This window comes from Pinus tabuliformis, chromosome Q, assembly GCF_031772625.1.
Source record: "Pinus tabuliformis cultivar Carrire ecotype Pingquan chromosome Q, CPIR1, whole genome shotgun sequence".
NCBI lineage: Eukaryota > Viridiplantae > Streptophyta > Pinopsida > Pinales > Pinaceae > Pinus > Pinus tabuliformis.
The window spans coordinates 859,586,524-859,730,702 of NC_142296.1; positions in this window are offsets into that span (position 1 = coordinate 859,586,524).

The window sequence follows — 144,179 nt, forward strand, 5'->3', positions numbered from 1 at the left end:
TTGTATTAGAGAAAAGGTTGGAAGGAACATTTTTCACTGATCCTTGCAACCTTAAATCCTTTCATGATAATTCTTAAGATAATGGTTTTTTTGGGTTGGATGATTTCTTTTTGTAAAACTCTTCCAAGATCGATCATCTTCTTATCCCTTTTGTTCATGTCATGAACTTAATTATCTTTTTGGAACAACATATCTTCTTAAATGCTAGCAAACACTTAAGTCATTCGGCGGACCAAAACCCTCGTGTAGACACAAATACTGGGTTTGATTTGGTACATGTTTATAATCTTTTGTCAAATGAGTATCCTAATTGGTTTCCTAGATTTACGATGCCAACAATTATTTTTAGTGCCCTAAGACTTCATATTGTTGGGTTGGCATGTAATTTGATACAAAGGGAACCAATAGAGACTCGAGAACCTTATATGTTAATCGACCAATCCGATCATAATACTATAGATTCTCTTTATTATTCTTATGTGTTGACTGAAAAGTTGTTTTCTCATAAGTCTCAGGGTTTTCAAATTGCTTGTTTTGAATATCGAGATCTAATCACCGAATGGTTAGAGAAATCCTACTTGGAAAGCTTCTATACTAATAATAAGTTTCAATTTTTTTATTGTTTGCAGAAGCTGGAAACACATATGAATGTACATTCAAAAGGAGCCTTCAAGGTTTGTATGATTGACATTTAATCAACAAAGTAAATTTTTATATTGGCTCAAACTAGTCGGTATGACACATCCTATTATTAATAAGCAATACCTTCAGTTCATTGTTCAAGTTTTTCAAATTGTTATCTTTTATTTTGAAAAATGTTTTATATTTCTTTTAATTGTTCACATCTTTGTGTTTGCAAGTTGGGAACGTTTATAATGGTTACATTGGAAATTCCATTACACTTTTCCCTGACCTTCTAGCCAATTAGGTTAGGAGTAGGACTAGTTACATTTTAGTTTCTTTTGATTGCATATACCCCTTTATTTTTCTCTCCATTTAGTCTTTGATTTCTTTTATTGCTTTCATTTTGAATGTTTATTTACAATAAATTTCTCTTTTGCTTGTTCTTTTGATCTCGTTTCCTTGTTTTGTCAGGTCTTTTATTTTATTTTTATTAATAAGACTTTGCATGAAAGACACTCTTGTTTTTCTCAAAAGAAAATGTGGAAAAACTTGAAAAGGGAACTGTGATGACGAAAAACACTTGGCTAATATTTTATCCTCTTCTTTATCTGGGTTTATGTATCTTTAAATTCTATGATGTCTGAATGTAAAATACGACTCGTTCCAAATGGAAATTTTTTGGTCAAACTACGAAGCTTGTATCTCTATTAGGATCTTCACTCCTGGCTCAGACTTGTATTAAATGGTGTTTTGACCTTTTGACTCAATGAAGTAAAGAAGGGAAAGGACAAAAAATTTAAATGAGCATATTAACTTCAATTATCTTTAAGATCCCTTAAGCAAGGAATAACCTCTCTTGCAAATAAGTCAAGATCCCTCTTCCACCCTTGCTACAAATGTTTAATAAATGCTTCAAGCACATCCTTCAAATAAAATAAGAGGTGAAGAAGAGAAAGGCTTCCTGCGTAGAGAGACGAGGTAAGAAAATTTTCTAGGGTACTGAACATGCCTACTGGAAGTGAAGCGATGCTTGTGATTCCTTGAGCTAATTTTGCTGAGGTATTGAATTATTGGAAATGGAGCAACATGAGGGAATGTGCTTAACTTTGATTATCAAAATCTTGGTACAATTATTATCCTTTTCCCCTATCAAAATAATTGAGGTATGACTAGTCCTTTGAATGTGTTTGAAGCTAAGGAAAGAAAAGAAGAAACTATATGTTTAATCGAGATAAATGTAAAGTCAGGGTAATCTATATGGTGAATCAATACTTCTTGAAAAACTAAGACATTGCACTCAAAGGTAAGACCTGAACAAAGAAGTTGGAGTTCTACCAGTGTGTCGCCAAGTGTTGATGCTTCAATTAACACCCTGGAATTTTTTTCCTACACTTGAATTTTGGAGCCTACTGAGGATCTTACGATCTGTTATTCTATGGTCACTTCATTCTTGATTGATTTTGTGCTAAGTGTTTAAGTCTTATTCCCGGTTTGTAACTATCAAAGTCACTTGCTCGCACATGTTTAGTCCTTTGATGAATTCATAAGAACACTTCCTTTATGCAAGCTTGAACAAACATAGTGTAGCCCATCAAGAACAATGCTTGCCTGCATAATGTTAAACCTATGTCAACAGTCAGTGTGCACTTTCCATTGACAATATCCCTCACTTTGGTTGCAATTGTACTTCTATTACAATGAGTTTTCTCAACTATCACTTTTTCATACCTTTTCTTTCAAAAGTGTCATTTTCACGTTCAAAACTGTTGTTTTCACTTTAAAAAGTGTCATTTTCATGTTATCTTAGCTCTAGCGTTTGTCTCTTTGAATTTCTTTAGCTTTTGCAAGTGCCATTTTCACATTTTCTTACTGTTGCAAGTGCCACTTTTAACTATTTTCAATCGCGTGTGTGTCACACCTTTGCACATCACTAGAGGAAGTGCCAGCGAACTATTTTACATTAGATGGTTTGATGTATCATAAGAATATGTGTTAGACACATTCCTACAAATTAGCACACTTTCTGGTCACGATCGACACTTGTGTTCTAAGTGTCGTAATGCGTTGTTTCAACTGTCGCACTTAAAAATAAGTGTTTCTTTGATGTTGCTTGAAGGTGTGATTGATGTTTGTGAGTATTTTACATTCCTATGGCTTGTATTGATGGGAATCATGTGTGTGATCCAAGTTTGAGTATTGTTCGAATGATTTTTCCTTTCTTACTCTACTGATCTAACACTTGGCCATTTTGGAGCTCTTCTTGGTCCTACTTCCTAGTGCAAGTTATGAAAGCTTTAATCCTTCACCAGGTGATGATAACTACCTATTCGTGAGACTTATTAATCATATCTCTTCCTCAAATTTTTCATTGAGTCTTTCTTAAGGTCATCTCTTATGGCTACACATTCAAAACTTTCAAAGCAAAATCACCTAACCCTTCTTGCTTGTACTGACTCACCGCATTGGTTTTTGAGAAATTATTCCTTGTATAGAACTTGGAGCATTTCTTGAGGCCCTATACAAAATAAAACTGTTCCATAAAAGGTATCCTCCCTCTCATAGTGCATTAGACATCTCCTCGACAAAATGACTTACCTTCTATTGCTTACCTCAGTGAACTACACAATCTCCTCTTACAGACAACCATCGTGGAAGAAAAATGCGCTAGCCTTGCCTCTATCTCCCAGTTGAGTGCACTGCACACCCTTAGTGGGTAGTAATGCCTTCCCTTGTTCATTTTTTATGTGCCCTTCCCTCTTTGTGGTCATGGTTCTCCTCCATGTGCACAATGCATTCTTAGTGAGCAGTCACGCTGCCTTGTCCCTTGCAAGTGCACACTACACCTAAGACTTGTCTTGTATTTCTTCCTCAGTACATTGCATAGTCCTAGAGCATAGTGAGGCCTCCTATAAGTCATTTTCAAGTCAAAATACATAGTCATTTTCTTCGTCTCCCTTCAACTTTGCGTACTGCACAATATTAGTTAGCACGCTCATCACATTGTTCGTTGTAGTTGCCCACTACGCTGGACCTTGAATAAATCTTCCTCATATCACATGACATAGTTATAGTGAGAAATGATGGTCTCCTCAGCCACTGTTGAGCTCAATTACTCCCTCCTCATCAAGTCCTTCCTTCTCAGTCCTTCACAAGCCTATCACAAGTGACTTCTTCCATGAGCAAGGTAGGAATAAAATAGATGATTTCAATACTATTTTGCCTTGTCATGAGTGATCTTCATTCGAAGGTGTACCATCTCAACATGGCAAGGTGATGCTCAAGGAAGATGTTAGGAAGGAATAAAAAAGAAGCACTTGTAGAGAAGAAGCACAAAGAAGAACCATCATGGAGACATGGAGAGATACTGGACCAAGACAGAATAAAGACATTGCATGAGAACTCAGAAGGTCTCGATGTTGATCCAAGAGCCTTTGGAGGGTGCAGATTAAAAACAAATTAGATATCTCATGAATACTTAAGAAATAACAAAAAAGAGAGAAAATTGGCATTGTCACGTCATTATGAAGTTCCATATCATCATTTCCAAGTTGTGGCTTGAACAAGTGTCATTAAAATGTCATATGTGTCAATGTGTCTTGCCACATCATCTGTAGATGAAATGATGTGTTATCAAAAGTAAAATGACAAATGTAATGTGTGGAAGTCTAAGAGTCACATGTGGAATATGAAAAGTCACATATGGAAAAATGAGTCAAATATAACTTTAAAGGTCACATTGGAAGTCTAAGATTCATGAGGGTAGTTCAAGAGTCATGTGGATATGAAAGCTCTTGTTATAAAATAAACTTCATAACTCAAGCAAAGGGATTTTGGAGGCTGATAATTTGGAGAGCTATCCTTGGCTTCTTTAACTTGACAGAGGAGGGAGGATCATTCCTTGGAGAAGCAAGAAGTGGCTTAATGCATGTATCATGGATATTGTAAGACTATTCTTTGGATGTTTGCAGTATATGTTATGTTCATATGTACTAAGGAAATTGAACTAATTCACTGTATTTTGTACTTATCTTGTTGAATGTGTGTTGTATTTTCTTTAATTATTATTGTGTCTATGTGAACTACTCGCTATATAACTAATGAATCTTTCCTTTCTCTCATTTTACTCTCCTAAGATAATACTATTACTTTCCTTCTAGAGAGTCACTATTTCTCCCCTCTCGTGAAGGCTTATTTTACACATTGCAATTGGTGTTTCAAAATATCACCTTACTTGTTTGTTTAAAGGTTATAATGTATAATCTCCTATGTTATCCATTGAAACCAAAGAAAACCTTAGAGTTATGGTGGTCGGGAAGATACTCCAGATGGGGCTCCTACTCCAAATAGTGTGAGGTCTAATTGGGACTTCACATCGGGGAGATTCGCTGTATGTTGGTAGTATCCAAGACCACCAACACACCATTGAGCTCAAACCATAGAAAAATGAATTAACTTCTGTGAAAAAATAAATTCGTGCCCTAACTTCAATACTCATATTTTCAAAGAATAGGCAACAAAGATGTACATAATTTGGATTAGAGTTGAATGCTTTATAATGTTTGGATGGCCGAAACTCTAGTTTACAATTTTACTTTAGATATATCCTTAAGTCTCAGTTAGGGATACAAGGTACCTTCAAATGTTTTATATTTAATTGAATGATCCATAAAAGATTTCCATGAAAATGTCAAGAGAATGACCGTTTAGAGGACCGAGACCTTTCATAGGTGTTCAACAAATTCTACCTCAGGATGAAGCCACAATGCCTAATGATACACTTTCTACTGTGGAATGAGTTATAAACAATAAGTTTTGTCACATATCTTGTTCAGATAGGTGTTCCTAGTTGTCTTGTGGATCATGTCTACAAAATTTGTCTATGAAAGAAGGCTGTAGGGATTTCAAAATATGTCACTGATCAGTGCCCAAATTTGAGCCCTAAGAGGGCCACAATTTTTTTCTTGAAAAAAGGGCCACACTTGTATGCATAAGGCTATAGGAGAGGCTAAAAAACAAAAAATCCCTATATTAAATAACTTATAATGAAACGCAAAAACCAAAATAAAATCAAGTTAATAACCAATGGAACTCCATTAATAGACATTCAAATCTCTTAATATGACTTCTTGTTCTACATGCCACATACTAGACAAATGTAGATAGAGTTTCTCTTCTACAATGACTCTCGTCCTAGTCTACCATAATCACTTCAGATTACCCTTGAAACTGATCAGAAATTCCAGCACATACCCTTTAACAAAAGACTTATACGTTGACCCCAAAATTTCAAAGCTTCAACGTATCCATGAGATAAAGTGTGACTGTACTATGCTTTAGATCTAATACCAAATATTAGACATTAAGAGTTCTACTTTGGACAACGATCAAATCCTTTCTTTTTTATAGTGATTAAGCGGGCATATTGGAGGGATGGCCGACCTTCATATCTTGGAGGGAAATTTGAAATTCAAATTTTAAATTGGAACCAAAATCCCTCCTTTACATTAAATTCAAATTTAAAATTTTGATGGGAGTCCTCCCAGTCATTGGACCATTTAATAAATAGATTTAATCCATTAATTTAGAAAACTTTCTTCCCTTAATGAAACGAGCCATAGGAGAACCAATAATGTATTTCCACATCATATCCCTTTGGGTTTTTCCCCACTTTGTGAGGTTTTGATTGTTAAACAAGCATATCTCTCAGACAATGATGGATCCCATGGCCCAACCACATACTGTTTGAATATACATGATGAGAGGAAGCTAATGATAGAGGTTCTAAGCCCAAGATACATGATCTTCATCCCCAAATGCTTCAACAAGTGTGGGGCTTCTAGGGTTTTCCAAGGGTTTTAACCAATGGATCTTCCAATTAATGATGAATATTAAGAGCGTTCAATAAATAACATTGGCATCAATGACAACACCATTCAAGAATCTCCCCCTTTGTCATTGATGGAAACACATACTCCCCCCCACAATAATTTCTACCCCCGACTTTATGCTTATGTTTTTTTTTTTTTTTTAATATTTTATAATTTTGTTTCTTCCCCCCTTTAACATCAATGGAAAAGGGTTACACCCCTTGATGAAATCACTTCCTCTAAGGATATTCCTTTCTCCCTATCTATCAACTTGAAGGAGATGATGATCACTATGGACTTATTTTCCTTTACCTGCTCTTCTCCCCCTGGCCAATTATCTTCCTTTGATGGTTCCTACAATATGCCAAATTACTCTCTTTGACTGTTTATATCCCCTTGTCATGCTATGATCCTCATGTTTTGACACATCCTTTTATGCAATACTGTCCATGAATTTTCCAATTGAAGCTACTCCACTAAACCTATCAATGATGCTGAAAGCTGTTATCACTACTTGTGCTATCCATCATATGATATCTATCAACCAGTGGGATGATATATCTCTAAAGGTGTTATTACTGTTACATAGAGTCCCTCCATTAACAATTCATCGGGTAGGAGGTCTTCAAATGCAATATTCAAAACAAGGTAGAAACCAACTCTACAACTAGATCATCTTGAACCTTGACATATTCTATCGTGGAATCATCATAGCATTATGATCTCACAAATATTGAGATCATAATCACTGGGACCTCTTCATTCTCCTAATATGCTTGCTACTACTTTCTTCTCTAAACTTTCTTGTACTTGATCTTTTCATTCTCCTCCCTGTAGGGTTCCATACCTTGTCTGCAATTACGATCAATATGTCCATAGTGATGACACTTGAAGCATTCCATATTGTACCTAAATGATGAAGCGAATGACACGTAATTTTCTCTAGCATGATTATTTTGAAAATTTTCCTTTGATCTTGCAAGCTTACTTCTAGGGTTTTGATAATGTTCTTGATAATTAACCATGTTATACATACTGCAGTCCATAGCCACATGCCCAACATTAGGACATGAAAAGAAATAACCATTAAACATGCTAGGATATCTGGGTGAGATGCCTTGTAGGGAAGATCATTGGTAAACATACCTTCCTGGAGGGGGTACAACCCTTTGATGATCCTTGATGAATTCTACAATTCTTCTTAGAGTTGCAACATTTACAACTACAATTCTTCTTGGATCTTGCCTCTCTTTTAGATGACGATTCTCCAGCATAACCAATAGCTGTTTTGATACATGGAGATCTAGTGCAACTAAGAATACCATCCAACATTGGTGTGGTATTCATCCTTTTGTTTAGCTTGTCAAATTATTCTCTTAAGGATTCAATTTCCTCTTCTTGTTTCATGTAATCCTCTTCTTTCTTTTGAATATGAAACTTATGTTCTTCTTCGATTCTCTTGGTCTCTTCAAGCTAGATCTTTAGACAAGTTTTCTCTTCTTTCAATTGGTGACAAAGGTATTCTTCAACCTTAGAATTTTATTTGAGATGATGTTAGATGAAAATTTCTTGTTCCTTTTTATTGATGATATGATACTTCTTATCAATATATTGCATTTGTTCCTTAATCACGTTAATTTCTGCAATAACCACATCAATTTCTTATTTATTTTGATCAAATTATTCCTTGAGCCTGTGATTTTCTTCCTTTTTGTTCTTTAGCTCTTTCAAAGTTTTGATTAATAACTTTTGCATGTCTTCTTCCACTTCTTCATTCTTTTCCTCATTGTCATAATCTCTCATATGAGAATTTGCTTGACTTGAAGCATGACCATCATCATCTTTGTCTTGACCAACATGATCTTGACCTGCATGAGGATTTTTAATTTTCTCCCGATGATGTTTGACATATGAGCATCGTCCTAAAGTGGATTTCATAGAATTTGGAACGACACTTAAGATGATACTCATGGATTTGGAATCATATTTTCTTGATTCATTAGTAGAGGTATTTCTAGAAGCAATATAATCCCATACATCATATCCAATAGCTCACAAATAGGTTTCGATTTTATCTTAACAAAATATAAAACTTGATTCACTGATCAAAGGAATTGGATCAACATGTTTCTCTTTGTAGACTGTAATAGGTTCTGAAATAATTTCAATACTAGGAACATCATTTGGCTTCTTTAAATGCTTGGCGACTTTCTTCCTTGGCTTACCCATCTCATTCACTATAGATATTCCTTCCAACTATTAAGCTTCTATTGAAGGAATCCACTTTGATACCAATTACTGGAAATACCAAGAGGAGGGTGAATCAATATTTGTTAATTTAATTAGTAATTTTAAATTTTCAACACATGAAACATAATTAACATTAGTTAAAAATAAACAATCATTAACACCATTCAACAATGCACAAAATCAAGATAGTTGACACAAAATATTTTAAAGTGGAAACCCTTCCCTGAAATAAAACCACCGAATGCTTCTTAATATTTGTCTTCAATAAGTACATCAATAGGAATCTCCAACTTCCATCATTTTCAGCTACAATTGAGGGAGGCTCCAACCCCTTGGTTTACAGGCTACAACCTGACGGATGCTCCAACACCATGTTTACCAACTACTACTAGAAGGACGATCCAATACCTGGTTTACAGGCTCTAACCTCAAGGATGCTCCAACACCCTGTTTACTAGCTATTACTAGATGGATGCTCCAATGCCCTGTATAAGCTCCAACCTGCCCTAGCACCACCCTGCCGCCATGAAGTCTTCTCAAGATCCAACCTAAAGGAGATTCCACTCTCTTGCCTTGCACCACCCTACCACCTTACTCATCAAGATGCAACTTTCTTTGAAGGCTCCAACCTTTATCTCATCACGACGAACCATGTTTCACAATTTTGACATTGGAACCACCTATGCTCAATATCAATACAAAACTCCTATAATACAATCTCTACTTCTTTTTCTAAATCTACACATCAAAATCTAGCTTCAATCAAATTTTCTTTTTTTCAAACATCAACACTCAACATGTCACCAAACATTTGACCATATAATCCTAGTTCAAGCAAGCACCAAAACCATAGAAATGATAAACCATAATCAACCCTGCAACGTCACTGTCACAACTGGCAAGCCATCATTACTATTTCTGAAGCTACCACTAATGCTTCAACAATGTTTGTCTTTAAGCTTTGATCTCAGTGCTTTTCCTGGTTTTCAATTTTAATCAATAATGATTTAAAAAATCATATTAAACCATATAGTAAGCTAAGTATTCTACAAATTATCCTAGTGTCTTCCATTGACTATATAGGACCGTTTATCAATTAAGTGTTCTACAATTTAACTATTTAAGTCACCCTGCCATAAAACTGAACCTTTTAATTTCATCCTCTTATAAACCCCTTATATGATTGACATAATAAAGAGGTGGTGGAAAGTAAGAATAATGTCATTCCATATTCAAAAGGCATTGGACCCAAACCTTTACTTAGACATATTTGGGCAAGTTATCTCAAGCGACATGTCTATGTGAAACTGCCTTAACAATATAATATCTTTGGTGAATAATCAGAAAAATTAGCTGTCATGTAATCAATAACTTCCAAGACATACAAATGTCTTTAGCAAGTTATGTCTCCACATCTTCATAATTGAACCACTATCAATTAATTATACAGGTGTTTCTAAGTTTCATATCATGAATGCTTTCTCTAATGCTAGCTTCAGAATTTCACTGTTCAATACTGATGTCAAATTTCATTAATGTTTATCTGTGTATTAGCAAGGACACTGCTCGCTGGTCAATCTGTTCTCCTTGCCTTGTATTTCTGTTCACAAGGTTTTGTTTCAGATCTTGTAGTTCTAAGAGATGTGTTGCTACAATAGTACTAATATCATGTCTTATTTCAAGCTATTTTAAATCTCTAGTTAGGGCATTAAAATATTTTTTAATACAGACCTCGTATTTGTTGACAAAACATCGAAGCTACAAGACTGCAACACAATGATCATATTATAACTATAAGAAATCAGTAACTTCAGTCACCAACAAAACCTTGAATTATTGAGCAAATAGATTTCTAAAGAGGGCCGAAAGGTATGCAAATTAACTTCATATATGCCTTGGAAAGGTGCTATAGTCAACTATTCTCAACCAACACACTTTAAATGATAGTAGTGATGCCCTACCACAAGGCCAAGATGGTTCATGAGAAAATCCCCATGAAAGAACAATGAATTGTAAGTTGAGATCTTTTAAGGTGAAATAACAAGTCTTCAAAGATTTAGAATTTCAACAATGTTGCTCCAAATCTTAACCAAATGAAAGTGATATGTATTTGGAATAAAGGACCAAACTTGCAAGAATAAGACTGAAACTGATTTCAACCTTTTGTCTCCTTGAATTAGCTCAACAAGTATCAGTGCATTAACACAGGTCTATCATTTGAATCTTCAAATAAAACCAACACTAGTAATAAAGATGACCCTTAAACTCAAACCATAGAAAAATGAATTAACTTCTGTGCAAAAATAAATTCTTGCCCTAACTTCAATACTTGTATTTTCGAAGAATAGTCCACATATATGTACATAGCTCAGGTCAAAGTTGAACGCTTTAGAATGATTGGAGGGTCGAAACTATAGTTTATAGTTTTACTTCAAATCTATCCTTAAGTCTCGGTTAGGGCTACAAGGTACATTCAGGTGTTGTCCTTTTAATTGAAATATGCATAAAATATTTCCATGAATATGTCAAGAGCATGACCGTCTAGAGGACCGAGACCTTTCACTTGTGTTCAATGAATTCTACCTCAAGATGACGCCACAATGCCCAATGATACATTTTCTATAATGGACTGAGTTATAGACAATAAGTTTTGTCACATATATTGCTTTAGATAGGTGTGTCGAGTTTCCTTGTGGATCACATCTACATAATTTGTCTCTAAAAGAAGGCCGTAGGGATTTCAAAATATGTCATTGATCAGTGCCTAATTTTGAACCCCAAGAGGGTTGCAATTTATTTTTCTTAAAAAAGGGGCCGCACTTGTATGAAAAGGACTATAGGAGAGGCTGCAAACAAAAATTCCCTATATTAAATAACCTAGAACGAAACCCAAGAACCAAAATAAAATCAAGTTAATAACCACTAGAACTCTAGTAATAGACATTTGGCTCTCTTAATATGACTTATTGTTCCACAGGCTACAAACTAGATGAATGTAGAGAGTTTTTCTCTTCTGCAATGATTATTGTCCTGGTCTATCATAATCACTTCATACTACCCTTGAAACTGATAAAAAATTCCAGCTCATACCCTTTCACAAAATACTTAAATGTTGACCCGAAACTATCAAAGCTTCAACCTGTCCATGAGATAAAGCATGACTGTAATAAGCCTCAAATATAATACTAAATATTAGACATTAAGAGTTCTACTTTGGACAAAAATAAAATCCTTTTTTTATAGTGATTAAGAGGGAATATTGGAGGGCTGGCTGACCTTCATATCTTGGAGGGAAATTTGAAACTAGAGCGAAAACCCCTCCTTTACATTAAATTCAAATTTAAAATTTTGATGGAAGTCCTCCTAATCATTTGACCATTCAATAAATAACTTTTACCCCTTCATTTAGACAAACTTCTTCCCTTAATGAAGTGGTCCATAGGGAAACCAATAATGTATTGCCACATCATCTCCCTTTGGGGTTTTTGTCCACTTAGTGGGGTTTTGACCATTAAACAAGCATATATCTCAAACCATGATGGATCTCATGATGAGCCACATGCTATTGGAATCAACATGACAAGATGAATCTAATGATAGAGGTCCTGACCCCAAGATACTTGATATTCATCCCCAAATGATTCAACAAGTGTGGAGCTTCTATGGCTTTCCATGGTCTTTGATCAATGGAGCTTCCAATTGGTGATGAATATTAAGAGTGTTCAATAACTGATGTTAGCATAAATGAAAACACCATTCAACAATCTCCCCCTTTGTCATCGATGGCAAACCATACTCCCATTGCAATCATTGTTACCCCTAAATTTATACTTATGATACTTTTTTTTTGTTTCTCTCCCCCTTTGACATCACTGGAAAAGGGTTACTCCCCTGATGAAATCACTTCCTCTAATGATATGCCTTTCTCCATGTCTATCAACTTCAACGAGATGACGATCACTATGGACCTATCCTTCTTTAACTGCTCTTCTCCCCTTGACCAATCATCTTCCTTTGATGGTCCCTACAACAAACCATCTTACTCTCTCTGACTGTTTCTCTCCCCCTGTCATGCTACGATCCTCATGACTTAACACATCCTTTTCTACAATCCTGTCCATGACTTTGTCAACTTAAGCTACTGAATCAAAGCTATAAATGACACTGAAAGTTGCTATGACTACTTGTGTCGTCTACCATATGGTATCGGTCAACCAATCAGATGATATATCTCTAAAGGTGCTATTATTGTTACATAAAATCCCCCTATTCATCATTTATTAGACAGGGGAGTCTTCAAATGAAATATTAAGAACAAGATAGAAACCATCTCTGTAGTTGGATCATCTCGAACCCTGACATCTTCTATCGTGGAATCATCCAAAAATTATGACCTCACAAATATTGAGATCAAAATCATTGGGACATATTCATTCTTCTAATTTTCTTGTTGCTGCTTTCTTCTCCAAACTTTCTTGTACTTGATCTTTGAATTCTCCTTGCTAGAGATTTTCGTCCTATTTCCATAATCACGAGTAATATGTCTATAGTGATGACACTTGAAGCATTCTATATTGGACTTGAAGGATGACACTGACATGTAATTTTTGTTGGCATGATTATTTTGAAATTTGTCCTTTGATCTTGCAAGCTTTCTTTTGGGGTTATGATAATGTTCTTGATGATTAACCCTGTTATACATACTGTAGGCCCTATCCATATGCCCAAATTTAGAACATGAAAAGAGAAAACCATTAAACATGATAGGGTACCTGGATGAGATGCCTTGTCAGAAAGATATTTTGTAAACATTCCTTCTTAGAGGGGGTACAACCCTTTGATGATCCTTGACAAATTCAACATTTCTCCTCGGAGATGTAACATTTACACATTTATATTTTACTTGATTTTAACTTTGAGGAAACTTGTTATCTTTGCTATGCTAGATGTTGGAGTTTTCTCTATTTTATATGACGATTCTCCAACATAACCACTACATGTTTTGATACATGGAAATCTCTGAAAACTGAGAATATCATCGAAAATTTTTGTTCTCTTCATCCTTTTGTTTAGCCTACCAACTTTCACTCTTAAGGATACAATTTCCTCTTTTTGTTTCATGCAATCCCCTTCTTTCTTCTCACTCTGACACTTTTATTTTTCTTCGATTCCCTTGGCCTCTTCAAGATGGATCTTTAGACAAGTGTTCTCTTCTTTCAAATGGTGAAAAAGGTCTTCTTCAACCTTAGACTTTGCTTTGAAATGACGTGTTAGATGAGAAATTTCTTATTCCTTTTTATTGATGATATGATACTTCTTATCAACATCCTGCATTTTTTCCTTAAGCTTGTTAATTTCTACAATAAGTACATCAAGTTCATGTTTCTTTTGTCTGAATTATTCCTTGAGCCTGCGATTTTCTTCCTCTGTGTTCTTTAGCTCTTTCAAAGCATTGATTAATACCTTTTCCATGTCTACTTGCTCTTCTTAATTTTCTTCCTCATTATCAAAATCTTCCATATGAGAATCTTCTTGACTTGAAGCATTATCATCACCATGTTTATCTTGATCAACATGATCTTATCCTGCATGAAGATTTTGAATTTTATCCTAATGGCAGTGAACTTGAGATGATACTCATGTCTTTGGAGTTATATTCTCTTGATTCATCAATAGAGGTATTTCCAAAAAAAAGAGAATCCCACACATCATATTCAATAGCTCACAAATAGGTTTCCATTTTATCTTCCCAAAATACAAAAATTGATTCATTGATCAAAGGAATTCGACCAATCTCTTTCTCTTCATCAGCTATAATAGGTTCTGAAAAAATTTCAATACCAGGAATTTCCTTTGCCTTATTTGAACACTGTGGCTTTCTTCCTTGACTTACCCATATTCATTCACTTGAGATCTTCCTTCCAGCTGTTAAGATGCTACTGAAGGAACCCACTCTGATACTAATTGTTGCAAATACTGAGAGGGGGTTAAATAAATGTTTCTTACTTCAACTAGAAATTTTTAACTTTTCAGAGCATTAAACATTATAAGATTAGTTAAACATAAACAATCATTAATACCATTAAAAAATGCATATAATCAAGACAATAGATACTAGATATTTTTAGGTGGAAACCCTTCTGGGAGAAAAACCACCAAATGCTTCTTAATATTTGTTTTCAATAAGTACATCAATAGGAAGCTCCAACTTCCATAATTTTCAACTACAATTGAGGGAGGCTCAAACCCCCTAGTTTACAAGCTACAACTTGATTGATTCTCTAACATCCTGTTTACTAGTTTCTACTAGAAGGACGCTCCAATGCCCAGGTTTACAAGATCTGACTTGAAGGATGCTCTAACACCCTATTTAATAGATGCTATTGGATGGACACCCCAATGCCCCGCGTAAGCTCCAACTCACCCTAGCACCACCCTACATCCATGAAGTTTTCTCAGGCTCCAACCTGAAGGAGATTCCACTCTCCTACTTTGCACCACCCTGCCACCCTACTCAGCAAGCTACCACTTTCCCTGAAGGCTCCAACCTTTAACTCACCACGATGAATAATGATTCACAATTTTCATATTGGATCCACCTATGCTGAATATCAATACAAAACACCTACAATACAATCTCTGTTTCTTTTCCTCAATCTACACATTAAACCCTAGCTTTAATCAAATATGATTTTGTTAAAAAATCAACACATCAACATGTCACCAAACATCCAACCATATAATCCTAGTTCAATCAAGCACCAAAACCTTAGCAATGATGAACCACAATCAATGTTGCAACGTTACTATCATAAATAACAAGCACAATCATTGGTATTTATGAAGCTACCATTAATGCTTCAACAATGTCTATCTCTAAGATCTAATCTTAGTTCTTTTCCTAGTTTTCAATTTTGATCAATAATGCTTTCAAAAATCATAAGCTAAGTATTCTATAATTTTTCCCAATGTCTTCCAATGACTATATAGGACCATATATCAATTAAGTGTTCTACGATTTAATTTTTTTAGTCACCCTACTACAAAATTAAACCTTTTAATTCTAGCCTCTTATCTAATCGACATAATAAAGAGGTGTTGGAAAGCAAGAACAATGTCATTCCATATTCAAAAGGAATGGGACCCAAACCTTTACTTGGACATACTTGGACAATTTCTCTCAAGTGACATGTCATTGTTCATTTGAATTAATAGTATAATATCTTTGGTGCATAATCGAACACATAACCCTTCATACAATCAACAACTTCCGAGAGAACAAATATCTTTAGCAAGTTCTATCCCCGCGTCTTTATAATCGAACCATTGTCAATTACTTATACATGTGTTTCTAAGTTTCATATTACGAATGTTTTATGTAATGCTAGCTTAGGACTTCCACTGTTCAATCCTGATGTCAAATGTCATTAATGTTCATATGTGTACCAGCAAGGAAATTGCTCACTGGTCAATCTGGTCTCCTTGCCTTGCATTTCTCTTCACAAGGTTCTGCTTCACATCTTGTATTTTTGAGAGATGTGATGCTACAATAGTACTAATCTCATGTCTTATTTCAAGTTGTTGTAAATCTCTGGCTAGGGCATTAAAATATTTTTTAATACAAACCAAATTATTTTTTTTTGCAAAGTCATCGAAGCTATAGGATTTCAACCCAATGATCATATTACTACAAGAAATTAGTAACTTTAGTCACCGACCATCCTTCACTTATTGAGAAGATAGATTTTTAAGTTGGGCCAAAAGGTATGCAAAATAACTTTAGATAGGCCTTGAACAGGTGCTACAGTAAGCTATTCTCACCCATTGCACTCCAAATGACAATAGTGATGCCCTATCATAGGTTTGAGATGATTTAGGATAAAATCCATGTGAAATAACTATGGTTTGTAAGTTGTATCTATTTTAAGGTGAAATCACAGGTCTTCAAAGATTAGACTTTCAACAATGCTGCTCTAGATCTTGATCAAATGAAAGAGATATGTATCTGGAATAAAGGACTGTACTTGTAAGAAAAATACCAAAAATGATCTCAACGTTTTTCCTCCTTGAATCAGATCAACAAGTATCAATGCATTAACAGAGGTCTGCCATTTGAATCTTCAAATAAAATTAGGGCTAGTAAGAAAGATGACCCTTAAGATCAAACCAGAAAATAGTGCATTAACTTCTATGCAAAAATAAATTCGTGCCCTAACTTCAGTACTCGTCTTTTCAAAGAATAGGATGTAGAGATTTACATAGCTTAGATCAACGATGAATGCTTTAAAATGTTTAGAGGGTTGAGAATGAGATGTGTTTTTTGAGGGACAAAACTCTACTTTACAATTTTACTTTAGATTTATCCTTAAGCCTTGGTTAGCCTTCATGTGCTGTTTTCTTAATTGAAAGAGCCATAAAATATTGCAATGAAAATGTTAAGAGCATGGCTGTCTAGAGGATAGATACATTCCACAGGTGTTCAATGAATTCTACCTTAGGATGAAGCCACAATGCCCAATGATACACCTTCTACTATGGGCTTAGTTATAAATAATAAGTTTTGTCACAAATATTGCTTCAGATAGGTGTTCCACATTTCCTTGTGGATCACGTATACATAATTTGTCTATGAAATAAGGTCGCAGGGATTTCAAAAAATGTCATTGATTTGTGCCCAATTTTTAGCCCTAAGAGGGCCACAATTTTTTTCTTGAAAAAGGGGCTACATTTGTATGCACGGGTAGGGGAGGCCAAAAAACAAAAATTCCCTATATTAAATAACCCAAAACAAAATCTAAGAACCAAAAGAAAATCAAGTTACTAACCACTGGAACTCCAATAATAGACATTTAACTCTCTTAATCTGATTTGTTGTACCACATATCAAAGACTAGATGATTGTAGAGAGATTTTCTCTTGTGTAATGACTCTCATCCTAGTCTATTATAATAAGTTCATATTACCCTTGAAATTGATTAGAAATTCCAACACATACCCTTTCTGAAAAGACTTAAACTTTGACCCCAAACTTTCAAAACCTTGATTGGTCCATGAGATAAAGCATGACTGTACCAGGCCTTAGATCTAATACCAAATATTAGAAATTATGATTTCCAATTTGGAGAGAAATCAAATCCCCTTTTTTTATAGTGATTAAGAGGGCATATGGGAGGGCTAGCCAAACTTAAAATCTTGGAGGGAAATTTGAAATTCAAATTTGAAATTGGAGACAAAACCCCTCCTTTACATTAAATTTAAATTTAAAATTTTGATGGGAGTCCTCCTAATGATTGGACCATTTAATAAATAACTTTTACCCTTCATTTAGACAACAATCTTCCCTTAATGAAATGAACCATAGTAAAACCAATAATGTATAACAACATCTTCTCCCTTTGGGGTTTTATCCCACTTGGTGGGGTTTTGACTGTTAAACAAGCATATCTCTCAAATCGTGATGGATCTCATGACAAGCCACATACTGTTGGAATCAACATGATGAGAGGAATCTAATGATAAAGTTCATAATCCCTAGATCCTCGATATTCATTCCCAAATGCTTCAACAAGTGTAGGGATTCTAGGGTTTTCTAGGGTGTTATGTGGAATTTTATATCTACAGATAAACACAACCTCCCTAGGTTGGTAGCTACACCTAGAACACCAGATTTAAAGAGTTTAACCTTTTCCTATAGAAAATAAATAAGACAAGGGACCTACTTGTTATCTTTCGCTTCCCTTTGTCTCCTTTTAATAGCTCCCGTCGCTCCTTCTTGAACTGAATCCGCTCAATAAGTACCTGCAATCATAAACAGAGGAAAAAAACCAATCAAATCAAGAGATCTATCTACTATAAGAAAATGGAATTGAAAGCATTTACACATATAATCATCATACATAAAGACAAGAATATGGGAAAAGGTGTAAACAACTTTATTAAGTAGAAGGAAGAGTTACAACCAAAGAATTCTGATCCCGTGTCACTCATCCAGCTTGAGTTCCATCTTCATCACACCAAAAGAACAACACTCTAGTAGCATAACAATACTTGCTTACAATCTCAAACCTCAAATCAACAGTATCTCCTTACAAATTCTCAAATTCCAGCCCCTGATCACTATGATGAGTGCTCAATTTATATGGAAATGGAGGTGGTTTTGTCATAAATTGGGCATTGAATGGCTTTCCAATTTGGGAGTTAGTTTCCATGGAGGAAGGGATGAGAGGATAAAAGGTTATTTGATTATTCTCTATCCAATTTCGAGCTCATAGGAAAGGATAAGAGGTGGGAATATTCTACAATGGTCTATAAGGAAGGAATATTCCCAGAACCCTATGAATATTTCGCTCAATCTCGCCCAACGTAGGTCAAAGTGGGCTTAGGTGCTCGCAAATCAGGCTTGAATGGGCCTAAGTGCTCTGTAGCGCATTCACCACTGACTAAGGCTGAGCTGTTCCCTCAAGGAGTCAATTCAGGATGTCTTCAGGCCAAGAAACTCTCAAGAATGATGGAATTCAATGTGATGACTTGTCTAGGGCATGTAGAAATTGAATTAGGGTTTGATGAGCCCTAAAAGTACTGATCTGAATGATGGGAGTGATGTGCCCAAATAGACCTGTAACAGTTGCCCCGTAAAGCATGAAGTCGAAAATGATAATGTCGAGTGATATGCTTTATGATGTGATGAGGAGGTTCTGAAGCAGATGGTGACCTGCATCAATTACAATACATAATATCATGATATTTTGGATTTTCCATGAATTGCTGAGGGAAGGCATACCCATTCTCATCATATTAACTTTCATTACATGTACATAGATAGTCATCTACAAATATAGGCCCATGATGGGATGACAATTAGTGTAAAGCCATGGTATAGATGATTTAGTACTCTCCTGAAATTGCAGCCTGGATGGATGAAACTAGATCTGGGGTCTTCTATATCATCTAATCGTTCACTCAAGTATGAGTCTAACCATATGAATATGTGATCTGAAGTTTAACATGGGAAGACACTATCTGATTACCAACCAATGATGTAAGCCGTTAATAGACGTGAGAGAAATCACCGATAATGATAATGATCCTCAAGGCATTGCAGTACATTCTGCATGGTGTGAATGGATGTTTTGATGTCGAACAACATACAAAGTCTTTCGGTCGAAGCCAAGTGATGTCAACATATTGCCGAAAGTGAGAAACTTTCCATTGATGTATGCTAGCCCCAAGGTACTGAAAGGGTGTTTCTAAGTCAACTTCTTGGATAATGTGATGATGTCGACAAGAAGCGACTCGTCGCAGGAGGGCCTTGATGTATCCCACATCTACGATATGAAACGAGTATAATGATTTTTGGAGATGGAATGTGACTGATGACACAAATTTCAGGAATGGCGGTCATGAAAATGGAGGTTTATGAGTATTGCAAAGGATGAATTTTAACTAAGTGACTTCTCTTGAACATGTCGGCGACATTGAATGAATTGGCAGCATTGACCCAAAATCAAAGTAATTGATGGTATGATGGACCATTGGTATGATAACCATCAAGTAGATAACCCAACCCAAATAGTCACAGAGATGAAGTGAAAGTGTCATGTTCAAGAGAGACTTGCTGCCATAAAGTGGTTTACCCCTTTTCCCATTTTCCCCAGTCATTGCTGACCAATACCTGTTTATTTTTTATCAAGCTTGAGGAGGATAACATATGCTTGTTGTATAATTCCACCCTTCGGGTGAATCCATCACTATGTGATGTTTTAACAAGTCTAATGAAGGTGAAACTCAGTCTTGTCATGATGGACAAGTTTGTCACTATTTGATGTTTTAACGAGTTTAACGACAATGATAACTCGATCATTTTCATGTTTAGAGAGTTTGAAAAGGGACAAAAAGAAAACTCCACAAGTTCTTTTTTGTAAGTTTGTCTCTCAAGTTCAAAAAAGCGCAAAATAATACAAGAGAGAACCTATTGAAAAGTTCTTTTTCGTAAGTTTGTCTCTCAGTCCAGAAAAGGGTTAAACTTATACTGAGTAGATGTCGTTTCCAATCCATTAAAAAGATGAAAAGGACAAGCACTCGACAATATTTTCATTTTTTGAGAGTCTGAAAAGAGCTTAAAGAGGACTCCACTTAGAGGAATGAGTGGTGTCTAGGATAGCAACTGGTTCTAGTGATGTTGGAACTTCTCAAAATAGGTTGATTTATGTGAAGAGGTTGGCTAATAAGGCCACTCATTGCAATTGTTCCTCAAAAAGGGTAAAACAACCAAGTGAAAGCATATGATCAGCCAAGCAGATAATGTACGATGGAAGGATAAAAACCAAGGCTCATCTAATGGAAGAGGCTGATAGAATGGAAATCACGAGGGTTAAAATGGAGATGGGTTCATTTTTACACAATCTTGAACCATAGGGAACTATGCTTGGATTTAGTTTCATGTTTACACAAGCTTGAAATGAAAAAATATGCTTAGATTTAGTTTCATGTTTACACAAGCTTGAAATGAAAAACTATACTTGGATTCAGTTTCATTTTTACACAAGCTGGAAACGAAAAACTATGCTTGGATTCAGTTTCATGTTTACACAAGCTTGAAATGAAAAACTATGCTTGGAATTGGTTTACATGCCCCCAACATGATGACTCGATTCTAGGTGCATGCCCCTCAAGCTTCATTACATTCACCTAAGTAGACTACTTATGGCTATCAGGTGGATAGAATGAAGGTTCATTTATGAATTCAAGTGAAAGATTCGATTGGGATTTTATGAGATCTACTCAAAAACTCGAATTGGAACTTTGCTCCAGGGGACCTTGTTTCATTTTTTAATGAGTTTGACACAAGAAAAGTAACTTTGCTCAGGTTCCTTGTTTCATTTTTTAAAGAGCTTGACACAAGACATGGAACTATGCTCTGGGACCTGTTTCATTTTTAATGAGGTTGACACAGTAAAAGAACTATCCTCATATTCCTTGTTTCATTTTTTAACGAGCTTGACACAAGACAAGGAACTATGCTCATACCCTTTGTTTCATTTTTTAACAAGGTTGACACAAGACTAGGAACTATCCTCATATTCCTTGTTTCATTTTTTAACGAGCTTGATGCAAGACAAGGAACTATGCTCATATTCCTTGTTTCATTTTTTAACGCACTTGACACAAGACAAGGAACTATGCTCATATTCCTTGTTTCATTTTTTAATGAGCTTGACACAAGACAAGGAACTATGCTCATATTCCTTGTTTCATTTTTTAATGAGCTTGACACAAGACAAAGAACTATGCTCATATTCCTTGTTTCATTTTTTAATGAGCTTGACACAAGACAAGGAAAAATGCTCATATTACTTGTTTAATTTTTTAACGAGCTTGACACAAGACAAGTTACTATGCTCATGATTCCTTGATCATGACCCATAAGAAGTCATGACTTCCAAGAGGTTCTCATCAGATGGGAGAACAATGCTCTGAAAGGGATATGTAGCAAGGAATCCATTAGAGAGACCTGGTTCCAATGCCGAAGTACATAATGCACAACATCACGGAATTGATCATCAGTTGATGTAGGCATGGAACTGGTTGCCACATAATTGATCCATGGCAGTGAAGATACTATTGGGACAAAAGGACCATTTAGGGAATATGGTTGACTGGAAGCCATATTTGGATTGAGAAATGAAAGTTGGTCAACGGTGACAATTCTGCCTTCATGCGGGAAACACATCACTCGAAAGAGTGTTGAAACTATAGCTCCCATGTCATAAACATAGTCATGTCCAAGAAGTAAATTGTAATCTAAAGGGCCTGGGATTACCATCACATTGAGATAAACAATTTTTCCTCCCAAAGTAATAGGCAAATGAGGAAGGATACCTAATGGTTGACTGGTTCCTTTGTTAAAAGCTAATAGATTCTAGGTAACAGGCACAAGTTGCGGTGAATCGAGCGCTTGCCAAGTAGTGGAGGAATGGATACTCATAGATGCACCTTCATCTATAATAGTGCTAGGTACAATCATATTACAAACCTGTACTAGGATCTGGAAAGGCACATAAGAAGGAAGACAACATCCTGCCAGTCGATTCCAATCAAAGGAAGTGACCAGACTACTTGGAGGGTGTATCGTAAGAACGGGAGAATTACCCCCTTGAGTTACGAGAACGAGAGGATTTTCCTCCTGTCTTGATGGAACAATAGGGTTGCCTCCAAGCTCATTGGAATCTAAAGAAACAAAAAGAACCTGAGTGGTATCATACTCACTCTCTACGGGAAAGGTACGATTAATTGAAGGTGAAATCAGGTCAACTTTTTCCTCAACTTGTGATTGGTCAGGTATAGACTCATGGGATTCACATTCAGAGAGAGTGGGTTTTTCCAACGGTTGATTTGGGTCAGTCACTTCATCAACTAGTGAAGGATTAAGGGAGAGTCTCCTGTAACCAGATGGAAGTCGCTGTGGTGAAGTAGGACGGTTATCCAACACTTTTTGGGCTTCATCCAGATAGGGACAAAGGTGAATGAGGTAATTCCCTTCACATAACCTACAGGGAAACCTAACTTTACCATTATTTCCATGAAATTTACTACCACTAGTTGATGGTGTATCACTAGCATGATCTCTAGAAGTTGATGACACAGGATGATGTGAACGAGAAGACCATTCTTCTAAGATATTAGGAATATCAGGACAATTTTGAAGAATATGGTCTCCCGTACAAAAGTTTGCATGGATATCGAACTTTGTGAGGCTTATTGGACGGTTTCTCATCAGAAGTTGCTTTCAAAGCAATGGTTGCTTGGTTGCCCCTACTGATTTTTATTCTTCTTCTTCTTCTTAGCCACTTGTTTACTAGTGTTAATACTTTCACCATGTGAAGAGGAAGAAGGGGGGGAAGAAAAAAACGAGGAAGAAGGCAAAGGGTCAACTTTAGGATCAACTAGAGGTTGATTTTGTCTAGTTGGAGGAGTACTCGATTGCGGAGAAATTGCGACATTTTGAACCAAGGAGGTTGAAAACAACCATACTAGAAAGCCAATGGTAAATCCTGGAAGGGACAATGTTGCCATATAAGGAGCACCAATATTTCCGAAAGGAGGAAAAGGACTAGGATTCCCATCAAAAGGAATTCCTTGATCGGTGGACTCCGAAGTTGTTGCCATATGTCTCAACCTAAGATCAGCTAAGGAGTGAGCATGGAGGATGTTATCCACAGTCAATTAATTTTATTTGAATCAAAATAACATAACAAAACAAAAGAGGGATAATCTAGGCAAAAGGATTACCAAGCAACTATGAACTGCAATATACTACCTCAGTAAACCAAGGACTTAACATACGTGCAGGCAATCTCCCCGAATGCTATGTTTGGTGTATCACAATATACAAGGCAACCAACTCGGTTACCTAAGGATGGATAGAAACCTAATGTAGTCCTCCCATATATACCCGAAAGAACATGGAGGCCCAGTCCATGCTAGCGTTGTCTAATGCGAAACCGCATAGTGAGAGAATTACTTTATACTTTACGTACTGTAACACCGCCCTATATACCCGAAGGTACGTGGATGAGCTATGATATACTCATGTATGCGGAATGAGGTATCACACTTGGAATGTATCACAGACAAGTTAGCGACAACTGCTATGTTTTACGACGCCGGAACACGTCTCTAGCCTAGAACCTCTAACTGTTTTGCGTTAAGTTACAATGCTCCATTAGGTTAATTGAGATAACTTTAAGTTGATATTCTTAAGAATTTTCCTTTCAAGGTTCACCACATGATGTATGTTTGCAATTCATAGAATGAAAGTAACATGAGAAACATTCTTTCATTCAATTAACAATGAAAACCGTAGCTAGTAAGGGATAGAGCAATCAGATATTTGACAAAGAGAAAAGAGCACACCTAATGCAATTTCCCTAGCTATTCCTATCAAGAATTCAAAAACTACAATATGAAAAATGCAAGTTTTCTTTTTAGTCCCTCTAGTGTTTAGATGAACAAGAAGGAACTAGATGCTCAAACAAATTGATCAATACTTTTCTTCAAGAAACAAAGACTTTACAATAGTTTATTTTGCAAAGAAATGAAGACTTTACGACACTTCCTTTTCATAAAATACTAATCGACATAAACTAACTTTGAAAATGAATTGATAATGATAAAGAAAACTCTTAAGAAACACTAAACAATCAAGGTCAAAGTAGGGCTAGGAGAAGAGATACAAGTTGATTTCAGAACCATAGAAACATTGATCTTTAAACAAACAACTTCAGAAGCAAAATTGGAAAAATCCAAGCCAAAGATGGGAAGGAAGATCAACACAAGTCAAAGTGGGAGTAACTGCACTATAGAGCACTATCTCTAAGCCAAGGGTGCTCTATAGAGCACTGTCCCCTGACCAAGCCTGTGCTGGTGCCAGAGAGGCCAATCAAAAGACATCTAACCTCAATTTTTTGACCAAAAACACTTCAAAAAGACTGAAATAAGATCAATGAAAGCAAGTAAAGTCTACTAGGGTGTACTATGATGAGGATAAACTACCCGGAATGATGGTCATTCCCCAGTGGAGTCGCCAATTTGTTATGTGGAATTTTGCATCTACGGATAAACACAACTTCCCTAGGTGGGTAGCTACACCTAGAACAACAGATTTAAAGAGTTTAACCTTTTCCTATAGAAAATAAATAAGACAAGGGACCTATTTGTTATCTTTCAGTTTCCTTTGTCTCCTTTGAATAGCTCCCTTCGCTCCTTCTCGAACTAAATCCGCTCGATAAGTACCTGCAATCATAAACAGAGGACAAAAACCAATCAAAGCAAGAGACCTATCTACTATAAGCAAATGGAATTAAAAAAATTTACACATATAATCATCATACATAAAGATAATAATATGGGAAAAGGTGTAACAAATTTATTAAGTAGAAGGAAGAGTTACAACCAAAGAAGCCCGATCCCATGTCACTCATCCAGCTTGAGTTCCATCTTTATCACACCAAAAGCACAACACTTCGACAACACAACAATACTTGCTTACAATCTCAAACCTCAAACCAACAGTATCTCCTTACAAATTCTCAAAGTCCAGCCCCTAATCACTATGATGAGTGCTCAATTTGTAGGGAAATGGAGGTGGTTGGTCAAAAATTGGGCATTGAATGGCTTTCCAATTTGGGAGTTAATTTCCATGGAGGAAGGGATGAGAGGATAGAAGGTTATTTGATTCATTCTCTATCCAATTTCGATCTCATAGGAGAGGATAAGAGGTGGGAATCTTCTAGAGTGGTCTAGAATGAAGGAATATTCCCAGAACCCTATGAAGATTTCACTCAATCTCACCTAACGCAGGTCAAAGTGGGCTTAGGTGCTTTGCAGAGTAGGCTTGAATGGGCCTAAGTGCTCTGCAGTGCATTTACCCCTGACTAAGGCTACGCTGGTTCCTCAAGGAGTTAATTCAGGATGTCTTCAGGCTAGGGAACTCTCAGGAATGATGGCATTCAATGTGATCACTTGTCTAGGGCATGTAGCAACTGAATTAGGGTTTGATGAGCCCTAAAAGTGTTGATATAAATGATGGGAGCGATGTTCCCAAATAGACTTGTAACACAGGGGCTTTAACTAATGGAGCTTTCAATTGATGAAAAATATTAAGAGGATTCAATAAATGGCATTGGAATCAATGTAAACATGATTCAACAATATCCCCTTTTGTCATTAATGGCAACACATACTCTCTCTGCAATCATTTCTACCCCTAACTTTATGCTTATGATGTTTTCTTTATTTCTCTCCCCCTTTGACATCAATGGAAAAGGGTTACTCCCACTGATGAACAATTCCTCTAATCATATGCCTTTTTCCCTGTCTATCAACTTGAAGGAGATGACAATCACTACAGAACTATATTCCTTTAACTTCTCTTCCCCCATTGACCAGTTATCTTCCTTTGAATGTTCCTACAATAGACCAACTTACTCTCTCCGACTGTTTCTCACCACTTATCACGTTGTGATCCTCATGAATTGACACATTCTTTTTTGCAATCCTGTCCATGAAGTTTTCAACTGAAGTACTCCACTAAAGCTATCAGTGATGTTGGAATATGATATGACTACTTGTGCCATCTATCATCTGATATTTTTCAACCAATCAAATGATATATCTCTGAAGGTGTTATTACTTTTACATAGACTCCCCCTATTCAACATTCATCGAACATGGAGTCTTCAAATGAAATATTAAAACAAGGTAGAAACCAACTCTAGAGATCGATCATCTTAAACCTTAACATCTTCTTTCATGGAATCATCACAACATTATTATCTCACCAATCCTGAGATCACAATCATTGGGACATATTCATTCACATGATATGCTTGCTGCTGCCTTCTTCTCCAAAATTTATTATACCTGATCTTTGAATTCTCATTCCAAAGGGTTCCACCCCAATGTCTGTAATCACGAGCTCTATTTCCATACTGATGACACTTTAATAATTCTATACTGGACCTAAATGATGAAGCAACTGACATGTAATTTCTGTTGGGATGATTATTTTGAAATTTCTCCTTTGATCTTGCAAGCCTGCTTTTGGGGTTATGATAATGTTCTTGATAATTAACCCTATTATACATATTTCTGTCCCTATACATATGCACACATTCAGAACATGAAATGAAATAACCATTAAACAAGCTAGGGTACCTGGATGAGATGCCTTGCCAGGAATATCTTTTGTAAACATTCCTTCCTGGAGGGGGGAAACCCTTTGATGATCCTTGACAGATTCAATATTTCTTCCTAGAGCTACACCATTTACCACTTTCTTTTTCCCTTGATTTGACCTTTGCCGAAACTTGTTGTCTCTGCTTTGCAAGGTCTTGGATCTTTACTCTCTTTTAGATGATGATTCTCTAGCATAACCAGTACCTATTTTGATACTTTGAGATCTTTGGAAATTGGAAATATCATCCAACATTTGAGTGCTCTTCATCCTTTCGTTTAGCCTACCAACTTCCGCTCTTAAGGATACAATTTCCTCTTCTTGTTTCATGCAATCCCATTCTTTCTTCTAAATTTGACACTTCTATTTTTCTTTGATTCTCTTGGCCTCTTCAAGCTATATCTTTAGACAAGTGTTCTCTTCTTTCAAATGGTGAAAAAGGTCTTCTTAAACCTTAGACTTTTCATTCAGATGGCGTGTTAGATAAACAATTTATTGTTCCTTTTTATTAATGATATGATCCTTCTTATCAACACCTACATTTGTTCCTTTAGCCTGTTAATATTTGCAATAGCTACATGCAGTTCTTGTTGCTTTTGACCAACTTCTTCCTTGAGCCTGAAATTTTCTTCCTCTGTGTTATTCAACTCTTCAAAGCATTGATTAATACCTTTTCCATGTCTTCTTGATCTTCTTCATTTTATTCCTCATTATCAGAATCTTCCATATGAGAAGCTACTTGACTTGAAGCATGATCATCATCATCTATGTCTTGACCAACCTGATCTTGACTTGCATGAATATTTTGAATTTTCTTTGAAATATATTTGGAAGATGAGCATCATCCTACATTGGATTTCAAATAATTTGGCAGGGCACTAAGATGGTACTCATGGATTTGGAATTATATTTTCTTGACTCAATAGTGGAGGTATTTCTAGAAACAAGAGAATCCCATACATCATATGCAATAGCTTGCAAATAGGTTTCCAATTTATCCTCCCAATATACAAAACTTGATTCATTGATCAAAGGAATTGGACTAACCTATTTATCTTTGTCAAATGTAATAAGTTATAAAAGAACTTCAATACTAGGAACTTCCTTTGGTTGCTTTGAATGCTTGGTGACTTGCTCTAGTTGTTACGCTGCTACTGAAGGAACTTCCTCTTATACCAATTGTTGGAAATACTAAGATGGGGGTGAATCAATATTTCTTAATTCAATTTGTAATTTTAACTTTTCATAGCATTAAAAATTATTACCATTAGTTAAACATAAACAATCATTAACACCATTCAACAATGCACAAAATCAAGACAACAGACACTAGATATTTTTAGGTGGAAACCCTTCTCGGAGAAAAACCACTTAATTATTCTTAATATTTTTATTCAACAAGTACATTAATAGGAAGCTCCAACTTCCATCATTTTCATCTACAACTGAGGGAGGCTCCAACCCCCTTTATAGGCTACAACCTGGTGAATTCTCCAACACCCTGTTTACCAACTGCTACTAGAAGGGTGATCCAACGCTCAGGTTTACAAGCTTTGACCTCAAGGATGATCCAACATCCTGTTTACTAGCTACTACTAAATGGATGCTCCAATTCCCTACACAGGCTCCAACCTGCCCTAGCACCACCCTACCACCATGAAGTGTTCTCAGGCTCCAACCCGAAGGAGATTCCACAATCCTTCCTCACACCACCCTGCCACCCTGATCAACAAGATGCCACTTTCCCTGAAGGATCCAACCTTTAGCTCACCACAAAGAACCACATTTCACAATTTTCACACTAGATCCACCTATGCTCAATATTAATTCAAAACACCTACAATACAATCTTTGATGCTTTTTCTCAATCTGCACATAAACCCTAGCTTTAATCAAATCTACTTTTGTTCAAATACCAACACATCAACATGTCACTAAAATCCCAACCATATAATCTTGGTTCAAGCAAGCACCCAAACCCTAGCAATGATCAACCACAATTAGCCCTACAATGTCACTATCACAACTAGCAAGCACCACCACTATTATTTCTGAAGCTATTTCTAATGCTTCAACAATGTCTATCTCTAAGATCTTATCTTAGTGCTTTTATCGGTTTTCAATTTTGATCAATAATGCTTGCAAAAGTCATATTAAACCACATAGTAAGCTAACTATCCTACAAATTTTCCCAGTGTCTTCCAATGACTATATATGATCATATATCAATTAAGTGTTCTTCGATTCAATTGTTTTAGTCACCTTGCTACAAAATTAAACCTTTTAATTTCAGCCTCTTATCAACCTCTTATCTAATCGACAAAATAAAGAGGTGATGGAAAGAAAGAACAATGCCATTCCATATTCAAAAGGCATGGGACCCAAACCTTAGACATATTCAGACAAGTTCTCTCAAGTGACATGTCTATGTGCAACTGCCTTAATAGTATAATGTATTTGGTGAATAATTAGACACATAACCCTTAATGTAATCATCAACTTCTAGGACATACAAATGTCTTTAACAAGTTCTATCCCCACATCTTCATAATCAAACTGTTGTTAATTACTTATCTAGGTGTTTCTAAGTTTCATATCATGAATGTTTTCTATAATGCTAGCTTAGGAATTTCACTATTCAATCCCGATGTCAAATGTCATTAATTTCCATCTTTGTATCGACAAGGACACTTCTCACTAGTCAATTTGATCTCCTTGCCTTGCATTTCTCTTCACAAGGTTATGCTTTAGATCTTGTGGTTATGAGATATGTGTTGCTACAATAGTACTAATGTCATGTATTGTTTCAAGTTGTTGTAAATATCTAGTTAGGGAATTGAAATATTTTGTAATACAGAACTTAGATTTGTTGCAAAGACATCAAAGCTACAGGAATGTTACCCAATGATCATATTACTATAAGAATTCAGTAACTTTAGTTACCAACCGTCATTTGAATTATTGATTAAATAGATTACTAAAGAGGGTCGAAAGGTATGCATATTAGCTTCATATAGGAATTGAACAAGTGTTACAGTCAGCTGTTCTCAACCAACACATTCTAAACGACAACAATGATTCCCTACCATAGGGACGATATGCTTCATGATAAAATCCACGTGAAAGAATATTGATTTGAAAGTTGTAGTTCTTTTAAAGCGAAATCGCAAGTCTCCAAAGATTAGACTTTCAATAATGCTACTCCAGATCTTGACCGAATGTAAGTGATATGTATATGGAATAAAGGAACAAAATTGCAAGAACATGACCAAAACTGATCTCAACCATTTGCCTCCTTGAATTAACTCAACAAGTATCAGTACATTAACACAACTCTATGTTAGGTCCCTATAATACTAGTGATTCCCCCATTACTATTGTCATTGTTCCCATATTGTTATTATTGTGCCCCATAGAAGCCCACTGCTGTTATTTTTGTGCCCTTATATTATTATTGTTAGGTCAACTTGGATTATATTGTGACCCTTAGACTCCTATATATAGAAAAGAGGTTTTTTCATTTGTATCATCCAAGAATTGTTCATTTGTGTAATGTAAAGGAGGTTTCCCCCTCGAAGAGGCTGAATTATAAGGCGTTTATCTTTTTTTTCTATCTTTTTGTGAGCTGGTTTCATAACATTTGGTATTAGAGCTTTGGATTCTAGGGTTTCGCAGCTCCAAACAGGTCATCGTGGAATTTTCGCTATAATTTTTTTCTGTGACGTTTTGGAAGCTAAACAAAAAACCCATTTGAGGCGAAATCGTTTGAACCTCGGGTCCGAATTTAAGATATTTTCTAGTTATATTTTCGAAGATATGATCCAGGAAGTTAGGATTTTTGTAGGGTTCTAAATTATATATCAACCAGGTGACCTGGGGAAAATCGTCATAATTTATTTAATTAATTAATTAATTAATTTTTATTTATTAATTTTTATATTTTTATTTATTTATTTATTATTATTATTATTATTTTTAATTTTTAATTTTTTAATTAATTAATTATTATTATTATTATTTTTTATTTATTTTTTATTTTTTTATTTATTTTTATTTTTATTTTATTTTATTTTATTTTTTATTTTTTTTTCTGAGCATCAAACTGAAAATTCGTATGAAGTTACAGAAAGAGGACAACCTCTAGTTTTCTGTGTATCTGTTTTAGGTCCTAAGGTCAAAACAATGACATGTGGCACTTCGTACAAGTTCGCTCTACTAAACTAGTCTATAATCAGGTCATCATGGGAGATTTGGCATAACTCTTCCTTGGAGAATCCAATATTGATCAAACTTGTGGGGTTAGAAAGAGGACTCAGAGTGCTACCACAAGAAGCAATTCCAGACCTGGGAGATCCGAAATTACAGAGATACAACAGATTCAATATCGAGCTTCTACAAAGTGAAAAAATGTGTGTAGTTTTTTTAATTTTTTACATAAGTTTGGTTTGAAAAATTAGTTTGAAGGAATTCAAAGGGCATAGTTAAGCATTATTATCATTAATTGATGCCCCGAAGAAAGAAAATGGAGACACCTAGTAAGCAACCTGAAAGCTCTAGCATGACTCATGAAGAAGAGGAATAAATGCAACATGATATATCAAAATTATGAGACCAAGTGCAACAAAATTCACTCTCACAAAAAGTAACAGAAGCTAAGATGGATGGTTTAAAGAAAGACATAGAAGCTAAGATGTATGGTGTGGAAGCTAAGATGGATGGTTTAAAGAAAGGCATAGAAGCTAAGATGTATGGTGTGGAAGCTAAGATGGATGGTTTAAAGAAAGGCGTAGAAGCGAAGATGAATGACGTGGAAGCTAAGATGGATGGTGTTGAAGCTAAGATGGATGGCGTGGAAGCTAAGATGGATGGTTTAAAGAAAGGCATGGAAGCTAAGATGGAAGATTTGACAAAGTTGCTACAAGAAATGCATACTAATGGTGAAAGGGTAGTAAAGGAAACTCATGATGAGAACAAAATAAATGTTAATCATGATTTCATAGACTCTAATGTTGGATCAAAGACCCACCATGTTCCAAAGATCAATATGAGGAAGTTTGATGGCATGGATCCCGTAACATGGATACTATAGATGGAGCAATATTTTGATCTCCATAATGTGCAAAACACATAAAAGGTATGCATTGCAACTTTATATTTGGAACCAAATCAATTTGTATGGTATTGATGGCTTTTTTCTCGTAAACAAATTGTCACTTGGGCAATATTTACGGATTAAATGATAACACATTATGAGGATACAAAAAGCAACACTTTTTTTTAGCCAATTGATAAATATCAAACAAAAGGGTTCAATGATAGAGCACATTGAGGACTTCCAAAAATTGAATATAAGGGTAAAAGATATTCTAGAGGAGCATAAGATTGATGTGTTCATAGGGACTTTAAAGGATAACATCCAACATGAGGTTTGCCTTTGGGAACCTATTTTTTTGGAGAAGGCATTCAGGTTGGCAAGAAAAATGGAAAGAAAAATATTGGCAAAAAGGAAGCCTACCGCTCATTATAAATATGGAAGTGTTGTTACCCCTAGCCTTCCACAACCTACAAGGTTGACACCACAACAATTGGGAGAAAAAAGAGCAAAAGGGATTTGTTACAGTTGTGATAGAAAATACACTAAAGGTCATAAGTGTGCTGAGAAGAAATTATTTTACATAGATTGTGAAGAGGAGGAAGAAAAGGAACAAGAAATGTCAAAAGAAGAGGATATACACCAGGAACAAACCATAAAGAAATAAGAAATGAATCCGACCATATCTTGTAATGCATTGGCTAGAATTACCACTCCTCAAACTATCAATATGGAAGGGCATATCAAAAAGAAAAAGGTAATAGTGTTGATTGATTCTGGTAGTAACCATAATTTTATTCATTGTAAGATAGCCAAGGAATTGAATTGCTTCCTATATATAGCACCAGAGTGTCAATTGATGGTTGCAAGTGCAGGAACCATAAATTGCTCTGGAAAGTGCCATAATATCAAGCTATCCATGGGAGAATATGTATTGAATAGCCCAATGCTTTCCATTCCAATGGGTGGTGCTAATGTTGTACTAGGAGTCCAATGGCTGCAATCCTTGGGTACAATAGATTTTAATTTTCAAGAACGTTTCATGAATTTCTTCAGAATGAAAAGAAGTTGAATTAAGGGGTATCGCAAGGAAACCAGGAAAGATAATTAGCTCTAACAGAATGAAAAAGCTTCTAAATAAAGAACAACGAGGCATAATTGCACAATTATGTTAACTAGAGGTTCCCACATCGAAATCATCTATTTCTCTAGATCTCCAAAATGTCTTGGAAAATCATCCCAAGGTATTTGAGACTCCCAAAGGCCTCCCACCTATTTGTGATTATGCTCATGCTATTCATTTGATTACAGGAAGTGTTCCTCCAAACATCAGGCCTTACAGATATCCCTATGCCCAAAAGAGTGAAATTGAATGTATGGTTGCAGAAATGCTAGAGGCTGGTATAATTCAACCTAGTCAAAGTTCTTTCTCTGCTCCAGTAGTATTGGTTCACAAGAAGGATGGATCATGGCGCACGTTTCCAGATTATAAAGATAAATTTCCCATTCCTGTCATTGATGAATTATTGGATGAATTGCATGGATCAATTTACTTCACCAAGTTGAATCTTCGTTCATGATATCATCAAATCAGAATGAAGACTGAAAACATTCTGAAAACAACATTTAGAACTCATGAGGGTCATTATGAATTTTTGGTCATGCCTTTTGGCCTTACCAATGCACCTTCTACATTTCAAGGTTTGATGAATTCCATTTTCAAACCCACCCTTAGAAAATTTGTATTAGTATTTTTTGATGATATACTAATCTACAACAAGTCTTGGAAGTATCACGTTCAACATGATGACAGGGTGCTCAAACTATTGGAGGAGAAACAATTATATGCAAAAAGCTCCAAATGTTTCTTTGGAGTGCAAGAGGTGGAATATCTGGGTCATATTGTATCTCATGAAGGTGTTAAGGTAGACCCTAGCAAAATTAAAACCATTAAGGAATGGAAAATCCCCACATCCATAAAGCAACTGCGAGGATTTCTCAAGTTGACAGGGTATTATCGCAAGTTTGTTAAGAATTATGGGAGAATAGCAACACCTCTAACAACATTATTGAAGAAAGATGCATTTTCATGGACTCTAGAAGCAACGAAGGCCTTTGAACATCTAAAAGAGGAAATGTGCCAAGCACCGGTCTTAGCTACACCAGACTTCACAGAAACCTTTATTGTGGAATGTAATGCCTCAGGAAATGGAATTGGTGCTGTTTTAATGAAAGAAGAAAGACCCATTTTTTGAAAGTCACCCAATCAAAGGAAAGTATTTAAACAAAGCAATTTATGAGAAGGAAATTTTGGCAATACTACATGCACTTAAGAAATGGCGACCCTACTTAATGGTAAGACACTTCAAGGTAAAAACAGATCATGATAGTCTTAAATACCTTTTAGAACAAAGACTATCCTCAGAAGAGCAGCAAAAATGGGTCACAAAGATGTTGGGTTATGACTTTGAAATCATCTACAAAAAAGGGAAGCAAAATGTTGAGGCAGATGCACTCTTAAGAAAGGATGAGGATGTGGAAGCATTTATTTGTGCCATTTCTATTATCCAACCAGATTGGATAAAAAAATAAAAGGATGAATGAACTAATGACGAAGAAGTGCGGGCACTCATTCAAAATTTACAACAATATCCCAATACATCTGATACATTTAGCTAGAAAAATGATTCGTTATGGTACAAAGATCAGTTATACCTAGGTAAGAATTCCCAACTCAAAAAAAAGATTCTAAGGGAATTGCACACCTCTCCCTTAGGAGGGCACTCAGGATTTCTAAAAACTTACCACAGGGTTAATAAGGATTTTTTTTGGGATGGCCTTAAATCAGATATTCAAAAGTTTGTGGCAGAATGTTTGGTTTTCCAACAAAATAAAGTTGAAACAATTAAGGCCCCAGGTCTATTACAACCTTTATCCATTCCAAGCCAACGTTGGGAGGAGGTTTCAATGGATTTTATCACAGGTTTACCCAAGTCCGAAGGAAAGAGTGTTATCATGGTGGTAGTTGACAGACTTACCAAGTATGCACACTTTTGTGCATTATCTCATCCATTTAAAGTGAGTATAGTTTCTATTGCATTTATGGAAACAATTCAAAAGCTACATGGAAACCCAAAGATTATTGTAAGCGACAGAGATCCCATTTTCACTGGAAATTTTTGGACATAATTATTTTCTTGTCTTGGTACTTAGTTAGCTCATAACTCATCTTATCATCCTCAATCTGATGGGAAAACTGAGATAGTAAACAAATGTTTGGAAGGGTATCTTCGTTGCTTTGTATCTGATAAATAGACACAATGGGTCAAATGGTTGCCTCTGGCTGAATGGTGGTATAACACTTCCTTCCATACTGCAACAAAAATGACCCCATTTATGGAACTTTATGGATATCATCCACCATCCATTACATCATATTTAAGAGAAACTTCTAAGGTTCAAGTAGTGGAAGATCACATCGAGCATCAACAACAAATTCTCAAACTCTTAAAGGATAACCTCACTCTGGCGCAGAATATAATGAAACAACAAACAGATCAACATCGCAACGAAAGAAGTTTTGATGTAGGTGATTGGGTATTCCTACAACTACAACCATTTAAAAAAATGTCCCTCAAGCAAGCCAAGAAGGATAATAAATTATCACCAAAGTATTATGGTCCATACATGGTGTTGCAAAAGATAGGTACTATGGCATGCAAATTGGAGCTTCTTGCAGCTTCCCAAGTGCACCCAATTTTCCATGTTTCATGCTTAAAGAAGGTTATAGGTGACAATATCCCAATTCAAAAAATATTGCCATAACTTGATGAGGAAGGAAAAATCATATTGGAACCTGAAGCAGTCACAAAAAAAAGAACTCGACAATTACAAAATCAATCAATTGCAGAGTATCTCATCAAGTGGAAGAACTTACTTGCTGAAGATTCCACATGGGAGGATGAGAATTTTATACAGAAGCACCCATAACTACTCAAGCGTTGAGGACAACATTTTTTTGAAGGAGAGGGGCATGTTAGATCCCTATAATACTAGTGATTCCACCATTATTATTGTCATTTCCCCATATTGTTATTATTGTGCCCCATAGAAGCCCACTATTGTCATTTTTATGCCCTTATATTATTATTTTTAGGTCGGCTTGGATTATATTATGATCCCTTAGACTCCTATATATAGAAAGGAGGTTTTTTCATTTGTATCATCTAAGAACTGTTCATTTGTGTAATGTAAAGGAGGTTGCCTTCTCGAAGAGGCTGAATTCTAATGCGTTGATCTTTCTTTTCTATCTTTTTTTGAGTTGGTTTCATAACACTCTGTCATTTGAATCTTCAAATAAAAGCAAGACCAGTACGAAAGATGACCCTTAAGCTCAAACTACAAAACAATGCATTAACTTCTCTGCAAAAATAAACTCATGCCCTAACTTCAATACTCATCTTTTCAAAGAGTAGGCCCCAGAGATGTACATAGCTCAAATTAACGTTGAATTCTTTAGAATGTTTGGAGGGCTGAAACTGTAGTTTACAATTTTACTTCAGATCTATCCTTAAGTCTCAATTATGGATATAAGGTAGCTTTATGTGTTGTTTATTTAATTGAAAGCACCATAAAAGATTGCCACTTCAATGTCAAGAGCATGATTTTCTAGAGGAACAAGACCTTTCACAAGTGTTCAACAAATTCTACCTCAGGATGAAGCCACAATGCCCCATGATACACGTTCTACTATGGAATGAATTATAAACAATAAGTTTTGTTACAGATCTTGCTTCAGATAGGTGTGCCAAGTTTCCTTGTGGATCACGTCTACAAAATTTATTTATGAAAGAAGGCCGCATGGATTTCAAACTATGTCACCGATCAGAGCCCAAATTTGAGCCCTAAGAGGGCCGCAATTTTTTTGAGACTATTTAGTGTTCGGAGATAATTCTGCAATATCCATTTATGAGTCGATGTTTCGAGTCTATAACAAGACTCATCATCAGGACAAATTCCTATAGAGATGAGCGCGAAATGCAGGAAATTAATATAGAATGGAAGGATATGAAATATGAAAGAGCCGACTAGTTAATAAATTTTATTTAAGGAAATTTAATAAATTATCATAAATTTTATTAGATTCATTAATAACGTTAATTAGTACTATTTATAATTAATAATAACAATGTGAATAATTAAAATTAAAATTATTTTTATATTCCAAAAAAGAGAGGGCGTGAGAATGCCATTACATCCATAGAGTACGTGAGAAGGCTGCATAGGGTTGGGATGGCAGAAGCCAATCCTCCAGCAGGATTTTTCACACTATTACATGAAAAACAGGAACATTTATAGACTTTTACAAACTGTGCTAGTAACAAAATAAATTTACTTGACATGGAAACTGAGAATAGAAGTAGAAGAATAGGATAAAAGGTGGTGATCTGGGACTAAGAACTATTGTCTTTTTGTCCATTGGAGCTGACAGGGTTGCCCATCTTGCTTACTGAATTGTTGTTTTCTCCCACATTGGAGCTGGAGCTCTGTGCTGCTTCTTTTGCTACCATGTAGCGAAGGATCTCCAGTGACTCTTCAATAAGACCACAATGATTGTTGGAAGATCGTAGCTGCTCCTCAAGGATATGCACCTTGTGAGTGAGAAACCCAAACTTAGATTGTTGCTTTGACCGAATAATCTTGTTTTTGGAATTGATCATTTTTATCTCCTCCTAAAGGTCTACACAATGCGAATAGTTCTCTCTCTTCATGCTGTAACAGGGAGCGAAGGAAGGATTTCGCAGGCAGGAGAGAGGTTCTGGGAGAATAGAGGAGCCTCCGCGGAGGGAGCAGAGAGCTCGGCAGACAAGAGCGCACAGAAGGGAGTTGCTGGAAAAATGAAGGAAGTAGAGGGGCTTTAAGAACAGGAAGGGAGAGAGCCCGAGGAGTGAGCGGGAAGGATCTAGCAGGGAGGATCGGGAAGGATCTGGTAGGGGAGATCGGGAGGATTGGGTCAAGAGAGAAATGGCAGGGAGGATAAGAATAGAGTCTTCTCCATCATAAATCGAGGAAGCACTGAGCGTTAGGACAATAGGAACACAACAGGAATCCATGGAAGGGGGGAGTAGGTAGACCTGCCTTGGGCAGTGAGTTGACTAGGGGGAGAGACAAGCCAAGTTGGCATAAGAGTCAACAATTTTATTATTCTGCCTTAGGATATGGTAAAAAGAAATATCTCCAATTTCCCTGTTTAAAATTCTGCAATGAGTGATTAATCTGCTAAGATCAATGTTGGGAGATAGTGCTAGTTTCATCGTCATCTGTATTATTATTGACGAGTCTCGAAAGACCATTGCATTCTTAAATTTAAACTCTTTGATTATTTGAAGGCCTTGTAGTAAGGCATAGGCCTCTGCCTTATTATTTGATGATTTCCCTAGTCCCCATTGATAGGTGGCTATATTGCTTCCCAATTCATCGAAAATTGCCCCTCCTGCTCCTACTGTTCCCAGGTTAGATTTTGAGGCGCCATAAAAAAAAACTTGGGTTTGCGTTTTCCATCAAGTCATTCTAGAAAGTCCTGTTCTTTTAGCCTTACCTTCCATTGAGCATTGGTCGAGAGTTTCTTTGTGCTCGGTTTTTCGTGCCTTGAAGGGAGATCCAGGGCACTTCTGAATATGATTCTTTCTTCCGCTTGAAGATCTTTGATAATAATATGAATATTTCCTTTAGCATAGATAGTCTCTATAGTTAAGGCCCAGGTTTTTCTCAAGACTTTCCTTATGAAAGTAGCTTTTTCCTGGAAGATGAATCCATTTCTCATGAGCCAAATGTTCCAAAGAAGGACAAACAGAAGCATATCCCAAATTCTCTTTTGGGCACTCGGTCCCTTTTTGGCACAGGGGTAACTTTTTTTCCACTTGACAATTGTGGCATAGATGGAGGAGTTTCTTTCTATTTTGAAGTTTAGGGGATGAGGGAGGGAGCTCTAAGCTTGAGAGGAAAATGAACAATACACAAATAAATGTTGAATAAACTCTTCAACATCAGAGCAGAGAGGACACCTAGATGCTCCCTGAATGCCTCCTTTTTTCAAATTGTCTGCTGTCAAGATCTTCCCTTTGAATAGGGTCCAAATAAATATTTTGATCTTTGGCAGGCTCTCATATTTCCAAACCTGCTTCCATAAGACCCATGGAGGAGAAGGGAGAAAGTCATCCAGTAGTGCATCATAACCTGCCTTAATGGTGTACGCAGTTCCCAAAGGATCCCATATGAAGTTGTCTTCTTCGTACCTTAAGGTGGGAGCTGCTCCATGTAGCAATTCTTTCATTTTGACTTGAGCATCGAGAAGATGTGCAGGGGGATTGGAAAAATTCCATCCCATCCATCACCCATTGCTTCTATTCCAACTGGAGATTTGGTTTAAGCTGTGTATTCCTTGATCCTTGTGATACTGCTGCAAGGCGAGGAGAATGTGATCAACAGAGAGGGCCTTTTTCCCCATAATCTTGTCATGCCAAATGTTAATGCTACTGCCTCCATGAGGCACTTTGGATATGTTGTCTTGAAGAAAGGGAATGGCATTTTTGCAAAGTTTCCATATGCGCGAACAGGGTCTGCTGGGGGTGTCATGATCCAATAGATGTTGTCTAGATGTGTTCAATTTTTTTTTTCTAGAACCAACTTCCACCATGATTGCAGACCAGAGATCAAACGCCAAACAATCTTTCCATCGAAGGCAACATTTAGCAGCTTGGGTATGCAGATAGCAAGTCCACCACTTTCATATTTGGTGGTAACTTGCCTCCATTTGACGAGACTGAACTTCTTCTTATCTGACTTCCCTCCTTGCCATAGAAATTGTCTTAGAATCTTTTCTAATTTGTTGTGGATGCTGATGGGGGCCTGGATCAAGGAGAAATTATAGAGGGGGAGAGCAGATAAAACTTCCTTTAATAGTATGACCCTTCCATCTAGGTTTAGCCAAGTTGTTCCCCATTGTTGTATCTTTTTCTTCATTTTATCAATTATGTTATTCCAGACCTGTGTCTTAAGGGGCCCAATGCAAACCGACATCCCTAAGTAATTGAAGTGGCTCCAATTGAGCTTGTAGGAGACTCCAAAGATTTGCGCTATATTGTGTATTGTGTTTGCTGTCGCATTCCACCCATATATGGAGCTTTTTAGATGGTTAATCTACCCACCAAAGTACTGCATGAATTTCTCAAGGAGATTTTTGAATCTTCTTGCTATTATGATGGAGGCTCCTCCCATTAACAGGGTATCGTCAACAAACTGTGAATGGTTTATGTTTTTGACCCCATCACCGAACTTGATACCAGTTATCAATCCCATTATGCGATTATGATCTAGAGCTCTGCTGAAAGATTCTGCCATGAGGATAAAGAGAAAGGGTGATAAGGGGCAACCTTGTCTTAGGCCTCTGGTGGATTGAAAAAAAGTAGAGGGCCTGCCATTGATTAAAGGAGAGATCCAAGGTTTGGAGATGCAATTTTGGATGAGTAAAATGAAGTCTTCACTGAATCCCATTTTTCTTAAGACAACGAACAAGAAGGAATGCTTTACTCTGTCAAAGGCATTTGCTAGATCAAGTTTTAAGACAAAACCTTTCTCACCCCTGTTGACACTAGAGTGAATGGCTTCTTGTACCAGAAGAATAGAGTCAGTTATCTGCCGATTTGCTAGGAAACCCCCTTGATTTTCTGATATGAGGGAGGGAAGATATGCTTTGATGCGAGAAGCAAGGATTTTCGAAATAATTTTATATGAATAATTGCATAAAGAGATAGGCCTAAATCTGGAAAAGGATAGGGGATGGGTCTCTTTTGGGAGAAGGTCTAGGAAGGTTGAGTTGGAGAATCCATCTGGGTAGGGAGCCTTGTCTGGATGAAGAGTCCAAACTGCCTTAATGACTTCTTCCTCCTCAATGTCTTTGATTAGATGATGATTCATTTCCTCTGTTATCATTTTTGGAGTGTGTACGAGCAGATCATCATAATCTTCCTCCTCGGTGTTCTCCGATAAGAGATTTTTGAAATGTTGTCGGGCAACATCTTTTATCTCTGCTTGGTCTGTGCACATGATCCCTGCTTCATCTTGAATTTAAATGATGGCATCCTTAAATGTTCTCAATGTTGCCTGTTTATGAAAATAGGAGGTGTTTTTGTCCCCTGCGTGTAACCACAGATTTATGGATTTTATCCACCATTTCTCTTCATCCTTTCTATTATTGTTGTAATTCTCCCTATAGATCCCTTTTTCCTTGTCGTGCTTTTGCTTGTCCATTCCATGGTCTTCTATATCCTTTTGGATCTCAACCAGTTCTCTTTTTAGTTCTTGTTTGCTGTGCTCTGGCTCCTTATATGAGTTTTTGACCCATATCTTAAGTGCATTACACACATTTTTTAGTTTTGTTTCCCAAATGTGCATTGGTGAGCCTTCTACAAGCTGGTGCCAGGTGTTTTCCACAATGTTCCTTGCTTCTAGAGAATCAATCCAAAGTGTGTTGAATCGAAAGGGCAGAGGTCCCAGATTTGGATGTGAACCAAGATCTAATGTGACAGGTTGGTGATCAAAAGCAATACATTCTAAGATGGTGGAGGTGGTTGTAGAGTGAAGGGATGTTAATGGGACAACCACAATGAAGTGGTCCAGTCTCTCCATTATGTTCCCTGGTCCAAGTCTTTTGTTGCTCCAAGTAAAACAACGATTCTTTGGCACAATATCCACTAGATTGTGCTCAACCATAATATTTTCCAGCATTTCTCGTGAGGGATCAGTTGTAAAATTGCCTCCCCGTTTTTCTTTGGCATGAAGGATCAAATTTAGATCACCTCCAATGATGTAGTTCAAATTTTCTTCTTTTTCCATATCCTCCTGAAGAGTGATCCAACACACTTCTTTGTCCCTGTAGTGATTTGGCCCATATATGTTTTAGATGATTATTTCTATTCCCTCTCTTACACTCTACATTTTGAGTTTTATCCAATATTGCATTTTGTGGGCAGCAAGAAGTCTCCATAATATTTGATTCCACATTGTTGCCATACCACCCGAGGCTCCCCAGGAATGTACACTTACACCTTGATAATTTCTGATTCTGGTGATGATGCTATCCATGTCTGTTCCTCCTAATTTTGTTTCTTGAAGAAGTATGATTTCAGGTTGCTCTTGTTTAATGATGTCTTTCAGGGCATTGATTTTTAGGGGTTTCCCAAGTCCCCTGCAATTCCATGTGAGAGATTTCATCATGGAGGGAATGCAGGTGTAGTCCCTATCTTGGTCCCTGCTGCTTTTTGTACTTTTTCTTTGTTAGAGTGCCCTCCAATGAAAGATTCTATCGGATGTTGTGTCCCCATGGAAATGTCCTTCTGTGCTGCTTAATCCCTATGATGTTTGGTGGTTTTTCTACCAGGTCCAAGTTTAGCAACATTTCTAGTGATTATTCTTGCTGGTGTTGATTCCATGGATGATGAAGGAGGACGAGGAATGGAGGTAGAAGGTTATGAGAAAGGCTCAGAGGAAAGAAGAGAGAAGGTCGGGGGAGGATCCTCTTCAGTTGAAGAAAGAGCATTAAAAGGGTTGGAGGAAAGGGGAGAGGAAGCTATGGGGGCTGGCTATGTCAGAATGGGCTCATATGAGGAAGGAAGGTTAGGGCCAGTAGAAAGGGGGAGCATGGGAGAAGAGGATGGGACAGGTTTAATGGATTGATTAAGGTTGTTTTTTTTCTTTTTGACAGGTTCCCATTGGGGTTCAGGCCCATTATCTTCAGTTTCAATTGATTTTGGGCATCTATTAGGAAAATGACCATATTCATGACATACCTTGCATTTCAAGGGAAGTTTTTCGTAATCCAGCTACTTTATGTGCGTCCAGTTGTCCACCTTTAGTTTGATTGCCTCAGGGAGTCCTTTCCCTAGATCTTCGTTGACACAGATTTTGGCACATGCTTGCATGTTTTCCTTCGGCTCGCTTTTGTCTATAAACTTTCCCACAACATTTCCTATCGCTTTGACAAATTCATCCCCCCAGCAGTGTAGTGGTAGATGAGGCATTCGAACCCAAACAGGGACAACATTTGGAATGCCAAGTTCTGGGCAAAATATGGATTCCATTTATTGAGATATAGCCCTCTGGTGTCCATGGAATAAGGCCCATTTCTGAATATTAGGTCTTTGTCTTCCTTTGTCTCAAAATAGAAGGTGAAGTATCCCCTTCCATAGAATTTGATAGAGATATTTCCTGTTATTTTATCCATCCAGTTTCTTTCTACCCATTTCTGAACTGTCTTTGGGGATGGCTAGAGTCCTGTGAATTGCTTAATTAATCCTTTTTCTACCAGAGATAAGGCAACCCTTCTCAGAATAGTTGGAGGTAGGGAAACTTCTTGCAATCCCTCAAGTTTCTTGACAAATTTCAAAATTGAGGGTCTTGGCCTGGACGGATTCAGGGTGTCGATAAGAGTTGGGAACTCAGCTTGCAGGTCAGAGGTTGTGGCCACCTCTGGGATAGGTTTCGAAGGTGCCATGCAGACAGGAAAATGGGAGTAGGCGGAGGCTGTGCACAACTATAGATGACCTAGCTCCGTGTTTTTTGTTCATGAAAATGGAATTTAGGCTTAGGATAAGAATCCAGAAGCTATTGCTACTTTTATTATTAATTATTATTATAAGTATTAATTTGTTAATTAATACTAATAATATTTTTTTTTGTAAGTAAAGGTGGTGCCATTCTTTTCTATTTATACTAAGCAAGGAAACCAGATACATCGTTCTGGTGGCCTCAACCTGCCCCGAAGGGAAACCAAGTCTGTTGGCCACCTTAATTTGTTATATGCATTCCAAAAACAAAACTTTACAAGTCTTTCCATATTGGCTATGTGCACTATACAACATAAATTACTTATTAAGCTACTAGTTCGCATGCAACTGAAAAAAGGAAGGATTCAAAACAACTTCAACGAAACCACAGGTGGCTCATTCCTTTCTGGTTCCCATGTGCTGGTCCGTTTCCATGGGCATATTCATATGTTCCTCCTGGCTAGGGCCGCTTCCTGCCATCCTTGACAGTATTTGAGACATCTCTTCCAGCTTATTATTCTGGTTGATCATGATGACTTCAAAGTTCTTCATTTCATTCTACAAGTTTGGCACCCCATTGGCGATTTCTGCCATTTCCTTTACAACCTGTTCCGGAGCTTTTGCCAGAAGGCGTTTTAAGACCTAGTAGATGTGCAGAGACTGTCTGTACAGGGTCAGCCTTGCTCTTGTATTCCTTGGATCGGTCACTGTTTCTGCCCATTCTTCTGTCTCTGAAGCACACTGTTCCTCTAAAACGCTGGATTCCATATTTTGGATAATCCATCTAATATCTTCATCTGTGCCTTCCTGGTAGGCACAAGCTGCTTCCTAGACCGTAGGCAGGGTCGATCTTCTACCTCTGCATTGGTTATCTACTGCTTCTGCTAACCTGCCATCCGGGTTACCCTACCTTGGGCGGCCCGGCCTCCACGACCTCTTCCCCGGACCGGTCGCGCCATCCCTTTTCTTGCCCTCACCTGTTGACATTCATCAATTATAGGTGTTAGTTTTTGGAGATTTTCATCGTCTTCTTCGCTTGACAACTTGTCTTTGGTAATTCTGCTACTTCTACTGCAATCCCCTTTGTTTCTTCGAGTCTGGCATTGCTCTCCCGTCTCCGGATACAAGAGACCTATGATGCCCTCTGTCATGCGAACCAGATGATGGGCTATTGGCATAATTTTCAGGTCCCCATTACCAGACTTCACCTCTTCTCCTGTCTGGGGGTACTTGTCTTGGATCTCTTCATTATTCCTCCGACTATATTTACTACTCCAGTTGCCCTTTTTATCAGGATTGCCCCCCCCCCCCCCAGGGGCATTCTCAAAATACCTTCTCCTTGAGTTGCAGAAGGGCGATCACATTTGCCATCATCCCAGTTTTCACACAGGCTAAACATATCCATTCTGTCTATTGAGCTATTTAAAATGGAGACAGAGTTCACAGAATGCACATACCCGAAGATGCCGACCACCTTGATGCTTTCTCCTGGCTATGGCCCGTTCAGCTCCTCCTTCTTCCCGTTCACAATGAACTTACCTTTACCCACCTCCGTCTTCATATAATGGTTTTTCATTACCTCCCTAGCTTTGCCACTACCACCGCCACTCCTGCTACTCATCTGTGTTCCACCACCTCCACTCTGATTTCTTGGAACTTGAGCTGTCTGAATAATCATTGAATTTTTTGGAAGGGCTGCCTCTTTCCTGTAGTCACATCTGGCCACCCTCCCTTTGTAATGATTACTCCTGCCGTTCTTACCTACCCTCTTCCTCATCCCGATCGAGAGCCATCTGTCTCTACTACCTTTGGGTCGTGTCTTCATGATTATCTTGACTGAGGATCGTACTTAGCTGCTCGAATCCTAAGTCTTTTGAATGCATCGTCCATAAACTGTCCAGTTTCCTCCCTTGTTCTTGGCTTTCCCAGTTCGCTAGGAAATCTGCAGCTTTATTGGCCTCTCTCCTAGCATGTTTGATAATCATATAATCAAATCTTCTCAGAATAATTTCTAATTCTTGGATCAGGCTAGCCGTCCTCCAGCTCTGTGTTACTTTGTTCCAAGAGGTCCCATTTTTAAGTTTTTTGAGAATTTGAATCACCATTAGGGAATCACCTTCCACTTCCAGGTTATTGTAACCGTTTCTAATTGCTATCTTTAGGCCTTGACGAACCGCCACAAGTTTCGCCTCATTGTTTCTCATAATACCTCCGTTGTCTGCATATATCCACTTCGTTCTTCCTTGATCATCCCTAAAAAGACCCCAAATCCCAGCTGGGCATGGGTTTCCTTTAGAGGCACCGTCAAAGTTTAGCTTTATGAATCCATCTGAAGGAGGGGAGAAGTTTAGGGAGCCATTTTCTCCTATCCTGGGCTCTTTCCACATCCGAGGGGCCACCGTTCCTTGATTTAGATTTAGTTTCTTTAGGATCTGTTCTTCTTCCTGCGTCACTTCCCAGTCCTCTCCATTCCAAGTGTCCGCTAGTATAGTTTCCCTGATATGACTCAGGGTTTTTTCCCATATTTGTTCTTGTGTCATTTCTTTGTCTTGGAAGACTCTTCTATTTCTTTCCTTCCATATCATCCACATATTTATCCCAGCTGCCAGGTTCCAAGCACGCCTTGCCACCAAACTTTTAAATTGTCCTCCTCCCCAGATTTTAATAGTGTTTTTAATACTCTGCTGATCTCTATGGGTTTTTCTGAAAAGCCATCTGACCTTTTCCCACTGTTTTTGAGCTTCTGTGCACGAATTCAGGAGGTGTTCTTTCGTTTCCTGTTCATGTTTACATAAAGGACATCTGGGGGGGCCATGAATTCCTTTCTTTTGGAGTTGGTCCCAGGTTAGAATATGAACTTTGATGACTAACCATGTGAAATGGGCCACCTTCGGCCACCAGTTGCTATTCCATATCTGTTTCCAGGTACTTATCATATCCTCTGGTTCTCTAGTGTTCAAGAAGTGATAAGCCTCTTTAATTGAAAAATTTCCTTTTGTAGTGTGTCCCCATCTCAGGATGTCCGATCCTGAACGAATTGGGATTCTTCTTGTCTGCATTTCCTTTTGATATAACTCTTTTTTCTCTCTGTCTATTTGCTCCATCCATTCTTCTAGGCTTTTCCAAGTCCTCCATGCTTCATCTCGGCTATCCATCTCCCAAAATTCCTTTACTAGAGTCATTCCTTTCTCAGCTGCTTCTTGTCCTATATCCCTTAGGCCTTGCAGTCCATTCATTCTTTCCCTTTGATGCCAGGCCTCCTCCCAAAATCTTGCTGAACTTCCTTCCCTAATTTCCCAGAAAGCATGGTTAGTTATCAATTCTTTATTAAGCCTGGTAAGATTCCATACTGATGACCCTTTTGGAGTTTCCCTTAACCTTAGTATTTCCTCTGGATTTGTGGGCATGTTATGTTTTTTTGACCATATTCTTTTCCATAGGTCGTTTCCTCCATTCAGCCAGTGCCACCACAACTTTGCACCCATTTCTTGGTTCAGAACATAGGGGTCTCTAAGGCTTAATCCTCCTTCCATCTTGCTTTTCAATACATCCTTCCAGGATACTAGTGCCCATTTCCTTTGGTCCTTTTTCCCTCCCCATATGAATTTTTTGAAGATCTCTGTCATCTTGGTGCGTGCTCCTTTTGGGGCAGCCATAGTTGAAAGTTGATATATAGGTATAGACTGGAGAACTGCCTTAACTAAAACAGTTATGCCTGCGAAATTCAAAGTTCTGAAAGACCAATTTGCTAATTTTCTAGTTATCTTCTCCAGGGTATGTTGCCAGTTTTCCATCCTCAAGGGATTTAAGGCAAGCGAAATCCCAAAGTTTTGGTCAAGAAGTTTCTTATATTTCTAGCGGTGTTAAAAAAATAAGTGCAGGATTTGTCATTGTTAATTTGGGTACCAGAGGCTTTCATGAAAAGGTCTAAAATTGCTTTGATTCTGCGAGCTTCTCTGAGCGACAAATTACAAAACAACATGATGTCATCAACGAATAGCTGATGAGTAATAGGAAGGCTGTTACCCCAAATTTGGATTCCTTTGAGATTTCTTTCCCTAACTTCTTTTTTGATGTATCTCCCTAAGCCTTCTACCGCTATGATGAAGAGGAAAGGGGACAGAGGGTCTCCCTGACGGAGACCTCTAGACGCTTTATTATCATTTATTTGTTATTATTTAAGGGGAATTAATAATTTGTAAATCTATATTATATTCATTATTATTATTGATAACTAATAATACTAAAGTGAATAATTATAATTATAAGTATTGTTATTGTTAATTATTACTACTATTACTATTATTAGTATTAATCACATAATTAAAGCTACTAAATAATAATAATAATAACGATAATAGCAATAATTATTAACCTTATGAGCTAATAATTATTATTATAAACCCATTGAGTTAGTAATAATAATTATTAATAAAGTTAATAATAATAATAATTGTTATAATTGAATTAATCATTGTTGTTATTAATTTAATAATTATTAAAAGGGATAGTGTTATCATTAGGTTAGATTAATAGAGAAGGCTTAGATGATATGATTGTTAATATTAGGAGTTAATAAGGAGGAAAAGAGGAAATAAGGAGAAGATATGCAGAGAGAAGATTAAGAGGGAAAATGAATGTGGAGGAGAGGGACAAAGGAAAGGTCAAATGAGGTCAAAAGTGCAGGAGGGAGCAAGGGAGAGAGGTACTAGTCAAGGTTGTGAGACTTGAGTGAGTAAGGGGATCCAACTTCTACTTACATCCATAGCTCCGTCTCTAAGGATGCTTTATAATTTCAAGGGCTTCATGGATCTTACGCTTATACTAATGCTTTTCTTTGGTGATAATTTTTGTGTCTTCAAGGAAAACATGGTGGCATGTATTTGTTGAATGTTCTACAAATGCTGAAGATCTAGATCTGCCATTTTTAATGTCAGGGCCATGTTCTTTGAGTCTTTTTGTAGCATTTTTGTTTTTGGTAAGTTAGTATCAATTAGTTAAAAAATGAAAATATATTTCAAAAAATGTTAAGTTAGGATATGGACAAAAAGAATATTAGATAAAAAATGTTAGGGATATTTGATGAATAAGTCCATATCAAATAAAATGTTAGAATAGATGCCATAAAAAAGGAAGGCAACAAACAAAATGTTAGGCTAGAAAGAAAAAACAATAAACTCCGAAAGTGTTGCAAATCCAAATGCCAATACTCTTAGTCAATTTTATTTTTGCAAATAAAGGTTGTGTGCGGATTGTTTAAATGCCACACTAAGTTCATACAATCCAATTGTACAGTTTAATCATGATTGGATTTGATTTAAATTGTTTGTCAATAGGTAGAAAATAAAATTGGCCCAACAGACTAATCTGAGCCAATGGAGGAAATAAGGGATAGATGTAGATTAGTAATTAACAAAAAAATATTGAGTTTCTAGCCTAAATGCACTTAGAAAACTAAGTGAGAAAATGTTAGGAAAGAAAAGGGTAGGTAGACAAATGGAATACTATTGGAGCATGAAAGGATTTTATCCTAAGTTATAACATTCAAAAGATGTGCATATGGTATGGGCTTTAATTAACCATAATCCTAGGTATCAACGTATTTTACGATATCCTAACTTCATTCATTCATTCTCCATAACACCAAGCTGTCACATCCGCCATAAAGCTTGTCCCCACCGTCACTTCCCACTTCACGCTGTTAAAACCCTTTCATCTCACCTTACATCCTGCACACTCCCCTGAGATCAGATGGCCCACATCGCTCCTCGGCCCTCTTTTGCCATCCGAAGTGGGCAGTTTTGGAAACCACCCTCTTAAACCACTTTTCCCTCATTCTAGTCTTTCGGGACTTAAAATCCCGAAACATCTTACCACCTCAAGTTTCTCTCGAACGCAGTTTACGTTTGACCGTTTACCGCCACTCCAACATCACTGTACACGTCCGCTCTATGTCACCTCCTTTTTCCAATCAGCTGCCGTCTATCTGTTATTCATTTAATTCACACTCCCGTGAATTTATGCCCCGTAGACTCGTTTAATAATCTCGTTGGATAATTAATGAATACTTAGCTATTCATTAAACATTATCGCTCCATTTTTTATATTATAAGCCATTTTCCTTCATGAAAACTATTACACAATGAATTTCTGTAACTAAATTGATCACTGAAGATTTCCTCCTTACAGCTCAACGACCGTTCAACACTTAAGCAGTCACTTTGTCCTGTTCAGAAGAAAGCTGACATCCAGGTCCACTTGTCTCTTTTCAGTCATACTGTTTTTACTATTATCACTCAGTTTCAGACTAATTTTTCCATTTCCATCACTTTCAGTCTGCAATTCATTTGATAAGATGCCTCCTAAGGGAAAGGAAATTGCAGAAATCCCAAATCCTCTTATTCATCCGCAAGTTGACTTCCACCATACTCCCCTGGTCGACAGAGATTGTAAAATCATTGAGTCTTCCTCTCAATTTGATTTATATGAAATTTACTGCTGGATGGAGGATCGATTAATTGATCAGACATATGAAATAGGACTATGGGACTCCCTCCTTCCCCACTACATTTTACCTCAGATAAACAAAGCACCTGAATTTGTCAGGAAATTCCATGAGTCTTATGATCCGACTCAAAGAGAAATCATTTCACGCACAGGATAAATCCTTTGTTTCATCAATGTTGAGTACATTGAAAAGATGTTGCAAGCTCCAACCATTAAACCAATCCATCCTTTTTCTCATGAAAGCCTGATAGAAGCTTATCAAAAGCTAGATTTTACTAAAAAAATCTCAGACTCTTGAAATTTTCCTAGCTATAGATAGTCCTCTACCTAAAAGAAACCATCCCTATGATTCATCCATGTTCCCTGATAGAACCAAGCAAATCACCACTATTTTTTCCTATTTTCTTGGTTACAATTCTGATCAATATGTTAATGAAGCTATCCTAGGTTTCTTGTCAATATTTTCTACTGATTCCAAACCCACTGTTCTCTATAAATTTACCCAATTCCTAGCTGAAGCCATACATGAGAAATTTGTCCAGTTTAACACTAAAGAAGTATTCAAGTATGCTTCAGTACTTGTATACCTTTTTATATAATTTCAGGGAGACAAATTTCCATTCACCTTACAGAAGCTAGATGAGGAATGCAACCAACAATCAGTGATCTTTTGGACTACAATGGGAATGAAGGGAAAGAAGAATTTACGTATAAACAATTCATAGAATTGTTTATTCATCTAGCTATTAGTCTTATGAGAAACAATCTCGTACCAAGAATCAATGATGAAATTGTGAAAGTGTTGCAACTAGTTGATCAAGCCACAACAGGAGATTGGTATCTTTACCAAAACAATATAGAAATCAGGGTTTATGGTTGTGAGCTTCCACCCTACAAACTTCCTAAGTACCTTCCATTAGAATCTTTGCACTGGAATATATTAGGCAGAGATTAAATGCAAATGAAGTACACTTTGTGGAAACAAAGAATAAATCACAATTCAAGTTAAAAGTTGAGTCGGTCCGTTCATCTGCGACACCAGAGCAACAGGAGAAGAAGCAGACAGGTTACTAAAGGAAATGAAGTTTGGTCTCAGTTTCACTTCGTCTTATGACCCAATGGGAGTGATTTCTAAACTTAGGGTTGAAAATAAGTTTACTGCATATCACCACACAACTAGACCTGAAATAGAGCAGTATAAAAATCAGTTGGAATGGAAAGAGAACACCCTTCAAGAAGATGAAGAGCAGGTAGTTTCTACTTCAAATGTGCAAACTCCACTTGCACAGGAAAAGACAACTAAAAGAGGAAGGGAAGAATAGTCATCCCCTATAGCTGAAGCATCAAGCCAGGGATTTAGATTGTGCATAGAAATAAGAGACCTAGGATCTCTGTGATTGTTGGAGCAACACATGAGCCTCAAAAAACAACATTTGATGGACTTTTTAGAGACTGTGCTTTTATACACAGTCTGGTGGACAGTCTACCCAGTCCCAACTCATTCCACTACTTGTCATGAACAACATGTAATTCAGACCAGTGGAAGCATTTAGAAGGACAAGGAGGAGGACATCTTTCATGTTTTTAGTGAGATTAAAAATAATAATGAAGAGTTGAAATTGAACACCTATACCCAGTTCTGGAAACATTCCTCTAGCTCCCAGGCCAGACTTCTTTCAGTTTTTTATTTTTGGAAGGGAAAAATGCAGATGGCTTTCCTGCAAGCTCAGATTCCACAACCCAAGACTCATGCACATTATCAGAATCAATCCTCATTTGAGTTTAATGTAAAAGATGTGCATCCAATTGATCAAAATTATATGCACAAACAAACTGGACAGATGATTTCTTCCACTTTAGATCATACTTCCATGAGTTTGTCAAAGTTGTAGGTCACCTTGACCAATACACAGTCACAAATGAAATTGGAAAAGGTTTCCTCACTGGCAAAGGACACCAAGATCAAATCCTTGGAATATCTGGTGCTAAAGATGGGATATGATCCCTCAATCATAAATGTTGTAGAAGAACTTATTAAGAAGAAAAATGCCGAGCTCTCAGCATTAAGGAAGCAGCTCAAACTGCCAGATTCTGAGGATCCAATGACCAAGGAGATAGAAGAAACCGAGACTTAGAAATCTGACATGATGAAGCTCATCATGGAACATAATCTGCAAATAAAACAGATGCAGGAGAAAATGGAAAAATTTGTCAAAGAGAAGGAAGAAGCTGTCAAGAAGGCTCAAATTCCAATGGATGTAGTTCCTCCTTCAGTGGTCTTAATAACCATTGTTTCTACTTCAAGAACAACATCAACTACAGGTACAACAGAAGGAACTGAACAACTTGCAGAAGCTGTTCAAAATCTACCCATTCAGAGAGTTGAAATGAAGAAATTGCAAGATGAATTGAAGGAATTAAAACTTATGAAGGTAGTTGCAGACAGTTCACATGCAGCTGAGTTGTAGAGGACAAAAAGTCAGATTGAAGTTTTGCAGAAGGAAATCAAAGAGTGCTACCTTGGAAACAAACTAGGTTTGGCAAAGGAAATTCTATGGGAATAAATTATTGAATCAGTCAAGGATATATGACCCTATATCAAGATAATATTTGATCAAAAAGACCTGTTGGAGAAAGCTCAAGAAGCTATTGAAATTATTTCTAAAGAGCTTGAGGACATGCCTGAAATTGCTTCTGAAATAATCAAGTTCCTCAATTCTAAAGATAGCTATGAGCTTGAATAATTGGGTATAAATGATAGGACAACAACTATACTAGAAGTAAAAAAGATCATTACCAAGAAAAACCTCATCCTTCAGTTGGAGGAAAAGTGCAGCAGTGTGAATACTATAGCTCAAAGGTTTTTCAGTAGGCTAGAACCCTTGACCAGCAAAGGTTTTCCCTTTATGCTTCTGATTAATGAAAAATTAATGCCCATTGAGGATTATGTTCGAAAGCTTACAGAGGTGGGTACAAATGCTGCTTCAGTTTCAAACAAGAGGTGTAGCAACACCAAGGGTCATGCTGAATGAACTAAGGGATTTGTTTTCATCCTGGATGAAATTAGGCATATATTTCCAGTAAAACCCACTTTTACTAAGTATACAGAGATGGATGAAGTCTATAGGAGGGTAACTAAGTTATCTATCCCAGATAAGAAACACTGGGAAGAATTAACTGATTTACTTGACTAAAAGGGTGATCAAACAACATTAAATATTTACAGGGACAATCATGACCAGCTTAACAGTTCTCAGTTTTTCCATAAACAATCATTAACAACTCAACACTAAAATAGTGATAGATCGACTATCAATTTATATTCCTGATTTTGTAATTATATATTTTTATAAAGAAGTTTAAGATATTTTCTCAGTTCTCAGATTGTATAAATAATTCTCTTTCACGAGTTATTAAGGGTTGCACCCTTGAAGAAGCATTTATAAACATTGAATGTACTTGACTCTTGTGAATCATTAATACAAAAACAAATGGATTTTGAATTCTGATTCACACAGTTTCGTTTTCTGTAAGTTTTTTTCCAGTTTTATTTCACAGTGTTTTATTCATATTCTTATGTTTTACAAGGATAACCATGTAGGAGTAATTGTGTTTCACTTATTCTTATAAGCTTTTGAAGTGATCATCCATAAAGAGAATGAATTATATAAACTATTTTTTTCATTAATTCCCTCTAAATCATAAAATCATCAACATCTATTGTAAGCTTAAGCATATTTTGTTAAACCTTCTGAACATAGTTTAAAGGTTTTCTTACTTATGATTATTTAATTTTCAAATTGAAGACTATGATAGTCATACCAACTCTCTATTTCTACTCACCACCATGCAAGCTATATCACTGTGTGAATTTTGATAGCAGCCCTTTGTTTAAAAATTAATACTATTCAAAAGATTAGGCATCACTATTTTAAATCTGTTTCATACATTGTTCCTCCAAATTAAAACAAAACCCCCAAAACAATCATCTTAGATGCCCTGGCATGATAGATGACCATTACATCTCAGAGATACAACAAGTCTAATCTTGAAGGATCTTCCTGTCTCACCAATATAACATTCTCCACATGAACACAAGACCTTATAAAGCCCTTTGTGTTGGAGGTGATAAAGACTGTCATTTACTGATCTCATATTTTGTTGATGGTTGTTAGGGGCTTTAAGAAGGGGTCACACTTGTATGCATAGGACTATAGGAGAGGCCAAAAAACAAAAATTCCCTATATTAAATAACCCAGAACGAAAGCCAAGAACCAAAAGAAAATAAAATTAATAACCACTGGAACTCCAGTAACAGAAATTCGACTATCTTAATATGACTTTTTGTTCCACAGGCCGCAAACTAGATGAATGTAGAGATAGTTCCTCTTTCATAATGACTCTCGTCCTAGAGTACCATAATCACTTCATATTACCCTTGAAGCTGATCAAAAATTCCAGCGCGTATCCTTTCACAAAAGACTTAAACGTTGACCCCAAACTTTCATAGCTTAGACCTATCCATGAGGTAGTGTGACTATACTGGGCCTTAGATTTAATACCGAATATTAGACATTAGGATTTCTACTTTGGAGAGAAGTTGAATCCCTTTTTTTAATAGTGATTAAGATGGCATATTGGAGGGTTGGATGACCTTCATATCTTGGAGGGAAATTTGAAATTCAAATTTGAAATTAGAGCCAAAACCCCTCCTTTACATTAAATTCAAATTTAAAATTTTTATCGGAGTCCTCCTAATCATTGGACCATTTAATAAAATCATTTACCTCTTCATTACAACCTTCTTCCCTTAGTTAAATGAGTCATATCAAAACCAATAATGCATTTCCACATAATCTCCCTTTGGTGCTTTTGCCGATTTAGTGGGGTTTTGACAATGAAACAAGCATATCTCTCAAATCATGATGGATCTCATGATGAACCACATCCCATTGGAATAAACATGATGAGAAGAATCTAATGAAAGAGGTCTTGAGCCCAAGATCCATGATATAAAATACTTCAACAAGTGCGAGGCTTCTATGGTTTTATAGGGGCTTTGACCAATGAAGCTTCCAATTGATGACATATATTAAGAGAATTAAATAACTAATGTTGGCATCAATGATAACACCATTCAACATTGTGATTGGCCCTCTTGACGTAGATATGGAAGAGAAATGCATACTCATCCTTTATCTGTCATCATCCATGGGATCAACCTCTTTAAACTCCTCAAGAGTGTCTATATGTAGGGGTTCAGAAACATCATTGGTTTCTAAAGTCAATTCAGTTTTAACCTTGATGGAACTTGAATCCAATAGTCATCAGTCTCCCTTAGAAGTCGTTGTGCATGTGAACCTTGTCTCCCATGGTGATACTTCATATGATTCATTATCTAGGTCAAGTGTTCCCTCATAGTCTCACAATCTAGTATTTCACTCTGATGAAGATACCATGGAGTCTATGACCATGCCAGATTATCTATGGGATGATATGCATCACCATTCCTATTTTATCTCATAGAAACCACGTCCATTTGACTAGTATGTTGTGGAATCGAAAGACTTCATTCCTAGTCAAGTAGAATGCTTCAAAAACCCCCTACTTCAAACCCATGAATTTGAACCACATCCACCTTGTGGACATCACCTTGTTGCATAATGTTTGGGTAAGGGGGTTTCCATTTTTGAGGGTCCAGAAGAAGAAATTCTCACCAACCCTCATATTGCATATGGTAGTGTTCACTCTAGTACCATTATTCTTTGCCATCCTGAAGAACTTGTAGAGTCCCATATCACTCTAGATCACCCTTGAGATGATCCACATAATCATTCCTACATATCACCTCAACAAACTAGTCCATTTGACATTGATTTTGTCCAACATCAGTTTCATTTAGGTGACAATTTGTGCACTATAACGCATGCCACTCCTTGGTATGGCGATGTTGAAAATGCAACAATAAAATCTTGATTTAATTTTCCCTTGAATTAAATTAGGAGACAACTTTTAATTCCACATCACAAGACATTTTGTATGAGTTAACTAAGTTAATTTGACTTAGTTGGTTCAGTTAATTTGAGTTGAGGGTCTAACTTGAGTCATGTAGAGTGGATCCTACTATATAGGAGCCCTGATTGAGTTTATTTTGAGTTGTAATTAATTAATTCAGTTTAATTGAGTTAAAGTTAGTTAAACTAGTTCCAACTGTTGGAGGAACTAGTAGGAGGTCTAACATTGGGGTGTTGCTTCATGTGTTCAACCAGTTAACTGATAATTCAACCATAAATAACTCATGCATGTGTGATATATGAGTTACCCAGTTGATATTGGAGTTCAAGAGCATTGTACTATCAGTTGTATAATCATCCAAATTGTACAAGTGGTGCATGCAGTCAGAGGAAGACCTATGATGGATTGCGCAATTCCAATTAAGGAATTTCACTAATTAATAGGGGCTAATTCCCAAGGAAACAACACAAGGAAATAGGGACTTGGACATGCAAAAATTTGCTTAAGTATTGACCAAGGCTTGTCTAGGAAGTAGTGAGATAGATAGAGATAGTGCATAGGTAGCTTGAACTTGAGAAAATCATTATAATCTTCTCGTATTTTCTGTACAAATAGTAGGAGTTTTTAGCTGTGGCTTTCCCGGGATATCATTGTGTAATGTGTTGATTGAATTATTTCTCTTGTATGCTTCGTGATTTCATGATTTTTAATTGTTTATGCAGTTGGTAGAGTATATTTAAGTCCATTGTTTTAGTAAATTACAATTAGCTAAAATCACAATAGAAGAGAAGAATACGAGTTTGTCTTTGCAGGATCAAATTTGGAAAATCAAATCTTCAAAGCTAGTAGGATGGCCTTCTACAGATTGAGACTTGAATATTCCCTTGAGGGTAGTTCAAATTATATTTCTTGGAAGGCCAGGATGGAGGCAATGTTGAAAGAAAATGGGTTGATGGAATTTGTAGATACTAATATTCTTAAACCTCCAACATCTGACGCTCAAGATCTAGTAGAGTGGAAGAAGTGTGTTGCAAACACGAGGATGATCATATTGGAGGGAGTTCGAGATCATATTGTCTCAAATCTCCACGGGAAGGACACTCCATATGCAATGTGGCAAGCCTTGATAGAATTTTTTCAGAACAATAGTGACCACAGGAAGTTGGCACTGAAGGACAAGCTTCGAAAGATCAAAATGGAGAAGGGTGACACAATACCACAATAATTGAGTAGGTTCACCCAATGTTGGGATGAGCTTGGGAGCGTTGGTATTACAATTGTTGAAGATGATCTGGCTAGCCTAGCACTTCTAGGCCTTCCCAAGGGCTGGCACAACTACTAGGATTCAGTAAATGGGAGGGAGCATCTACCAAAGTGGGAGAGATTGTGGTTTGACTTGGTGCAAGAAGAGATAAGGCAGAACACCAGAGATGGAACCTCATCCAAGCATGATGATGAGGAGAAATGTGCCTTGGATGGAAAGGAAAAGAAAGGGAAAGGGAAGAAATCCCAATCCAAAGGGGATTCCAGTCAGGGCGACAAGAAGAAGGACTTGTTGAAGATTAAATTTTTTCACTGTCATGAGTTGGGACACTATGCCACAAAGTGTCTGCACAAGAAGGTCAACAAGAAGTGCTTAGGAGGAGCAATGGGTGAAGCTCTAGATTCACAATTCGAGTTAGATTTCACCCTCATTGCATGCATGGTGACATCGATGATGGGTAGTGTGCGATATCTGGATAGTGGAGCCTCATTCCATATGACGAGCAACAAATAATTTTTCAGTGACTTGGAGAAGAAGGACCTCTAGATGCACATCGAGATGGGAGATGATGGAAGGTATAGCACGACTGAAATCGATACTGTTACTTTTTAGAGGGAGTATGGTTCTCCTCTCACATTAAAACATGTCATGTATGTTCTAGGTCTAAAGAAGAATTTAGTTTCAGTTGCAATGTTGTAAGACCGTGGCTACGATGTGATATTTAGAAAATTAAAGGCTTTCCTTCACCACATAGCCATGGGACAAGTGAACCAGATCGGGGTTTGGGTGAAGAACATATACAAATTGGATGTAGAAGATTGTGCTTCTTTGAGCACGAAAGAAAAGAATGTGCAAAACCGAGATATTGGTGAATTATGGCATAGAAGATTGGGCCATTTTCACCATGGAGCCTTGAAGATCATGCAACAAATTTCTACAATAATTCCCAAGGGTGCACTAGAGAAGCGAGATACATGCAAAGGGTGTACATTGGGGAAGTACACCAAGTCCACCTTTCATGATAAGGACAGTCGAGCGCAAGCAATCCTTGAAAGAGTTCACACAGATGTGAGTGGACCATGCTCGATAGCCTCCACAAACAAGCACAAGTATTATGTGACATTTGTAGATGATTTCTTACATAAGTGATCGATTTTCTTCATGTAGAAGAAATATCAAACATTCTCTAAATTTTGTGAATTTAAAGCACTTGTTGAGAAAGACACTAGAAGGAAATTGAAGGCTCTTAGGAGCGATAACAATGGAGACTCATGTGTCGAATGAGTTCAAAAATGTCTATGCATCAGAAGGCATTCAACGGGATTTAATAACACCCCATAACCATTGCACTTGTGGGTTGAAGCATGCATCAAAATTGATATTTGCAGAACAAGAGTCCTCATCGGATTCTCAGGATGAGTACACCAGAAGAAGATTTTTCAGGGAAGAAACTAGATGTGTCACACTTCAGGATCTTTGGCTCATGAGTTTACTATCATGTTACCCAGGATGTAAGGAAAAATCTTGAGCTGATAGTTGAGTTGGGCATATTTATGGGCTACACTGATACACCTCATAAATATATGGTATACCTTCCATCTCACAAGATGAAAATTGTTTGTAGAGATGTGAAGTTCGATGAAGAGAAGGCCATGAGATGTTCCCTTGAGAGGGAGCTTCAGTTACATGCAAATGAGGAGATTTTAGCTCCAAAGGAAGAACCTCAAGATGATGTGGAGCAAACACAAGTAGAGGAGCAAAGAGTGGAAGCACCCTCTCATGCAGAGACATCTAGAGATGGAAGGAAGTGTATCAGAGAAGATGACAAATTTATGCATGATGCTAGAGAGAATGTGGGAGCACCCACATCACAACGCAGGAAGATGAGGCCACCAAGTTAATTTGACTTAGTTGGTTTAGTTAATTCGAGTTGAGGGTCTAACATGAGTCATGTAGAGTGGCTCCTACTTTATAGGAGCCTTGGTTGATTTTATTTTGAGTTGTAATCAATTAATTCGGTTTAAGTGAGTTAAAGTTAGTTAAACTAGTTCCAACTGTTGGAGGAAATAGTAGGAGGTCTAACAGTGGGGTGTTGCTTTATGTGTTCAACCAGTTAACTGATAATTCAACCATAAATAACTTATTCATGTGTGATCTACGAGTTACTCAGTTGAGATTGGAGTTCAAAGGCAATGTACTATCATTTGTATAATAATCCAATTGTACAGGTGGTGGATGCAATCAGAGGAAGGCCTATGATGGATTGCACAATTGCAATAGAGGAATTTCCTTAATTAATAGGGGCCAATTACCAAGGAAACAATGCACAGAAATAGGGACTTGGGAAAGCAGAAAATTAGTTAAGTATTGGCCAAGAATTGTCTAGGAAGCGATGAGACAGATATAGATAGTACAAAGGTAGCTCAGGCTTGAGAAAATCATTGTAATCTTCTCATATTATCTGACTAATTCAATATATAGATAGCATGTGTTTTTAGCTGTGGCTTTCCCCAGGAAATCACTGTGTAATGTGTTGATTAAATTATTTCTTTTGTATGCTTCGTGATTTCACGACCGTTACTTGTTTCCGCAGTTGGTAGAGTAGATTCAAGTAAATTACAATTAGTAGTTTGAATCTACAAGGAATTTCTAAAGGTGACACATATTTGCAAACCCAGATATTTAATCCCTTTGACTCACATATGCAGTAGCAAATGAGATCGACACTCCGTTATTTCCTTTCTCCTACTATATTCAACCCATCTTCGCACAAGAAAATAACCAATCCACCACAAATGGTGATCATAATGAACATACATAATCATATTATGTATCATAATCATCCATACAAGTGATTAGAGTCCACCACTCTCGATACACCTATATGGTTATCGAGGTCTTAGTCCAAGAAAATGGCGACGAAAGTGAACACACCATTTCTAAGTTTCACCCCTAGAACATATGTCTATAACCTCCATTTGTGGGCATGCCCATAACATGTTGCATACACATCCAACTGGAGGTATCATTCCCACTTGTGCATACTTGATCAATCCTCTCTATCACCTTATGCTTGGGGGGGAAGTATCTCATGCTCCGAAGCATGATGGCCACTCTGACCACTTTATCTACTCTCAACCTAGGCCCAAATAGTTTAGGTAAGTTTGATTACCCTCTAATTTTTTTGGTTAGTCTATCTTACTGGCCTTCCCAGTGAGTTATCTATACACTACATATCGTAGATCATCGATACCATATATTTAAACATTCTACTCTATGTGATGCCTCACTTAGCACCTTGTTACAGGTCAATTTGGGCACATCAATCCCGACTTCCAGATCTATATTTTTAGGGTCCATCAAACCCTAATTTAGTTGTTTTCATTCCCTATTGAGGTCAACCTACATCATGCTTGCCTCCCAAGAGTTTCCATGACACCATTCATCCAAAAAATGCCCCTAAGGATATCAACGCAGGTAGCCTTCTATAAGGCTGCATTGCAATGGAGAAAGTGCACTGACTGGGTGCACTGCAGTGCAGTTAGCCTTTGTTTCACGTGCGTTGAGCGAGATTCATCGAATTTTTTAAATGATTCCATTGGATTCCTCATCCAATGGATACTTCTGGAAGTTTCCAGGTTGATTGAGCTCGCAGTTGGATGAGGAAGAAGATGAATGAAACTCAATCCATTATCCCTTCCTCCATGGAACCACTTCCCAATTTTGGTAGAGCATTCATGAGGGCCATTAATGGCTTAACCTCCTCCATTCAGCTATAAATTGACCAAGCATTCAAAGGCTGGTCTAGGTTGGAATTTCTTGAGCTAAGGAAATGCTGTTTGAATGAGATTAGTAAGAGTATTGTAATGATGTCGAATTGTTGCTTCATGAGGAGAGAAGGGATTGAAACTGGAAGGAAGACACTGAATCAAGCATGAACATTCATGGGTTGTAATCTTTCCTTTTATCAATAAAGAATTCAAAGATTTTTCCATTCATGTGTTTATATGATGTATATCGTATTCTGGATTCTATGATATGTTTAATTAACAGATCTTTATTGTATGCTTTGATGGGTTTTTGTCTCGACTTGTGTGCAGGTATTTTCCAAGCGAGTTAAGTACGGAAAGGAGCAGCGGAATCAATAACAATTCTAGAGGAAAATCAACCTCCACTCCGTTGTTCGAGGAGAGTTACGAACAAACCGCCCTTGCCACCGAAAGCGACCCCTATTCGGTCAAGTCAGACTCGTCAAACTGAGTCTGGTACATCAAGAGTTTCTGGTACTTCATCTAAATTACCAGAGTCGCCTATCATGACTAGTACTGAGCCTCCAGTTACTCCAACCATTTCTGGTACATTTGTTACACAAGAAGAAGTTACTAAACTACCTGAGGCTACTATAACGGAAACAAGTGAACAAGTAACTGAAGTTGATCCACAACTTGAAGTTAATCAAACAGAAATTACTTCAGAACTTGAACCGGTTCTATTGGAATTTGATCCAAAACCTATAGAAGTTGAAACCATTTCTGAACCAGAAGTTGTTCACGAACCTTCTCTTGAAACTGAAGTTCTTTTGCCAAAACATCTGGACTTTGACCTTAAACATTCCGAAGTTGTTACTGAAATACCTCAGTCATCTGTAGTTCCTGAAACTTCATCTTTAACACCAGAAGTCTATTTCGGACCTGACGGTGAGATCCTTCCACCTGGATTAATTGCTGTAGAGGAAGAAGTTGAGGAAGATTCTACCCCCGGACTCCACATCATTTTGGACTTGGTTTGTATCTTTATTCTCAATCTCCTCCTCATTCTATTGCTCCAGCTTTTACTGCTGCCTCTGAGATACCACTTGATTCATTAGGTCAACTTTTGGGTAAGTTAACCATGGCAGAAAAACCGCAAACATCCCAGACTGCTTCATCTGATGTGGCTACGACAAAATCCTTTGTTGTTACTTCCTCGATGTTTTCTACCACACCTGTGTCACATTTATATGGACAGTCATCCATCCCAGCTGGTTACCAGTCTATGCCTGGAATCCACTCAGGGATTTCTTCTTTTCCATGGTCATCACCCATGTCATCATCAGGAATTTTACCTGGTTCTTATTAAGGACAACAGTTGATCCTACTTACCAATATCAGTATCAAACTTGGAAATTCAGTGAACAAAGACCGTATACCCTCTTAACACTGGAATACCACCATATGGTCAACAATATGCCTATTCACCACATCCTCCCTATCAAGGAGGACAACCCTATGGTTATGTCCCACCGTATTCAGGTCAAGTTGAAATGAGAGTCTGTCAATGGCAGCCAACAATGCCACTACAACCAAGGCTTGTGTATCCAACACAACCTATGCAAATTGAGCCGATTATTTCAACTGTACCTGTCGTAACTATGGAACCGCAGATACAAGCTCAACCTGTACAAGTTAGTTCCGCTACCTCGCAACCACAAGTTTCGAGTCAGAAAACCAAAACTTCTCAGGATGTTATGCAACAACCGCTTGTTTCCGGGGTACAATTACCGTAGGTTAGTGTGCCATTATCTGGAGCGACTCAAGTTGCTACTGGTTTAGTTTATCCTCAGCCTAGTCAAATTGGCATTGGGGGGCAATATCAAACTTCACAACCAATACCCCAACAACCTTGGCAGCCACAGTATCAACAACCTCCTTTTCAGAATGTCCAACCTCAATATGGGCCTGCTTTTCAAGCTCAACCTGGGCAAGGAAAATATCAAGCATATCAGGGCCCTGTGTACCAAGCCCAACCTGGTTACGGACAATTGCAAGGTCAACCTGGTTTTAATCCATATACCGGATATGTCCCACCACCCTATCAAGGATATCCGCCTTATGCGGGTATGCAAAGGCCTATGGCACAGGCAATTCCATCTTATCTCGGATATGCTCAACCTGATTTGAATCGGTAGTTGCCATTTGTGGCAACTTTAGAATTATCGGATTTGAACTAGCTTACCAATGATCCAATTTTATATGCACCATGGTGGCTAGTAATTCCTCATAAGTTGCCTTCTGATATTCCAAAGTTTAATGGAAATCCCAGAGAAGACTCGTCAAATCACGTCATGACTTTTCATTTATGGTGTTCTTTGAACTCCTTGAATGATGATTCGGTAAGACTCTGTCTTTTCCAAAGAACGCTCATTGGTTCAGCTGCTAAGTAGTACATTGAATTGTCGAGAGCTGCTTTTAATAATTTCACCAATTTAGTCACTACCTTTTTGACCCACTTCCAGTTACCTATTAGATATGAAACTGGAACAGAACTTTTGACCAACTTTAAACAAACAACTTCTACTCATATATCAGATCATATTCATGAGTGGCATCAACGTCGCTGAATGGTTAAAACCTATGTTCTTGATCAGCGTCTAGCTGAGTGGTTCATTAAGTCCTTATTGCCATCTATCACTGAGGATGTGGCTAAAGGTGGAGTTTTTACGAAAGAGCAAGTGATTGCACGTGCCCAATACTTGGATTTAATTTACACACAATCCGACATGCTCTATGACAAAATTCCACATGCACCGTGCCTAAATCAATCCATTCCACCTTCATAATCGAGTAGGGACTCTCATGCCAATGACGGTGTGATCGGTTCCTCGAGCATGAAAACAGAAAGTAAACCATCTTAGAGGATCTTTCTCAGTCCCCTTCTGCTATGTCGACGCTTGAGGTGTTGCAAAATTGTCCCTCCCAAAAGTAGGCTTCATTGTTAGCAATAGGTGGAGTAGATCCAACAGATTCTAATCTTGTGGTTTTTAATCACTTAGGATATACACCACAGTGACTAGCCCAATTAGATTTTCTGATTCAGATTAAAGCTCTCAATAAAAGTATTCATCGAGCTATCATAGATGAGGGAGCTTCTACCTGTATTATGTCAATGAGCTGATGGAAAACATTGGGGTCACCTATGTTGTCAAGATCACTAGCCACATTGAAAGCTTTTGATGGAAGAACATATACTTCATGTGGGATTTTGAATAATTTGCAATTAGAGCTATGGGGCAAAACAGTAATTGTTGAAGTTGAGGTGGTTGACGGACCCCTTGAATACAACATTTTACTTGGATGACCATGGGTTTATGCTATGGCTGCTATTGTTTCCATGTACTTTCGTACGATTGCATTTCCTTATAAAGGTGGAATAACAGTTATCGACCAAACTTCTTTTTTTGCCTCTAGTTCTCAAGTTATGGGAAGCATTCCGTTTGTTAACAGACCACCACTTTCACTTCAATCTGTTGGTGTAGGTATTTTCAAAGATCCCTCCTTAATGGGTGCTTTTACACTTCCTCCACCATCTAGAATTTTAGAAGTTGCAAGAGTCGAGACATGTAATATGTTATCCTCTACTTCATATGACTTAAAGAGGATCACCGATAGTATTGAAGATGAAAGTTTTAATGAGGTTATGCCACTAAGCCCTATCAAGCTTGCATAGCAATCAATTTTTCTTACTTCTGCGGCATTTCCAAATCCACATTCGCCGATTGAATGGGTAGATCGTTCGCTTGAGTATGGTACTTATTCGGATCCTTTTGCTCGTGTATATTATATAGACAAAGGAATCATCCAATCCATGATGATAGGAGAAGAACCATGGGAAGATTATCATCATCGTTCCCATCTTCCAGATTCTAGTAAATATTATTGAGATGAGATAGTACACCCTTCTATTGTAGATTTCTTTTCAAATTATGTTAGAATAGATTCGGTAGATTCTAAACGTAATTTGTCTAACATAGAAGAAACCATTTCTATAGAAATTTCGACTGAGCCTAACATAATAGAAAACATTCATGTCGGCAAATCCTGTTCTCCTTTGGAACTCGATATTTACCGTGCTCTGTTTCGTGAATTTAGAGATATATTTTCATGGTCTTACGAGGAGATGCCAAGAATTGATTTAAGCATTGTTGAACATCAAATCAAAATGTACCCTGCTGTCAAACCAGTACGGAAATGAATTTGACCTGTACATCCAAAGAAAGCTGTTGCCATTAAGACAGAGGTTGAAAATTTTTTGTGTGCTGGCTTCATTTACCCTATACCTCTTATCGATTGGGTATCAAACATTGTTCCTGTGATGAAAAAACAAGGAACAATTTGAGTGTGTGTCGATCACCGAGATGTAAATAAAGCATGTCCAAAAGACAATTATCCTACACTCTTCATTGACCAGATTATTGATGAATGTGCTGGATGTGAAATATTTTCATTCATGGATGGATTTTTTGGCTACAATCAAATCAATATCCGCCCAGAGGATTAGTCAAAAACTGCATTTATTTGTCCCTAGGGCACATTCGCATATAGAAAGTTACCTTTTGGTTTGAAGAATGCAGGGGTTACATTTCAGAGGGCAATGAACTATGCCTTCCATGACATTAAGAACATTGTAAAACCATATCTTGATGACTTTCCTGCTTATTCACGAAAGCGGACTGATCACCCACAACATCTTAGAGCAATATTATTGCAGTGCCGACACTACAAAATAAGGCTCAATCCGCACAAGTGTGTGCTTTGTGTTGGCTCTGGTCGATTGCTTGGCTTCGTGGTCTCAAAAGATGGAATTTGACTCGATCCAATTAAGGTTCAGGCAATACTTGACTTGCCTCCACCTTCAAATTTATTAGAATTACAGAAACTTCAAGGGAAGGCAAACTTTCTAAGGAGGTTCATTCCAAACTATGCTAAAATGGCTAAAGGTTTTACTCTCTGTTGAAGAAAGAGGTACCCTTTCATTGGGATCAAGTTGTGCAAACTTCCTTTAGTGCTCTTAAAGATTCCCTGATTAGAGAATCATTAATATATTCCCCAAACTATCAACAAGACTATTACCTGTATCTCGTCGCTGCAGATACAACCATCGGAATGGTTTTAGTCCAAGAAGAAGATGGAATAGAACATCTAGTATATTATTTGAGTCGTAATCTCAATGATACAGAAATAAAATATTCTTATGTTGAAAAGTTAGCTTTGGTTGTCGTTCAAGCTGTGCAGAGGTTTCGTCACTATATTCTCCTGCGTAAAACTACAATAATCTCCGATTGCAACCCTATGACATACATTTTGTCACGTCAATTGCTGGGGGGAAAATATTTGAAGTGGATAGTTATATTGTAGGAATTTGATTTGGAATTCATTAAATCTAAATCAAAGAAATATCTCGTATTTGCCGAACTACTTTCCGACCTTCCCTCATCCTACAACGATTCAACATCAGAAACATCAATCTTCAAGGACGAGTCTCTGTTTCTAATTTCGTCAAGTGATTCTTGGTATGGAGATATACTGATCTATCTCTAGACCCAAGCTTTCCGACCTGATACCTCTCACTCTCAAAAGCGACGTATACGATACCAAGCCAAAAATTATTTGATTGTTTATAAAACTCTTTATCGTCGTGGTATCAATACAATTTTACGTAGGTGCCTCACTCATAAGGAGGACGAGAAAGCTTTGAACGAATGTCATTCAGGTGCTTGTGGTGGAAATTTATCCGGATATGCAACAACATAGAGAATTCTCCATGCTAGTTACTTTTGGCCAACCAAAAGTTGTCATGCATGTCAAATATTTGATCAGAAAACTAGATTACCACCTGCACCTTTGCATCCAGTAGTCGTTGTTGGACCTTTCACTAAATGGGGCATTGATTTTATGACATTTAACCCCACCTCGACTGAGGGGAATGGTTATATTATAGTCGTTGTTGACTATTTTACCAAATGGGCTGAGGCGATGCCTACATTAAACAACAACAGCGAAATAGTTGCATCATTTTTCTTCAACCATGTGGTTGCCAGGTTTGGTGTACCATAGGCCATAGTTACAAATCATGGGTCGCATTTTCGCAATCATATGATGGTTGAGTTGACTGCCAAATTAGGACTGTCGTATGATATTTCTACTCCATATTATCCGCAAGGTAATGGACAAGTTGAGGCTATCAACAAAGTCCTTAAGCGCATGTTGCAACGAATGATTGGAGTTCATAAACAAAATTGGAATTTAATCCTGTACTCGGCTTTGTGGGCATATCGGACCTCGGTGAGAAATGATACCAGATTCACACCCTTTCAGTTGGTGTATGGTTTGGAAGCAGTCTTGCCAATTCAATGTGAAATTTCATCACTTAAACTCACAGTTGACTTGCTACCTGATACTTCTGAAGAAGAAGCACGTTTCTTGGAGTTAATTCATCTGGATGAAACTTGTCGTGATGCTGCATTGGCTAATGAAGGACACAAGAAACGGGTAAAGGCGCAATATGATCAAAATGTCAAGCCTCGTGTCTTCTCGGAAGGTGATGTGGTCTTGCTTTACGATCAGGAGTCTGATAAAATTGGAGCAGGAAAATTTGAATCGCTTTGGATGGGCCCCTATATTGTTAAACATGTTTTGATGAACGGTGCCTACGAGTTAGTAGATTATGACAGAATTCCATTGTTTAAGCCTAGAAATGGATTGTATCTAAAACGTTACTATGCTTAATTAAGTATGGTAAAACTCATGTAAATATGATTGGATTGCATGTGTAAGCGTGTTTCTTTTAGGGTTTTTATTTGTTTAAGTAATCCACTTTGTATTTTTTGCAGATGTTGAACTTTTCAGAACCATTTGTTGGTTATGACGATGGTGCTAGTCGTAGTACGCAGAACCCATCTTCTGCAGCATGGGCTATTTTCGCTCCAAGTGGTGAGTTAATGAGTTTTATAGGGATTTGCATTGGTCGATCGACAAACAATATCGCTGAGTATAGCGTGCTGATTGAACTTCTCTCTGATGCCATTTCACTTGGCATTCGCCGAATCATCATTAGGCTGGAATCACAACTCGTTGTACTACAAATTAATGGCATTTATACCGTCCGAAACCCGGCAATCATCATATGTTCCTTAGAGTTTGTATTTTGGAAAGGTATTTTGAGTTTATTCAATATCAACATATTTCCAGAAATCTAAACACATTAACTGACTCTCTAGCAAATTATTTGTTAAATAGACATTTGCAACATATGTAAAGTAAATATTTTCAATTAGCATCATCAATTGAATAGGATTGCATCACTCAACCATAATAAAACCTTGAAAGTGAAATAGATAATTGTAGAAAGTTTTTACAAACAGTTTGTGTCCAAGAAAAAAAATTGGTCATCTGACCCAAAACTAAAATGTACGTAGAAAAAGCATCTAAGTAGACTAGTGGTGCTCATGATCGAAAGTCACTTCCTGTGCTATCATACGCAAGAGTCTCATCCAACGACTCGGTACATCAATGGTGTGGCGTTGCAGTCACATAGGTAGCCCCTCGATTTGGACATCTGGAATACCCAGGGTTAATCCTTCTATGTGGTCTTGTAATTCAGCCAGAGTCTCAGCCAAATTCAAGTCTCGGAGAACCGCTTTCCCTACAGGTCTCTGTGTTGGTCCAGCTACATCTCGTGGGGCCTCCACAAGTTGAACAGGTCGAATATCTATATAATAAAAAATTGATTTTGTTTAGTCTTGGAATTAATCAAAAACACAAAAAATGCAAAAATTTTAAAAAATTAAAAACACTTAGTCAAACAATTTACCAATAGCACCCCACATTGCTCCAACTGGTAGTGGTAACTCTGGATCACCACGGAAATCCATTCATGAATATGGATATTTTGCAAAAGTCATCTCCTGTCAATTGAACCATTCAAAGAATATAGGGGTAAATATGATCGAAGAATGGGCACCATGCCTAGCCATAAGATCTGTCCACCTCTGCATCTGTGGGTCTCTCGGTCCAGATACACCCAGTGAAATAAGCTGTGGCTGCAAGAGAGGAATTCTCTCCAAGGCAAAAGAAATCACGATCGATCCATAGCCAAAATTCTTGATCTTTCCTCTTTTCACCTTGGTCAGTTGCTCTTTCACAGATGAAAAGACACCCCCGCACCAGTTGAACACCTTTGGCTCTAAACATTCTAAAGCATACTGCATGTATGATTTGTTGGCCAAATGAAGTGTTGCATTGCCAGCCAATCTGGCAATGGTAAAAAGGATCGTCCTTAGCGGTAAATCACTAACATCCTTGATAAGTATCCTTCCGTCTCTACTAGGCTGGGCACCCTGCCTACAGAACTGTCGCACATAATCTTTCACTGGTCTACCCCTGTGGGAAAGTCCTGTTAGTGAAATGGGGGCACCCCGCCTCGACAATCAAGTTAGGAAGTATATATCATCGATGGTAAAAGGGACCTCTTTGTCCCAAATGTGAAAAGAATGATCGGCCGGATCCCATGACTGAACAAGGAACCATAGAAGATCCATCTGCTATCGCATGTTGGATAACTAGAAATACTTGAGTAACCCGCAATTTCTTAGGGCCTTGACTATTCCCTGATTATTCAAGGCTATGATATCCTGTTCTTCATGCTCTCATTCTTTCCATATAATTACCATTTTAATCCCTAAATTGGAAAAAGAAACCCTAGGGACCTCAAAACCCTAAAATGTTCTTAACTAAAACATAGAATAAAATGAAAGAGAACAGAAGTAGATCCTACCTGATCCAAACAACACAAGGAATGATCCATTGAATCCTCCACAAGTAATTGGTGAACTATGGGGAGAAACTGCTCCAGAGATCAAAAGGTAAAAACGAGATGGTGAAAATGAATGGTAAGAACCAGCTTTTATATTTATTCTTTGCACATTAATCAAGTAAAATTTTGTTTTCATTTATTTAATCCATGAACATCTGGAGCAGGGTTAACAACTGATGCAATTATGATGTGCTTACATGTAAATTGAACATCTTTGACCACAAAGCAAACTTTTATCACTTTTTCGAGATTTGTTAAAAACGAAAAAGGAACCCCCTGGAGTCCTCTTTAAGCTCTTTTTAGACTCTCTAAACATGAAAATATTGTCGAGAGTTTGTCATTTCCAGCTCGTTAATGGATTAGAATCGATATCTACTCAGTATAGTTTTACCCCTTCTTCGGGCTGAGTTAGATTAACTACGAAAAAGGTACTCGTTGATCAAACATTATCAATAGGTTCTCTCTTGTATTGTTTTATTCTTTTTCAGACTTGAGAGACAAATTTACAAAAAAGAACTTGTGGAGTTTCCTTTTAGTCCCTTTTCAGACTCTCTAAACGCGAAAAGCACCGAGTTATCTTTGTCGTTAAAATTGTTAAAAACATTAAATAGCGACAAACTTGTCCATCTAGACAAGACCGAGTTTCACCTTCGCTAGACTCGTTAAAACATCAAATAGCGATGGATTCACTCGAAGGGTGGAATTATACAAGAATCATATGTTACTCTCCTCAAGATTGATAAAAAATAAAGAGGTATTGGTCAGAAATGACTGGGGAAAATGGGAAAAAGCTGAAAACACTTTATGGTAGTAGGTTGGTCTTGAACATGACACTTTCACCTCATCACCGTGACTATGTGGGTTGGGTCATTCAACTTGATGGTTATCACACCATTGGTCTATCATACAATCCATCACTTTGTTTTGGGTCAATGCTACCAATTCACTTCAGTGTCGCCGATATGTTCAAGAGAAGTCATCCAGTTCAAAACTTCATCCTTTACAATAAAATAAACCTTAATTTTCATACCCGCCATTCCTGAACCTTGTGTCCTCAGTCGATATTAAATCTCCAAAGTCATTTACCTTGTTTCGTGTCGTTGATGTGGGATACATCAAGGCCCTCCTGCGACGAGTTGCTTCTTGTCGACATCAACATATCATCCAAGAAGTTGACTTAGAAACATCCCTTCAGTACCTTGAGGCTTGCATACATCAATGGCAGGTTTCTCACTTCCGGTGATAGGTTGACATCACAGGCCTTCGGCCGAAAGACTTTGTATGGTGTTCGACATCAAATCACTTATTCACACCTTGCGAAATGTATTGCAGTACCTTGAGGGTCATTATCATTATCAGTGATTCCTCTCGCATTTGTTAATGGCTCACATCATTGGCTGGTAATCAGAAGATGTCTTTCCATGTTCGACCTCAGATCATTTATTCACATGGTTAGACTTGTACTTGAGTGAAAGATTGGATGAGATTGAAGACCCCAGATCTAATTTCATCCATCTGGGCTGCAATATATTTTCAAGAGTACTATATCAAATGTACAAATGGCCTTACATTCATGGTCATCCATTCATGGGTCTATATCTGTAGATGACTATATTTGTACATGTAATGAAAGTTTATAAGCTAAGCATGGGTATGCCTTCCCTCAGTTAGTTCGTGAGAAAAAATCAAACTATCATGACATTTGTATTGTAACTGATGCAGGTCACCTTCCACTTCGAAACCTTCTCTTCGAATGGTAAAGCATCTCACTTGACATGTTTGTTTTCAACTTCATGCTTTAGGGGGCAACTGTTACAGGTCAATTTGGGCACATCAATACCGAGTTCCAGATATGTATTATTAGGGTCCATCAAAACTCTAATTCAGTTGTTTTCATTCGCTAATGAGGTCAACCTACATCATGCTTGCCTCCCAAGAGTTTCCATGACACCATTCATCCAAAAAATGCCCCTAAAGAGATTAGTGCATGTAGCCTTCTATCAGGTTGCATTGTAATGTAGAAATTGCACTGACTGGGTGCACTGCAATGCAATTAGCCTTTGTTTCACTTGCACTGAGTGAGATTCATCAAATTTTTAAATGATTCCATTGGATTCCTCATCCAATGGATATTTCTGGAAGTTTCCAGGTTGATTGAGCTCGCATTTGGATGAGGAAGAAGATGAATGAACCTCAATCCATTATCCCTTCCTCCATGGAACCACTTCCCAATTTTGGCAGAGCATTCATGAGGGCCATTAATGGCTTAACCTCCTCCATTCAGCTATAAATTGACCAAGCATTCAAAGGCTGGTCTAGGTTGGAATTTCTTGAGATAAGTAAATGTTGTTTGAATGAGATTAGTAAGAGTATTGTAATGATGTCGAATTGTTGCTTCATGAGGAGAGAAGGGATTGAAACTGGAAGGAAGACACTGAATCAAGCATGAGCATTCATGGGTTGTAATCTTTCCTTTTATCAATAAAGAATTCAAAGATTTTTCCATTCATGTGTTTATATGATGTATATTATATTCTGGATTCTATGATATGTTTAATTAACAGATCATTATTGTATGCTTTGATGGGTTTCTGTGTCGGCTTGTGTGCAGGTACTTTCCAAGTGAGTTAAGTATGGAAAGGAGTGGCAGAATCGGTCAAAGGAGAGAGGGAGCAAGTGAAAGTTACAGGTTGGTTTCCTTTCCTCCTTCTATTATCTGTTGGTTATAGGAAAAACAACAAATTACTTTGTCTGTTGTTTCTAGACTAGCTACTAGGTCTAGAGGGTTAGGCATTTTTAGAGACACTAAATTTTCCCAAAACACACCTAGTCCCCATGTTTGACTCGGTGGATGGGGACGACTCTAGATTTTTTCTAGTAGTTCATCCCCTCATCTTTTCTTGCCTTCCTTTTTTACTACGAAACATTTTTCCATAAAGTATTAAGGCCATTCCTTTTTGCTGATTTGATACTTCATATCGAAGCCATTTTTTCCATGAGGCCTCAAATCACCTTCTGTTTAAATTGAATTCTTAAATTTGTCACTCATACTCAAACACCATCTAGTCTTTCCACTTGTTGACTCGTGTCAAATTTTTTTGTGAGTAACCATTATTTAGTCATGTTTTTAGGGTCCAATTTAGGCCCATTCCATGTGCCTTTTCGCATATAAACAACATCAACCTATTAATTACATTTGCCTATCATTAACTGGATATTTCCTTAAGGACACATGACTCTATTATTAGTGGTTGTGATGTTTATGCATGTTATCCATTGATATTATGATGAAGATAACATTAATGGTTATGTATGTTATCTATTGGTATTATGATGATTCTAGAATTAATGGTTATACATGTTCTCTATTGGTATTATGATGATTGTAACATTAATGGTTATGCATGTTCCCTATTGATACTATGATGATTGTAGCATAAATGGTTATGTTTGGTTTATATTGAATTTATGATGATGATAACTTTAATGGATAGGTATGTTTTCTATTGATGTTACGATGTTCATAACTTTGATGGATATGTATGTTTCCATTGATGTTATGATAATGATAGCCATGATAGATGTGTCCCCTATGTTACCTATTTGCATTAGTTCTGGTTCACAATGAACAATGATGCGAATGACTAGGTGATGTTGATGATGCTATTATGACAATGAATAACAACGAGAAACCTTATTACTGATGATTATTGAGTATGGCAAGAAACCACCAGAGGCACTTGCATATGACGAGTTGACGACACCTGGTTTAATGAAAATTTATATTTTGTCTTTGAAATTTTAAGTCAATTTTGAAACCTGCTATATATTTTATCTATATTCTGATGATATGTTAGAGGTTGCAGGCACATATTAGTTTCTTGGATGAATGACTCACATATGGGTGATGGGGATGTACAATTGGATGGAACTGCATGAGAGGGGTGGGCAGTGTCCCTGATCTAAACCACTAGCACTCCCGCTGTGACTTGGGATGGAAAGGTTGAAACACCTTCGCCTTGAAGATGACGATGTCATGAGGGCAGGTCCCAAAGTTGGGTCACTCATGAGGATTTTACCGGGGGGCGCGCATCAAGGCATATTCCTTGATCCCCGACACCATTAGTATCACTATAGCAGGAAACATAAGAGATGATAGTGGTCTCTGTCATTTCACCTATACTTTTCCCTCGTAGTCACTGAATGCTTGAAGGGCAAGTGGTGTGGCACCCTGAGAACTTCAAGGGAATTTCTTGAAGGTCATGACCAACTTGGCACCCTTGGCATCAGAAATAAACTGTTAGCCATGGCACCCTTGGAACTTCAAGGGAATTTCTTGAAGGACATGATCAACTTGGCACCCTTGGCATCAAAAATAAACTATTAGGCGTGACACCCTTGGAACTTCAAGGGAAGTTCTTGAAGGGAATAACCAAACTTGACACCCTTAGAATCATTAAAAATAAATAAATTAATAAATATAAACATGATATGAAAAACCAGGTAAATTCACATCAAGGGTAAATGATGTTAGAAACCGAGGTAATTAAATCAAGAATAAAACTTGGGTTAAGAGGATCATAGGAAGAAATACAATATTTTATCTTAAAAACTCTACCCTTCCCATGTTGGAAAATATTAGGTAGATAATGTAATTTAATTAGGTAAAAAGGGGAAAGAGGGACATAAATGTAAGGATAACTATTAAACCTAAAATAGTTAAACCTAATTAAGAGGAGGACGGTGAATTAAAATAAGATTAATAAATTAAATTTAGAGAAATTTAGAGAACCTCCATGTGGAAACAACCAACATAAGGATATCCATCTAAGAGATAACTTGAGTTAAATTAGGGAGTGGATAGGGGATCAAATCTTGACTTATCAATTGACTTTAGTAATGAACACAAATTAAGGAGTAAAAAGGGGATCAAGAGACAACTAGAAGAAGAAATAGGAATCTTGTTGAGGTGAGGAAAAATATTATTTTTAAATTAAAATTTAACGCAAATAATTTTGGAGATCCTTGATGAGAGAGTGACACACGGGTGGATGAATAATCAAAATATTGGATTAATAAAAATAGTTAATTATGCATGAAATGCCAAATTAGTTTAGATAAAAAGACTTCTGCTCAACTTGATATAGTTTATGCAAATCAAAATTACTGGATATGCCTCTACACAAGTTGATATGTTATAAGTTATTACTTTTAGACTATATTAAAATGTAGCATACTTCTACTCAAGTGAGATACTATACTAGCATAATCAATCTTAAACCTTGATTTATTAAGCACTGTGAGTGATAAAAAAAACTTGATGTCGGAGTTACTAAACTCAAGTATTTACATAATAATAAAGGGGACCCTCCATATAAATTTTTGTTAAATCGCTTTTATTTTGCTTGGCTTGATTTATTTTGTGGGATTTTTATTTTCTTCAGATTTTCATTTTGATTATTTTATGGAGTGTAGTTTCTCGTCATATTCCCAACGATTCTAATTTTCCTGAATATGGACTTACGGTTTGTGAATGACTCTTATTCAAAATTTAAATGATTTTTACCAACTAAACTTAAAAATCTACCAAATGTAATTTATTTTTGTATATTTAATTAATTTTATAATTTATAAATAATATTATTTAATCCATTTATTTAATTAACCTAGATTAATTTGATTGATTATAATTAAATATAATTAATCCGTAAATAACAAATTTTAATTAATTTATTAATCTAAATTAATTAAAATAATTCTAAATATTATTAATTAAGATAATTCTAGATATTATCCCATCCCCTCATGCCATACTCTCTTATATCTCCATTACACTCCCGAGGACTCCTTAAGAAGATCCAAAAAGCAACATTGTCTTTTTGTTGAATATTTTATTAAAAATGTTTTTAATTATTAATTAAATAATTTAATTTATTTTTTAAATTTTTAATTATTTTGTAATTTCATTAATTAATTTAATTTATATTTTTTTTTTTATAATTTGTCTATATATTTATAGTTTGTATAATTTTTTTATTTTTTATTTTTTAATGTAAAAGTTAAAAATAAAATTTAAAATTAGAATTTTTAATTAAAATGTCTAAATTTGGACTTGGCATGTATTTTTTTTTTAGCATATTAGCAGTTTTGACATCTCAACTTCAAAAATGCATATTTTGAATTCTATTTGACCAAACGAGGTTGGAGATGACTGTTAGAAAGATAGAAATGTGGAGAACAATTTGGGAACATTAAATCAACCAAATATACATATTTGGTATGCCTAATATTTAGCAGAAAATACAGCTCCAAATTTGCACCAAAAAACCAATTTTCTAAATTGTTTTGGAAAATTTGTTTAGTTGAAGCTTTCGGTTGTAGCTAATTAATTCAAGTCAGTCCTCTTGGGCCAAAGATATTATTACAAATATCATTGGGTAGCACACATTTCATTTATTTTATTAATTTATTTTGATTTCAATTTGAGAGTTTTTTTCCTAATTTTGGTATTTTTATTTTAATGAACAAATTCATTCATGTTAGATCTAAGACTTTTGTGATCCATAATGTTGATATCAATCTTTCAGATTAATCACATCGTTAGGATTTGGTTGACGCTTCGAACCAACTAATGTGGTTCGAATAAGAGTCATTTACAAATCGTAAGTCCAAATTCGGGAAAATTAGAATTGTTGGGAATATGACAAGAAACTGCACTCCATAAATAATCAAAATGAAAATCTGAAGAAAATAGAAATCCTGCAAAATAAATCAAGCCAAGAAAAATAAAAGCGATTTAGTGAAAATTTATATGGAGGGTCCCCATTATTATTATGTAAATACTTGAGTTTAGTAACTCCGACATCAAGCTTTTTTTATCACTCACAGTGCTTAATAAATTAAGGTTTAAGATTGATTATGCTTGTTAGGATTCCAAGAAACTCTCCTAGGTTGTAGCTCGGAGATGCCTAGTAACATATAAATTCAACTATTGTTGCAAGGTTTAATGGAAGGAATGAGGGTTTGGTTCAAGCCAGATAACCACTTCTACTTTGTTTCACTCCAGACATGCATGAACACCCTCAGACTACAAGGCTTTAGACCACCAATGCTCACATTTTAGATATTAGGTGAATATGGAGAATACTAACCACACCAGCAGATACACAAGACCATGTGATGGCCGGATGCAACTAATACAAAAACCTGCAAATCTAATCTATTAATTCAAAGACAGGATGACAACTCTCCTACATTAAATAGAAAGAAACCTGAGCAACCTATTCAGTGATGCATTCGAGATTCTAACTCAAAGATAAGATGACAGTTATCTAGTGCTAAACATCAAGAGATCAAGAACACAACATATTAGGCACAAGCTTAGAATAGAGGAAGATGGACAGTGAGCAGTTAACAGCAAAAGAAGCTTGTATTTGTTGAAAATGAAGATGAGACGCTGCAAGTGACAAAATGTCTACAGTCTCCAGAAGTTGAACCTTACATCAAATTCCAACCTTGATTACATCTTTCTTCTGGATATTTATAAGTTTTCGTTACAATGGCACTTGGTCGTTTAGGTATGGAGGGGTCATAATTGACCACCAACTGCATTTAACCGCTTGATGGAGTCTCTGAATGAGGTTGCTTGTTTCAGTGGGTGAATCCGATCTGTTCAGGTGCTGTGCTATCCTTTAGGCGGTTGGAGTGCTCGTATCGGTGGAGTCCATGACTGATAAATTCAGTTATAGAGTCATGCTATGTCCTTTTCTCCTTTGGCCATGCTTTTTGTCAAATATGGTTGTTGGGGGTCTGACTGTGACTGACGCTGGCAGAGCTGGTCATCTCCTTCTTCGAGCAACATAATGGGCAGAGGACGTGGAATGGGTGGGTAGGTGGATGATTTGGGTGAGTGAGAAGAATGACCGTCGGATCGGAGAAATGAATGGAGGAGATGGCTCGACAGAGGCTATCAGTCGAGGTGGGAGCAGGGTGTGTTAGGGCCGTTGGATCTTCAGCAGACAGATCAGACGGTCATCGGGCTACGGAGCTACACAGATGTTTAACGGGCAGGGGGGGTTTGGTCGGGCGGTAATGGTTTTCATCGCACTGCTTTCGGGCGTTAAGTGGTAAAAGTCCAGGGCCGAGCGATTCCATTCAATGATCAACATGTGGTAGCGGATGAGAGAGAATAAACGCTCTAATTGTGCACTATCGCTCAATCAAATTGTCGGTGCGATGAATGCGAATATCGTCAGATCTTGGCGGAGATGATCTGACAGCAGAGAGTGGTCAAACGGGTCACCTTTATCGGGTGCGATGTGGGCCGTTAGATTATCAAGGAATGATCAATGGTGGGAAAGCGATGAGGGGTTTATGAGCGCGTGAGGGTGTATGGGTAAGGTTTTATGGTTGGTTTGGGGTTTTGCGCTTGGGGCTAAGGCCAAAGGGGGTTACATTGTTGGGTTTAGGAGGCAAATAGGGAAACTGAGGTGGTGGAGAGTAGGCAGGGTAGGAGAAAGAAAGGGAAGAATGACCAATGTGAGGCCCCTTTTTGGACATAACCAAATAGACCATGCTCCTTTCTAACTTTAGCAAGTCAACGCTGCATAGCAGAGCTAACACTGGCTCCTTCTAGGGATGAAAGCCTCCCTGTGAGGTTTCAAGAACTGTAGACCACTGCCTTTCATACAAAAACAAGATCAACAATATTTCCTAGTGTTCCGTTGGGCATGGAGTCTGATTAAGCCTACACGAAAACTTTGTAAAAGAAAATATTTACAATGTTGAGGCCTAAAGGCCTTAAACAACATAAATCTTCAAAAACCGCCCATTGATTGGGCCATCAAAAGCTGTTTCTCCTTCCATACTTTGCAGCATGAAAGTGTTTCTCCCTTGGACCTAAGCAATGACAAAAGGTCTAGCCCACAGAGCATTGAACTTCCCATGATTACCTTTCTTCTCCTTCACTGCATCCCATTTAAGAACCAAGTATCGAATTTGAAAACTGTCCATCTTTGCATTTCTGTCAAAGGCTTCCTTGATCCTCTTTTGATGAGCTGCAAACTTTTAAATCAATTGTTCTCTGATTTTATGCACTTTAGCCAAGTCACTAATCCTCTTTACCATGTCACTTTCCTCATTCTGCTCTTCCTGCAAAAACTTAGCCACAGGGAGGGCCAACTGGATTTGGAGTACAACCTCAGTGCCATAAACCAACTTGAACGGAGAATTCCCTGTGGATTTCTTGGTGGTCACCTTGTCAGCCCACAATGCAAACTTCAGTTTGGAATCCCAGATCCTTTTGTTGTATTCCAGCAGCTTTTTGATTATCCTTATCAGGCTCTTATTGGATGATTCCGCTAGACCATTACCTTGAAGGTAATATGAGGTGGAATTCACTAGCTTAATTCCCACTGAGTCACACATGTCCACCGATTCTTTTGCCCTGAAGGCTGCTGCATTGTACATAACCAATTTGTGTGGATAGCCAAACCTGGTGAAAATGTTTTTTTGTTAAGAACTTCATGACAACATGGTGATCAACTTTCCTAGTAGGGATGGTCTCAATCCATTTCGTGAAGTAGTCAGCGGCTACTAAGATCCATCTGTGCTGGCCACTAGAATGTGGATGAATTTCCCCTATGAAATCCAAGCCCCACTGCTGGAAAGGGCCACCGGCATGTATCAGCTTCAAGGGTAAGGACTTAAACTGTTGTTTTCCTTCAAACATCTGGCACTTGTCACAGGATCTTACAAATGAAAAGACATCAGAAAACAGAGTGGGCCAATAATACCTAGCTCTGAGGATCTTGAGGGCTGTAGTTTTCCAGTAGTGATGTCCCCCACAGATGCTAGAATGAAACTGATGCAGGACCTCCACAGATTGTTCTTTGTCCAGACATCTTAAAAGGATTCCAGATGGATCCCTCCAATAAAGCAAGTTTTCATGAATACAGAACATGGCTGCCATGAGCTTCATAGTCCTGGCTTGGCTTGAACTTAGGCCTGGAGGAACTTCTAGCTTCAACAAAAATTGAGCTATTGTAGAATACCATTCACAAGAAGCTATATTTACAGCCAACGACCGGTTCTTCCCTCGTTCAACTATTTCTCCCCCTGTCTGTCTGTCATCTGAGTTTGTGCTTATCAAATTCATGTCCAGCATCCTGCAATTTTCTTTAGCCATCAGCTTAGCAAGGCCCCGACCCTTAATAAGCTTGGTGGGCTTCAGTTCTATGTTGAATTCAATAAGCTTTGCAATCCATTTAGCCCTCCTTCCATCAACATCTTGTTGCGTTAGGACATCCTTTACTGAAGCAGAGGGCACATATGCGATTACCTTGGAGTGTAGAATGTATATTCGGAAAGCTTTTAAAGATTTGATAAGAGCATAGGCCTGTTTTTCGATAATATCATACCTTAGTTCAGCATCCCATAAGACTGCTACAAGGGTGTCACCGGAAGCAAAGGAGAAGATATGGAACTCCTTGCTATAGTCTAGGCTAATTAAAGTGGGGGCTTCCATAATAGCTCTTTTGATGGCTTCAAAAGATCTTCTTGCTGCATCAGTCCATTTGATCTCTGATTCATTTTTCAGCATGGAGGTGATATGCTTTACCAATTATGCAAAATTAGGAATAAACCTCACAAAATTTATTTTACCCAGAAATGATTGGATGTCCTTTTTTTATCTTGGGACAGACAAGGTCTGTATCGCTTTCACTCTTTCTGGGTCAATCTTGACACCTACAGTAGAAACAATGTGTCGTAGAATCTTGCCCTCTTCTAAAGCAAACTATGACTTCTTAGGATTCACTGATATCCCAAACTTTTTGCACTTCAGAAATACTTTCTTTAAATGCTGCAAATGATCTTGATGGCTGATGGAGTAGACTTTTATATCATCCAGGTAGACAAGGACAAACTTATCCTTCTCTCCTACAAACGCTATATCCATAGCTCTCTGAAAGGTGGCCCCAACATTCATCAGCCCGAAGGGCATCTTAGAGTACATAAAAGTGCCCCAAGGAGTGGTGAAAGCAGTCTTTTCTTGGTCATCTGGATGTACAACAACTTGGTTATACCTTGAAAATCCATCCAGGAAAGACATAACTTTGGCTCCTGAGACTTTCTGCAGCAAATGCTCCATCTTGGGCAGAGGATAATTGTCTTTCTTAGAGCATTTTTTCAGGTTCTTGAAATCAACACACAACCTGATTTCTCCACTCTTCTTCCTCACCACTACCAAGTTGACTACCCACTTTGAATACCTCAGAGAAACTATGATTTTGGAAGCCAACAACTTCTTGATTTCTTTTTCAATCAGAGGGAGGAGCAAAGGATTAATGGGCCTCAACTTCTGTTTGAAAGGAATGGTGTCTTTCTCTAATGGGATCTTATGCTGGATGATATTTTTGTCATAAGTTTTAAGATCACTGTATTCCCAGGCAAAGACATCAACAAATTGCTTCATTAAGGTGTAGTACTCAGAACTTTGGGCAACAGACAAATCGGTGGACAGATTTATATACTTTGGCTGATCTGGACTCCCTATGTTATGCCTATGGAAAACATACTAATTTTCTTTTTGGGTAGCCTTATGAGGCACATTGTTATGGTCAAAAAGCTTCTCTAGAGGCATTAGACCTTTAGGTATATGATTGCTAGGCAACTATACAATACTGTCTTGGCCAATTCTATTCCCTAGCTGGGGCTGGGGACATTCCTCCAACGTTTCATTCTCTTGATCAATTTGCATTTCAGAGAATTCATCAATGACTTGCAGAAACCTATTTACTTCATCATCATCCTCAAAGACTTTCCAGTGCTGGACATTATCAGGCAAGGATGGTCTATATTTTATCTGGACTTCATAAACCAATTTAAGGGGCATTGGAGGGATGAACATGCTAGCAGACACAACAAGGGAATCAACAAGTTGATTTTTTGCTCTAGGAATATATGAGATACAAAAACCATCAAAAGCATATTTGAGTCTCCATACCTCATCTCTGTATGCTTTCAGCCTTCGGTTCCTTGCTTGGAACGTTTTGTTCACTTTTTGAATGATGAGATCGATATCTCCAAATACATTTATGTCTCTGATTCCCATGTCTTTGGCAGTGTTTAAGCCCAATATCAGAGCCTCATAGTCTGCTATATTGTTGGTGACCTGAAAAGTCAGTTTAAAAGATAGATGTGTGCTTTCTTGTCTTGGAGACACCAGCACCACTCCTGCTCCTAGAGTTTCCCTTGAACAGGCTCCATCAAAGAACATATCCCAAGCCCGTGTCCCTTCCTCTTCCATGGCCTGACATATTGGTTTCTTGAGCTGCACCGGGGCCCTATGGGATTCTTCAATTTGGTGAATACATGCTCCAAAATTAGTGTCCACAGCGTAGATGGGATGATTAGTGGGATTCTTCTCATCACTGATGATATAGGCTAGCTGGGATTCCCTGTATAGTCTTCTGCTTTCTCCTCCAAAAACTAGGACAGTGGCATAAGACAAGTCATTTTGCAATGTCCCACCCAACCTCTTAATCCACCCTCTGGAAAGTAACATACCAAACTTAGGGGGGACATCTGCTACCACAATATCCATCATCATGCTCTTCATGGGTAGCTGAGTTAGGGTGATGGCTAAGTCTTTGATTAACCCCAAACATTTCACCTTCCTCGAATCAAAGGAGAACAAGTCATGATAAGGTCTGGTAATATCAAGGCCTAATTCTTCCATGATAGCTTTGGGCATCAGATTATCACTGGCACCTGTGTCCAACAGGCAGTTGTGGAGGATTTTATTGTGAATGGTCAAGGAGACATAGAATGATGGGGAATTTTCATCAGCAGGTTCAGTCATTGGGCTAAGCACAACTGCAGGTTTATCATCTTGTAAGTTCACATGGTCATTGGATGTTTGTGTGGCTTTCAACTCAAGGGCATCAAGGATGGGCTTCTTAAAGACCTCACTCTTTACAAGTTTTATCAGAGGTACCGATATTTTTAACTTCTGGACTTCTGATTAGAAATTGAAAGGGGAAGGGGACTTTTCAGGGCCTCTTACCTCTTGCGTTGGCATTTTGAGGATGATGGGATCAGCTGTCGGTCGCTTCTGCTTGCAGATCTCTTGCTCTGTGGGGACAACAGCTCTTTGAGCAGGATTCTCTTTGACATTACTCGTTCTTGACCTCAAGTTATACCTTTGCTGGCCTTCAGTCTATAGAAAAGCTTCTCTGTCCCACTCTTGAATGGTCTGGTCCCTGAGTAATGACTCCTCGTAGGTAGCTAATGTCAAAAAGGCAGCACCGCCCTTGTCTTCCATGTAGTGAATCTCATCCTCTTCATCAAACTACTCCTCCTCCATGACTACGTTCTGGAGAGGAGTCTTCACCCTTTGTTCTTCACTGGCCTCTTTGCCCCTCTGAATAATCTACAATTTCTCATTTGCTCTTCTAAATGGATTTGGATTTCTAGGAGCAAATGTATTAGGAAGCCTTGCTTTCCCAGAACTCTGCTCAACCTTCAGTTTGGATACTTCAGCAGCCAATGACTCTATCATTTTAGTCATTTTGTCTATTTTGGGTTCTGAAGATGAAGAAGAAGAAGAAAAATCACCTCTCTACCTCCTTTAGCATGTCCTTTGAGTTTTTCTGTAGCCATGATATTGGATTCCACCTCTAAGGCTGCATCTTGCATTTAAACTAGAGAGGCACATCTTCTTTCTCTTAATAGCAAGCAGAAATCAGAATCAAAGGAATTGACATAGGTGAGTTTGTCAGAGGTGGGTGTAGGCTTCACTTCAGCTGGTATCTTGCTAAACATACGATTGAATCTTTTATTAAGGTCAGATAATGACTCCCCATTCTCCCTTTTCAGGTTACCAAACTCAGTATGGTAATATAGCAGGTCTTTCTTATCTCCCTAATGCTTTAGAAACACATAATCTAATGCTTCAATGTCTGCTATAGACCTAGGGGTCAGCTATCTGAACCACTTTCTAGCCTCTCCATCAAGGCTTTGGACAAATACTCTCATCCACACATCATCTTCACTGATGTCTAGGTTATCAGAATAGCTATAAAAAGACTCTAGGTGTTCTTCACCTGTTACTCCCTCTGTACCAGTGAACTTAGGCATGTATTTCTGATATTCTCTTACAGGCATGACATTCAAAGGAATAGGTAGGACCAGGGATCCATACCTGGCAGCTATGATTCTTTCCATTTTGGTGGGTGCTTGTGGGCTTGCCATGACTGGGGTAGATGGAAGGGTACTGGCAGTTTGGAAGGTAGGGAGTTGAGAAATGACTAACAGGGCTAAAGGAATATGATGGATTGGAAGGGAAGTTTCCTTTGGACTAAGATCCAAAGGGGAACTTATTGAACAAGGAGCTTTATGAATCTCTGAGAGTATTTCTTCATTGATAATGCTAGGCTCTATATTTTCAACATGTGCATGCTCTGTTACAAGCCTTTCTTGCAGAGATACATAAGATTGTTTAGGCTTACTTGATCATGATGCTCCTTTTCGTGATATCTTGCTTTGCTTGACAATCTTCTCAGGGTTAGGCACTGGGTCAGCTGGTGATTTTTGATGATTTCTCTGAGTGTGTCTCACAAATTGAGCCAAAACTGTGATGTGGAGTCACCAAAAGATTAGTCCTCCAGTAGAGTCGCCAGATAGATGATTACAACCAGAAATGTGTCCAGACTTTGTCTATCATCAAAGCTAGATCTGTGTTTTTCTCCCAAGGAAGTTGAGCTTCAATCTCCTCTCCACGACAATGGCGCCAATTATGTTAGGATTCCAAGAAACTCTTATAGGTTGTAGCTCGGAGATGCCTGGTAACATATAAATTCAGCTATTGTTGCAAGGTTTAATGGAAGGAATGATGGTTTGGTTCAAGCCAGATAACCACTTCTACTTTGTTTCACTCCAGAAATGCATGAGCACCCTCAGACTACAAGGCTTTAGACCACCAATGCTCAGATTTTAGATATTAGGTGAATATGGAGAATACTAACACCAGCAGATACACAAGACCATGTGATGGCCGACTGCAACTAGTACAGAAACCTGCAAATCTAATCTATTAATGCAAAGACAGGATGATAGCTCTCCTGCATTAAATATAAAGAAACCTGAGCAACCTATTCAGTGATGCATTTGAGATTCTAACACAGAGATAAGATGACAATTATCTAGTGCTAAACATCAAGAGATCAAGAACACAGCATATCAGGCACAAGCTTAGGACAGAGGAAGATGGACAGTGAGCAGTTAACAGCAAAATAAGCTTGTATTTGCTGAAATTGAAGATGAGACGCTGCAAGTGACAAAATGTCAATAGTCTCCAGAAGTTGAACCTTACATCAAATTCCAACCTTGATTACATCTTGCTTCTAGATATTTATAAGTTTTCGTTACAATGACACTTGGCTGTTTAGGTATGGAGGGGTCATAATTGATCACCAACTGCATTTAACTGCTTGATGGAGTCTTTGAACAAGGTTGGTTGTTTCAGTGGGTGAATCCAATCTGTTCAGGTGTTGTGTTGTCCTTTAGGTGGTTGGAGTGCTCGTACTGGTGGAGTCCATGACTGATAAATTCAGTTACAGAGTCGTGCTATGTCATTTTCTCCTTTGGCCATGCTTTCTGTTAAATATGGTTGTTGGGGGTCTGACTATGACTGATGCTGGCAGAGCTGGTCATCTCCTTCTTCAGGCAACAAAATGGATAGAGGATGTGGAATGCATGGGTAGGTGGATGATTTGGGTGAGCGAGAAGAATGACCGTCGGATCAGGGAAATGAATGGCGGAGATGGCTCAATGGAGGCTATCGGCCGAGGTGGGAGCGGGGTGTGTTAGGGTCGTTGGATCTTCAGTGGACAGATCGGACGGTCATCAGGCTACGGAGCTACGCGGACGTTTAATGGGAGGGGGTGGTTTGGTCGGGCGATAATGGTTTTCATCGCATCGCTTTCGGGCATTAAGTGGTAAAAGCTTGGGGCCGAGCGATTCCATTCAATGATCGACACGTGGCAGCAGATGAGAGAGAAAAACCACTCTCATCGCACGCTATCGCTCGATCAAATTTCCGGCGCGATGAATGCAAAGACCGTCAGATCTTGGCGGAGATGATCTGACGGTGGAGAGTGGTCGAACGGGTCACCTTTATCGGGTGCGATGTGGGCTGTTAGATTATCGGGGAATGATCAATAGTGGGAAAGCGATGAGGGGTTTATGAGCGCGTGAGGGCATATGGGTAAGTTTTTATGGTTGGTTTGGGGTTTTGCGCTTGGGGCTAAGGCCAAAGGGGGTTACATTGTCGGGTTTAGGAGGAAAATAGGGAAACTGAGGTGGTGGAGAGTAAGTGGGGTAGGAGGAAGAAAGGGAAGAATGACCAATGTGAGGCCCCTTTTTGGACATAACCAAATAGACCATGCTCCTTTTTGACCTTAGCAAGTCAGCGCTGCATAGCATAGCTAACAATGCTAGTATAGTATCTCACTTGAGCAGAAGTATGCTACATTTTAATCAAGTCTATAAGTAATAACTTATAACATATCAACTTGTGTAGAGGCATATCCAATAATTTTGATTTGCATAAACTATATCAAGTTGAGCATAAACGTTCCTTGAATTTTTTCGAAATAATGGGTATAGCAGGCCCGAGAGCCTCAAGGCCTTTCACCAAGCCAATAAAGTGCCTAGAGTAAAGATCGTCTGTGCTGATCCTATCGCTAAGGTTCATCTCCCGTATATTCAGGGGACCACGGATAAGATTGCCCATATTCTTAAAAATATGAATGTCTCTTCTTCTTTCAAACCTCTCCAAACTGTTGGGTGTGGAGCCTGATTATCTTCTGTATTCAAAGGTATTTCCACATTGGACCCCAGTTCAAAATGGGGCGGAAACACCGCCCGTAAAATATTCGCTGCAGGGGGGGTCCAGGGGGCATGGCTGTGACCTTTGGGGAGCCCCCCCTGGCGGGGGGTTTTGGGGGTAGCGCCCCCGAAGCTAAGAATAGATGTAAAATTGCCTTGTAAAAGTATAGTAATTTCTAGTCAATCTGAGCCGTTCATTAGGCGGATATATGACGGTAGAAGTTATGCTTAATTTAGTGTTTTTTGCCCTAGAAGGCAACCCCTCACTATATATGAGGGAATTGTATTGCATCTATGTAGATCTGTATTATGAGTGAGAAAGAAGGAGGAGATTGAGAGCCAAGAGGGTGTTACAATAGATCTGCTGTAGGTTGTATCTATTCAGTTTGCTGGATAATATAAAAGGAAGGACTGGTTGTTTCTCCGTGGAAGTAGCCCAAACTGGGTGAACCAAGTATATCTATGTCTCTCTTGTTTTATGCGTTTTCCGTGTTTATATTTCTGCAATATTTTATGTGTTTCATTGCTCCGTAATATATAATTTTCTAACAACTGGTATCAAAGCCGAAGATCTTTTTTGGCTAACAAACTTGCAGGAGAGAAGGATTCCTGGTTCGAGTGGGAGCAATGGCAAAAGATGATAAGTTTAGGGTCTAGAAATTTAATGGCCAAAACTTCTCGTTGTGGAAGATGCAGATGGAAGAATATCTATATAAAAAAGATCTGTACCTACCATTGGGCAGAAAAACAAAGATTCCAACAGGTATGACAGATGAAGAATGGAACCTTCTTGATAGAAAGGCACTCAGAACAGTACGGTTGTGCCTCGCAGCGTCGGTTGCCTTCAAAATTTCGAAGGAAGCAATGATAGAGGGTTTGATTAAGGCATTGGCGAAACTATATGAAAAACCCTCAGCCTCAAATAAGGTATTTCTTATGAAGCATTTATTTAATATGAAGATGTCGGAAGGTGGATCTGTTGCAGGCCATTTAAATCATTTTAATACTGTTACAAGTCAGTTAAGTTCTGTAGGGGTAAACTTTGATGATGAAGTTAGAGCTCTGTTATTCTTGTGCTCATTACCAGAAAGTTGGAATGGTTTAGTAATGGCCATTAGTAACTCTGTTTCTGGATCTAGTACTTCAAAGTTTGATGATGTTTTCGGTGCTATCCTTAGCAAGGAAATGCGACAGAAAAGCTTCGGTGAGACATCCGGTAATGCTTTGAGTGCAGAGTCTAGGGGAAGAAAAATGGAAAGAGGAAAGAGCTCAGGATATCGCAGTAAATCAAGGAAAGGCAGATCCAAGTCCAGATCGGGGATAGTCTGCTGGAAATGCGGAAAGAAAGGACACATAAAGAAATACTGTAGATCTTGGAAGGGAAAAGAAGGAGATGCATAGCAAGAAAACAATCATGAAGCAAATGTGAAAAGTGAGGTGTTACAAGATGCTTTGATTCTTTCTTTTGAAAATATTACTGATTCCTGGGTGGTAGATTCAGGGGCCTCATTCCATGACACACTTGATAAGAAATACTTTCATGACTATGTTCAAGGAGATTTTGGACAAGTCCATTTGGGTGATGATAAACCCTGTAAAATTGTTGGAATGGGTAAGGTTCTTGTAAAGCAGCACAATGGAAACAAATGGCTACTAAAGGAGGTAAGGCATGTTCCAAATCTGAAGAAAAATTTGATTTCAACAGGGAATTTAGGCGGTGAAGGTTGTGTGAAAACTTTCACAGATAAAGCTTGGAAGGTCACCAAAGGAGCCCTGGTAATAGCAAAAGGTGAAAAGGTTGGTACATTGTATTTATGCAATGTTATTTCTAACTCTGTTAATGCTTTAACTTCCGAAGGAGCAGATGCAACATTATGGCATCATAGGCTCGGGACACATGAGTGAGAAGGGGATGAAGATCCTTCACTCAAGAAATTTATTGCCGGGTTTGAAGAATGTTGATTTGGACTTCTGTGAGAATTGCATTTATGGAAAACAAAAGAGAGTCAGATTTCTCAAAGTTGGGAAAGAAAAGAAGAGCGAAAAATTAGAGCTTGTGCATACAGATGTATGGGGACTTGCTCAGGTATCATCTCTCGGCGACTCTCGTTATTATGTTACTTTTATTGATGATGCAACTAGAAAAACTTGGATTTATTGTATTAAGAATAAATCTGATGTATTTGATACTTTCAAGAAATGGAAAGCTTTGGTTGAGATTGAGACAGGAAAGAAATTGAAGTGTCTCAGATCAGACAATGGAGGTGAATATTGCAGCAACGAGTTTGATAGGTACTATTCAAAGCATGGACTTCACAGAGAGAAGACAGTTCCAAGAACACCACAAGAAAATGGTGTGTCAAAAAGGATGAACAGAACAATCATGGAGCGTGCAAGGGGCATGAGATTGCATGCAGGATTGCCTTTACAATTTTGGGCAGATGCTGTAGATACTACTATTTATCTAATAAACAGAGGGCCATCAAGTTCCTTGGATGGTGGTGTTCCAGAGGAAGCATGGACAGGTAAAAAGGTAAACTACTCCTTTTTAAAGCCTTTTGGTTGTGAGGCCTTTGTCCATATTAATAAAGAAAATAGAACAAAGCTTGAGGCAAAATCAAAGAAATGTACCTTTATTGGATATGGTGTTAATGATTTTGGTTATCGCTTATATGATTATGAAAATAACAAAATAATTAGGAGCAGAGATATAATATTCAATGAAAAGGTCTTGTATAAGAATCAGTTGCAAGAAAAGAAATAGGAAAAAGAAAACAAGGAATACACAGTTCTTGATGAGATCACTGAAAAATTAAAGGTGCCTGAAAATAGTAATAATCAACAACCACAACAACAAAAACCACCACAACAGCAACAAGCACCCCAAACACCTGAAAGTGGTGTTAAAAGATCTACTAGGATAAGTAGACCCCCTGAATGATACTCTCCTTCATTATATTATTTATTGTTGACTGATTCTGGTGAACCCGAATGTTATGAAGAAGCAATGCAGGTTGAAAGCAGGAAGAAGTGGGAGCTAGCCATGGAAGAAGAGATGGACTCAATGCATAACCAAACTTGGGACTTAGTTAGGTTGCCTGCAGGTAAAACTACATTGCAGAATAAATGGGTTTACAAGCTGAAGGAAGAAGATGGAGGAAAACAGAGCTACAAAGCTAGACTTGTGGTGAAGGGGTTTGCATAGAAGAAAGGTATTGATTTTGATGAAATATTTTCTCTTGTTGTTAAAATGACTTCAATCAAAACTATTCTAAGTCTAGTAGCAACTGAAGATTTGCATCTTGAGCAGTTAGATGTAAAGACAACCTTTCTCCATGGGGATTCGGAGGAAGAGATATATATGCAACAGCCACAAGGATATGAGGTAAAAGGGAAGGAGAAAATAGTGTTCAGGTTGAAGAAGAGCTTGTATGGCTTAAAACAGGCTCCAAGGTAGTGGTATCTAAAATTTGACAAGTTTATGTCTGAAAAAGGTTATACTAGATGTCACTCTGATCATTGTGTTTATCTGAAAAAGAAAAATGATGGCATCTATATTATATTGTCATTGTATGTAGATGACATGCTTGTTGCAGGGTCTAACATGCAGGAAATAAATGTGCTCAAAAGAAAATTGGAAAATTCATTTGCAATGAAGGATTTGGGAGATGCAAAACAAATCCTTGGTATGAGAATAACTAGAGACAGAAAAAATCGCAAACTAACATTGTCTCAAAATGAGTACATACAAAAGGTGTTGAAAAGATTTAATATGCATAATGCAAAACCTGTTAGTACACCTTTTTCTAGCCATTTTAAACTTAGTAAGGAAATGTGCCCAAAGACCCAAGAAGACATGGATTGGATGTCTAAAGTTCCATATGCATCAACAATTGGAAGCTTAATATATGCAATTGTCTACACAAGGCCTGATATTGCACATGCAGTGGGAGTTGTAAGCAGGTACATGAACAATCCAGGAAAGGAACATTGGATGGCAGTGAAATGGATTCTCAGATATTCGAAAGGTACCACAAATCAAGAATTATGCTTTGGTGGTTCAATCATTTCTCTACAGGGATATGTCGATGCAGATATGGCAGGTGATAGAGATAACAGGAGGAGAACTACATGATATGTATTTACTGTAGGTGGAACAGCTGTTAGCTGGGTTTCAAAAATCCAAAGTGCTGTTGCACTTTCAACAACAGAAGAAGAGTATGTTGTTGCTACAGAGGCTACTAAAGAAATGATTTGGTTACAAAGGTTTATGGGTGAATTGGGTAAGGAGCATGATATGGGCACGTTATACAGTGATAGCTAAAGTGCCATTCATCTTGCAAAGAACTCATCATTTCATTCTAGGACTAAACACATACAACTCAAGTACCATTTCATACGATCAATGTTGGAAGATGGAGAGTTGAAGTTGGAAAAGATACACATTAGCCAAAATCTTGCAGATATGCTAAAAAAAGTTGTAACCAGGAAAAAACTGAGAATATGCCCAGTTTCAATTGGTCTTCAAGTATGATGAAAAAGATGAGAAACAACTAGGTCCAAAGACGAGTCATTGTCCAACAAATGAAGCAGCACTGGAGTTGCTATAATTAGTCTCCAAGTGGGAGATTGTTGGGTGTGGATCTTGATTATCTTCTGTATTCAAAGGTATTGCCACATTGGACCCTAGTTCGAAATGGGGCGGCAACGCCGCCCATAAAATATTCGCTGCAGGGGGGGTTCAGGGGGGGCGGCTGCGACCTTTGGGCCCCCCCCCCTGGCGGGGGGTTTCGGGGGCAACGCCCCCAAAGCTAAGAATAGATGTAAAATTGCCTTGTAAAAGTATAGTAATTTCTAGTCAATCTGGGCCGTTCATTAGGCAGAGATCTGACGATAGAAGTTATGTTTAATTTAGGGTTTTTTGCCCTAGAAGGCAACCCCTCACTATATATGAGGGAATTGTATTGCTTCTATGTAGATCTGTATTCTGAGTGAGAAAGAGAGAGGAGATTGAGAGCCAAGAGGGTGTTACAGTGGATTTGCTGTAGGTTGTATCTCTTCAGTTTGCTGGATAATATAAAAGGAAGGATTGGTTGTTTCTCCGTGGACGTAGCCCAAACTGGGTGAACCACATATATTTGTGTCTCTCTTGTTTTATGTGTTTTCTGTGTTTATATTTTGGCAATATTTTATGTGTTCCATTGCTCCGTAATATATAATTTCTAACACAAACCATTAAAAATTCCCTTAGATCCGTTAAAGACCCTATTGACCCGAAAGACACGAAAGGGGTCTACCTTATTCCCTGCTCCTATGGTACCCCCTACATTGGAGAGACAGGTAGGTCTATTAAGTAGAGAATCAGTGAACATGTGACTGACATTAGACACAGTCGCTCTCACACATCAGCCCTTGCTGAGCATTCTGTGAAATCAAAACACCATGTCTGCATTGAAGATTCCAAAGTCATTGCTAGGGTTGATCATTTCCACCACAGGAAACTCAGAGAAGCGATTGAAATTGAGAGGCATGCCAAAAACCTCAATAGGGATGATGGCTGGAAATTAAGTAAAAGCTGGATTCCAGCTCTCTCCTCTTGACCCTTCGTCCCCTCCCTCTCCTTTCCCCTTTCCGTTCTTGTTGGATCTCCCTTCTCGCCTTCTGGTTTTTCCCCCTCGATCCTGCATTAATTTTCTTTAATTTCTTTGTTTGCTGTCGAAGTATATCTCTGATCTAATATTATCTTTTGCCTTCCTCCTTTTTAATGTGATTAGTTTTCCTCCTTCCTATTATAGTATTTTATTTTATATATATTAAAATAATATATTAAAATTATTATATCTTATTAATCAATATATTGTATTATAAGTGAATTTAAATATTAAGATAAGAATTTTTAATATTATTAATCTCTATAATATCAATAATAATAGAAATACCATCGGTTCATCATTAGCCATCCTCCATTTTTATGTGATTAGTTTTCTTAGTCTTTTTATTTTATTAAAATTATTATCATAGAAATTAATATATCGAATTATATTAAAATAATGTATTTAATATTATTATTAATCTCTATAATAATATTATACCATCGGTACATTATTGATAGGATTTAATATTACAGTCCCTCTATAAGATTATAATAATAATTAATAATATTAAATTATTAATAAATTAAATACTATTCCAATCAATAAAAGATAGGGTCAGACCCTAACACATTACACTATTTAAACTAACTATTTATAGATGACATTACTATTAAACATTTAACTTATGATTTCTAAATAATATTACTTCATAACAACTAGTTTCTATTACTATAAGTCAAACCCTAACAAACTATATTATTAATTATCTCTAGACAATATTACTACAATAGTTAATATTAATTAGCTCTAAAAATTAATATTTAATTCTAATATTCCATTTATAATATCGAAATTTAATATTTATTTATTACACAACAACTATTTTATAACTAAATTTAATTTTATCATTTTAAAATATCGAAACTAAATATTTATTTATTACATAACAAGTTACCTAACGGCTATTTTCCAACAGCAAACTCTGGGCAGTGATGCATCCTTGCTATTTATTCCCTCAGATCTATTGATTTCTCTCCTCCTGCACTTCCCTGTGACATACCTCGAAGTGCCCAAAACATAACCATTATACAGTATACTCATCTATGTATACAACCCAGATCCCTCCTAAGACTTTGTTTGGAAAATGCTTTGAGCTTTCCGTGAAGAAATAGCTCTTAAAACCTTAAAATGAGGATCATTTCTCTTTTGAGGCTTAAAACAATGATGATCGCTTGTTGCACTGTACTTGACCAGTGATGGCATCACTCTGGCACCTAAATTTTCCTTAGGCTGAAGGAAGGCAAAATTCAGGGTAACCACAAACCACGCTCAGTCTGGTAGCTAGCCCTACCAGAACAGGAGAGGGCTCTCTCCGGGTCACACTCAGGAAAATAAACAATAGGGTCTTAGATGACTAAAAAATGAATACTGATTTTAGGCTAGGTAAATAAATATGATAGAGGTATTTTGAAAAATGACTGAGCTTTCTGGGATGTGTGGGGGCCAAGGAACAACATGAGAAGAGAATTTAACTCAAAGACGCAGATTATTTCGTGAGGCAAGATAGGCGGAAAGTCTAGCAATTAGATTCGAAATGGTATGGAGTGGAGAGATTGTTTAAGAGTGTGAAAAGGGCATAAATACATGAATCCATTTCAACAGAAGAAAACATAGAACATGAAAACTATCCCAAGGCAGAGCAGTACACTGAATTCTACCTTTTTACTTAGAAAGCTTTCACTAGAAATGAATATGAATGAAAATATGAAACATAACGAAATACATATGAAACATAAAGAAGATAAATTTGCTAAACTCATGCCACAGGAATCTCATGAACCAGAGCTGCAATCTTTCATTAATTCTCTGTCAAAATGTACAGTGAGTGACTGGGTGTCTCTCCCACAGTTTCCCAGAAATTCCAACCCTTTGCAAATAGTGTTGCTTACAATAAATAGACTATGCCATTGGGAAATAGAACGACCCATAGTTGGGGATTTTTTCAAATGATTACAAACTGGAAATGGAAAGCCAACCATTAGTTATAGGTGTAGTGTTACAGAAATGACAAATGGCTTGGGTGACTGCTCGCCTTCCTTTGCCACTTGGATAGGAGCCCACCTTTAGTGAAAATACTTTTTAAACATTGCCTTAGTTTCCGAGAAAAATATAGTGTAAATGAGCGGGCCCACTTGGAGAAAGTCGCGAATCGAAATGTCGCGGAGCGGAAGTGATTTTGGCCTTTGGGTCTATATGCGCTGCGCCCAAATCTATATGCGTCGTGCCACTTTGGAGGCGATTTTGAGGTACCTGCAGGAGTCCAAATTTTTCCCAAGTGTGCTTGTTGGAAAGCGTGGCCTATCTACTTTCCAACCCAAGTGGAATTTCTGAATTTGGTGCTCATTTTCCCCTCCAAAACTTCATTCTCCCAAGACTGCTTCCTGTGTGTCAAAATAGGGGCAGAGAGGTCATTTTTTGAGTGTTTTTGACCTCCCGGGGACTCAAATCATGCCCAAATTTCTTTTCCATGCACCAGTAGGCATGATTTTTCATGCTGAATCCAAAAATGCAAGCCATTTGTGATTTGGAGTTCCCAATCCTAAGCGCCGCGCGAGTGGCGCAGCACACAGGGAGAAAAAACCTGTGTTGTGACCAAAAATTTGCCATGTGACCAAAATTGCCCCAAATTTCTTGAATTTTGGGCTGGAGCTTCCTTATCAAGTGTTATGCTGGGCCAAAGAGGCTTAGACCAATATCTGAAGTCGATCGATCTCCCTTTTCCTCTTTTTCTTCTTGATTGCCTTCCTCAATTTCGCCTTCAAATTCCTGATTCGGGCCTTGCACACTTTGTTTCGCGCCATGTAGTGGAAAGCCATGTGTCTCAGAAATGCATGGTCCTTGTCAGCCTTGTCCAGTAGCCTCTCCAAGTGCATGTTAACTCTCTCGAGATTGGCCTCCTGATCCTCATTAATCTCTTGCTCCAATGACATGAGCTCAACTCTTCTCCTTTGTGCAGCTTGGCGATGCTCATGAATGTTTTGTAGCTCCATGATCGCTTGCTGATCCTCCAGCTATTTGTTCCTCTACTCCAGATATTTCATGTTCCATTTGGCTCTTTCCAAATCAAGGGACAAGGCTTGAATCTCTGCTTGCTGCTCCTGGATGATCTCTTTAAGCTATGCACTTGTCGGTTCTGTATCTGTATCATCATCATGAAGGAGAACGAATTCGGTCTCTCGTTCACCTGATGGATCACCTGAAGGCCCCTCATCCTGCATTGGCGCCTTGCCTTTATCCTGTTCCTGTGATGCTGATGGAGGAAGCGAGGCCTCTTCCACCCTGGGTGGAGATAACACTCGCTTTGCCGCTGCAAACAAATGTCTATTGCCCTTCTGATATGTGATGAATACTGGCATAGTAGTGGTCTTATGGCACTCATACTGATGAGAAGGACCACCTATCTCATGCTCAACCACTGATAATACCTGTGAAGTGCTTAAGAGGTCACGGGAGATGAATTCCTTCCAAGCAATGCCCTGCAATCCCAGCTGATGATCCACCAAAATCTTAATAAGAGAAAAATGATAAACAATGTTAAGTTGCTGTTGATGGTTCTTGTGCTGCATGAAGGTGTTCATCCTCTCTATGTTCCTACAAATGAAATATGGGATGTTCATCATCCGTACCCTGGTAAAGTGCATGAGAAACTTGATGTGATAGGCATATAGACGAGAGAACCTCCCCTCACAGCTGAAGTACTTCATGATCAACTTCATGAGTGGAGCATATTCATCTTTCAAATATCAGAATGGAAAGACTCTTGTGAGCTGCCTCAAGAAAGTGGCCTTAATGTAAGGCTCATAATGCTGCCGATCAACCTTCCGTTTCTTGTGCCATGGTTCTCCAACATTAGGTATGTCGGTTGCTAATGAGACAGTTTCAGGTGTCAATGTGAAGGTGACACCTGCCAAGATAGAGTGATCTCCATGTAGGTGAAGCACAAAAAGATGGGCCAACTCATGATGAACTCGAACATTAGCCACTCTTTGACAAAACTCAAAACATGATAGATGTTGGAAACATGACATAGCAAGAGGGCATGCCTGCAATTCTGTGAGGGTGGTTGGCTCATCCCTAACACGTTTTCCACTTTTATGATGTCTCCAGGGAGCTTGTTCTTCTGAGTATGAATCACTTTGAGTTTCCACCTCGTACTTCGATGAATGCTCAAATGCCATGACTATTGTATATGGATTGTGCTTGGATTGCCCTTTGATGATGGTAGTGAAACTATGTGTTGTTATGAACTCTGCCACCAAGGGGAACAATGAAAAAAGGGAGTGTTAGGAAGGGGAATAATATGATGGGAATAGGGGTTATGGGGGGAAATTTTGTTTAGGGATATGTAGGAGGGTTTGGGGATTTTATAGGGTAGGGTTTTGGGGTTTACATTGACCAATGAGTGGAGGGATAGGGAATATGGGTTTAGTAATGTTTTAGGGTAGGGAAAATAGGGAAAAATGGGATAGGGGGGAAGGGAACAATGGAAAGGAGTGAAAAAATGAGAGGTGAAAGAGGAGCCTTGGCATCAATACCACAAGTTTGCAACCCTAGCAACAATGGCTTTGATGTTTTCTAGTGGTAGGTTTTAGGCGTTTTTATTGCAACTCTAAATAGCCATGAACCATCACTACATTCCATAAAATTTGATTAGCAAGCCAAGATATAGAGCCTACCTATCAATTTGAAGGTTTTCAAAATGATTGGTTGCAAGTTTGGCACAAATTCGGGCCTTTGTGGGTGTGTGCCGCGCAACAAACCTAGTGCACCGCGCTCGGTATATGCGTCGCGCCCATGTTAAATTTACACTGCGGGGTTGCGCTCTGTGTGCCGCGCTCCCTATGTGCGCCGCGCCCCTCTGTGTGTGCGCCGCACTCCTGAAAACGACTCCAAACTCACTCCAAACGCGTGCTTGCACTCTCACACTTACTTTGCAATGTTTCTCTCTTCCTTGGTGTTCACAATGACTTTATTTCTTGTGGAAACCTGTATATAAAGGCTTTGAAGTCATGGGTTTGATTTTTGCTTCTCCAAAACCCATTTTGCTAATGTTTTGTTTTAACACTTTTCACTGATTTAATGCAACACTGAATTTCACTTTTCCCTTTGAATTTTTAGCTAAAATGATGAAATTTTTTGGCACTTTTGCAGCGGTCGCACGACATGGCATTTGGCCAAGGAAACCATGACTGCACCTGAAGAAATCAACTGGAGAATTTCTTGAAAATGATCACAAATGACACACTGTTTGACTTTTCTTCAAAACATAGTTTTGAAGAACAGTCGTGATCTGTCAACATGACGATGAAAATCTCTAAATCATAACTTTGTAAGGGCCTCCCTCTGGCCTGCGTGGCTTTATTGGACATCTTTGAAGACCAATTTATCTAATCCCTAGACCTAATGAGTGAAAATGACTCTCGTCCATTAAAATATCAAACATTGACTGTCATAGACTTTAGTGAACATTAATGAAAAGACATAAGCTAGCAGGTGCCAGACATGAGGGGAAATGACTGACATGACCTTTCCGACAGATTATGGCTTGCCCCTAGCGGAATGCAGTTGAGTGAATGGAGCGAGACACCTAAAAATGAAATGCAGAAAGAGTTTTGATCTCCGACGGAGGACTGACAAGACCGACTCTAACATTGGCTCCAATGGGGATGGTAGCTCCTTGGAGGTGCCAAGAACGGTAGATCTCTGGAAGAGATAGACAGTGCCTTCATCCATTGGGCTATGGAGTCATTATTTCGACAAACAACACAAGACTTCGATTCATTTATTGACTGAAACTTGACTTAAACCAACTTAATTATGAAACCAACATGACTGAAAAAACTGACTCAATGCAAAAGGAAATGACTGATGACTGACTTAACTAAAATAAGAACTGACAAAACTTATTCAATGGTGGCAGTCCATCAAGATTCTAGGGTTTCAAATCATGATGACAGCCACCTGTGTACTAATGCAATATGTACAATCATGTGTAATGTGTCTTCCAATGTAAGCAATCAAGTAGATGCCTCCTTGATTGATTCTTCGAATCAGATCTTCGAGTCAACAACAGATACTGGTAACTGGGCCTCCAAAAACACAATTGACCATAATCCCCTTCATCACTGAATACTGCAATAATCACCTTCACTGCTGACTGCAACAAATCTTCCATTGGATCCTGAAAAACATGAAGTCTTTCCTCTTGCTGAAAAAACAAGGTATCTTTTTCTCTTGATTCTGGTCTTTCTTCATAAATAAGGGTATGCTCCTGGTCTTAAAAAAATTCTGAACAAATGGGTGAGCATATTTCCTCTTTAAAGAACATTTCAAAACATGAGACATATGAGGAAGAGTCTGAAAGGGAATCCTGAATGGTCTGGTCTGCTGAATTCTGAATATATTGTAGGTCATATTCATATGATATGACAACCAGCTTGTCTTTGCATTCATCAATCATGAGAAAAGAAACCTCAAATGATTCTTGAAACCCAACACAATCATTTATATCATCTACCATAAATTCACCCAGAGCTTTTTCACTTACTTGAACAAAGATCTCATCTCGCTGTTCATAGAGGGAATGAGCTACCTCCTCATGAAGGTCTAGTTCTGGCGAGATAAGGTCAGCTAGGTCTGTACCTCTGTTTTCTCCATTTGAGGCAGCCTCAACCATGAAACTCTCTTTTTCCTCCTCACCATCTGTCTCTTGATCTGATTTATCATCCCCATTATCTGAGATTGGAACATCATTTTCTTGCATATCATCTTTTATTTCCAACAGATCTGAAACAAAACTTCTTCTTTCATCATTTCTAGCCATATGGAAATCTTCAGCCCGCTGATCTATAATGCTGCCCACAGAACTGTTGTCCTTTTCAGAAGAGGAAAAATTTCCACCATCACCTTCTTGACCGGGTGCACACAGTAGATCTGTGTTAACTTGAGATGGAACATGATTGTTCAAGAGTTGATCTATTTCATCTTCAGACAAAGGAGATATGGCTTTTCATTTTCTCTTGCACGAATAGTGATTTTCTTCAATATTTTCAAGTGGAGGAGTGTACAAATTTTCCTCAGACTGCTGATCCATTTCATGTAATTCCTGTTGACTGTCAAGATGCAAAATTCCTTCATCTTCCACCGTACTACAATCTTGATTCTGCTGCAAATTTTCATGATCATCTTCATGCTGCTGAAATGGGTTTTCACACAGGGCTTCCATGATCTCTTCATCCATGAAATTATCATCTTCATAATATTTTTCAAGGCTTTCAATAAAACCATCAGCGTATTTGCAACAGTCATGAACTAAATTTAATGTTGGATAAGAGTCTTCATACTTCTCAAAGAACATGGCATGAAAATCCTTTAAACAGTAAATACAAGCAGGCGACAAACTTTCATACCAAGATTGGGCTTCACCTTCTAGAGTGGCCATGAATATCTTCATTAAGAAATCTTTAGGAAAATCAACCTTCAACTTGCGAATATGCATGTGAAATCGAACTAGATATAAAGCAACGTCCTTCTTACCATCATCTTTAAACATAGGCAAATTCCTTGACCAATCTACTTTCGGAATCTTATTTGGAAAGCCTGGAATGTGATCTCGGCTCATGGGAGCGTATCTTCTTGCAATCCGCTCCATTTAAAAAAAAATCTCAAAGCTACTGATCCCTCTGCAGTGGAGTCACCATGAAGCACCGGTTGCTGGATTCTTCAGTGAAAGGAGTTGCCAGGTGAATGATTTCAGCCGTTCTTATGTCTAATCATTGTTCACCATCAACAATCAACTTTGAACTTGAGATATGTACTGGGGCAAAACAATCTTCAAGCAAACCATTTTCTTCCCCAGTGGAGTTGCCACTATGTTAGCACCTAAATTTTCCTTAGGCTGAAGGAAGGAAAAATTCAGGGTAACCACAAACCACGCTCAGTCTGGTAGCTATCCCTACCAGAATAGGAGAGGGCTCTCTCTGGGTCACACTCAGGAAAATAAACAATAGGGTCTGAGATGACTAAAAAATGAATACTGATTTTAGGCTAGGAAATAAATATGACAGAGGTATTTTGAAAAATGACTGAGTTTTCTAGGATCTGTGGGGGCAAGGAACAGCATGAGCAAAGAATTTAACTCAAAGACGCAGATTATTTCGTGAGGCAAGACAAGCAGAAAGTCTAGCAATTAGATTAGAAATAGTATGGAGTGGAGAGATTGTTTAAGAGTGTGAAAAGGGCATAAATACATGAATCCTTTTCAACAAAAGAAAACATAGAACATGAAAACTATCCCAAGGCAGAGAAGTACACTGAATTCTACCTTTTTACTTAGAAATCTTTCATTGGAAATGAATATGAATGAAAATATGAAACATAACGAAATACATACGAAACATAAAGAAGATAAATTTGCTAAACTCACGCCACAAGAATCTCATGAACTAGAGCTGCAATCTTTCATTAATTCTCTATCAAAATGTACAGTGAGTGACTGGGTGTCTCTCCCACAGTTTCCCAGAAATTCCCCCTTTGCAAATAGTGTTGCTTACAATAAATAGACTATGCCATTGGGAAATAGAATGACCCACAGTTGGGGAGTTTTTCAAACGATTACAAACTGGAAATGGAAAGCCAACCATTAGTTACAGGTGTAGTGTTACATAAATGATAAATGGCTTGGGTGACTGCTTGCCTTCCTTTGCCACTTGGATAGGAGCCCACCTTTAGTGAAAATAATTTTTAAACATTGCCTTAGTTTCCGAGAAAAATATAGTGTAAATGAGTAGGCCCACTTGGAGAAAGTGCGAATCGAAATGTCGCGGAGTGGAAGTGATTTTGGCCTTTGGGTCTATATGCGCCGCGCCCAAATCTATATGCGTCACGCCACTTTGGAGGCAATTTTGAGGTATCTCCAGGAGTCCAAATTGTGCCCAAGTGTGCTTGTTGGAAATCCTGGCCTGTCTACTTTCTAACCCAAGTGGAATTTCTGAATTTGGTGCTCATTTTCCCCTCCAAAACTTCATTCTTCCAAGACTGCTTCATGTGTGTCAAAATAGGGGTAGAGAGGTCATCTTTTGAGTGTTTTTGACCTCCTGGGAACTCAAATCATGCCCAAATTTCTTGTCCACGCACCAGCAGGCATGATTTTTCATGTCGAATCCAAAAATGCAAGCCATTTGTGATTTTGAGCTCCCAATCCTAAGTGTCGCGCCAGTGGCGCGGCGCACAGGGAGAAAAAACTGTGTTGTGACCAAAAATTTTCCATGTGACCAAAATTGCCCCAAATTTCTTGAAATTTGGGCTGGAGCTTCCTTATCAAGTGTTATGCTGGGCCAAAGAGGCTTCAACCAATATCTGAAGTTGATCGAGCTCCCTTTGCCTCTTTTGCTTCTTGATTTCCTTCCTCAATTTCGCCTTCAAATTCCTGATTCGGGCCTTGCACACTTTGTTTCGCGCCATGTAGTGGAAAGCCATGTGTCTCAGCAATGCATGGTCCTTGTCAGCCTTGTCCATCAGCCTATCCAAGTGCATGTTAACTCTCTCAAGATTGGCCTCCCGATCCTCATTAATCTCTTGCTCCAATGACGTGAGCTCAACTCTTCTCCTTTGTGCGGCTTGGCGATGCTCATGAATGTTTTGCAGCTCCATGATCACTTTTCGATCCTCCAGCTGTTTGTTCCTCTGCTCCAGATATTTCATGTTCCATTTGGCTCTTTCCAAATCAAGGGACAAGGCTTGAATCTCTGCTTGCTGCTCCTGGATGATATCTTTAAGTTGTGCACTTGTCGGTTATGTATCTGTATCATCATCATGAAGGAGAACGAATTCGGTCTCTCGTTCACCTGATGGCTCACCTGAAGGCCCCTCATCCTGCATTAGCTCCTTGCCTTTGTCCTGTTCCTGTGATGCTGATGGAGGATGCGAGGCGCCTTCCACCCCGGGTGGAGATAACAATCGTTTTTCCACTGTAAACAAACATCTGGTGCCTTTCTGATATGTGATGAATACTGGCATAGTAGTGGTCTTATGGCGCTCATACTGATGAGAAGGACCACCTATATCATGTTCAACCACTGATAATACCTGTGAAGTGCTGAAGAGGTCACGGGAGATGAAGTCCTCCCAAGAAATGCCCTGCAATCCCAGTTGATGATCCACCAAAATCTTAATAAGAGCAAAATGATAAACACTGTTAAGTTGCTGCTGAGGGGTCTTGTGCTGCATGAAGGTGCTCATCCTCTCTATGTTCCTGCAAATGAAATATGGGATGTTCATCATCCGCACCCTGGTAAAGTGCATGAGCAACTTGATGTGATAGGCATATAGATGAGAGAACCTCCCCTCACAGCTGAAGTACTTCATGATCAACTACATGAGTGGAGCATATTCATCTTTCAAATATCAGAATGGAAAGACTCTTGTGAGCTGCCTCAAGAATGTGGCCTTAATGTAAGGCTCATAATGCTGCCGATCAACCTTCCGTTTCTTGTGCCATGGTTCTCCAACATTCAGTATGCCGGTTGCTAATGAGACAGTTTCAGGTGTCAGTGTGAAGGTGACACCGGCCAAGATAGAGTGATCTCCATGTAGGTGAAGCACAAAAAGACGGGCCAACTCATGATGAACTCGAACATTAGCCACTCTTTGACAAAACTCAAAACATGATAGATGCTGGAAACATGACATAGCAAGAGGGCATGCTTGCAATTCTGTGAGGGTGGTTGGCTCATCCCTAACATGTTTTCCACTTTTATGATGTCTCCGGGGAGCCTGTTCTTCTGAGGATGAATCACTTTGAGTTTCCACCTCGTACTCCGATGAATGCTCAGATGCCATGACTATTGTATATGGACTGTGCTTGGACTGCCCTTTGATGATGGTAGTGAAACTATGTGTTGTTATGAACTCTGCCACCAAGGGGAACAATGCAAAAAGGGAGTGTTAGGAAGGGGAATAATATGATGGGAATAGGGGTTATGGGGGGAATTTTGTTTAGGGATATGTAGGAGGGTTTGGTGATTTTATAGGGTATGGTTTTGGGGTTTACATTGACCAATGAGTGGAGGGATAGGGAATATGGGTTTAGTAATGTTTTAGGGTAGGGAAAATAGGGAAAAATGGGATAGAGGGGAAGGGAACAATGGAAAGGAGTGAAAAAATGAGAGGTGAAAGAGGAGCCTTGGCATAAATACCACAAGTTTTCAACCCTAGCAGCAATGGCTTTGATGTTTTCTAGTGGTAGGTTTTAGGCGTTTTTATTGCAACTCTAAACGGCCATGAACCATCACTACATTCCATAAAATTTGATGAGCAAGCCAAGATATAGAGCCTACCTATCAATTTGAAGGGTTTCAAAATGATTGGTTGCAAGTTTGGCACAAATTTGGGCCTCTATGGGTGTGTGCCGCGCAACAAACCCAGTGCGCCGCACTCGGTATATGTGTCGCGCCTGTGTTAACTTTACACTGCGGGGTCGCGCTCTGTATGCCGTGCTCCCTATGTGCGTTGTGCCCCTCTCTGTGTGCGCCGCGCTCCTGAAAACGACTCCAAACTCACTCCAAACGCGTGCTTGCACTCTCACACTCACTTTTCAATGTTTCTCTCTTCCTTGGTGTTCACAATGACTTTGTTTCTTGTTGAAATTGTATATAAAGGCTTTGAAGTCATGGGTTTGATTTTTGCTTCTCCAAAACCCATTTTGCTAATGTTTTGTTTTGACACTTTTCACTGATTTAATGCAACACTGAATTTCAATTTTCCCTTTGAATTTTTAGCTAAAATGATGAAATTTTTTGGCACTTTTGCAGGGGTCGCACGACATGGAATTTGGCCAAGGAAACCATGACTACACCTGAAGAAATCAACTGGAGAAGTTTTTGAAAATTATCACAAATGACACAATGTTTGACTTTTCTTCAAAACAGAGTTTTGAAGAATAGTCGTAATCTGTCAACATGACGATGAAAATCTATGAATCATAACTTTGTAAGGGCCTCCCTCTGGCCTGCATGGCTTTATTGGAGATGTTTGAAGACCAATTTATCTGATCCCTAGACCTAATGAGTGAAAATGACTCTCGTCAATTAAAAGATCAAACATTGACTGTCATGGACTTTAGTGAACATTGATGAAAAGACCTAAGTCAGCAGGTGCCAAACATGAGGGGAAATGACTGACATGACCTTTCTGATAGATTATGGCTTGCCCTTAGCAGAATGCAGCTGAGTGAATGCAACGAGACACCTAAAAATGAAATGCAGAAAGAGTTTTGATCTCTAGCGGAGGACTGACAAGACCGACTCTAACACACAACAACTATTTTATAACTAAATTTAATTTTATCATTTTAAAATATCGAAACTAAATATTTATTTATTACATAACAAGTTGCCTAACGGCTATTTCCCAATGGCTATTTTCCAACAACAAACTTTGGGCAGTGATGCATCCTTGCTATTTATTCCCTCAGATCTATTGATTTCTCTCCTCCCGCACTTCCCTGTGACATACCTCGAAGTGCCCGAAACATAACCATTATACAATACACTCGTCTATGTATACAACCCAGATCCATCCTAAGACTTTGTTTGGAAAATGCCTTGAGCTTTTCGTGAAGAAATAGCTCTTAAAACCCTAAAATGAGGATCATTTCTCTTTTGAGGCTTAAAACAATGATGGTCGCCTGTTGCACTGTACTTGACCAGTGATGGCATCACTCTGTTCCCTTGCATACCCACGATGATCCCAAAAAGGTAATTTTCCCAAAGAATATGAGAAGCTTCGTGATCTAGAAGCTTCCAGAGCGGTGAGCTGGAGGTTGTTTCTCATAGATGAGGACGAATTCTCCCAATTTGGCCTCTTTGTCTTATCCCTATGAGCTACCTTCTTGAGATGAGGGCCTAATCCTATCTTTGGAGAACTCGTAACTCCCTCTCCGAGCCTATAAGTTCATCCTCTCCCATTCCCAAATGGTTGGTCTATGTTTATTTGCACCCTTATGCTAAGCTTGTGCCTAGAGGCTATTCATTAGACTTGGAGAAGGAGTGCTTGGACGGTTCTTGGTTTGGACTTGGATTACCACTCAAGGAGAGCCTTTCAACATCAAGGCTTTGGTTGTAAGATTCCCTTTATTTCCTAATAATATACAACTGCTAGTTCATCTTCCCAAAATATATATGTTCATGTATTATTTAGCTTGACATTCCTTGATCAGTTAAGTTGGTTGTTATTGGATTTGCTATTGGCTTTGGCATGCTTTGTTGTTTCTTGATCACTTGTGCAGGTACATAAACATTGATAGAAATAGGAACAAGCCCATGACACAAGCGGTTCAGGGTCCACAACAAAGGAAATCAGAATAACATCAAAACAAGGTAGGCCATCTCTTTCGTTCTTAGTTTCAATTGTAACCTAGGAAGATGTCTTGTTGATTGTCACTTCAGTTTCTGGACCCACTCATTGGGCTAGAGGGATCATCTCTATCCACATAGAGGGTTAACCTTGTCAACAAAATGGCAATTCCACTGGGGGGTCTATGATCCTTTCCTTCCGTTTATTCACCTTGTCTTTTGACGAGTTTGATCAACCATTCATTCTTAGACTTCATTGCTTGTTTGTAATCAGTCTCACTTTCTGGTAGATGCTTGAAGGTTGTTGATTTGAGTTGTTCTTGAAGATTTTGTGTCTTTTCTTTGTTTTTCTCACCCATCATGTATTTTTCCCTGACAGTCGCGATGATATTTCGGGTTTGTTGATTACTCTTTTCTTGTCTGATTGCAATCACCTCTTAACTTGGTTTAAGTGTGTTTGAAGTTTGATTATCCTTTTAGGGTTCTAGGTCTTCTATTGATCCAGGTGGATATTGGTGGACACCCGCCAATTCCACTTGGACCCTCACCATTTCTTCTTTCAGTTTTTGAGTTTCCTTAATTGTAGCACAAGTTACTATTTTTAGCAGTTTTTCGGGTCCTAAACTTCCAGAGCCGTTTTGAGGCCCTAAACGACGTTTTTTTGGAAATTTATTGCCAGTGATTTTTTGTCTAAAATAATCTTTTCCGTCGTATTCCTCGGAGAGATATTTCTAATGGGCTATCATGTGCGTCAAACGGAGATAATATGACCAAGTCATGACCTCAGGAAGTTGGCTATCCAACTCACCCCAACGGGGCCCATTAACTCTTGGTGTTACATCTCCTCGAGTTAGGGCTTTGGTTGTTTAGGGTTTTCTCTTATTGTTCAATAATAAAAAGGCCCTTGAGCCTCATTGTAGTTCAGTTCAGAGGCATGTAGCTGCCACATCTCTTCTCAGAGATAAGCTACCATCGCCCTAGCTGGTGTATTTCCATTTTTGTTTGTAAGCATATTTCAGTATTTCACATTAACGAAATGAAGTATTATTTCCACTGCATCTCTGTGTTTATGGTTATCTCTGTAATTTGTTGTGTTCCTGTTTAAATCTGGAGCAGTGGTATTAGAGCGGTCTGCTTTTTTTTTCATGTCCATAACGAGGTTGGGATATAAGGAGTTAGGGCTTGAACTAGTTGAACCCTTGCAAGACCAGCCTCGCAAATCCCGACAGCCTCCCATGGCGGATGAAAAGAAAGACGAGGGGCAGGAGATCCTATCAAAATCTTGCTCAAAGAAGCCTTCGAGCGACAAAGGAACGTGATGATGGACAGCTTTGCCTAGATCCTTCAACGGCTACCCAGAGGTGACGCATTGGCTTCCAACAGCTACTCTGGAAACACCACACCGTTTAAGGTACAAGTTGATTTTGAAATCCCCATATTTGAGGGTCAGATAGACGCAGATGTCGTCGATAAATGGTTAAATCTGCTAGAGGGTTATTTTTCTGTTCATGATTTTTCCAGTCGGGAAAAAAATTTTTTTCTCTTTTCTCAAAGCAGACTCCCATGTCAAGGACTGGTGGGAAACCTACTACGAGCAGAAGGATGAAAGTACAGGCTCACTATTTTCAGCCGCACCCACTTGGAATTCATTCTAGGATGCCATCAAGGAGTAGTACTACCCTGTTGAAAGCTACGAGGATCAATACATAAAGTGGACCACGCTGCGGCAGGGAAGGGACCAAGACGTGCCGGAGTTTACCAATATTTTCCATACCATTCGCACACAGTTGGGTATCAAGGATTTGGAGCAGCATTTGGTACTCAAATATTGCGGCTACCTTCATAAGTACATCTAGGAAGAAATAGAATTCCTAAACATCTCCTCACTTGGCACGGCATACAAATATGCCGTCAAGGTCGAGCAAAAGTTTAAACAGAAGAAGCGAGACTTTGGATCTACGAATTCGAAGCAAGGGAAAGGTTACACCAAACCACAAAACAAAGGACAAAGTCAAGGCGGGGTGGCCCAAGACAACCCGCAAAAGCTGCAAGCAAAGAACAATGCCGCGAAGTGGAAAAAGGACACGGGAAAGTGGTGTGAGTTCCATAAGAGCTCCACTCACAACACAAGTGAGTGTCGAGCCAAGCTGTCACTAGTGGTCGAGCTAAAGGTTTCAGAATCAGATGCAGGTTCTGACTCTGAATCAGAACTCGACAAGGGGAATGACAAAGGGAAGAAGATTATCGATGCGAAGTCCAATGCCACTGCTGCCACCACGAAGATCCAGAAGGAGGAACCCAAAGATCCAAAGGAGGAGGAGCGTCTCTTCCACTCCCAGATGTGGGTAAAGGGCTCCCCGCTACAGTTCATTGTTGATAGTGGGAGCCAAAACAATGTCATTTCGGCAAAGGTCGTGAAGTGGCTAGGCTTACTAACCATAGGACATCCACAACCGTACACCATCGGGTGGCTTCACCAAGGACGGGATCTTCGCGTGAGCCAGCAGTGTCGCCTTCCATACAACATCAAGCCCTTCACAGATGAGGTATTGTGTGACATTGGTCCCCTTGAAGTTTGTGATGTATTATTAGGACAACCATACTTGTGGAAGCGACATGCTATGTATGAATCAAGGCTCCGTGTTGTTATTGTTACTTTGGGAAATAAGTTGTACAGGATACCAAAAGTAGCACCACCTACCGCCATCTCTTTGGTTACTGCAAAACAATGTAGTAAGCTCATTTCCAAAGCCAGGAAATTTGTTTTCCTGATGATACGCCCTCAAGGAAAGAAGTAGACGGTGGCCACGACCTCCAGACAGGGCCCCTCCGCACGACAACTACAGATGGAAAAAGTCATGGAGGAGTACGATGACATCTTCACCTCCCCTGCAGGGGTTTCTTTGCACTGTTAGGTCAAGCACTCCATTGATTTGACCCTAGTTTCACCACTGCCCAATGGACCAATCTATCGGTGCTCTGTTCTGCAAAACGATGAAATCAAGAGGTAGATTTAGGAGCTACTACAGAAAGGTCACATCTGTCTGAGTTCATCGCCCTGTGGGAGCTTGATCGTGTTGGTACAGAAGAAGGATGGCACTTGGAGACTCTGTATTGACTATCAGGCGCTGAACAAGATCATTGTCCGTAATAGGTCTTGATCCCACGGATTGATGACCTCCTGATCCAACTAAAGGGGGAGAATATTTCAGCAAGATTGATTTTAAGTCAGGATATCACTAGGTACCAAATCGAACCCTCCGATGTGTGGAAGACTGCCTTCAAAGCCAAGGAGGGTCTTTTCAAATGGTTTGTTATGCCTTTCAGATTAACGAATTCTCTTGCAACCTTCATGAGACTAATGGATGACATCTTGTAGCCATTCACCAACTCATGTGTAGTGGTATACTTGGATGACATCCTGATCTTCAGCCAGAGTTGGGAAGAGCACCTCCACCACATTCGACAGGTTCTCCAAACACTGCGACAACACAAATTATGTGCCAATTTGGAGAAATGCACTTTTGGCATGACCTAGGTTCAGTATCTGGGATACATTATTGATGAACAGGGGGTGCATGTGGATCCGGCCAAGATCCAAGTCATTCGAGATTGGCCATCTCCAACCACTCTGACAGAGCTCTGCAGCTTTCTAGGTCTTGACAACTTCTATCGCAGGTTCGTGTTGGGATTTTCTCATATCACTTGGCCCTTGAGTCAAGTAACCAAGGGAGGAGCGAAAGAAAAATTCTTTTGGTATGAATCTCAACAAAAGGCATTCACAGAGTTGAAAGATCACCTCTGCTCGGCACCAGTGGTCGCATTACAAAAATTACAACAACCATTTGAGGTCGAGACAGATGCCTCTGACTATGCTATTGGGGTAGTCCTTAATCAACATGGGCATCCAGTGGCATATCACAGTGAGACACTTTTAGACACAGTCCGGAAGTATCCCACTTATGACAAAGAGATGTATTCCATTGTGAAGGATTGCCAAAACGGAAGCATTACATTTTGGGGAAGGAAAATGTCATCCACATAGACCACTGACCCCTGCTGTTCATATAGACCAAAGGGAAATTGCAGAATGATTGCCATCAAAAGTGGTCCACATACCTACAACAGTTCCATTTGAATATCAAGAGTAAGAAGGGAAGCACCAATAATGTTGCAGATTGCCTCAGTCGACCACCGATCATGGTGTTAACCACTGTGCTCAACTCTTGTGGGCACGAGACTTCTTATGGCAACTTCTCTACAAAAGCGACCCAACATTCGGCCACACATACCAGACACTCTTGGAGGGTCAGCATGTTCTAGATTTTCACCTCCAGGATGCCCTATTATGCCACATGGGTCACCTTTGTGTTCCTTCAAGCGAGCGTGCCAATATGATTTTGGAAGCACACTACAGTCGGGCTGCTGGGCATTTCAGGGCCGAGAAAACGGTGGCAGTACTGCAGAAGTATTTCTATTGGCCGAATCTTCGACAGGATGTCGGGAAATACATCAGATCATGCATTGCTTGCGCCATTGCCAAACCGACCATTAAGAAGCAAGGCCTCTATACCCCGTTGCCTACCCCTAGTCGACCTTGGGAATCCATCTCCATGGATTACATGTCAGGCCTTCCTTCCACTAAGCATGGAAATGACTTTGTTTTTGTGGTCATTGACAGGTTCTCGAAGATGGCCATTATGGTAGCCTGCAAGAAGAATATCACAGCTAAAGCCACTGATAAACTCTTCTTTGAACGAGTGTGGGTACACTTTGGGATCCCATAGTCTATCATCTCAGATCGAGACAGCAGGTACCTCAGTACATTTTGGTCTAGTCTTTGGTCTATGTGGACACCAAACTCACTAAGGCCACAATGTTCCATCCTTAAACTGATGGCCAGACAGAGGTTGTTAACAGGATGATCGTACACATTTTGCGCATGTACAACTCAAAGAATCCACGCACATGGGTTGAGAGCCTCCCCTATGTTCAACACAGCTACAACCGAGCTCTCCACAGCTCGACTGGCCACAACCCTTTTCAGGTGGGCTTGGGATTCCAGCCACTATGTCCCATTGATGTGGCCCTGCCATTTGGAGCTACTCACGCAGATTCAGCTCATGTCCAGCCCAAAACAGATAAGGAAAACAATTTATTTGAGCACATCTAACATATTCACCAGTAGGTCCATGACATTTTGGAGAAATCAAATGCCAAGTACAAGCAATGACATGATCAACATTGGGTGCCACACAAGTTTTAGGTGGTCGAAAAAGTCTGGTTGCATTTGCAAAAGGAACGCCTTACCGGAGCCTATCGGAAACTCAGACCACTCCGATATGGTACTTACACCATTACCAAGGGTGTGGGAGACAATGCATTTGAGCTTAGCATTCCCCCATTCCTTGGCCTGCACCCAGTGTTCAATGTGGACCGCCTTCAACCATACTTTCCACCATTACTAGACACATTCGACATTGCATAACAACTCACACCCACAAAGTTAAATCACAATTGCATGGAACAAGCTGCAATTGATCGGATCATGGACACACAGATCAAGCACACTCGCTAGTAGAATATCCAACTGTATCGAGTTGTCAAAGCATGCCAACTCCTTCACCAGGGCAAGTGGCTCACCAGGGACCAAGTTTAGTAGAAGTTTCCTCATCTCATGGAGGAACTCAACGTAATGGGGACCATTGCTTCCTAAGGGGGGAGGAATGATCCAGGTGGATATTCGTTCCCACTCGCCAATTCCACTTGGACCCCCACCATTGCTTCTTTCAGTTTTTCAGTTTCCTTAATTGTAGCACAATTTACTATTTTTAGCAGTTTTTTTGGTCCTAAACTTTCGGAGCTGTTTTGAGGCCCTAAATGACGTTTTTTTGGAAATCTACTGCCAACAATTTTTTTTCTAAAATTGTCTTTTCTGTCGTAGTCCTCAAAGAGATCTTTCCAACAGGCTATTTGTTTTTGGGAAAATTAGTGTCTTGTCGAACGACCAACCCTCTAGGTTTGGTAGCTAACCTAGAAACAACAGTTTAAAGCAATTCAATATCTTTCCTATGAGTGACAAATAAGAAAGAGATTATGAAGACCAACTTGTAACTTGCGCTTGAATCCTCGCTTGATATCCCTCTCCTTTGGCTGATCCTGTAAATCCTCCCCGTACTTAACATGCTTGGAGAGTACCTGCACAACTACAGAAACAAAGACCTTTCAAAGCATAATGATCCATCACAGCATAAACATCATAGAATCAGAAATATGATAAACAAATGAATGCATTTACAGTTAACAAAATCAATTGGGAAAAATCTTGAAGAACTTTATTGATATCAAGGAGAATTACAACCCATAAGAATTTTGATTCAGCGCCATCCTCCAAGCTTCAAGCCTTCTTCACCTCATGAATCAGCAAGAACACACCAACAATATCACAATGCTCTCACCTCAATACTGAAACTAGCAGCACTTCCTTACAACTCAGAACAATTGAGCCTTCTAATCTCTTGGATGGGAGATCCTTTTATATATGATTGCAAGAGGGTGAGTCATCAATGGGGATGATGAATGCCATTCCATTTGTTGAAATTAGTTCCATAAGAGAGGGGAATTGGAGATGATTTCCTAGTTCCCTTGGTCATCCTTGGGTGGATTCAGAGAGGCAAGTGGCATAGGAGAAGTTTCTAGAAGATTCCATGAGCAACCAACTCACAAACTATCGCAGAATTTTGTTTAACCTCGCCCATCGTACTTACTAAAGGGCCAAACTGTGATGCATCTCACTTAAACAATGTAGCAGATGAGATGCATCTCACCTTAACACTGGGCTTTTAGATATGGTTCAGTTTAGGCACTTTCTGGATGATTTCCGAGATGGAACTTTTGGGGAATGAGGCATTCAGATGACTAAGCTTCTTTAGGGTATAAAAAAACTCTTTTAGGGGTTTTTGAGCCCTAATATCATCGAAATATGAGTTTGGGGTTGATGTGCCCAAATATGTCTATAACAGTTGCCCCCTAAAGCATGAGGTTGTAAATGTTCATGTCGGGTGAAATGCTTTATCATGAGGATCAGAAGTTTCGAACTGGAAGGTGACCTGCATAACTTCCAATACAATACATCATGATAATATGATTTTTCATGAACTAACTGAGGGATGCATTCCCATGTTTAGCTTTATAAATTTTCATTTCATTTACATAGATCAGATAGTCATCTGCAAATACAAACTTGTGATTCTACATATATAGAGTCATAATCCATGATTAGGATGACCATTTGTGTAGAGCCTTTGTACATTTGATGTTTTTGTATCCGTGAATATATCGCAGCCTAGATGAATGAAGCTAGATCTAGGGTCTTCAAAATCGTTCAATCTTCGCTCGATGTGCAAGTCAAACCATGTGAAGAGATGTTCTGAGGTCGAACATGGAAAGACGTCGCCTGATTACCAGCCAATGATGTGAGTTGTCAACAGACGCGAGAAGGATCACTAATAATGATAATGATCCTCAAGGTACTACAGTACATTTCACGTGGTGTGGATACATGATCTGATGTCAAACACCACGCAAAATATTTCGGTCAAAGGCCATTGATGTCAACCTGTCGCCGGAAGAGAGAAACTTTACATTGATGTAAACATGCTTCAAAGCACTGGAAGGGTGTTTCTAAGTCAACTTCTTGGTTAATGAGCTGATGTCGACATGAAGCGACTTGTCGTAGGAGGGCCTTGATGTATCCCACATCTACGACATGAAATGAAGTAAATGATTTCTGGAGGTGAAAATGAATTGACGACACAAGGTCCAGGAATGGTGGTCATGAAAAATGAAGGTTGGAGGTATTACAGTGTATGAGACATTAACTGGATGACTTGTCTTGAACATATCGGTGACACTGAGATGAATTGGTAGCGTTAACCCCAAAAGATGGATGGTATGAAAGACCAATGGTATGATGATCGGTGAACGGAATAACCCAACCCAACTCAATCACGAAGATGAAGTGAAAGTGTCATGTTCAAGAGAGAATTGCTACCATAAATTCTTCAAGATTTTTCCCTTTTTTCCCTAGTCATTATTGACCAGTACCTCTTTATTTTTTTCAAGCTTGAGGAGGATAACATATGCTTGTTCTATAATTAACCCTTTGGGCAAACCCGTCGCTATTTGATGTTTTAACGAGTCTAGCGACAATGAAACTCGGTCTTGTCTAGATGGACAAGTTTGTCACTATTATTTTAACGATTTTAACAACAAATATAACTCGGTCCTTTTCATGTTTAGAGAGTTTGAAAATGGATGAAAAGAAAACTCGATAAGTTCTTTTTCGTAAAGTAATCCCTCAGGTCCGAAAAAGGATAAAATAATACAAGAGGGATGACGTTTCCAATACTTTAACGAGCTGGAAAAGACAAGCACTTGACAATCTTTTTATGTTTAGAGAGTTTGAAAAGAGTTTAAAGAGGACTCCACTTTGAGGAACGAGTGGTGTCTAGGGTAGCAACTAGTTTCGGTGATGTTGGAACTTCTCAAAACATGATGATTGATGTGAAGAGGCTGGGTAATAAGACCACTCATTGCAACTGTTCCTAAAAAAGGGTAAACAACCAAGTGAAAGTGTATGATCGACAAACAGGATGGTGGCGATGGGATGAAAACAACCAAGGCTCATATGATGAAATAGGCTGATAGAATGGCAATCACGAGGGTTAAAAATGGAAATGGGTTCATTTTTACACAAGATTGAACCATAGGGAACTATGCTTAGATTCAGTTTCATGTTTACACAAGCTTGAAATGAAAAACGATTAAAAATGGAAATGGGTTCATTTTTACACAAGCTTGAACCATAGGGAACTATGCTTAGATTCAGTTTCATGTTTACACAAGCTTGAAATGAAAAACTATGCTTAGATTCAGTTTCATTTTTACATAAGCCTAAAACAAAAAACTATGCTTGAGAATGGTTTGCGTGCCCCTAGCATGATGAAAGGGAGAGTCTCCTGTAACCAGATGGAAGTCGCTGCGGTGAAGCAGGATGATTATCCAACACCTTTTGGCTTCGTCCAGATAGACAAAGGTGAATGGGGTGATTCCCTTCACATAACCTACAGGGAAACTTAACTTTACCATTAGGTGTGTGCCCCAAAAGCTTCATTACATTCACCTAAGTAGATTACTCATGGTTATCAAGTGGATGGAATGAAGGTTCTTTTACAAGATCAAGTGATAGATTCAACTGGGATTTTACGAGATCTACTCAAAGACTCGACTTGGAACTTGGGACCTTGTTTCATTTTTTTTTAAATGAGCTTGACACAAGACAAGGAACTCTGCTCATGGACCTGTTTCATTTTTTAAACGAGGTTGAAACAATAAAAGAACTATCCTCATAGATCCTTGTTTCATTTTTTAACGAGGTTGACACAAGACAATGAATTGTCCTCCTGCTCTTTGTTTCATTTTTAAATGAGGTTGACACAACACAACGAACTATCCTTGGACCTGTTTCATTTTTTTTAACGAGGTTGACACAGTAAGAGAACTATCCTCGAACTCCTTGTTTCATTTTTTAACGAGGTTGACATAAGACAATGAATTATCTTCGGAGGCTTGCTTCATTTTTTAAATGAGGTTGACACAGTAAAAGAACTATCCTCATAGACCTTTGTTTCATTTTTTAACAAGGTTGAGACAAGACAAGGAACTATCCTCATACCCTTGTTTCATTTTTTAATGAGGTTGACATAAGACAAAGAACTATCCTCTAATATGTTTCATTTTTTAACGAGGTTGACACAAGACAAAGAACTATCCTTGGATTCCTTGTTTCATTTTTTAACGAGGTTGACACAAGACAACGAATTATCCTCGGAGGCTTGTTTCATTTTTTAAATGAGGTTGACACAGTAAAAGAACTATCCTCATAGACCCTTGTTTCATTTTTTAACGAGGTTGACACAAGACAAGGAACTATCCTCATACCCTTGTTTCATTTTTTAATGACGTTGACACAAGACAAAGAACTATCCTCTAGTATGTTTCATTTTTTAACGAGGTTGACATAAGATAAAGAACTATCCTCGGGGACCTGTTTCATTTTTTTAACGAGGTTGACACAGTAAAAGAATTATCCTCGAACTCCTAGTTTCATTTTTTAACGAGGTTGACACAAGACAACGAACTATCCTCGAACTCTTGATCATAACCCATAAGAGGTCATGAAGGAGCGATCTGGTTCCATTGCCCCCGGTACATGATGTAAAACATCACTGAATTGATCTTCAGTTGATGTAGGTATAGAACAAGTTGCCACATAATTAACCCATGGCGGGGATGATAACATTGGTATAAATGGACCATTTAGGGATGATGGTTGACTAGAAGCTATATTTGGATCGGGAAATGAAAGCTGGTCAACGGTGAAAATTTTGCCTTCATGCAGGAAACAAATCACTCGAAAGAGTGTTGAAACAATAGCCCCCATGCCATAAAAATAGTCGCGCCCAAGAAGTAAATTGTAATATAATGGGCCTGGGACTACCATCACGTTCAGATAAACGATTTTTCCTCCCAAAGTAATAGGTAACTGAGGGAGGATCCCTAACGGTCAACTGGTTCCTCTGTTAAAGCCCAATAGATTCTATGTAACCGGCACAAGCAGTGGCAAACCAAGCGCTTGCCAAGCAGTTGAGGAAAGGATACTCACTTATGCACCTTCATCTATAATAGTGCCAGATACAATCATTTTACAAACTTGTACTATGATCCGAAAAGGCACATAAGAAGGAAGGAAAAATCCTGCTAGTCGATTCCAATCAAAGGAAGTGACTAGACTACCTGGAGGGGGTACCGTAGAAACGAGAGAATTAACCCCTTGAATTACGATAATTGGAGGATTTTCCTCCTGTCTTGATGGAATAGGTGGATTGCCCCCAAGTTCCTTTGGATCTGAAGAAACAAAAAGAACCTGAGTGGTATGGTGTTCACTCTCTTCGAAAAGGTACGATTTATTGAAGGTGAAATCGGGTCAACTGTTACCTCGACCTGTTGATTTTGGTTGGGTATAGACTCATAGGATTCACTTTTAGAGAGAGTGGGTTCGACCGACAGTTGATTTTGGTCAGTTAGTTCATCAACTAGTGAAGGATTTAGGGAGAGTTTCCTATAACCAGATGGAAGTCGCTACGGTGAACCAGGACGGTTATCCAACACTTTCTTGGCTTCATCCAAATAGGGACAAAGGTGAATGGGGTGATTCACTTCACATTACCTACATGGAAACTTGACTTTTCCCTTATGTACATAAACTTTACTATCACTAGTTGATGGTATGTCACCAACATGATCTCCAGAGGTTGATGACATGGGATGATGTGAACGGGAAGACCATTCTTCTAAGATCTGAGGAATATCGGACAACTTCGAAGAAGATGGTCTCCTGCACAAATTTTACATGGATATCGAACTTTGTGAGGCTTAATGGATGGTTTCTCATTAGATTTTGCATTCAAAGCAATGATTGCTTGGTTTCCCCTCTACTGAATTTGCTTCTTCTTCTTCTTCTTCCCTTTCTTCTTCTTCTTAGCCACCTGGTTACTAGTACCAATAATTTCACCAGGCGAAGAGGAAGAAGGGGAGGAAGAAACAACTGAGGAAGAAGACAAAAGGTCAACTTTAGGATGAACTGGAGGTTGATTTTGTCTAGTTGGCGGTGTACTCGATTGTGGAGAAATCATGACATTTTGAACCAAGGAGGTTGAAAACAACCATACTAGCAAGCCAATGGTAAATCCTGGAAGGGACAATGTAGCCATATATGGAGCACCAATATTTCCGAAAGAAGGAAAAGGACTAGGATTTCCATCAAAAGGAATTCCTTGATCGTTGGACTCCAGATTTGTTGCCATATGTTTCAACCTAAGATCAGCTAAGTAATAGGGAATTTATTTGCAGTCAATTTATTTTAACAACACTTTGGACACAACTCTACTTTTTCAATTTTAAAGAGTCGAGAAAAAGTTAAAGATGACTCTAGCCGCCTTCGATTTTTAATGAGCCTAAAAGGAAAAGTGCTCAGATGGACCTTTTCTTTTAGAGAGTCGAAAAGGAACGAAAGTGACTACTCTAGAAAATTTAGACAAAAAGGTTTACCAGACTAATCGCAAAACTGCAATATACACCTTGGTGAAAATTAAAGAGAAACTACCAAGGACTTATGTACGGCAGTAAATCTTCCCGAATGTTGTGTTTAGTGCATTGCGATCGATAAGGCAGCATACTCGGTTTCCTATGGATAAAGGATTTAAGCCTATTGTGGTCTCCCAATATATACACGAAGGTACGGGGAGCACAAGTCCATGCTAGAACTTGTCATATAAAAGAGGAGGAATCACCCAACCTTCAATGAAAATGATAGGCACTAGGTTTAACGACGTCGGAACACGTCTCTAGCCTAGACCTCTAAACGTGTTGCATTAGATTCCAAAGAGTTGTTAAGTTCATTGAAGTTCATTTTAAAGTTGATCTTTCTTAAAAGTTTGCCTTTGATGGTTCACCATGAAATGTGATATGAAATTCCTAAAGATGCAATCTACAATGATAAGTAATCTTTTCGTTTATTTGACCAATGAAAATACTAACTACAAGGGATAGAGCATAGAAGCGCTTTTAAAGCAAACAAAAAAGAGCACTCACTAATTCAATTTCCCTAAATCATCTTTTTGCACAAGAACCAAAATGATAAAATGCAAATGCATGTATTTGTTTTCAGCTCTCCTTAATGTGAATGATTCAAGAAGGAAAACTAAATGCAGCAATGACTCAAAATGTTTCACCCAAAATGACAATTTCGACAATTTTTCTTCAAAGAGGGAAAGGAAGACTCAAAATGACACTTTCAAACTTGAAGAAATATCTTTTTGACACTTTGAATGACCTCAAATCAAATCAAAAGCATAAAAATATTTTAATCGATAAGCTATGAAGGAGGATTTTGCGACACTTCACTTTTTCGACGAAAATGGAAGACTTTACGACACTTTTTCTATCGAAAACGACAAATCAACTATCACTACTTTTGATAAAGGATTGTAAATGAAAAACAAACACACAAAAAAATTCACCAATCCTAATCTAAATAGAGGTTGATCTAAGTGATTTAAGTTGGCTTCAGTGATGAGGTATTGTTCAAATTCAGCAAGCAACCAAACAAGTATGAAAACTAGTCAAAAACCCTCAATTCCTAGATGGGAAATTGAGTTCAGTCAATCATCACACCTGGCCTATGAAGATAGTTAGATGCATCGCAATTTTCTCATTCGGGGGGTGAGATGCATATTAAGTCACAGTGAAAGACAGTGCGATTGTCAGGGAGCGCTTCTAAAAATGGTTTTGGCTCAAATTTGCAGTGGTTTTCAATGGATCAAGCTTGTCTTTGATGAACAATGATAAGGAAAGTATGATGGAATGTCCTAAGAGGTTACTGAGCTACCAAAATGGCATCTAGATGTTTTTGGAAGTCAAATGTTTAATTCATAAACTAAACTAGAGATTGACTGAAGCAACATTTATCTACTACGCAATTGCATAACAAGAGCGGTTCGAAAGCTTCCTGGTTGGTTTCAAACTCTGTCTATAGTTTATATAATTCAACATAGAACAACCAATAGCAACAAACAATCATTTTGTCTCCCCAGTGGAGTCGCCAATTTGTTTATGGGAAAATTAGTGTCTTGTCGAACGACTAACCATCTAGGTTTGGTAGCTAACCTAGAAACAACAGTTTAAAGCAATTCAATATATTTCCTATGAGTGACAACTAAGAAATAGATTATGAAGACCAACCTGTAAATTTTGCTTGAATCCTCGCTTGATCTCCCTCTCCTTTGGCCGATCTCGTAACTCCTCCCCGTACTTAACACCTTGGAGAGTACCTGCACAACTACAGAAACAAAGACCTGTCAAAGCATAATGATCCATCACAACATAAACATCATAGAATCTGAAATATGATAAACAAATGAATGCATATATAGTTAACACAATCAATTGGGAAAAATCTTGAAGAACTTTATTGATTTCAAGGAGAATTACAACCCATAAGAAGTTTGATTCAACGCCATCCTCCTAGCTTCAAGCCTTCTTCACCTCATGAATCAGTAAGAACACACCAACAATATCACAATGTTCTCACCTCAATATTGAAACTAGCAGCACTTCCTTACAACTCAGAATAATTCAGCCTTCTAATCTCTTGGATGGGAGATCCTTTTATAGATGATTGCAATAGGGTGAGTCATCAATGGGGATGATGAATGCCATTCCATTTGTTGAAATTAGTTTCATAAGAGAGGGGAATTGGAGATGGTTTCCTAGTTCCCTTGGTCATCTTAGGGCGAATTCAGAGAGGCAAGTGGCGCAAGAGAAGTTTCTAGAAGATTCCATGAGCAACCAACTCACAAATTGTCCCAGAATTTTGTCCAACCTCGCCCATCGCACTTACTAAAGGGCCAAATTGTGATGCATCTCACTTAGACAGTGTAGCAGGTGAGATGCATCTCACCCTAACACTGGGCTTTCAGATATGGTTCAGTTTAGGAACTTTCTGGATGATTTCTTTAGGGTATAAAACAACTCTTTTAAGGATTGATGATCCCTAATATCATTGACATATGAGTTTGGGGTTGATGAGCCCTAATATCATTGACATATGAGTTTGGGGTTGATGTGCCCAAATATGTCTATAACACTATCATGCGCGTCAAACAGAGATAATATGACCAAGTCACGACCCCAGAAGTTGGCTGTCCAACTTGTTAGCGCTTGAAATTTCACCTCAGGCTGAAAAAGGTAAACTCCAAGGCAACATCAAACCACTTAACCTTGTAGCTAGACCTACGGGGCAGGAGAGGGCTCTCTCCGGTCTATCTCGGTAAAGATCTTCAACGGGCGAGATAACCAATAAGGAAACACTAATTTTAGGCTAGTAAACTGATAAAAGGTTTGATTTGGGATCTTTAGGGTTTTGGTGGAAAGTTGGGGAAAGGCAATTTTGGGTGTGGGGATTGGACACAGTTTTTGCAGGGGGTTCTTTGGGGCAAGGTAGGAGACTGTACTGATGCCTTTGAATTAAGTGAATGGATAGGAATGACCGGTGAGGAGCTAAAGAGAGCAAGAAACCTTCAAGGGTTATCTTTAGACAGATGAAAACATAAATATTAAGCAAACTTAAAAGCAGAGCATGGCAATCATGAATTCTACTTTAACACTTCATTTGCCTAATTTGCAGAAGGAAAAGTAAGAAGATGAATCACATAACAAACTTACAAGTACAAAGAGAAACACACCATCAATACATGTAACCACAGGAATCCCAAAAAGGACTGCAAAACCCTGGTCTTTCTTCCTTTGCCAAAATTGCAGAGGTACAATGAGTAATACAATAGAAACTTTCTCCCTCAAGAGTCCAACCCTCCAACCTCTGAAAATGACTAAGAAAATACATAATATAGGCAAGCTAACACCTTTCCTTGCCTCTAGGGGTCTAGCTCATCCTTCTAGGATCTGTTTCAACCAATTCTAAACTGAGCACTAAAATCTAGGCAGTCAAAACAACTTGCCTCTATAAGCTAGGAAAACAATTCATTCATTAAATGTTTGCTATTTCATGAATGAATCTTCTAGAAGAGATAAATAAGTGTCAAAATATCATAAAGTTACATCATTTACAACAAGGAGGATCAAAATTCACTCAAAAAAGTCAAATCCAGTCAAAACTGCGTTTTGCTGAGCTGTAGGTGGATTTCTGTGAAAAACTGCCCAACAGGTCGTGCCCTAATCCTGAACAGGTCGCGCTACTTTGGAGTTGCTTTTGAGGCACTTCCAGGTGTCCAAATGAGGCAAAAGTGGGCTTGTTGGAAAGTTCTGGATGTCTAATTTCCAACCCAAGTAGAATTTCTGAATTTGGTGGTCATGTTCCCCTCCAAAATTGCAATCTCCCAAGACTGCTTCCTGTGTGTCAAAAAGGTGGCAGCAAGTCATTTTTTGCATATTTTTTGACCTTCTGGAGGCTCAAAACTTGATGAAATCTCTTGGTAATTGCTGAGCAGGTGTATCTTTGCATGAAAAATCCAAAAATGCCGAGTTTTCCCGAAATGGAGTTGCCCATCAAATAGGTCTCGCGCGGCGTGCGACCTGTTGGTGAAGAAAACCTGTGTTTGGCACAAATAATTCACAATTGACAAAATTTTCTCCAAATTTCTTGAAATTTGGGCTGGAGTCCCCAATAAAGTACCATGCTCAGTCAAAGAGGCTTTGGCCAAAATTTGGAGTGGATCGTGTGTTGTAGGGAAAAGTATCCGACTCGGATGACCCTATCCCACTCTAAGGGTGACAGTTCCTTAGCAACAACTGTAAAACAAACTACTTAAGGTTTACTTCTTTATGAAAGCAAAAGAGAATGGAGAAAGCACTAACCGTTGCCTTGCGCTTAATGTCGAATCCAAACTCTTCTCTTTGGCCGCTTGCTCCTAGCTCTTTGTTCTTCTGCTCGCCCAGCTACGATGAGATCCTGCAAAATAACAAAGAAGGAAACTACAAGAGGCATGCAATCATAACTGGTTCATGGATTAGTGTAAACCAAACATGCAATCATCACAATATATAATTGAAACAAGAGCACATAGAAGAACCTCAATAGCTTTTATTAATGAAGAAATAAAGGTTCTGAGAGTATTACAACCATTGAAGGCTCCAACCCAACAACACCTCCCAGCAGAAAGAATTGCTCTTCTTCACCTCTCTCAAACAATCACCCAATAACTCAATAGTGAAACCAACAGCATATCATTACTTTGCACAAAATTCCAGCCTCCTGAGCTCATAGGAGAGAGCTCAATATATAGATGAATTGAGAAAGGATGAGTCAGCTTGCAACTGATGTGTAGCTGCCTTGTGTCCTCTCTCTCTTTAGTTAATCTTTAGTTGATCTTCAGTTCTTGAGTCCACTTGGAGAACTTTGCTTCCACTTGGAGAAACAGAGCCTCTGACTCATCACAAGGCGAAATACCTGATCCAAGTGTCATTTTTGGAAGATTCCAAAGCAATGACTCACTATGCCACTTGTCCCTTCTCGCTCAGCGCAGGTGGCCTTTGTCCCACTTGCTTTGCAACGCAGGTACACCATGGAGCAACTGAGTTTCAGCGCAGAAACCTAGTGGAGCACCTGCTTTGATTTCAGGATTGCTTGTTTTTGAGTGTTTTCAGGTGGAGAACTGATCTGAGAGCTGTTGGTTTGCTGATCTTGTTCCTCTAGGGGTAGGAACATCATGTTTAGGGAACTTTGGATCCCTTGGATTATTGACAATTCATGCTTGTTGCTGTAAGGCACAAAATTGTCTATAACAGATGCCCCCTAAAGTATGAGGTCGTTTATCGGGTGAAATGCTTTATTGAGAGGATCCGAAGTTCATTCAATCTGCTGAGAAGTGTTCTGTAATAAGATACAATACAATACATTATTTTTCATACATTTTTCATGATCTAGTTGAGGCGGGCATTCCCATGCTCAGCTTTATAAATACATTTTGGTACATAGAACAGACGATCGTCTGATTGTAGACTGATAATTCTCTGCTGAAATTATCATCCTTTGAGAAGGATGATCATCTGCTGTAATGGTGTACATATCAAATGTCTTTATGTCCTGAATATATATCGCAGCCTGGATGGATGAAACTAGATCCGGGGTCTTCAATCTCTTCCGATCTTCACTCGATGTACAAGTCGATCCATGTGAGAATTTCTTGAAGTCGAACATGGAAAGACATCGCTTGATTACCGGTCAATGATGTAAACCGTTAACAAGCGCGAGAGGAGTCACCGATAAGGATGATGACCCTCAAGGTACGGCAGTACAATCCACATGGTGGGAATAAAGGACTTGGCGTTGACCACCATGCAAAATCTTCTGGTCGAAGGTCATTGATGTATACCTGTCGCCGGAAGTGAGAAACTTGCCATTGAGGCATGCAAGCTTCAAAGTACTGAGGGGGGTGTTCCTAGATCAACTCCTTGGATAATGAGCTGATGTCGACAAGGAGCGATCCGTCAAAGGAGGGCCTTAATGAATCCCACATCAGTGACACGGAACGGAGCTAGTGATTGTGATGAGGTGAAAACAAACTGTGATGTATGATTCAGGGTGGCGGTCATGAAGTGGATGAAGGATAATGTATGGCAGTGGGTGGAACACGGTTGACTCTTTACAGAACCACATCTCTTGAACATATAACGACACTGATGTGATGGATTGGTAGCATTACCCCAATTATGGATGGTGTGGCGAAGACCATGGTTATGAGACCGGTGAATGAAACAACCCAACCCGATGTGATACGGAGGACAAAGTGTCATGTTCAAGAGCGACTTGCTACCATTAATGCTGTGAGGTTCTCCCAATTTTTCCCCAGTCATTGCTGACCAGTACCTCTTTATTTTTGTCAAGCTTGAGGAGGATAACATATGCTTGTTCTATAACCTGCCCTTCGGGCAAGCCCATCGCTATGTTTTAACGAGCCTAGCGATAGGGAAACTCGTTCTCGTCTAAAGACAAGTTTGTCGCTATTTAATCATTTTAACGAGTCTAACGACAAAGAAAACTCGGTCCTTTTCATTTTTAGAGAGTCTGAAAAGGTACGAAAAGTTAACTCCAAAATTCCTTTTTCGTCTTCTAATCCCTTAAGTCCGAAAAAGTATAAAACAATACAGAAGGGATGAATTTTCGATTTCTTTAACGAGCCGAACAAAACAAGCGCTCGATCTTTTTGTGTAATAATCCCTCAGGTCCAAAAAGATTAAAATCTAGAGGAGGGATAGCTCTTCTTGTCCTTTAACGAGCTGGAAGGCCAAAACTCGGCAAACTTTTCATATTTTACGAGTCAGTGAAAAGAGCTCAAAGAAGACTCGTCTTTTGAGGAACGAGTGATGAACAGGGATAGCAGCAGATTCCAGGTACAGGTTGGAATTCTCCAATCACGGCAGTGTCACAAGGATGGCTAAGTGAAATCACTCTTCGCAGCTGTTCCTCAAAATGGGTAAACAAACATATGGAGGTGAACGATTGGCCAAAATGAACGGATGGAGGTGATGGCATATAAACACGACCAAGGGCTTTTAATATGGCTTTCAAAGGTTACATTTCTCGAGGTTGTTTACCAGTTCATTTTTTCTGGATGAGCTTGAACTGTAGGGAAAGATTGCTCACAACTTGTGTTTATTTTTTTTTAACGAGCATGAACTCTGTACAAAACTGCTCGATTCTTGCGTTTATTTTTTAACGAGCATGAACATTGCTAAAACTGCTCGATTATACCAGTCTTAATACAAGGAATGCTTTAGGTGAGGTAATCTTATTTAAGGAGCGATACCTCACTAATTACTCCAATTTGGCAGGTTTTAACTTTTGCCCTTCATCCTTTCTTTATGCAAGCTGGAAACGGCTAATCCTACGAGTTTAACGGGTTAGACCTACAGGTTTAAAGGGAGGACCTAAAAATTTACAAAAAATAAATAGTCGTCCCGTGCTTGCACTCCAAAAGGTTTGCATGCCCCCAGGTATAAAGTATAATTTCAAGGCTCTTCTTCTCCTCTGTCCCACCTTTGTTTTTCTACTTGTCGTCTTGCTATATTTTTAACGATACTTGTCTTCTCGTTATTTTTCGGTGCCAATGGTACTTGTCTTCCCATCAGTTCACTTTTTGATTTTTGCAAGATCGCAGCAGATAAAACATTGGTGTTACGGGGGAGAGGTCCTCTTACTTATTATCCGAAAAATGGTTTTGTTTGCTGCCGCAAACTAAACTCTCTTTTCGGCGATGTCTATCATTAGGTTGCTAAGGATGGTGACTACTTGTTGCAACAATTTCCTCTCTTTCTTTGAAGACTGCCCCTACTTCTCTTTTAAAACATATTGTTTTAATGGGTGAGGCTTGACATTCAAAGATGGTGCCTTCTTGCTGCCACAAATAGATCCCCTCCTTAGGAGAGCCCACCTCTTTAGACAAAGGGAGCGATTCTTCCGCTTCAACATAACTTTGACAAAAGAATTTTATCCTAGAACAACCCTCTCTTCCTTTTTTGGACGGGGTACGGACTAGCCCATTCTTCTGCGGAAATTAACTTTATACCTAAGGTTTTCTCTGCCCGAGGCAGGCCAGGGTGCATGCCCCCTGGGTCCCCATTCTTTTCTTCTCGAATTACTCGCATTCATCGGGAAGTAGAACCGGAGGCGGTGGCATTCCTTGAGTGAATAAACCGTTAAGGGATGGTATTTGACTATTTGCAATGTGTGATCCTGGAAATGAAAGTTGGTCTATGAGCTTGACCATTCTTCCTTCGTGCGGAAAACACATGACTCTAAAGAGCGCGGACACTATTGCCTCCATGCAATATATATAGTCTCGTCCAAGGAGTAAGTTATATGCCAAGGGTCCCTGGACGACCATGATGTTCATATGAACTGTCTTCCCTTTCAATGTAACTGGAACATTGGGGAGAATCCCTAACGGGTGACTGGTTCCTTTATCAAAACCTGATAGATTTCTCATCTCAGGTAAAATCGCCGGGCAACCCAGTGCTTTCCAAGCAACAGAGGAAAGGATACTCACAGATGCCCCTTCATCAATGATAGTTCCAGCCATCACCATTCTGTAGATTTGGACTATGATTCTGAATGGGATACTGGCTGGTAACCGGGGTCTGCCTAGTTGATTCCAATCAAAGGATACAACTAGGTTGCTTGGTGGTGGGACCGAATATACGGCCGGATACGACCCTGACGATGTTCCTTCCTGCGATAAAGGAATGGGCGCATTGCCCTGATGCTCATCAGAGTCTGTGTTGATGAAAAGAATATTGACGGTGTCATCCTTATCCTCTTCAGTGAGGGTGTCATTTGAAGATGGGTCTTCAATGACGGGGTCATTGGAGGATGAAACCTCCGAAGGGAGAACGGGGTCGACTGCCGTTTCGACCTTTAGACTTTTGCCTGTTCTGGATTCAGTAGGTTCATTTTCAATGACCGACACTTCAGCTGACCACTTGAGCGGGTCAGCTGGATTTTCAACTACCGAGGGATTAGGCACGAGTTTTTGGTATCCAGGAGGAAGTCGTAACGGTGAAACCGGACGATCTTCCAAAAATCTCTTTGCCTCATCTAAGAATGGACATTTGTGGATGGCGTGATCGCCTTCACACAATATACAGGGTGATCTTGGTCTCCCTCTTCGTCCTTCACTCTCGCTAGTTGACGGACTGCAATCAACATGACTACCAGAGGTTGATGCTACCGGATTGTGCAACCTTGGGGACCAGTCCCTTAGTATCCGGGGAATACAGGGACAATCACAATGGAAGTGGGCCCCTTTGCAAATGACACATGGCGATTTAGGCCCGGTTGGTGCAGTGTGTGGGTTTTTGTCAGCTGTCTTTTGCTTGCCCCCAGTCGCCTTCGCCATAGGCCCCTTCTGCTTCTTTTCTCTCTTCTTCTTTTCCTTCTTCTCCATGGGAGGCTGACTTTTGCCGGCTCTTCCTTGTGAAGATGAAGGATCAGAGGAAGAATTGTAAGAAGTGGAAGGCTGGTGGGTAGCTCTAGACTGTTCTGACTGTTGATTCGACTGCTCAGGATTAGTGGCGATCTGGACTACATTAGTTGAAAAGAGCCATACAGGTAGGCCAATTGTCAATCCTGGAAGTGACAATGTTGCCATATGAGGCGCACCAACATCTCCCCAAGAGGAGAAGGGATTTGGACTTCCACCAAGGTTGTTTCCTTGGTTGGTGGGCTCCATACTTTTCAACTGAAAGATCAACGTGGGAATAACAGGTGATTATGTTCCGCTTAAAATAAATTTTATTAACGACGCTTTTAGACACAAACTTGCTTTTTCATGTTTTAAGAGTCGAGAAAAAGCTAAAGATGACTCTAGTCACCTTCGATGTTTTAACGAGCCCGAAGTGACAAATGCTCGGATGGACTTTTTCAGTTATAGAGTTTGAAAAAAGCCAAAAGAAACTTCTCTGGAGATCTAGGCAGAGGGTGTGCCAAACTTTTCGCGAAACCACAGAATACGTTTTACGGTACGGGTGGTCGATCTTCGTGAATGCTGTGTTCACTGCATCGCGATCGGTAGGGCGGCCGACACGGCTTCCTATGGATAAAGGATAATTGCCTATAGGGGTCTCCCAATATATACGCGACGGTACGTGGGAGCACAAGTCCGTATTAGTGCCACCGACTCTCAGGAGGAATCACCCACCTTCGTAGAGATCGACAGTCACTATGTTTAACGACGCCGGAACACGTCTCTACCTAGACCTCTATGTGTTTGCGTTATGTTACAAAGCGTTGTTATGTAAATTGGATTTATTTTAATGTTGATCTTGCTTATCAGTTTGCCTTTAAGGATCACCACGAGATGTATATAACAAATTCCTGAATGCAGTCTAAGATGAGAAGCAAACTTTTCAATCTTTCAACTTTGAAAACCTTAACTACTGAGGGAAAAGAAAGGCAAATCTTTTCACACAGATCATAGAGCACACACTAAAATGCAAATCTTTCCTAAATCGTCAAGCACACAGTCAAATGCAAAATGCACAATGCATGTATTTTCTTTTCCCTTTCTTAATGTGGATGGATTACAAAAAGAAAGTGGTTATATAACTTTGATTTCGATTTAAAGCGAAAGTAAACAAGTTTGTCCAAAATCAAAAGACACCTTAAGATTCACTTGCTTAATCACTGGAAATACATGAAATCAAACCATACTAACGAAAGTAAAATGACTAATCAACTATGGACAGCAAACAGGCTAACTCTTTAGACCAGCAAAATGCTTAACACAGGTTCAGATCTAAAAGGCCAAAAGCATGACTAGTTTACTTTTCGTTATGGGAAATTGTAAATGAGTAAGAAATACAAAGAATAAGTACAATTTCGTTATATAACAGAGGCAGAATGATGGCAAGTAATATTGGTTTCAAAACAGGCACAAGACTGACACCTAGCAGCAAAACTAAGTGAAAACAGGCAAGAGAAAGGAGGAAACCCCAAATGCACTAAGCAAATTTGGGCCAACGCAGGCTCTGCACAGCCAAACTGGCTCTCAGCGCAGGTAGCCCCTTCGGGACCTGCGTTGCAAAGCAGGTAGCCTGTGTACTACCTGCTTTGGAAAACGAGAATTGCGTTTTCACAGTTTCCGGGTCATAATTTTCTCAAAAATGCACGGTTTTTGCTCAAATCAGAAGCAATCAGTCAAGCACATTCAAAGGGATGATTAGGAGGGTGCAAAGCTATCACTAAGAGCTTACAAGGATCCTTGTAGATCATCTCTTCAAATCATGAATTTGCTCAGAAAATGAGCAAGAGTAGCTGCCCTCTACTTCGCTTTTGATACAGTCAAAAGCTTTTCGATTTGGTGCTCTTTTGTTCAGGAAATGAATAGAAAAATACTACAAACACAATCAAACGGATACGATCCCCAGCGGAGTCGCCAGTTTGTTGTAGGGAAAAGTATCCGACTTGGATGACCCTATCCCACTCTAAGGGTGACAGTTCCTTAGCAACAACTGTAAAACAAACTACTTAAGGTTTACTTCTTTATGAAAGCAAAAGAGAATGGAGAAAGCACTAACCGTTGCCTTGCGCTTAATGTCGAATCCAAACTCTTCTCTTTGGCCGCTTGCTCCTAGCTCTTTGTTCTTCTGCTCGCCCAGCTACGATGAGATCCTGCAAAATAACAAAGAAGGAAACTACAAGAGGCATGCAATCATAACTGGTTCATGGATTAGTGTAAACCAAACATGCAATCATCACAATATATAATTGAAACAAGAGCACATAGAAGAACCTCAATAGCTTTTATTAATGAAGAAATAAAGGTTCTGAGAGTATTACAACCATTGAAGGCTCCAACCCAGCAACACCTCCCAGCAGAAAGAATTGCTCTTCTTCACCTCTCTCAAACAATCACCCAATAACTCAATAGTGAAACCAACAGCATATCATTACTTTGCACAAAATTCCAGCCTCCTGAGCTCATAGGAGAGAGCTCAATATATAGATGAATTGAGAAAGGATGAGTCAGCTTGCAACTGATGTGTAGCTGCCTTGTGTCCTCTCTCTCTTTAGTTAATCTTTAGTTGATCTTCAGTTCTTGAGTCCACTTGGAGAACTTTGCTTCCACTTGGAGAAACAGAGCCTCTGACTCATCACAAGGCGAAATACCTGATCCAAGTGTCATTTTTGGAAGATTCCAAAGCAATGAATCACTGTGCCACTTGTCCCTTCTCGCTCAGCGCAGGTGGCCTTTGTCCCACTTGCTTTGCAACGCAGGTACACCATGGAGCAACTGAGTTTCAGCGCAGAAACCTAGTGGAGCACCTGCTTTGATTTCAGGATTGCTTGTTTTTGAGTGTTTTCAGGTGGAGAACTGATCTGAGAGCTGTTGGTTTGCTGACCTTGTTCCTCTAGGGGTAGGAACATCATGTTTAGGGAACTTTGGATCCCTTGGATTATTGACAATTCATGCTTGTTGCTGTAAGGCACAAAATTGTCTATAACATCGTGCCTTTTCCGTCGTTTTAGTGCCTTGGCCAACCTCCTTGGATCTGGCGATTGTAATTTGACATTTCTCTAAAACCATGACACCTGTGCAAAAAGTGAAGGAGGTTTTTCTTCTTTGGCATGTTATGGAAAAAAAACTCTCTCAGTTTTCCCAAATTCATCTTTGATTGCTCTGAAACATCTTTTAAGTGAACCTTATCCCGATGTGTGAAACAAGGAATTTCGTGGAAATGAAGCGAAATGAAGGGGATAGGGGGCTTCTAAATTCTTGGGGAAATTTTTGGGAGTGGGGAGGGATGTTAGGAAGCAGGGGAAAGTGGAATCTCAGAGATTGAGTGAGGGGAAGGGGTCCAAAAGGGAAAAACACAGGCCAAACCTAGAAAATTGCCAGGTTGTAGCTAGAAACTAGGGTTTGTGCAAAAATGAGGAATTTGGCGGATCTAAGGGATGGGAAGTGTTTAATAAGGTACATGAAGGATAGGGGAAGGTGTATGAACATCTAGATACAAGTTTTGCTAATGATTTGGCCGTCCAAGAGAAATTATCTTTCAAAACCCTAGGAGAGGGAAATGACCTTACCTAGGCACAACTGAAGTATGAACAAGGTGTAAAATGACTCATTAGACACTGAGATGATAATTAAAACCCTATGAATGATGATAGAATCAGCTGAATAGTGACATAGATTGGCATTTGGGCAACTTTGAAAAGAGTGAGAGCAAACCCTAGACCTAATGCCTAGTGACCAAATTTTGCTTGAAGACTCACTGAAATGACAAAATTTGACCTTGACACTTTGAGACCACTTTGTAAGAGCATATTTGATCACTGTAGGAAGGCTGGAAAGACTGACACTAACATTGGCTCCAATGGGGATGGTAGCTCCTTGGAGGTGCCAAGAACGGCAGATCTTTGGGAGAGCAGACCAGCGCCTTATCCATTGGGCAATGGAGTCAAAAACTCAAACTAAAATGCATGACTGAAAACTGATGACTCGAATGACACAAATTGACTCTCACTCAACTAAAAACTAACTCAATACTTAAACACAACTGACAACTGGAAATGATGCTCAAAGGGGAGCTTATTCATCAAAACCTACTCTAACAGTTTCATTCATCACCTGATCAAGTGAAATGAAACAACCAATGCAACCAAGTAAGTATCCCGTTTGCTGTTCGAAGTCTCCGCAAGTGCTCACTTATGAACAACAAGAGAGAACTACTGAACGACAACTCCCATGATAACTTAGAAACAGATTCGTTGAATGATATGAATTCTCTATCCACCTCCAAAAACACTGCATAAGGATCTTGAAATTTATGCACACTGGAACTTAGCTCATCCAATGGATTACTTCTCGTTTCCTCATACCATGAATGCAAACTTTGATCTGAGCCTTGTGACGAGACCTCTGCTGAAAATGAGAAAGAAACCGACTGCCGGATCAAATTCATATCAGCACATGTTTTAAGCTCACATGTAGTCAATGGAGAAAGACTTTGACTGCAAACCTCATCCAAAACATCAGCTATTGGATCATGAAAAACTTGAAAAGACTGTTGTACTGTATCCATTGAAAATGTATGACATCCTTCTAGCTGTTCATCTTTTTCCTGAGAGATTTTACGAAGATTCTGCCTTATAAACTGAAATGCTTCGAAACAAAAGGGTATAGAATCTTCCTGCATCATCAAATCATGTATTTCATCTTCCAAAGCTTCATCTGTAATCTGCCCTTCAATTTCATTTGGTGGCTGCAAATCTGATGCTACAGGCTGCTCAAGAATTTTGTTATCTATCTCATCCTCAACATTAACACTGAGAGATTGCTAATTTGTTATAGGTTGTTCATTTGAAGATTTACTATGCAATCTACCCTTCAAAAACTGAAATGATTCAAAACAGAATGGTACGGAGTCACCTTGAATCATTAAATCTTGTGTGTCCACTTCCAAATCTTCAGCTGCAACTTGACAATCAATGGCTTTCGGGGGTTGCAAATCTGAATATGAGAAGTCTTGAACAAAATTTTCATTGCTCTCAAGATGATTCAAATCAAGACTTGTTGACATTTGATTTCTGATTGCATGGTAGTTATCTCTGATGAACTGAGACGAATCAAAACAAAAAGGAAAAGATCCTTCACTTACTTCAAACTTTGATGCACTTTCCTCATCATTGCCATAGCTGATATGCATCGGTTGATCACTGTATTCAAGCTATTGAAAATGAACTTCTTCCTCGCACAAACCAGCTGCTGATTTGTCTACAAGATTAGCTTCTGTTTGGAGAAAATAATCATCGTCATACTGATCAAAATGAGGCAAATCATCACTATAAAACACATCATCAATCATACATGTCATATCAATATATCTCTCTTCTCCAAGGTGATCTACAAAACAATCATTATCAGATCTATGACAACTAGGATAAGAAACAAAATGTTTTGGATCAGCAACTTGTTCTTCTTCAATCAACGAGCCATGAGCTTGAACATCATAATCATTTCTTGCGGTGATCTTGTCCATCATCTTTTCCACTACACTTACCAAATTGTCAAGCTTCACCTCTAGAGATGTTGATTTTTCCGGATCTATGTTTTTCATCTCTTCTTCTTTCAACCTTGCCCGTCGGATCAACAAATGCGCCTCTACATTTACTGCACGGTTTTGCATCTCGTGAAGTGTTGCAATATCCCTTTCTCTCAGCTGAAACTCCATCTCCGGATCAAAGGCACCCGGATAGTGCAAGAGAGCAGATCTAGGAGTAGGCCTTATATCAACTGGCATTGAATAATAAACTTGGTTAAATCTGGCCGAAAACTGTTGTACTGTCTCCCCTGGCATTCTTTTCAGCTGGTTATATTCTTCTATAATCAAGAAAAGGTTCTGCCCGATCATCCACCTATCGAGAAAAACTTTGACGAACTGCTGGAAATCTGAAATGCTTGCATCAGGCAGGGCTTTGAACCAACTCTTCACTTTGGCTTGCAAAGAAAGAGCAAAAAGCCTTATACTAACATCTTCTTCATCAACTTCAAAAAGATCTAGAAAATTCTCAACATTCTGCACATGTTTCTCGGCATTGACATTCTTACATTCACCGTCAAACCTCGGCAAGTATAGATCATAGTTTTTGGGGAAAGCATGAAGAACCGAAGGTAAAACAAGAGGTTTATACCGATCTGGAATTTTACAAGGTGTAGGGATATGCATAACAGGTATAGAATCAGTCTTGGTCTCTTGAGATTCATCAATTTGAAGATGGTAATCACAAAATTCGGAAAAAGGATCTTGATAAAGCTCAAAGGCATGCAAATCTTTGGTATTCACAATCTTCAAAGGGAAAGAATCAATTGCAAGCCTGGGATCTTTTCTCAAGCATACTATACTTTGCAAAGCCTTCTTGACATTCTTGGGAAAAGAGAAGAAATAATTTATGACAAAGAACAAAATGTCTTGGATGAAATTCCAACTTGAATACTTGATCTGTCCATATTGTCCTTTCATGTTTCTGCTGGTTGGGATCATCCTCCAGTGGAGTCTTTGGATCTGATCTCGAAAATGATTTAGAGTCGCCGGGTGAATGATTTCAGCCTTTCAAGTGTCTGATCGTTGTCCACCATCAACAATCAGATCTGAACTTGATACATGTACTGGGGTGAAATGCAAATGAAGTGCTGTATTCACAAGCTCACGGAGATTGACTGAAGCAGCGTTTATCTACTTCCGCTAATGCAAAGCAAAAGCGTTTCGAAGGCTACCTGGCATAACTTCAGGCTCCGTCTAAGACTTATGAGACAAGCACATCAACCCACAAACAAGTTTGTTCTCCCCAGTATGGTCGCCAATATGTTAGCGCTTGAAATGTCACCTCAGGCTGAAAAAGGTAAACTCCAAGGCAACATCAAACCACTTAGCCTCGTAGCTAGCCCTACGGGGCAGGAGAGGGCTCTCTCCGGTCTATCTCGGTAAAGATCTTCAACGGGTGAGATAACCAATAAGGAAACACTGATTTTAGGCTAGTAAACTGATAAAAGGTTTGATTTGGGATTTTTAGGGTTTTGGTGGAAAGTTGGGGAAAGACAATTTTGGGTGCGGGGATTGGACACAGTTTTTGCAGGGGGTTCTTTGGGGCAAGGTAGGAGACTGTACTGATGCCTTTGAATTAAGTGAATGGATAGGAATGACCGGTGAGGAGCTAAAGAGAGCAAGAAACCTTCAAGGGTTCTCTTTAGACAGATGAAAACATAAATATTAAGCAAACTTAAAAGCAGAGCATGGCAATCATGAATTCTACTTTAACACTTCATTTGCCTAATTTTCAGAAGGAAAAGTAAGAAGATGAATCACATAAAAAACTTACAAGTACAAATAGAAACACACCATCAATACATGTAACCACAGGAATCCCAAAAAGGACTGCAAAACCCTGATCTTTCTTCCTTTGCCAAAATTGCAGAGATACAATGAGTAATACAATAGAAGCTTTCTCCCTCAAGAGTCCAACCCTCCAACCTCTGAAAATGACTAAGAAAATAAATAATATAGGAAAGCTAACACCTTTCCTTGCCTCTAGGGGTCGAGCTCATCCTTCTAGGAGCTGTTTCAACCAATTCTAAACTGAGCACTAAAATCTAGGCAGTCAAAACAACTTGTCTCTATAAGCTAGGAAAACAATTCATTCATTAAATGTTTGTTATTTCATGAATGAATCTTCTAGAAGAGATAAATAAGTGTCAAAATATCATAAATTTAAATCATTTACAACAAGGAGGATCAAAATTCACTCAAAAAAGTCAAATCCAGTCAAAGCTGCGTTTTGCTAAGCTGTAGGTGGATTTCTGTGAAAAACTGCCCAACAGGTCGCACTACTTTGGAGCTGCTTTTGAGGCACTTCCAGGTGTCCAAATGAGGCAAAAGTGGGCTTGTTGGAAAGGTATGGATGTCTACTTTCCAACCCAAGTATAATTTCTGAATTTGGTGGTCATTTTCCCCTCAAAAATTGCAATCTCCCAAGACTGCTTCCTGTGTGTCAAAAAGGTGGCAGCGAGTCATTTTTTGCATGTTTTTTGACCTTCTGGAGGCTCAAACTTGATGAAATCTCTTGGTAATTGCTGAGAAGGTGTATATTTGCATGAAAAATCCAAAAATGTTGAGTTTTCCCGAAATGGAGTTGCCCATCGAATAGCGCGCAACCTGTTGGTGAAGAAAACCTGTGTTTGGCACAAAAAATTCACAATTGACAAAATTTTCTCCAAATTTCTTGAAATTTGGGCTGGGAGTCCCCAATAAAGTACCATGCTCAGTCAAAGAGGCTTTTGCCAAAATTTGGAGTGGATCGTCCTTTTCCGTCGTTTTAGTGCCTTGGCCAACCTCCTTAGATCTAGCAATTGTAATTTTGACATTTCTCTAAAACCATGACACCTGTGAAAAAAGTGAAGGAGGTTTTTCTTCTTTGGCATGTTATGGAAAAAAAACTCTCTCAGTTTTCCCAAATTCATCTTTGATTGCTCTGAAACATCTTTTAAGTGAACCTTATCCCGATGTGTGAAACAAGGAATTTCGTGGAAATGAAGCGAAATGAAGGGAATAGGGGGCTTCTAAATTCTTGGGGAAATTTTTGGGAGTGGGGAGGGATGTTAGGAAGCAGGGGAAAGTGGAATCTCAGAGATTGAGTGAGGGGAAGGGGTCCAAAAGGGCAAAACACATGCCAAACCTAGAAAATTGCCAGGTTGTAGCTAGAAACTAGGGTTTGTGCAAAAATGAGGAATTTGGTGGATCTAAGGGATGGGAAGTGTTTAATAAGGTACATGAAGGATAGGGGAAGGTGTATGAACATCTGGATACAAGTTTTGCTAATGATTTGGCCGTCCAAGAGAAATTAGCTTTCAAAACCCTAGGAGAGGGAAATGACCTTACCTAGGCGCAACTGAAGCATGAACAAGGTGTAAAATGACTCATTAGACACTGAGATGATAATGAAAACCCTATGAATGATGATAGACTCAGCTGAATAGTGACATAGATTGGCATTTGGGCAACTTTGAAAAGAGTGAGAGCAAACCCTAGACCTAATGCCTAGTGACCAAATTTTGCTTGAAGACTCACTGAAATGACAAAATTTGACCTTGACACTCTGAGACCACTTTGTAAGAGCATATTTGATCACTGTAGGAAGGCTGGAAAGACTGACACTAACACAACTCACACCAACGGGGCCCATTAACTCTTGGTGTTACATCTCCTCAGGTTAGGGTTTTGGTTGTTTAGGGTTTGCTCTTATTGTTCAATAATAAAAAGGCCCTTGAGCCTCATTATAGTTCAGTTAAGAGGCATGTAGCCGCGACATCTATTCTCAGAGATAAGCTACCATTGCCCTAGCTGGTGTATTTCCATTTCTATTTGTAAGCGTATTTCAGTATTTTACATTAATGAAATGAAGTATTATTTCCACTGCATCTCTGTGTCTATGGTTATCTCTGTAATTTGTTGCGTTCCTATTTAAATATGGATCATCTTTGTCATCCTTCATCCACTCGTTGATCTTCTCATCAAAGATCAATTACCTGTGTTAAAGAGTCTTTTGTTTGTTTGGACATATTTTTCAAATTACTTTTGGTTCTTGTGTCTTAAGTTGTTTTCATTAGTGTCTAATTGAGTAGATACCATGAAAGTCGCTTAAATTGTGTTTGACAAACGATAGATTACAAATTGATTGTCTCATTTGAATAGAAAGGAAGTGTTTGCTTTGAGTTTTGAAAAGCGAAAGCGAAAGTGTTTATCTTTTCATAGTTTTTGAATCATTTTTGTTGCATTCAAATCATTAATGTGGAAGAGATTTTCATGTTTGTTGGCTTGCTTTCATTCTCTTTTACTTTTGCACTAGATTACATTGATTGCATTTAAGTGAAAAGAGAAAAATCATCATTATATCTTAAGGTATTTTTGCTTTAAGGTTTGTTTTGGCATTGCATTTGTTTATGATATGAAATATTAGATTTCATGTTTTGCATTTAGCATTTGAAAGTTGCCATTTCCACTTTTGCATTGGTTTGATGCATGATTTAGGTGATTTTCTTCCCTACATAGATAGATTTCATCGAATTGAAGGATTTATTTTCATCATCTAGTTGCATTTTAGGAACTAGTAACTTTGTTAAGGCCTTGGAATAGAAACATAATTCCAATATTAACTTTAAAATCTATCAATTAATCTAAAGAGCATTTGAAACATTAACTTTCATACTTAGTGGTCTAGGTTAGAGACGTGTTCCGGCGTCTATAAAACTTAGCAGTTGTTATTCGCTTCGACATTAGACAATGCTATTACATACTTGTGCTCCTGTTGTGGTCACCAACAACCCCCCTCTTTGTTTGGTATTAGCAATAACACCAAGCAAATGGGGACCCTTAACAAAAAATCCAAAAAACATTTTATCAAAATTTTTGTACTTTAACTCCCTAAAGCTGTATCGCATCGCAAAGAGAGAGTGAAGCGTTTTCCTATGCGCATAAATAATTTGCGAAGAAGCGACATGAAATTCATCGCATCGCATATATTGAGAAGCGCTCTTAAATGAAAAATTAAGGAATCGCCGATGGCCGATATGCGACGTCGCATATCGCAACATCGCATAAGCAACACACAGTGATTGGATGATTAAGCGCGATTTGCGATTCGTGATCTGCGATCTTGCGATCTGCGATTTTGCGATCTGCGATGAATGCGACCATCAATTCCTGCGATGACACATCTTGACATCGCAATCCTCGATACTGTGATGCGAATCACAGAAATCACTCATCGCAAAATTTCCTCGACATAGTGTTCAAGGAAAGCTGTCTGTAGACCAAAATTGGGCGCGCGCCTTAAGAGAAATTAATGATTGTACGCCAAAGTATCCAAGAAGGATTGTGTTGTGTTTTTCGAAGAGTCAAGTCATTATGAGTGTCATGATTATGCATTCATTAGAACTTAAAGCTTTCATGTCAATCTTTTCATCATTACTCTTTTCCTTTGCGTAAACTGTAAGGCAGCAACTAATATAAATCAATGTGCAGGAAACATCTAAGGAAAAGGGGAAAGCGTCAATACTTGGAGAACAGAGAAGAGATGCCTTCGCAAACGGATGCCGCATGCAGCAGGACCGCGGATTCCAGAGTATCACTCAACAGACACTGATGGAAATAGACTATCCAAGACTCAGAGTCAAAGGCGCACAAAAGCAGCATGTTTACAAAAGATCCTGAAGCTCAGATTGGGTAAAGCAAAAAGAAAGACGCTAAAGAGGGAAGACGCTCCAGAAAAGCCTGGAACAAAGAACGGAAGCAGTTTTCAATACAGAAAATTGTTCAGAGAGCAAAGTCCCTAACTTATTCAGTCATTCGCACGGCCGGAAACCGAAATAGCAACAGCACAATCAGTTTGAAAGAAATTTGGGTTATACCAAGTATACACACAGTGAATACACCAAGCCAGAGGAAGATTTTCGAAAATATCTTCTAGTTTGTCAGAAAACGGTGCCAGCTCTTGTTATTTCTATTTTCATAGCTCAAACGAAAGGAGAAGACAACCAGCTGACTCTTCCCAGGCGAATGTTACATTGCTTACAGCACTAAGGAGCAAATACAGAAACGGTTAGAAATTATATTCAATTTTTAGAAATAAATTTGCTTTAGTAGAAGGGCGGTCATTTGAAACCGTGTCCTAAATTTATGTAATCAAGATTAATTAGTTAGTAGTATTTAAACCCTTCTCAGGCATTTGGAGAAGGGTCCGGAAATTTGTCAAAAAACTTGTCCTCAGAACATGCACTTTTGCACCCTCGGAGGGGGTTTTTGATGAATGGATGGATCGAGATTTATCAATGTTTGCATTTAATGTCTACTACCGATGTTGCACTTTTGTACTCTTAGTAGATGTTAGAACAAGTAGAGATAAATCGTTATTGCTTGAAGCTTATGAGTGGAACCAGTCATAAATGGTACTTTTATCTCTTGACCAACTTCTGCTTATATTCTTAAAGTGATATGCAGTTTTCAGTTGTTTATATGTTAATGCATGAATGTGTGGGTTACCATTTGGCACTTCTGTACGGTGGAGTCATTTATTTGTGCTTGATATATGAATAACTTATTATGAGGTATGTTGTTCACAATTGTTTTGCTTAACTTTTTATGCAAAGTGGTTTATCTTAATTGATTTCTATTCTTATGATAGGTGAATGATCTTTATTACCAGTTATTGTTCGAAATCTCTTTAGATCGCATAATAGAAGAAATACACCCTGGGTTACATAGATTAGATGTGTTGTTTCTTATTAGATTACAATAGCATAGAGATAGTTTAGAAGTTTGAATTAAATTAGCTTAAAATACTCCTAGATCAGCATCATCCAACTCTACACACGCACACACCCCTTAGATTGGGATACTGGTCCCATTATCCCCAGTCGGACCCGCTATACCAAATAGATCAGGAGCTGCCAACCAAGGTCCGGACTGGGTGGGTATCCCCCTTGTTGTCGACCTGATTTTCGGGGCTTCAACATATTTGGCGCTAGAAGGAGGGCACGAACTATGAATGGCACCTAAATCAAAATCTAAATACCATTCTGAGAGTAAATCGCCCTCATCAACTCCCCCGACTTCCCCAGTACGTTTAAATCCAGAGTCAGAAGTCGCTCGAGTATCAACCACTGCTACATACCCTAATATTTTAGACCAGTTCATCATTGAACCCCCTGAAATTCAAACTCTGATTCGTAAACTCCAGGGATTCTCTATTTTTACTCAGAGGTCTGATAAATCTCAAAGCAGCGTGACTTCACAGTACAATCCTGCTCATCCCCTGACTAGATTAAAGAGCGAAAAATTTGGCATCCAGCCAACTGAATTCCCTCTCCCCACCAGGAAAAGAGCAAGGAAAACACCACCAGAATCTGACAGTGAGACTCTTTCATCCACGTCGTCCATTTCAACTCCCTCACCGCGAAGTCAACCACCCACGTCTTCATTCCAAACCACTCATCCATCTTCCACAACCCCTCCTCTTCAATCATCAAAGATCATAATATCTTCATCTTCCCAGCATCAGGGATCATCCTCTGAACTTTCATTCACTAGCAGCTCAACGATGGCCCAGTCTCCATGGAACAATCCTAGGGCGGTTTTAATGCCTCCACCCCTGAGCCCAATACCGGCCCATCCTGAGAAATGGCTACCCAAATTCAATCCAGAAACAGGCATGCTAGCTGAAGAGCATATCAATAATTTCATGCTTTCTGTTAATCTCAACGGAGTTACCAACGAGGATGCTGTTGTCGGGATTTTTTCCTACACAATGCAAGGGACAGCCGGGTCATGGTACTTTTCATTACCTTCGGGTCTATCACAAGTTGGGACATTTTTCAAAGTCAATTCCTTACCAAGTTTGGGGATGATAGATCAACGACGACGTTGATCAATGACCTATCCAATCTTAAAGCCGAGGCTAGAGAACCCATCAAAGATTTTAATTTACGGTTCAATAAAATCCTCAACAAAATTCCCGCTGCTTCCCATCCCAGTGAAGAAGTGAGATGTGAATGGTATATTACAGCCTTACCATCAAACTTGGCAATCTTCGTCGATAGGGCAAATAAGAAAACCTTAGTTGAAAACTTGACAGAGGCGATAGCAGTAGAGAAACGCGTAGTAGCCCTGGAAAAAAGATCTACGATAGAGGAACGCAAATCTAAGAAAGTCTCCTACAAGGAAGACCCCAAGAAGAAACAAACGAAAGATCCTTTCGATTTGGAAGGATTACAAAAAGTGTTAAAAACCATGTCCAATGAGATGATTGACATAAAAAAACAAGTAGCAGAAACTTCTTCAAAAAAGCCCTACAGAGCTTTTAAAAGAAATCCTTCAATGGATGTGAAACCACCCAACGCTATCTCAAACGTCGAATCCGAAGAAGAGGGAGAAGAAGAGAATACCACTGAAGGGCAGACCGATGACGACGAAGTTGTGGAACTACAAGGAATGTGGGATTTCATCCTCCCACAAGAAGAAGATCAAGAAGCATTTTCGGTTAGCACACGAAGCAAAAATCAACTTGATCCTCCCCAAACTACCCCTAAGCAGAAGGGCGCAAGCCCTGTAGCAAAAGATAAAGTCGCAACAAAGAAAACAACTGCTAAAGTGACTCAATATAGCCCAGTCCAATCAGATCAAACACCTCCATCAAGAACACTCATTGTGTCGGATGAAATGGAGTACAACATTATCGATGACATGAAAAATACTAGGGCTAATATCACTCTTTACGAGTTGAGCAAATTGAAACATCAACAGAAGATAATGATGAAAGAATTACATGCCATGCCTACTACATCTTTACCTACAGCTGTAGCTTCCCACAACATGGGAAGACCTCCAACCAACACGATCAATAAGATTGACCCAAATGACATCGCCTTGATTGGAGGAAGATCAAGGTCTCACACTCCCCCTTTTCTTCTCACTTATGAAATTTTCAATAAAAACATGCACAATTGTTTGGTAGATTCTGGTGCTTCAACGAATATTTTACCCAGATCAATATGTGCCAAGTTGAATGTTCAACCACAAAAATCCGCGGTGCGCATAGTTCAGCTTGATCGATCTCAAGTTGAGGTGATTGGTGAACTTAATCAAGTGACCATAAGATTGTCGTCTAACCCGAAGGTATGTCAGGTTATTGACATTCTAGTAGCTGATATCCCTGAATTCTATGGTTTAATTCTTAGCAGGGATTGGTCCGAAAAACTCCATGGATACTTCTCAACCGACTGGTCGCACATGTGGTTACCCTACAATGGTAAACCGAATCAAATAAAGTTTGAAAAAGAGTTACACCAGAAGTACATAGTGACAGAATTGGAGGGAGAAAATGAAGCAATAGCATACAACAGCAGTATCATAGGCAATTACTCGGTAGATTCTTTCCTCGGAAATTTCAATGCTCATATCTCACCTTACTTAGAAAATTCAGTTTTGTCCCAAGTCGAAATTTTTTCCCAAACTGATAATTCAAAGTGTGTTAATTTTTTAGATAACCCTGTAAATACATCTTTGTTTTGGAAATTATATTTTGATGGCTCTAAATCTAACGAGGGAGCAGGAGCAGGATGCGTTCTGATTAGCCCAGATGGAAATAAGACCATGCTTACGTGCAGACTTGAATTCGATTGCACAAACAATACAACGGAATATGAGGCCTTGGTGCAAGGCCTATACAAAGCAATCGGGTTGAACGTTAAGTACCTTCAAGTCTTCGGAGACTCTGAGATCGTCGTCAAACAGGTACGTAACACCATACATTGCCTATCAGGTCATTTGAAACACTATCAATCTTTAGTACAAGATCTGACTGCACATTTCATAGCATTCAATATTTTGTCAATCCCAAGACTTCAAAATGCGAGCGCAGACCTGTTAGCTAACGTAGCCTCTAGACTTATTCCCTCCGAAGATTTTAGTCCAGATAGATTCTCAATCGAATTAATATTTAGATCATCCATGCCTGACAACATTACAAACTGGAGAGTATTTAATGACGATCCTGACATTGTAAATTTCCTCACTTCTGAAGGATCCTACTCAAATCAAATAATTGACGAAGACCATCATGATCACCAAATAAAACAAAATAGCACTGATAATGCTATACCTAAATCGGTGGTTAAGTTAGAAGACTTATATGATTTGAAAAGTTGGTTTAAAAGGTCTACCAATTCTAAACTTTACAGTTCGACTCTGAACTACGAATTAGTAAACCTAGGAACCGATGAGAAACCACAAAACGTTTATCTAGGCCACGGCCTAGCCCCTGAAGAAAAATTAGCGTATATCCGTCTTTTGAGGCAATACAAAAAAGTTTTTGCCTGGAATTACGACAAGCTGAAGACATACGACACTTCTATCATTCAACACACTATCCCTATGATTGACAATGAAAAACCTATCCAGTAGAAACTCAGAAAAATCCACCCCAATTTAGAAAATCAGATAAAAACTGAGCTA